This window comes from Schistocerca serialis, chromosome 8 (assembly GCF_023864345.2).
Source record: "Schistocerca serialis cubense isolate TAMUIC-IGC-003099 chromosome 8, iqSchSeri2.2, whole genome shotgun sequence".
In the NCBI taxonomy this organism is placed as follows: Eukaryota; Metazoa; Arthropoda; class Insecta; order Orthoptera; family Acrididae; genus Schistocerca; species Schistocerca serialis.
In genome coordinates, this window is record NC_064645.1 from 404,067,507 (window position 1) to 404,211,685 (window position 144,179).

Sequence of the window (144,179 nt, forward strand, 5' to 3'; positions counted from 1 at the left end):
GATGTCCTTAGGTTAGTTAGGTTTAAGTAGTTCTAAGTTCTAGGGGACTGATGACCTCAGACGTTAAGTCCCATAGTGCTCAGAGCCATTTGAACCGTTTTTTGAACAATAACAATAAACCTATGGTTAGTCTACCAACGAAACCTTCAATACTGACAAAATGAATGATTAATCTATCCACCCACAAAAATGTAAAAATGCATTATTACTTCAGTGATACCTAGAATAGTAGACTTACCTAAAAGGCCAGAAGCGGTTGTCAAAGAAATATTAATCTTAAAACAAATGGCAATAGCAAAAAATTACAGAACAGAAGAATTGATTTCGTATAAAGAACAGTAAAACTTAAATCAGCATGGGGTTAATATAGCGCATGAAGTAAATGAAACCTCCAAGTATGTTAACATTATGTATATGAACAACATATTGGAGAAGCAGCCAGGTCTTACAGCGAGGTAATATAACTGTAAGTTTTTAGACCAACAACTCTTTTCAGTACACATGGCAGGACAAATGTTATAATCTGATTACCTTGTATCAAATGTAGTGACTGTAAGAAACAATATGTGGGACAGATTAGAATTATTTTAAAGACAAAATTTGAGTAAAATACACTCCTGGAAATGGAAAAAAGAACACATTGACACCGGTGTGTCAGACCCACCATACTTGCTCCGGACACTGCGAGAGGGCTGTACAAGCAATGATCACACGCACGGCACAGCGGACACACCAGGAACCGCGGTGTTGGCCGTCGAATGGCGCTAGCTGCGCAGCATTTGTGCACCGCCGCCGTCAGTGTCAGCCAGTTTGCCGTGGCATACGGAGCTCCATCGCAGTCTTTAACACTGGTAGCATGCCGCGACAGCGTGGACGTGAACCGTATGTGCAGTTGACGGACTTTGAGCGAAGGCGTATAGTGGGCATGCGGGAGACCGGGTGGACGTACCGCCGAATTGCTCAACACGTGGGGCGTGAGGTCTCCACAGTACATCTATGTTGTCGCCAGTGGTCGGCGGAAGGTGCACGTGCCCGTCGACCTGGGACCGGACAGCAGCGACGCAGGGATGCACGCCAAGACCGTAGGATCCTACGCAGTGCCGTAGGGGACCGCACCGCCACTTCCCAGCAAATTAGGGACACTGTTGCTCCTGGGGTATCGGCGAGGACCATTCGCAACCGTCTCCATGAAGCTGGGCTACGGTCCCGCACACCGTTAGGCCGTCTTCCGCTCACGCCCCAACATCGTGCAGCCCACCTCCAGTGGTGTCGCGACAGGCGTGAATGGAGGGACGAATGGAGACGTGTCGTCTTCAGCGATGAGAGTCGCTTCTGCCTTGGTGCCAATGATGGTCGTATGCGTGTTTGGCGCCGTGCAGGTGAGCGCCACAATCAGGACTGCATACGACCGAGGCACACAGGGCCATCATGGTGTGGGGAGCGATCTCCTACACTGGCCGTACACCACTGGTGATCGTCGAGGGGACACTGAATAGTGCACGGTACATCCAAAACGTCATCGAACCCATCGTTCTACCATTCCTAGACCGGCAAGGGAACTTGCTGTTCCAACAGGACAATGCACGTCCGCATGTATCCCGTGCCACCCAACGTGCTCTAGAAGGTGTAAGTCAACTGCCCTGGCCAGCAAGATCTCCGGATCTGTCCCCCATTGAGCATGTTTGGGACTGGATGAAGCGTCGTCTCACGCGGTCTGCACGTCCAGCACGAACGCTGGTCCAACTGAGGCGCCAGGTGGAAATGGCATCGCAAGCCGTTCCACAGGACTACATCCAGCATCTCTACGATCGTCTCCATGTGGGAATAGCAGCCTGCATTGCTGCGAAAGGTGGATATACACTATACCAGTGCCGACATTGTGCATGCTCTGTTGCCTGTGTCTATGTGCCTGTGGTTCTGTCAGTGTGATCATGTGATGTATCTGACCCCAGGAGTGTGCCAATAAAGTTTCCCCTTCCTGGGACAATGAATTCACGGTGTTCTTATTTCAATTTCCAGGAGTGTACCTCAGGAGCAACAAGGGGAAATCTATCTCAGGGTACATATTTCACGTAACAAACTTTCTGTGGAGGGATTAGAAATCAAATTAGAAATCCTGCACATAGCTCTGAAAGTTTACTATTGAGCATCTTGGAATAAACAGTAATTGACAGTCATCATATAAATAAGCACAAATACTTGATGACTAAACAAACTGATTTCAGAAGGAAAATAATTCTCTGATGTTCTCTTCGTTTCGTTTCTAGACAAATTTTTTTGTAATTTTCGCTGTTACTCCACGACTGCTTTGCCTGTCTTTTAACTTTTTTAGATTTGTTTACTTGTCCTTCTATATCACATTTTCTGATGTAACTGTGCCTATAACATCCTTTATAAAGTCTTTGTAGCGACACAACAGTGAATGTCAACTCCTTTACTTAAAGACGATTATTACATTGTTAGCAACAAAATAATTGCTTGTATTTCATCACCGTGAAAATCTACAATAAATACTGGTCTGAAATTCCATCTTTGCGGGATTTCCCGAGGCTACCTACATCTGAAGCAGCTCTGAGGTACTCATAGCTCAGTTTACGCAACAGAGAGGTAGCTTAGCATCAAACATTTCTCTTTGCTGTCACGTACAACGATAGTTGTAGCTGTAAGAGCTACCCCAAAACCGTCAGTTGCCCATCTTTACAATAGCTAACGAAGTACAGTGATGATTGAAAGCGTTCATTTTTGCTGCAGCTAATATCGACTTTCGCCTACATGATGACCTTATAAGAATATATGGCTCATCTTTGCTTGTGCATCATTTTAAATGGCGCTTTTGTCCAATTTATTTACCTCCAAATAAGATACACACGTACTTAATTTACAATTGTAAATTGTTTCAGTGAGCTGTATATCTGGTACTTGTACTGGATGCTGAAGATCAGATGAGTAGTTAGGATAACTGATGAAGACGTACTCAGTCGAATTTACAAGGAATAACTAATTTGGTAATGGAGGGGTGTTGTGGAGGGAGAGGGCTGGGCGAAAATTGCAGGCGGAAAACAGGCCTTGGATACAGTGAGCAGGTTCAAATGAAAGCATGGTGCAGTAGTTATACGGATAGTGAAACCACTTAGACAAGGCAGTCTGGCATGGAGAGCTGCATCAAATCAGTATTCAGATTGATGACTACAACAACGTCATTGGCGAGGTGCTGCTCTAATTGGGGAGAAAGGAATTATATGGCACAACTTGCCTAAGAGAGTGGACAGATCTATAGGACACGTTCTGAGGATTCGAGCAGTTAGTTTGGCGATCGAGGGAAGTGAGGGAGGTGGACGTTGCCGCGAGCTGTGCCTGCATGCAGTGTGGCTGGCGTGTCGCGGGTCACCAGTTCAAACCCCAACACTGGCAGTTATTTGTTATCACTTCTGGAAGGTCTAGGAGTTTCTTGTGTTTGTAATGTTTGTATAATGCAGAACATCCGATGTTTAGCAACACTCTACGTCGAGGAGTTCAGCTCTGTTCCGGCTGTACAATGGTGTTCGTGAAAAATATGCTTTCAGTGCAAAGTGATGTATTTCATTGATGACCCTGCTTTCGAATATCGACTTCACTATGCTTACAACGTGACAATGTTATCGAGGTAGTTCAAGAACTGAATACTGCAAAAATGTTCGTGTGGATACAAGCTGTAGCGGTTACGCAGCGATCACCAGGCTAGCTAGCACTGGATAGATTAACATGGAGGCCGAACCAAACCAGTCTTCGGGCTGAATCCACGAAAACGGAGGATCGTAGAATAAGCGCTTTGAGATAAGAAACTAATGATCAGAAATGAACAGTTGTGACTGATAAGTTTCTTATTGACTTTTTGCTGAAAACGACACAGCCATTTAAAAACACAATTTTTTTCCTGTTTAACATTACGTGGTCATTCATAATTAAAGATAAACACATCAAATTATTAGAAGGATCCAACGTTCTTAATAAATACGATTAAATTATGGTGAAATCGACAGAATCAAAAACTTTAAGAATATCGGTGAAAGTATGGAATCAATAGCACTCGAAAAATAGCACAAAAAAACAGAATGCTGAAAATCAAGAAATCGACCAGTCCTGTTAGAAATTTGTATAATAAAAAAGTATGTCAAAATGCACTAAAATCAGACACTACAACAAAGTAATTAAACCGACGGCCACACATGCAAGTGAAACATTCTCACTGAATCTAAAACTAGATTTTACAAGACATTAAGGAAGTAGAGAGAAAGATCATTAGAAAAATTCTGGGACTACGATACATACAAGACGGATGCAAACTGCAAACCATCGAGACAACAGGAAAAGTATGAAACGTCGAAACTGACATCGGAAAGAGACGAATGACGTTCTAAGGGCACCTACACAGATTACCTGGAAACAGACTAACTAAACGTCTATTGGACTATGTGACATATGTGACATTACTTCTGGGTAATTGAAATTAAGAAGGATTTGATAAAAGCAAAAGTTGACGTAACAAACACGTCAGACGGGAATACATTCAGAAGCAAAATTGATAAATGAAAGTTTACTCCAGTGGCTAAACCAAAACGATACCGAGCACAGTGAACCGAAAAAAGAAAGAAAGCCATCGGAGAGAAAACGAAGGAATATTGGGAAAATAAGAAGAACCGTAAGAAAGCTCGAAAATCAACTGCTTATTGTCCTCCAATGGAGACATTCCCTAATAATAGGATTTAAAAATGTTCACATGCATCTCAAAGTTAAGTCCATTTTAAGATAAGTTACTTCTTATATCATCGACTTACGTTCATGAGACCTGTAAGAGGTTGCAAGCGGCAGTCTCAATGCACGCACGCAGTGGCACATAAAAGTTGCCAAACTGCCTCAGATTTCCCTGTTCTCCATTGTACAGCGAGGCAACCAGAATCCTAATGAATGCTTCCCCTTCAATGTATATTGTGAAATCATCTTTCACAAAAACCAGAGAAATTCTGGTAGCATGTAAAGGTTGTTGGTGGCACCAAACTTTAGGTCCAGTCACTCGCTGATGAGACAAGTACTGAAACTGAGACTAGCCAAGCAAAAGCAGAAATGCTTAACTCCGTTTTCAAATGTTCCTTTGCAAAGGAAAACCCAGGAGAACTGGCCCAATTTAATCCTTGTACCACTGAAAAGAAGAGTGAAGTATTATTAGTGTCATTATTTTATTCGTGGCTATAATTTCAAGCAATTGCAGTATTATTTTCCAGGATAAAATTCAGTCATCAGTTGCAAACAAATTTTATTATGCTTTACCGGTTTCGAGAAATTAATTTATCTTCAGAAGCTTAGTGCTGGTTTAGCAGACGTCAATATCTTTCTCATAGAAACATAATGGCATGTTATGTGCAGAAGTGTACATATTGTATGTGGTTATTTTAAACACTGTGCATTGAGATCAGTGTTTAAGAGAGTTACAGAGATGCTGAAGAGACTGGACTGGTAGACTCCTAAAGACGGACGTGAAGAATTCTTGGAAAGCCTACTCCAAAACTTTCAAGAACCGGCTTTAAATGATCACGCTAGGAATACACTACAGCCCCCTACTTACCACTCCTGTAGGGATCGTGAGAACAAGATTAGACTAATATATCAGCACCTCTAATAAGTGGTACAATGGGAAGTACCCTCTGTCATGCACTACTCGGTGCTTTGCTGAGAGCACAAGTAGATGTAGATGTTGTAATATCTACGGGTATTTCATGCGCTATTGTCTCAACGTAACCCTAGACGAACAAAATTCACTGCAAACACATCACAGACGTTTGTTTGCTGCTTTTAAAGGTAGCAGCACCAGCGTCTATGCAAACACACAATCTATGTAGAAAGACGTGATTCATCCCATGATGCGTGAAAAATCTGTTTTCTACAGGTGGTTTCTACTCTCTACAGTCTGAAAATTTCTGAGTGTTCCACTAAATAGCAAAAACCAGATATGATGCTCGAAATTTTCAATAAACCGTTTCCCATAATTATTGAAGCTGACAATGAACTCATTGCAACTTAATGAGCTCTGTAAGAGTCTTATTCAATTGTGAACAAAATATCAGGTTAAAGTTTAGGATATTCTGTCCCTGATAAAGAATGGTCAAACTCCTATGCCACATCGCAGCATAACTGTCTCTGTCACGGCAGCTATGCAGCAAACCTTAAATTCCTTGCTACATGGAAAGCGCCTGTAGCAGCTGATGTTTTCCTGCTAATGGTGACTCAGTGTAGCCGTTACATAAAACGAACTAGAAAAGCAGTCTGCAACTGCATGAATCAACAGTAGTTAGAAATAGGCGAGAAGGAATTAAAAATTTTACCTCTTGTCGAGGCAAAAAAGGTCTTAGTCATCAGTGTGACTAATTCCGTGTGTCTACAATCAACATGTCTATTGCTTGTTTTTAACTTGTTCCTTGATATATTTTTTTTTTCACTTTTGCACGGACTGATTATGTATTGTGCTACAGGCAAGACGTAACCAGATGTTTAGATTTTGTAGTATAAAACACGTTTCGTGAACAAATAATCCCCGTCTCGCACATGTAATACCAATTGACACAGTGTTTTCATACAGTATCTAAATTACAGCTACACTGACTTTAGACCTCCATAATCCGTTACTTACAGACGAATGGAAAAACTGGTAGAAGCCCACCTCGGGGAAGATCAGTTTGGATTCCGTAGAAATGTTGGAACACATGAGGCAATACTGACCCTACGACTTCTCTCAGAACACTGATTAAGGAAAGGCAAACCTACGTTATTAGCATTTGTAGACTTAGAGAAAGCTTTTGGCAATGTCGAGTGGCACACTTTCTTTCAAATTCTCAAGGTGGCACGGGTAAAATACAGGGAGCGAAAGGCTATTTAAAATTTGTACAGAACCCAGATGGCAGTTATAAGAGTCGAGGGGCATGAAAGGGAAGCAGTGGTTGGGAAGGGAGTGAGACAGGGTTGTAGCCTCTCCCCGATGTTATTCAATCTGTATATTGAGCAAGCAGTAAAGGAAACAAAAGAAAAATTCGGAGTAGGAATTAAAATCCATAGAGACGAAATAAAAACTTTGAGGTTTGCCGATGACATTGTAATTCTGTCAGAGACAGCAAACGATCTGGAAGAGCAGTTGAACGGAGTGGACAGTGTCTTGAAAGGAGGATATAAGATAAACATCAACAGAAGCAAAACGAGGATAATGGCATGTAGCCGAATTAAATCGGGTGATGCTGAGGGTATTAGATTGGGAAATGAGACACTTAAAGTAGTAAATGAGTTCTGCTATTTGGGGAGCGAAATAACTGATGATGGTCGAAGTAGAGAGGATATAAAATGTAGACTGGCAATGGCAAGGAAAGAGTTTCTGAAGAAGAGAAATTTGTTAACATCGAGTGTAGATTTAAGTGCCAGGAAGTCTTTTCTGAAAGTATTTGTATGGAGCGTAGCCATGTATGGAAGCGAAACGTGGACGACAAATAGTTTAGACAAAAAGAGAATAAAAGCTTTCGAAATGTGGTGCTACAGAAGAATGCTGAAGACTAGATGGGTAGATCACGTAACTAATGAGGAAATATTTAATAGAATTGGGGAGAAGAGAGATTTGTGGCACAACTTGACTAGAAAAAGGGATCGATCGGTTGGTAGGACATATTCTAAGGCATCAAGGGATCACCAGCTTAGTGTTGGAGGGCAGCGCGGAGGGTAAAAATCGTAGAGGGAGACCAAGAGATGAATACACTAAGCAGATTCAGAAGGATGTAGGTTGCAGTAGGTACGGGGAGATGAAGAAGCTTGCACAGGATAGAGTAGCATGGAGAGCTGCATCAAACCAGTCTCAAGACTGAAGACCACAACAGCAACAAATCCGTATGTTCGTAGGTTCCTGAAGCTAGTGTGGAAAGGAAACTGCTCGCCATGACAGGAAGTTAACATTGGACGGTTGTAAATTCGCAGCGTCCGTAGTGCTATTCCTTTCAACAGGACACGGCGTTGACTCTGGACGGTGACTTGCGGTATCGAACTCACTTTTGCTATCGGCTAGCGATGAGACGAAAATACGCCGCGTGCTGCCGAACATATCAAACAAGCACCAACTATCTCATTATTTTCACTAAAATTTTTCTTATGTAAAAATAAACTAAACAAACCAAAAGACTCGATATCGACTTTGCGGATGACCTAGGGATAGCTAGTACGACTACCAGTGAAACGACACACGTCCTAAAAAACCATCTTCCGACTGCTGGCCTTCAAATCTGCAGTGAGGAGACACAGTATAGGGACTCCATACATGCAGACCTACGATTTCTGACGACGAAATGGTGGAACATCACTGAACATCCCAAACACTTACGTGAAATCATCGAGAACAATGACAGTGATAAAGTGAGTTATAACGCTCGTGCAGGTAAAGTGTATAAAGGCTGCAAAGACACCTGGATATATAACACAATATCCGTTTCCAAACTGCACGACTACGAAACAATCGTTCTCCCAGGAGCGTTACATACATTTGAGGTAAGACATCATCATTTACCATGACTGACAATTTTACCAGGAAAATGGAACGACAGATATTTTGGAATCTATTTGGAATCCAGCTCCAAGACGATCCCTCACTGCACAAAAGTTCGCAAGAATTTTATTTCTTTACGGAGCACTTTAATTTCATTGGACAGTGAAGACATCTGAAATTTTATGAACATATGGTAAAAATGATCTCCTCACGATTTATAAAGAAAATACTATAGACTTCGTTTGAGCTGCACAGGTCAAGTGAAATTTCCAGCACCAGGTCTTGGAGTTATGTGTGGCTTACTCCTATGACGCACTTCGTTTGAGCTATATATATGAGGAGAAACTTCCGATATCCGCTTTTTTAATTTTGCTCTTATTGTGGTGATGATGAGTGCTGAGGTTTTCGTTTGGTTCATTTTTGCATTAATATTTGTTTTGGTATGTTTTCATATTAGGACTGTGATGTATTTACTTTGTCCCTGTCCAGAAACCCCTAATTCCTGCTGTTGTTCCGTTAGTTTCATGTTATTTTTGCAATTAAATAGTTTCGCGTTGTTTGTCTCTGTTTACGTGCGTGATGTGTGACGTCTTGGTCCGCATATTTCTTTAGCTTTTAGGAGGATTATGCGCATCTTGGTACCATCACAGTGCCGCAGTTTTTGGTGATCCCAAACAGATTATCCTAAACAACTGCTGGGTTGGCCATATCAAAAAATCTTAATGAGGTATGGTATATACCGAGGTGACAAACGTCATGGAATACCTCCTAATATCGTGTCGGACCTCACTCCAAGTGCATTGACTCAACAAGTCGTTGGAAGTCCCCGACAGACATATTGAGCCATTCTGCCTCTGTAGTCTTCCATAACTGCGAAGGTGGAACTAGTGCAAGATTTTCTGCATTAAATCACCTCTCGATTATGTCACATGAATGTTCGATGGGATTCACGTCGGGCGATCTCGGTGGCCAATTCATTCGTTCTAACTGTCCAGAATACTCCTCAAACCAATTGGGAACAATTGTGGTCCGGCGACATGGTGCACTGTTATCCATAAAAATTCCTACGTCGTCAGAGAACATGACGTTTATGAATGGTTACAAACGGTCTCCAAGTAGCCGTACGAAACCATTTCCAGTCAATGATCGGTACAGTTGTACCAGAGGATCCAGTCCATTCCACGTAAACACAACACGCACCACATTTTTGATAAGAAAAAAAAAAAATGTGTGTGTAATATTATGGGACTTAACTGAAAAGGTCATCAGTCCCTAAGCTTACACATTACTTAACCTAAATTATCCTAAGGACAAACATACACACCCATGCCCGTGGGAGGACTCGAACCTCTGCCGGGACCAGCCGCACAGTCCATGATTGCAGCGCCTAGACCGCTCGACTAATCACGCGCGGCGCAGAAGATTTTTCCAGTGGCCTAGTGTCCAACCGATGAGGTCAAGAGGCAAGGAGAGGCGCTGCAGGTCATATCGTGGTGTCAGCAAAGGCACTCGCGTCATTCATCTTCTGCCATAGCGCGTTAACACTAAAATTTGTAGCAGTGTCCTAACGGATACGTTCGTCTTACGTCCCACATTGATTTCTGCGGCAATTTCACGCAGTGTTGTTTATCTGTTAGCTCTGACAGCTCCATGCCCTCTGTTGTTCCTTATCTATATTTACGACGAAGGAGTCAATCTGAGTAGCCATCTTAGATTGTTTGCAGATGATGCTGTCATATACCGTCTTGTAAAGTCATCAGATGATCAAAACGACTTGGAAATGATTTAGATAAGATAAGATATCTGCATGGTGCGAGAAGTGGCAATTGATCCTGAATAAAGAAAAGTGTGAAGATATTCACGTGAGTACTAAAAGAAATCAGCTAAATTTCGATTACGCGATAAGTCACACAAATGTGAGGGCTGTAAATTCAACTTAATAATTAGCGATTACAATTACAAATAATCTAAATTGGAACGATCACATAGATAATATTGTGGGTAGAGCAAACCAAAGACTGCGATTCATTGTCAGAACACTTAGAAGGTGCAACAGGTCTACCAAAGACACAGCTTACACCACGCTTGTCCGCCCTATTCTGGAGCACTGCTGTGCGATGTGGGATCCGCATGAGGTGGGACTGACGGATGACATCGAAAAAGTACAAAGAAGGGTAGCTCCTTTTGTATTATCGCGGAATAGATGATATGGTGTCACAGGCATGATACGTGAATTGGAGTGGCAATCATTAAAACAAAGGCGTTTTTCGTTGCGACGGGATCTTCTCATGAAATTTCAATCACCAGTTTTCTCCTCCGATTGCGAAAACATTCTGTTGGCGTCCACCTACATAGGGAGAAATGATCATCACGATAAATTAAGAGAAATCAGGGCTCGCACAGAAAAAATTAAGTGCTCGTTTTTCCCGCGTGCTGTTCAAGAGTGGAACCGTAGAGAGACAGCATGAATGTGGTTCATTGAACCCTCTGCCAAGCATTTTATTGTGAATAGCAGAGTAATCACGTAGATGTAGATGTAGATGCTAGCCTCGCTGCTCTCGGTCGTTAAGTGAAGTCCGTCGGTCACTGCATTGTCCGTGGCGAGAGGTAATGCTCCAGCAACATGATTTTACTGTAACAAATATTGCCAATATTTAAGAGAAGCTTTACATTGATAAACCAAAACAATATGACCACTGATGATGGTCGAAGTAGAGAGGATATGAAATGTAGACTGGCAATAGCAAGGAAAGCGTTTCTGAAGAAGAGAAATTTGTTAACATTGAGCAAGCAGTGAAGGAACCAAAAAAAAAAAAAAAAAATTGGAGTAGGTATTAAAATCCATGGAGAAGAAATAAAAACTTTGAGGTTCGCCGATGACATTGTAATTCTGTCAGAGACAGCAAAGCACTTGGAAGAGCAGTTGAACGGAATGGATAGCGTTTGAAAGGAGGACATAAGATGAACATCAACAAAAGCAAAACGAGGATAATGGAATGTAGTCGAACTAAATCGGGAGATGCTGAGGGGATTAGATTAGGAAATGAGACACTTAAAGTAGTAAAGGAGTTTTGCTATTTGGGGAGCAAATTAACTGATGATGGTCGAAGTAGAGAGGATATAAAATGTAGACTGGCAATAGCAAGGAAAGCGTTTCTGAAGGAGAGAAATTTGTTAACATCGAGTATAGATTTAAGTGTCAGGAAGTCATTTCTGAAAGTATTTGTGTAGAGTGTAGCCATGTATGGAAGTGAAACATGGACGATAAATAGTTTGGACAAGAAGAGAATAGAAGCTTTCGAAATGTGGTGCTACAGAAGAATGCTGAAGATTAGATGGGTAGATCACATAACTAATGAGGAGGTATTGAATAGAATTGGGGAGAAGAGGAGTTTGTGGCACAACTTGACTAGAAGAAGGGATCGATTGGTAGGACATGTTCTGAGGCATCAAGGGATCACCAATTTAAAATTGGAGGCATCGTGGGGGGTGGGGGGGGTAAAAATCGTAGACGGAGACCAAGAGATGAATACGCTAAGCAGATTCAGAAGGATGTAGGTTGCAGTAGGCACGGGGAGATGAAGAAGCTTGCACCGGATAGAGTAGCATGGAGAGCTGCATCAAACCAGTCTCAGGACTGAAGACCACAACAATAACAACAACAACAACAACATGACCACTAACCTCCGCGACGTTGGATACCGCCTGGTGGCATTGCAGTCACGTGACGTGGTAACAAAAGTATGTGAGTGGAGCAGACATGGACGGAGGGTCACTGTAGCGAAGACATGGGCTGCAAAGGGGTAAATCTATTGAGTTAAGTGACTTATTATTACTACGCAGAGCCTATGAACAAGTATCTCGAAAAAGGCGAAGCTGCTCGAATGTTCACGTGCTACTGTCGTGAACGTCTACGAAAAGAGATAGAAGGACAGTGAAACTACCACTAGGTGCTAAATGACTGGATGTCCACGACTGTCCACAGAACGTAGTGTTTGGAGGCTTGTCTGCTCTATAAGTGGGACAGATGGTGATTTGCGGCATCTCTAGCGAAAGAGCTGGTGAACGCACAATTGTTTTGGAGCACACCGTTCATCGTCCATTGTAGAACTTGGATCTCTACAGCAGATCACGCATTCGTGATCACATGTTGACCCAACGACAGCGTCAATTACGATTGCAGTAAGCACGCACAATCGGATTCGATCGATGGAAACGTGCCGGCTCTTCGGCTGAATCACATTTTTGCTACACTTGTAGCGTCGCAAGTTGTTCCGAGCGAACGATTGTTTTAGGATAGCTTGCTGTAGGTAACTTCGTTGTCTGACATCTAGCGGCCTACCCGGGAGACACACGTGCATCTATCACTGCCTGCCGTGGGAAAGCTACTCATGTGTCTTACTGAACGCTTACATTCACCACCTCTAAAAACTAAATAAAGGATAGTAGTTTTTGTGTAATCGCTTTCAAAATTTATGTACTGCACTTTGTTATTAACAGAAAGGTGGTGTGAAAATCTCAGCTTTCTAGCGGGCATGTTTTCGGAGTTTACTTTGAAGTTAGAAAAACTACACTTAAGAAGGAAAATTCACCTGGGAACATTTATGACTTGATTTTGTTTGTCATGTGAAATATTCACCTGAAGTATCAGGGTATAGAATTATTTAACTGAAATTTAATTCAAAAATTTCAGATACCTTACAATTTTCGTAGTATGAAATCTAGAATACCTTCAGAAAGAACTATTAAAATCAATATTTATTTTATTATGTGTTATGTGAGCCTGTGAGTAAAGAAGAGTGTGTATGTGGGACATTCATCAAATTTCAGTATTGCATCATATATAGTCTTAAGTAACGTGCAAGAGTTACACAGGCCTGTCATGGGAAAATGATCCTAGGGGATTTACCCACTTTGTTGATGACGTGTCTAGGTGTGATTCCTATTGTAACAGAGCAGCCAGAAAGTCAGCTGGAGTAAAATGTGTATCTAAACAATATTTCCAGAATTATGGTAGTAATCGAAGTAACGTTTATTAAACGTTACTATAATATTTGTGTGTCAGATCGACGCAAAATGCGTCTCTGTGTAAGGATTGGTGTAGACCAGTTTTGACGTGAGTATGATCACAGGCGACTACTCTGTTTGGCAGTCAGTTTGGTCAGCCAATCAGAATTGAGACGGTTCCCGCTCGTTACGTCATAGATATTCCGGCGAGTGAGGCTGGAAGAAGGAAGTCGCTCGCTAACGTCGAACGCGGGAGGTCATGTTACTAGCGCCAGTAAAAATAATGTGTAAGATTAAGAATTACTTAGTGTTTGAGTTATTGGTGAGCTAAGTCGATAGCAGTTGTTGAGGACCGCTTGGCGAAATTTCAGAGGTTTTGACTAAATATGTTGGACAGATATTCGTGTGTGAAATATTGGCCTTCATAGAATCTGCGTGGCATGTTTGAGTATTCAACTACTGAGCGTTTTTGGCGAGCAGTTTTCTTGTTTTAGAAATCCACAAAAAAGACGAATGTAATAACTCATATTAGTGGTGAAATTAATGACTGTGGATTCGTTGTTTAGTTAGGGTCGGATTTGGACAGATTTCTGTCTGCTGTGCATGTAAAATGTGTGTATGAATCGTAAACTGGAAGGAAATAGACAATAGTTCAAATGTGGACTGAATAGTACCTTTTCTTTGGTTATCAAGGGCAAGATAAAATTTATTGTGTGGAAATTTCGGACATTATTTTCCAGAAGCCAATGCATTTTCTTACTGCCCGATGAAATTGGAGCCAGCCGGAGTGGCCGAGTGGTTCTAGGCGCTACAGTCTCGAACCGCGAGACCGCTACAGTCGCAGAATCGAATCCTGCCTCGGGCATGGATGTGTATGATGTCCGTAGGTTAGTTAGGTTTACGTAGTTCTAAGTTCTAAGGAAGTGATGCCCTCAGAAGTTAAGTTCCATACTGCTCAGAGACATTTGAACCTTTTTTTTTTTTTTTTTTTTTTTTTTTTTACGAAATTGGATGACTCTATTTCTGCAGAACTTCCTTTTATAACTCGAGTGGCGCGGCTTCATAAATTGTAGATATTAGTTTTTTTTATCAATGCTGCTTTTACATCATCTTGTAAGTATCTACGTTGCCGAGTGAAGGGACATTGAGCAGACGCCGTTCTTAGGTAGGTGAATTTTAATTTGCAGCCTGCACAGGGACAACGACGAATAGGCACGAGAAAATAACCCCGACCCGCCGCACACTAGGTCGACGGGTGTCTCCACAAACACCGTCATCGAGGTGTACGGCAACTCGAAACGTGCCGTGCGCCACGGACGCAGGCTGGTGGGAGCAGTATTATGCTGTGTGAGACATTCTCCTAAGCTCGCATGGGACCTGTGGTAGTAATCGAAGACACGCTGACAGCTGCGAACAACCTCCATCCGATCATGGTTGATGTCTTTCCGGACGGCGATGTTATCTTTCAGCAACATATACTACTGGCCACTAAAATTGCTACACCAAGAAGAAATGCAGATGATAAACGGGTATTCATTGGACAAATACATCATACTATAACTCACATGTGATTACATTTTCACGCAATTTGTGTGCATAGCTCCTGAGAAATCAGTACCCAGAACAACCACCTTTGGAGGTAATACGCTTGGGCATTGAATCAAACAGAGCTTGGATGGTGTGTACAGGTGCAGATGCCCATGCAGCATCTACACGATACCACGGTTCATCACGAGTAGTGACCGGCGTATTGTGACGAGCCAGTTGCTCGGCCACCATTGACCAGACGTTTTCAGTTGGTGAGAGATCGGGAGAATGTGCTGGCCAGGGCAGCAGTCAAATATTTTCTGTGTCCAGAAAGGCCCGTACAGGACCTGCAACATGCGGTCGTGCATTATCCTGCCGAAAGGTAGGGTTTTGCAGGGATCGAATGAAGGGTAGAGCCACGGGTCGTAACACGTCTGAAATGTAACGTCCACTGTTCAAAGTGCCGTCAGTGCGAACAAGTGTTGACCGAGACGTGTAACCAATGGTACCCCGTACCATCACTCTGGGTGATACGCTAGAATGGCGGTGACGAATACACGGTTCCAATGTGCGTTCACCGTGATGTCGCCAAACACGGATGCGACCATCATGATGCTGTAAACAGAATCTGGATTCATCCGAAAAAATGACGTTTTGCCATTAGTGCACCCAGGTTCGTCATTGAGGACACCATCGCAGGCCATCCTGTCTGTAATGCAGCGTCAAGGGTAACCACAGCCATGGTCTCCGAGCTTATAGTCCATGCTGCTCCAAACGTCGTCGAACTGTTCGTGCAGATGGTTGTTGTCTTGCAAACGTCCCCATCTGTTGACGAAGGGATCGAGACGTGGCTGCACGATGCCTTACAGCCATCCGGATAAGATACCTGTCATCTCGACTGCTAGTGATACGAGGCCGATGGGATCCTGCACGGCATTCCGTATTACCCTCCTGAACCCACCGATTCCATATTCTGCTAACAGTCATTGGATCTCGACCAACGCGAGCAGCAGTGTCGCCATACGATAAACCGCAATCGCGATAGGCTACAGTCCGACCTTTATCAAAGTCGGAAACTTGATGGTACGCATTTCTCCTCCTTACACGAGGCATCACAACAACGTTTCACCAGGCAACGCCGGGCAACTGCTGTTTGTGTATGAGAAATCGGTTGGAAACTTTCCTCATGTCAGCACCTTGTGGTGTCGCCACCGGCACCAACGTTGTGTGAATGCTCTGAAAAGCTAATCATTTGCATATCACAGCATCTTCTTCCTGTCGGTTAAACTTCGCGTCTGTAGCACGTCATCTTCGTGGTGTAGAAATTCTAATGGCCAGTAGCGTAATTGTTCGTGTCTCGGAGACAGAATCGTGCTACAGTGATTTGAGGGGCATTACAGTGAGCTCACGTTGATATCTCGGCAGCCAAATTCGCCTGATGTAAATCTTAAGGACCCATCTGGGTCGCTAATGGGCGCCATCACCGCGTACGCAAATCAGCGGTCCGTTATTTACCGAATTAAATGACATGTGCGCAGACATTTAATGTCATGTACGTCCACAAACCTATCAACAAACTGTAGGATCCCTGATACGCAGATCAGTGGTGTATTTCGTCCCAAAGAAGGACGAACAAGGTATTAAGAAGGTGGTCATAATGTTTTGGCACATCAGTGTATAAACAGAAGCGTGCAGCAGACGACGTGGTCACCATCCTCAGGTGAGACACTGTTAGCCCAGTACTGGTTGTCAGGTGACTCGCCGTGCATGGATGAAGCAGCTTATCTTCTTGTTTATGCGGTAGCGGACAGTTCAAGGCCAGGCGGGCTTCGGCGGCGCAGAACGCACGGTGAATCACTGGCTGCAAGCTGAAAGTTGTTACGCGCACATGCAGTAGTTGCAGCCGCCAAGCACACTGCCAATAGGCGCTCCGGTTAGCCAGTACAGCTGATCGAACGGGTGGTGGACAGTAACCTTAGCGCAAAGTGTTTGGCAGATGATACTGCTGGCTGGCTTAAATGGCTCTGAGCACTATGGGACTTAACTACTGAGGTCGTCAGTCCCCTAGAACTTAGAAATACTTAAACCTAACTAAGGACATCACACACATCCATGCCCAAGGCAGGATTCGATCTTGCGACCGTAGCGGTCGCGCGGATCCAGACTGTAGTGCCACTTCGGCCGGCTTACTGCTGGCACCAGTAACTTTTCCCCTCTGCCCTTTCCAACCCCCAAATGCTATGTGGTGAGAACGACTGTCAGTAACGTACCATGAACTCTAATTTCTCTGATTTTTTTCGTCAAAGTCATTTTGCGAGACGTACAGCATGTCGGCATCGAAACACTCAACTTTTTGAGACAGTTTCAAAATACACTACTGGCCACTAAAATTGCTACACCAAGAAGAAATGCAGATGGTAAACGGGTATTCATTGGACGAATATATTATACTAGAACTGACAAGTGATTACATTTTCACGGTAGATCCTGAGAAATCAGTACCCAGGACAACCACCTCTGGCCGTAATAACGGCCTTGATACGCCTGGGCATTGAGTCAAACAGACCTTGGATGGCGTGTACAGGTACAGCTGCCTATGCAGCTTCGACACGATATCACAGTTCATAAAGAGTAGTGACTGGCGTATTGTGACGAGCCAGTTACTCGGTCACCATTGAGCAGACGTTTTCAATTGGTGAGAGATCTGGATAATGTGCTGGCCAGGGCAGCAGTCGAACATTTTCTGTATCCAGAAAGGCCCGTACAGGACCTGCAACATTCGGTCGTGCATTACCCCGCTGAAATGTAGTGCTTTGCAGGGATCGAATGAAGGGTAGAGCCACGGCTCGTAACACATCTGAAATGTAACGTCCACTGTTCAAAGTGCCGTCAATGCGAACAAGAGGAGACAGAGACGTGTAACCAATGGCACCTCATACCATCACGCCGGGTGATACGCCAGCATGGCGATGACGAATACACGCTTCCAATGTGCGTTCACCGCGATGTCCTCAAACACGGATGCGATCATCATGATGCTGTAAACAGAATCTGGATTCATCCGAAAAAATGACGTTTTGCCATTCGTGCACCCAGGTTCGTCGTCGAGTACACCATCGCAGGCCCTCCTGTCTCTGATGCAGCGTCAAGGGTAACCGCAGCCATGGTCTCCGAGCTGACAGTCCATGATGCTCCTAACGTCGTCGAACTGTTCGTGCAGATGGTTGTTGTTTTGCAAACTTCCGCATCTGTTGACAAAGGGGTCGAGACGTGGCTGCACGATGCCTTACAACCATCTGGATAAGATGCCTGTCATCTCAACTGCTAGTGATACGAGGTCGTTGGGATCCTGCACGGCGATCCGTATTACCGTCCTGAACCCACCGATTTCATATTCTGACAACAGTCATTGGATCTCGACCAACGCTAGCAGCAATGTCGCGATACGATAAATCGCAATCGCGATCGGCTACGATCCGACCTGTATCAAAGTCGGAAGCGTGATGGTACGCGTTTCTCCTCTTTACACGAGGCATCACAACAACGTTTCACCAGGCAATGCCGTTTAATTGCTGTTTGTGTATGAGAAATCGGTTGGAAACTTTCGTCATGTCAGCACGTTATAGGTGTCGCCACCGACGCCAACGTTGTGTGAATGCTCTGAAAAGCTATTTATTTGCATATCACAGCATCTTCTTCCTGTCGGTTAAATTTTGCGTCTGTAGCACTTTATCTTTTTTTTTCTTTTTTTTTTTCTTCAACGTTTGAGGCGTTTTCATTGTTTCGTTGATGCAAAGGGTGTTCGTTCTTTCTATGAGAAAATAGCACCAGACACCAAGAGGATAAAAGAATGGCAGAGGCAGTTTCTGGGCCTGGCAGCAGTCTGAAGCGGCATGTAAGTGGTCGGTGAGTCTCTGAAGGACAAATTGAGAATGTCTGCCTAGCGGTCCAAAAACGTCCGCGCAAATCAGTTCACGAGGCTTCAAGGGAACTTCCGATGCCACTGGCAACTATTCGTGAGGTCTTCAAAAACGGTTGCGTCGTTGTTCATACAAGGTGCAGATTGCGCAGGCCATAAGGCCCGATGACAAGCAACTGCGATACGGATTTGCATCTCAAATACTTAACCGAATCGACTGGAATCCTGCGTTTTTTGTCAAGTGTAATGTTTGTGATGAGGCCACATTCCCTGTCTCTGGAACTGTGAATAAGTGTAACGTTCGCTTCTTTGTTTTTGGGCCTTTTTTGCATAAAGTTCGTATTTCGCTGTCACAGAAGCCAGAAAGTATCACGGAAAAGGTGCGAGGTAGCCCGAAAGTGAACATTTGGTGTGGACTCATGTGCGACGGGATATCTGGAGTGTTCTTCTTTGCTGAGGACGCTGTCACAGGAACTATGTACCTGGGCATATTGGAGATATCTGCTTGCCCCAGGTTGAAGACCTGCAACTAAATCTTTGATTTCAACAAGATGGTGCTCCACCCAGCTGGTCCTTGGATATTCGGACAAACTCTAAATCGAACATTTCCATGACGCTGGATTGGGTGAAATGGACCAGTGAATTGGCCTACACGTTTTCCTGACAGCACACCATTAGACATTCTCCTCTCAGGCTACTTGAAGGAGAGGGCTTTCGCCACTTTGGTGCGATATCTTAAAGTCATACATACTCGGATTGTGGAAGTCTTCTGTACTATCCCTCTGGACATGTGGCAGCGAACGTGGATAGAAACTGAAGATAGACTAGAAACTATTCGAATCACTGCAGGGGCTCATGTGGAAGTGTTTTAGTCTGTCGTTGTAGCTTATTTTTGAAAACTTAACTTGAGAAATAATTTATTTTGATAAGGAACTCAATTTATTTCATTTAATTTTGTTTTAGAAGCAAACTGAAAATTGGGTACTTCAGTGTAGACACCCCGTATACGGGAGGCAGGCATTCGTTGTCGGTCTCTTCTCGGAACATACGCTTTCTTAACTTCAACTGTAAACCTCTGCGTGATACAGAACGGCTGTCTGTAATCATAACATGTAGGCTTTCACGGCCGGCGTCTTTATTAATTAAAAAAAAAAAAAGGTTCAAATTGCTCTGAGCACTATGGGACTTAACATCGGAGGTCATCAGTCGCCTAGAACTTAGAACTAATTAAACCTAACTAACCTAAGGACATCACACACATCCATGCCCGAGGCAGGATTCGAACCTGCGAGCCTAGCAGTCGCGCGGTTCCAGACGGAAGCGCCTAGAACCGCTCGGCCACCCCGGCCTGTTATTAATTAAAACTTTCGGGCTAAGAAACCGTAGTCGAACAGTAGAAATTCTTCTCCCTGACGTTTTGTTGCCAACTGCGGGCAACATCTTCCGATATGAGTCAGCGACAAGTTTGTTGAGCGCTTCCGTAACGCTATCGCGCAAATTAAATGATCCCGCTCTTTGTTGAATTTTCTCTGTTTCTTTTGTTAATCCTGCTTGACGTCTGTCCCATACTTATGAACAGTGGCTAAGAATCTATCAAACAAGTGTTTTGTAAGTCACTTCTTTCGCATTCCTTAAAGACTACTCAATGAACATCAGCTTGCCATCTGCTATTCCTATAATATGTTGCAATTTTTTTTGAAAACTTACCTTGATATACAACTTTCTGTTGAGAAGGAAATTAATTTATTTCATTTAATTTTGTGTTGGGAGGAAACTGAAAAATGGGGCATTATATTTTCTTAAGATTCTCTATTAAATCTCAGGCTGCCATCTGCTTTGCTACTATTTATTTTAAGCGATCATTACACTTATGAGATGTTTGAGAAAAGTAATGAGACTGAGTTTGTGTCTACAAAGCTTTTATTTATTTAAAACAACAGTATTGTCTCCTTCAAAGTGGTTCTCTTCCGCAGCCATACACTACCGGCGGAGTCGCCGCTCCCGGTCTTGGTAGCTGCGCTGAAAGGCTTCAGCTGCTAGGGCCTTTAAAATGTCGGTCACATTTTTTGAATGTTCTCCAGAGTCACAAAAGGACATCCTTTTAAGGCGTGTTCCAATTTCAGGAACAGAAAGAAAGTCACGTGGACTCAGATCAAGTGAATAAGGGGGCTGTGGAACAACAGAAATGCCTCTTGAGGTCAAAAATTCCATGATGGAAGCGGCCGTGGGGCATGGGGAGGTGTCCTCATGCAGCATCCACTTTTCTGCCAGATCTTGAGACGGAAGTTAGTTGTGGAAATTATTAAAAGCATCTCCCATTGAAGTAAGCGCTATATTTCGAACTTCAGTAAAAATTACGTCTTGGGGATTTTTCGTTCTTTTAAATTTGGCATGCTTTTTTCGCTGCTTCTGCGGCTTCGTTTTGTGTACCATGGGGGATCAGTTGTTGTTGTTGTTGTTGTGGTCTTCAGTCCTGAGACTGGTTTGATGCAGCTCTCCATGCTACTCTATCCTGTGCCAGCTTCTTCGTCTCCCAGTACCTGCTGCTTAGTGTATTCATCTCTTGGTCTCCCTCTTCGATTTTTACCCTCTACGCTGCCCTCCAGTACTAAATTGGCGATCCCTTGATGCCTCAGAACATGTCCTACCAACCGATCCCTTCTTCAAGTCAAGTTGTGCCGCAAACCTCTCTTCTCCCCAATCCTATTCAATACCTCCTCATTAGTTATGTAATCTACCCATCTAATCTTCAGCATTCTTCTGTAGCACCACATTTCGATAGCTTCTATTCTCTTCTTGTCCAAACTATTTATCGTGCATGTTTCACTTCCATACATGGCTACACTCCATACAAATACTTTCAGAAATGACTTCCTGACACTTAAATCTATACTCGATGTTAACAAATTTCTCTTCTTTAGAAACGCTTTCGTTGCCATTGCCAGTCTACATTTTATATCCTCTCTACTTCGACCATCATCAGTTATTTTGCTCCCCAAATAGCAAAACTCCTTTACTGCTTTGAGTGTCTCATTTCCTAATCTAATTCCCTCAGCATCACCAGACTTAATTCGACAACATTCCATTATCCTCGTTTTGCTTTCGTTGATGTTCATCTTATACTCTCCTTTCAAGACACTATCCACTCCGTTTAACTGCTCTTCCAAGTCCTTTGCTGTCTCTGAAGGAATTACAATGTCATCAGCGAACATCAAAGTTTTTATTTCCGCTCCAAGGATTTTAATACCTACTTCGAACCTTTCTTTCGTTTCCTTTACTGCTTGCTCAATATACAGATTGAATAGCATCGGGGGGAGGCTACAACCCTGTCTCATTCCCTTCCCGACCACTGCTTCCCTTTCATGCCCTTCGACTCTAATAACTGCCATCTGGATTCTGTACAAATTGTAAATAGCCTTTCGCTCCCTGTATTTTACCCCTGCCACCTTTAAAATTCGAAAGAGAGTATTCCAGTCAACATTGTCAAAAGCTTTCTCTAAGTCTACAAATGCTAGAAACGTAGGTTTGCCTTTCCTTAACCTTTCTTCTAAGATAAGTCGTAGGGTCAGTATTGCCTCACGTGTTCCAACATTTCTACGGAATCCGAACTGATATTCCCCGAGGTCGGCTTCTACCAGTTTTTCCATTCGTCTGTAAAGAATTCGCGTTAGTATTTTGCAGCTGTGACTTTTTAAACTGATAGTTCGGTATTTTTCACATCTGCCAACACCTGCTTTCTTTGGAACTGGAATTATTATATTCTTCTTGAAGTCTGAGGGAATTTCGCCTGTCTCATACATCTTGCTCACCAGATGGTAGAGTTTAGTCAGGACTGGCTCTCCCAAGGCTGTCAGTAGTTCTAATGGAATGTTGTCTACTCCCAGGGCCTTGCGTCGACTTAGGTCTTTAAATGCTCTGTCAAACTCTTCACGCAGTATCGTATCTCCCATTTCATCTTCATCTACCTCCTCTTCCATTTCCATAATATTGTCCTCAAGAATATCGCCCCTGTGTAGACCCTCTATATACTCTTTCTGCTTTCCCTTCTTTGGTTAGAACTGGGTTTCCATCTGAGCTCTTGATATTCATACAAGTGGTTCTCTTTTCTCCAAAGGTCTCTTTAATTTTCCTGTAGGCAGTATCTATCTTACCCCTAGTGAGATAAGCCTCTACATCCTTACATTTGTCCTCTAGCCATCCCTGCTTAGCCATTTTGCACTTCCTGTCGATCTCATTTCTGAGACGTTTGTATTCCTTTTTGCCTGCTTCACTTACTGCATTTTTGCATTTTCTCCTTTCATCAATTAAATTCAGTATTTCTTCTGTTACCCAAGGATTTCTACTAGCCCTCGTCTTTTTACCTAGTTGATCCTCTGCTGCCTTCACTATTTCATTCCTCAAAGCTATCCATTCTTCTTCTACTACATTTCTTTACCCCATTCTTGTCAATTGTTCCCTTATGCCCTCCCTGAAACTCTGTACAACCTCTGGTTCTTTCAGTTTATCCAGGTCCCACCTCCTTAAATTCCCACGTTTTTGCAGTTTCTTCAGTTTTAATCTACAGTTCATAACCAATAGATGGTGGTCAGAGTCCACATCTGCCCCTGGAAATGTCTTACAATTTAAAACCTGGTTCCTAAATCTCTGTCTTACCATTATATAATCTATCTATCAGTACCATCACTTATTAATTTATGTGGTATATATCTCTCAATTGCTGTCGATACTATCTCTTTGAAATAATTCCACAACTTTTCTACGCTCACATCATCAGATAGGAAGGTGTGAAGACTGTCTCTTAAAAAGGTGTTAAGAGTATTTTTATCAGCTTCTTTAAATAGATATACTTTGCGTCTCTTTTTGATGGTTGTAGTTGTTGCTATTTTCAGCCTGGCAACAACTGCCTTGTGGTTGCTAATCTCTGTATTCGTCACGGTACTCACTATTTGTCCGGGATTATTTGTTGCTAAGAGTTCAAGTACGCTTTCGCAACCATTTACGCTTCGAGTGGGCTCATGAACTTACTGTTCAAAATAATTTTCTGAGAAAGCATTCAGTACAATTTCGAATTACATTTTATGCCTGCCGCCGGCTTTTAACGTATAATTTTTCTAGCATATCGAGGGTAGATTGAAGTCAGCAACAATTATAATTGTGTGAGTGGGCTACCTATTTGAAATGAGAATCAAGTTTTCTATGAACTGTTCAGCAACTGTATCTTCTGAATCACGGGGCCGATAAAGCGATCCAGTTGATAGTATAGTCCGATTGTCAGGTATAACCTCTACCCATACTATTTCGCAGGAACTTCAATTTCGCTACAAGGCAAACAAGTCCTGACAGCAATAAATACTCCACCACCAACTGTATTTAATCTATCCTTTCTGAACATTGTTGGATCGTCTGGAAAAAATTCGGCTTAACTTATTTCCGGCTTTAGCCAGATTTCCGTACCTATAACTATTTGAGCTTCAGTGCTTTCTATTATGGCTTGGAGCTCTGGTTCTTTCCCAACACAGCTACGACAGATAGCTACTACAATATTGATCGTTTCTACAACTACCTTACTAAGTTTTACTTGCCCTCTTTTAGACAGACGTTCTTTCTGTCGTTCCCTGAGACCCTCTAACCAAAAATAAAAACGCCCAGTCCTTTCCACACAGTCTCCGCTACCCGTACAGCCGCCTCCTGTGTATATTGGACTCCTGACCTATTAAGCTGAACCCGGAAACCCGCCACTCGACGGCCCATATCAAGGAATCTGCAGCCTACACGGTCAGAGAACCGCCTGAGTCTCAGATTCAGAATGAAACTGCTTAAGTTTAATAGGTCACCTATCACCGTTATCATTAAACGTCACTCTTATCTCACAAGATCACGCACACATTCGACGTTTTCCTCGTTTTGAGAAACTGAAGGTCTCCCCAGGCGAGGTTCATCTTCAACGTGTTCTCGGATTTCCCAAAATGATATCCGCCAGCCAAAAAATTTGGTGTTCTTGATAAGGAATGTTCCTCATGGGCCTGTTTAAATTTTTGAAAGGTCACACTCACGTATTCCCCAAGTTTAACAGAATCTTGATGGCATAACGTTACTCTGTTCCATTTTCGTAACAAACAACAAAAACATAACTTGACTGATGTTGCTCCCAAAAATCACGTGATGGCTGTACGGAGCTGAAACTCGGACTAAGCGCCTGGAAGGGATCGACCCGCCGGTCTACGCGAGCAGAACAGCACAGCGTTGCCAAATCGTTCACAGTGTTGTCAGTCTTATTGCTTTTCTCACATACAATGGTTACTTTCAGGTATTTTACAATAGTTTCCGTTTCCAGTGATTTTTCGCCAATAACGTGATCCAACAGAACCGTATTTCTTCCACTTTAAGCGCAATATGTAAGATTTATTTACGTTCAAGGTCAACTGCCAGTCGCTGCGTCATTGGTCGATTTTTCTCTTCTAACTTTTGGCATTACAACCTTCCTGCAGACAACAGCATCGTCCCTGAACAGCCTCACGGAGACTCCAACTTTACCCACTGCATCAATAATTCAAGTTGTAAACAGGAACGGCCCAATGACTCGGCCTCCCAGTTCTCCCGGAATTACTTTTACATTTGTCTATTTTGTTTCGATAAAAAGAAGAGCTGTATACAACCGCAAATCTGGTACGAAATTCGGTAAGCTGGTATTTTTGTCTGATGTCTTCTGGGAATCAAGTAATACGGCATCACGCTGTGCGCCGTTTTCTATACCGCTCTGGGTCTCGTGGATGAAGAGAGCCCTGGAGTGTTCAAGATCTCTATTTTGGAATCCATGTCGAGTTTTATGGAAAAGATTAAGGATGGGAGGAAGGAAACGTAAGAGCTCAACATCCCATGACTGCCAGGTCACAAGTTCGGATTTAGGAAGGACGGGGAAGGAAATCGCCCGCTCCCTGTTTAGAGGAAATATCTTGGCATTTGCCTGGGGCGACTTAGGGAAATCAGGGGAAACCTAAATCTGGGTGAACAGACGGGAATTTGAACCGTTATCGCCGCCTGCTGTGGCAGAACGGTTCTAGGCGCTTCAGTAAGGAATCGCGCTACTGCTACAGTCGCAGATTTGAATCCTGCCTCGGGCATGAATGTGTGTGATGTCCTTAGGTTGGTTAGGTTTAAATAGTTCTAAGTCTAGGGAACTGATGACCACAGATGTTAAGTCCCATATTGTTTAGAGCCATTTGGAGCATTTGAACCGTCGTCCCCTGAATGCGACTCCGTTGTGCTAACCACTGAGCCACCTTTCTCGCCGAGAAAAGATTACTGTGCAAGAAAACTGACATAATACGTGAGCTTTAAATACGTTCAGTAATTCTAAAACAGACACACGTCAGCGTTGCGGGCCTGTAGCCGTCAGTATGCGTCAGACCCTTCTTGTAACCTTGAACGGTGTTTGCTTTTTCAAACGCTAGGTACCCTTTGTTGCTCCATCGACCTACGATAATATTTTTAAAAAAATCAACAGCCAAGATCGCATAAAATATTTCTTTATTTAAGATAACCAGTCTCAACAGACTATGCCGGAATCTTTAGGTCTTAAAATCTTTTGTTGGAAAACATGTTCATTTTACCCTGACCTAACGCACAAGATGCCAAGTGGATAAAAATAGCACATTATGAAATGTTTGGCATCGCTAAAATATTTAAAACATAAAGCAACTTGTGTAACAGGGTGTGTCCACGTACACAATGCTCACAGTTGCTTGTTGCATTATACAAACACGGTACACAATAGCACAACTGTTTACGTAAGTTTGACATAGTGTAAACAGCGCGAATCTATTGTAAAGTTTAGAATATGCCCATATCTACTGCTAGAAGGGCCGGCCGGAGTGGTCGAGCGGTTCTAGGCGCTACAGTCTGGAATCGCGCGACCGCTACGGTCGCAGGTTCGAATCCTGCCTCGGTCATGGATGTGTGTGTTGTCCTTAGGTTAGCTAGGTTTAAGTAGTTCTAAGTTCTAGGGGACTCATGACCTCAGAGATTAAGTCCCATAGTGCTCAGAGCCATTTGAACTGCTAGGGGGGGAGCAAATTCTTTCGCATCGTCTCCGTAGAGTCTCACAGATGTCTCATTCGCTCCCTTCCACTGATGAGCGGTGTTCATGATTTTCTATTCTGCGATAGCTTATCTCAATATCTACCATTTAGGCGTTCGTGAGATGACTGAAAGAAGGATCCGTATTATGATCTTCAGCTACGAAACAATTGTCACAAGAGAATTGGATCAGTTGCGACTCTTACAAAGCCAAATCCAGTCTCATATTAAGGAGAAAGCGCGGGGACAGATGCAGAAATCCCACATTTCTGTCCTGGGGGAGGTCCTAATGGAGTTACCTTCCTCCGACCCGTCGGGGGTACGACTATGCGGAGTATTTGTACAGTGTAGGTTTGTGTTGGTGCTATTTATGAGGGGAAAGAAGAGGGCGGAACCATATCAGTGTCATTTGCCCTGGCTCTCCGAAATGGGCGGGATGGTTCCTCTTGAAGGAACACGGCCAAATTCCTTTTCTCATCCCTTTCAGATTCGAGCATGTGTAAAAACCACGTAATCGAAAGTGCATTAGGAGGCTTATTCATAAACTTTCAGTTATCAGCTTGGTTAAATCAAGGTGCCACCAGGTCTTGGAGGTTCTGTAAATAGTAGCCCTTCTATGCGACACATTATTGCCAACGATGGAAGACTTGACGCCAGACTCGATTACAGAAGTTTGCATTTTGGCTGTACAGAAAACGTTACACATGCCCGTCACTCAAGGCAAAGAAGCAGCAAATGTCACTGTGTCCAGTGCAGAGTTAGCTGGAGTCTATTCGTGGAACAAAAACCCCCCCTTGTCCCCTTGGACAGCATCCTGCGACGCTTCGTCTTCACGGTGTCCACGAACTTCGTAAAGAGATATGTGCGGTCTGCCCCTAGCGAGCATGAACTTGCGCTACACCGTGGAGAGGTGGCAACAGCTTCGTGATGCCTTTCCATCAGGATCTCTGCACGCAAGCAGGCCAGAGACGCTGCCACGTTATCCTCATAAACGGACTCATACTGCCAAGTTTCTTTGTATATCGCACTCGATTTTGCAATCAGTGAATCATATACCCTCCCAACCTGTGGAGTTTTATTTAGGTTCCTCCTTCCCTTCTGGTTGTTTCAAAGTTTATTTGCCACGCAGTGCAGCAAGTATGTGTTACTAGTAGAGACAGGCAGCGTGAGTGGTGTTGGTGGCTTCTGATTTCCGGCACCAGCGGCGTTAGTCAGCCGTGCTGGAGAGTCCCCGGGCATCCTAAGGTGAGGTGTGGTGAGGCGCGCTGAGGAGTCCCCAGAACGTCCCTGACATACCTCTCGGCTGCTCCCGACCCGCCGCCGCTGCTTATTCACCGTACCTCTGAATCACCGCCACGCCTTCGCAACACGCCACGCGCCTGCTGCTGGCCGCGCGAATCACTTCTGTATCCTCCAGCCTGACTTGTCTCTACTAAGCGGACGCTATCGTACGTTTCCCCTTTGTACCGCGACGTCTCTGCATGTATTCCGGGTATCCAGTGTGTTTCTTTGGTTTTTTCTTTGTTACACTGATTAAACACCAGGAAGAATGAACTATCACAAGGGAGTGTACTTTGTCCTATTTTTTACAATATGTACACAAACGATCAGACATGCCAGCCGCAAATAAAGAGATTTATATACGAGGGGCGTTTGAAAAGTCCTTGCAGTCTGAGAGATGGCACCACCGGCGGGTATCGATGTCATGTTTAGTTAGTAGCATCATTGAAAAGAACGCACACCAAGTTTCAGCCATATTGGTCTATTTATTTACTAAGGTGGTATCTGTTATTTCGGACGTACCACGGTGACCAAGCAACTCGTTAGAATGAAATTACAATGAAATGAACACCCTTAGCTGCTTACAGGCGTTGACATACGTCAACGGGGACAGATGAAAATGTGTGCCCCGACCGGGACTCGAAACCGGGATCTCCTGCTTACATGGCAGACGCTCTATCCACCTGAGCCACCGAGGACACAGAGGAAAGCGCGACTGCAGGGATTTATCTCTGGCACGCCTCCCGCGAAACCCACATTCTCAACGTATTGTCCTGCACTACATTCGTAGTGCCTCCGCCCATTGTACTCATTACTCGCGGCGCGTTGCCGATTCTCGTAAGAGTTCGGACATGTCCGAAAGAACAGATATCACCTTAGTAAATATATAGTTAAGGCTCACCGGCCACTTGACCATATTCTTCTTCTGTGCGCACCACCAAATATTAGACGCAAACAGCCACAGAGGAAAAAGCGGCTAACCGACTCGCGGCACTTAATGTATGACTACTAAACAGTTACAGCTCATCTTAAGTAAAGGAAGAGCTTTATCCTACGGACAGTACAGCTAGAAGACCGATCTGAGACCCGCGCCTAACTTCATGGTTGGACACTCTGCAAAATACAAATCTGCATCTCAAAAAGGAAATCACACAAGGGCAACAACTACAGTATTGTACATGGAGAGCACTGAATACATTAAGAACAGGAGTCGAAAATTTCAAAGTAAACGTGATTGAGTGGGGCTACTCTGAAGACGGCCATTGTGTACGTGGAGAAACGCAGATGACTGAACATTTGCTGATGTGCCCACAGATGGAGTTCGTTGGCACAGCGGAAGCTCTATTTTTGTGCAAGGACAAGGCCATTAAAGTTACAGAGTCTTGCAGGAAAAGAATTTAGATATTGTTTCCCGCACACGAAAAGTAAAGTAAAGTAAGTACATCAGAATAAAGTTTAAAGTGCGATATAACTGTCGGCTTTCATCAGTGACGTAATGAACGTGGGTCAGATGATGTAAACAACACGGCGAGTGTTAAGTCGGTCCTTAACCATATTCCTTAACCATATTTTGAAATGTGAATAAAACAATCAGTTTAGATTACGAGAAATTACTGCAGCTGAGGAAAGCAATATTTTGTTACATAGCTACAGATTACAGATCATTAAGCGAAACATTTATACCGGAAATATACGAACCGAATAGAGGTTTCGCAAAAAATTACTGCAGCTGTAATGGATATCACAACACACTGGATGAACGTAAAAAAGCGTATTTATCGTTAAGAAATTGAAACTACTAACATAAATTAACGCTAAATAGCTCAAGTGGAGATTGCAAACACCCAGTTGCGAATTTACAGTATGTAATTGCTAGGAGTAAATCGGAACTGTAATCAAAAGAAGAACATAAACTATTTATCGAAAATAAAACAAATCGAGTATTACAAAAGAGCGCTACAGCTGTAGCGGACACCAACATTTTGTGATCATAGACGGAAATGAAGCAATTTGTTAAAAAAATAGTTGTTGCAAGGAAAAAAAATGACTAAACGTTGTAAATCCATTGATGCAGAGGAGAGAATATTTGGTTTTTCATACACATCAGATACTAAAAATATAATACAACCATTAGTGCTGTAACGAAATCCAGTTGAAAATACGAGCAAAAAAGTGACGACATAGAAGCCATTATCGTTTCGTCACTGGCCAAGGCCGACGACTGGTGTCGCAAACTGCTGTGAGCCAGACATAATTAGCCTCAGATGACAAGAATTCAACAACGACACTTGTGATAACGTTTATTATGTGAACATTACACCACGGTAAAATGCGCAAGAGTTGGCACTCTTTGTTTTAGGTGAATACCCTACAATTTGTCTGATTTCAGTCCACCTTATTTTCTGTTCAAGATATTTTTGTGTTTCTGAATTTCTATGGCCTCTCTATACAGCCTAGCATTATAAAGCTAATTTTTGAACATCTACCTTCAAACAGATAATGAGGCAGTAGCTGAAAAATGCATGTGACCCAGTAAAGAGCACGATCAGCTGTGTCTGTACTTTGTATTTATTTAATTGCAACAGCTTTCGGTTGCCCACTCTGTTGCCATCAGGCCCATGGATACAGAAAACATAGCATATCCTAGAAATACAACACCATAATGTCAATAGTGACCACATATTATGAAACGAACACATTTTAGCAGTAGTATAACTAGACCAGTGTCACCCCACTGACGTTATCCAAGATGGCGGCCTTGACGTCAGCTCCTGATGCGAGTACCGTTATCCAAATGGCGGTCGTGACATCAGCTGACGACGCGAGTACCGTTGCCCCAAAATAGCGGCTGTGACGTCAGCTGATGACGTGAGTACCGTTATCCAACATGGTGGCTTTTGGCGGGAAAGTGCCACGCTCCCATGGTGGGAAGTTTGAATTTTGGCAGGAAATTGAAGTATGTGCTTTTACAGGTCTATTGCCCCCTTTCCCGACTTTTTTGCATTATGGTGCATCCTCTTGGAAAATGGGCAGGAATTTCGAATTTTGGACTGAATTTTTCTCTACGAGCTTACTCCTGCAGCTGAGGGGACTTAGTACGATGTTGCCCCCAAAAGAAGCTGCTATTGATGTCATTCAGTACGAATATAATTTGTTTAAATTTGTTTATATATGTATAGATATGTTTAAATTTGAATAAATTTATTATCTACCTAATGCATTATTGGCTTAGTTTGGTGTTGCAACCACAAGAGGGTGAGATATCAGTTGTCAGTGTGGAAGGAGCATGAGGAAATGTTTGTGCCAGACAGAGGCAATTTTAATAGCTGTATTACATGCACTCATTCAGCCGAGGAGTGCATCCACAGCTCACTGCATGAGGAATGTAAGCGAGTATTAATGCTTGAACATATGAAGAGGAAGAATATGGTCCTGCAAATAAATGATTTGCATAACGCAACGAATGAGAACATCCGACTCAGCTCTCACCACACAAGAGACAACAGCCTCTGTAACCCCAGACCAAAGAACTGACCTAGTTCTCGAGTTCACTGCTAGAGGGCACCACGATAGATCATGTCCATAGCAGCACAGCATCATGATGATGTCACATGTTCTTCTCAGCTGCACATGTGCCCCAGCCTTCTCATCGCCCCCTGGTGGTCTGGAGGGAGAAAATGGTGGGAAAAGGAATCAGCCTGTTCTACCCTGCTGGAGAGAGGAATGAGTGTACTTTATTTATTTCCTGAACAATTTATTTAGGGACGGATTTCACATAGTTTATCTATCACGCTGATACAAAACACTCTCCCTGACATGCTTGGGATCACAATATACAGTTTACAGGCCTGGAAACTACTCGTAAGTAGTGCAGTACACTGATGTGCAGAGACGCAAAAAACTTATATATTAACGAAATACTCCAGTACACAGCATACAGACGTGCAAACTACTCGTAGATCACCGAAATAGTGCATGCAAACATGCTCACAACGTTTAAGCACCTGAAAATAATGCAGTGCACAAACACTCAGTGCAGGTAAAAAACGCAACTTATCAGAGCCTCTAACCCTAATTCTACTGGATAGAAAGCCTAAGTGCACCCCCTAACATGTAGAAACTATCCAGAGGTGGGATAGGAAGGTTAGGTTAGTGTACTTTATTTATTCTGCTGGGGCAACTGACGCAAATATCCATCCTAATTACGTAATTAATCACAAAGATCGGTAATAATTACACAATTATAAGCATAGCGCTGCACAAGACCGGCTTAAAATCGCAAAACTATCAATACCAAACAACTGGTCTTATCCTGCTGGGAAAAATATTCCCAATACCATTCAGAACTGACGCAAATATCGATCCTAATTACATAATTAATCACAAAGATCTGTCCTAATTGCACAACTATATGCATAGCGCTGCACAAGAACGGCATAAAACCGCAAAATAGAGCAAAAACTGATGATACCATGCAACTGGTGTTAACCTGCTGGAAAAAAATCTCGCAATACCCGTTGAAACCAGCGACAGAAACACTCAAATTCTACCCTACACCTACAAGCTAGGGGGAAAAAGGCTGGGGTGAAAGGTACAATATTTATTCTTTTTGGTGGGAAATATGTTCAAATGACTAGATGCTGGTGTTGGGCAGAGAGGAGTTTAAAAAATTTGTATTACCTGCAAGCACACAGCATTTATCACTGTCTGGCATCAGAGTTCACTACAGGCACCCACTAAAAATTACCCAACAGCCCAGCTAACTGAAGCCAATGCACGCTATCACAGCTGATCGAAAAAATACGTCACGGTTCTAATTACACCTCGAAATTATCATGAAAAAAAACAGCACTGATATTGAGCTGGTCATAATAGAACACATGGGCTGGGGAAAATCGTCGTTCTAAAAGACTGCAGATGAACTTGCGTTGTCTTCAATGTACAATCACAAACTGCCAGAAATCTACCTACGGGATGGAAGGACCTAAGTCGTTCACATATACACTCCTGGAAATGGAAAAAAGAACACATTGACACCGGTGTGTCAGACCCACCATACTTGCTCCGGACACTGCGAGAGGGCTGTACAAGCAATGATCACACGCACGGCACAGCGGACACACCAGAAACCGCGGTGTTGGCCGTCGAATGGCGCTAGCTGCGCAGCATTTGTGCACCGCCGCCGTCAGTGTCAGCCAGTTTGCCGTGGCATACGGAGCTCCATCGCAGTCTTTAACACTGGTAGCATGCCGCGACAGCGTGGACGTGAACCGTATGTGCAGTTGACGGACTTTGAGCGAGGGCGTATAGTGGGCATGCCGGAGGCCGGGTGGACGTACCGCCGAATTGCTCAACACGTGGGGCGTGAGGTCTCCACAGTACATCGATGTTGTCGCCAGTGGTCGGCGGAAGGTGCACGTGCCCGTCGACCTGGGACCGGACCGCAGCGACGCACGGATCCACGCCAAGACCGTAGGATCCTACGCAGTGCCGTAGGGGACCGCACCGCCACTTCCCAGCAAATTAGGGACACTGTTGCTCCTGGGGTATCGGCGAGGACCATTCGCAACCGTCTCCATGAAGCTGGGCTACGGTCCCGCACACCGTTAGGCCGTCTTCCGCTCACGCCCCAACATCGTGCAGCCTGCCTCCAGTGGTGTCGCGACAGGCGTGAATGGAGGGACGAATGGAGACGTGTCGTCTTCAGCGATGAGAGTCGCTTCTGCCTTGGTGCCAATGATGGTCGTATGCGTGTTTGGCGCCGTGCAGGTGAGCGCCACAATCAGGACTGCATACGACCGAGGCACACAGGGCCAACACCCGGCATCATGGTGTGGGGAGCGATCTCCTACACTGGCCGTACACCACTGGCGATCGTCGAGGGGACACTGAATAGTGCACGGTACATCCAAACCGTCATCGAACCCATCGTTCTACCATTCCTAGACCGGCAAGGGAACTTGCTGTTCCAACAGGACAATGCACGTCCGCATGTATCCCGTGCCACCCAACGTGCTCTAGAAGGTGTAAGTCAACTACCCTGGCCAGCAAGATCTCCGGATCTGTCCCCCATTGAGAATGTTTGGGACTGGATGAAGCGTTGTCTCACGCGGTCTGCACGTCCAGCACGAACGCTGGTCCAACTGAGGCGCCAGGTGGAAATGGCATGGCAAGCCGTTCCACAGGACTACATCCAGCATCTCTACGATCGTCTCCATGGGAGAATAGCAGCCTGCATTGCTGCGAAAGGTGGATATACACTGTACTAGTGCCGACATTGTGCATGCTCTGTTGCCTGTGTCTATGTGCCTGTGGTTCTGTCAGTGTGATCATGTGATGTATCTGACCCCAGGAATGTGTCAATAAAGTTTCCCCTTCCTGGGACAATGAATTCACGGTGTTCTTATTTCAATTTCCAGGAGTGTATATTTGATAGCTATACTTGCAATTAAACGTTAGGATTGTGGTTTCAGTCTAACGACATTCGACAATGATCGAAGTATCGGAAATACACCCTGCTGACGGCTGTGGCTCTGGAAATAGAAATATCTGTACCATTCTTATGACCTGACATACTCTTCCCTTTGTTATCACAGTATTCCACGTCAAATCCATACGTTTTCACCTCCTATCATACTTTCGGAGTTATTCTTGGTTTGCAATAGTTAGTGACTGATCCTGCATAGAGTAAGGTACAAACATACAATAAAAAGTGTATAGTTCATTTGGACAAATTGAATCACATGGTAAAAACATCGAAGTGGGGCAGAACAGAATGACTTCCAGATCAAAGAACCGAATCCCTACATTACACCATTCTACTACTACTGAGATTGCTTGTGATCGCATGTTTGATTATCTGTGCGCCCTCTGACGATACAGTGGGAAGCTTTTCTAGTGTACACTATGTAGGTAGATGTGCACATATTGTGTAGACGGCTGTAGACATATACATAGATATCTGCATTTTGCAGGGGCACTTGAAGTGTCCTACTTTTGCGTGACAACATGCGCTTTCAGATCTCGAACCAACTTAGCTCTTAGTCAATCATAAGTGTCATCAGAAATACCTTACACTGATCAGCCAGTGCATTAAGACCACCTATCCAATAACGGGTATGTCCACTTTTGGAATGGATAACAGTGGCGACGCATCATGGTATGGAAGCAGTTAGGCCTTAGGACGCTGGAGGACGTTGGTACCACGTCTGCACACACGTCACCTACTTCCTGTAAATTCTGGGGAGGAGGGCGATGAGGTCTGACGCCACGTTCAGTCACATCCCAGATGTGTTCAAACGCATTCAAATCTGGGGAGTTGGGGCGGTCACCACATCAGCTAGAATGCGCCACTGTGTTCTTCGAGCCGCTCCATCAAATCCTGACCTACTGACATGGTGTATTATCTTTCTGAAAAATGCCACTGCTGTTGGGAAACAAGATCGTCATAAAGGAATGTACATAGTCTACAACCAGTCTACAGTACTCCTTGGCCATTATGGTGCGTTGCATGAGCTCCTCTGGACCCATGGATGGCCATGTGAATGTTAGTAGCGGAACAGAGGCGACACCAGCGAATTTTGTTAGTGTGGGTTGCCTACATCAGGGGCGGGTATGCACTCAGGGGACAACCTGTTGTTCTCCTTTGACTGACAGGTACTTAACCTGTTGTTCTCGTTTGATTGACGGGTACTTAAACTATTGTTCAGCTAAAAGGATCCTTCCTTTTGATTGACAGGCACTTAACCTACTGCTCCCACACATCCCCCACCCCACCTCTCAGTAAACCTTCCCACTCCCCGCTAAAAGCACATTTTCAGGTGTGAGTTAGTAGAATAGCCCCTCTCAGTCTTATCAATTTGATTGACTACTTAATTAAGTTGGTCAATTAATTAACCTCTCCCTTACATAAACCCCCTCCCCTCCCACACTCCCTCTCGGAAATTGGCGGGAAAAAGACTCAGTTGATCGGTCATTTGGAGGGAATTCTATTGTAGTGTACGAATATTGTTTAAACAATTTATACAATGTATAGAATATTGTTTAGTTACTTATGGCAATGTATGGATTATAGTTTATTTATTTAGTTAAAGAATTCGTCCGGAAATCGATTGCTGTGTATGGAATATTGTTTAAACAATTTAGACAATGTGTGGTATATTGTTTATTTAAACAATTTAGGGGATTCAAGGCAGTGTATGGATTACAGTTGATTTATTTATTTAAACAATTTTTCAGGAAATCGATCACTACCCCCGCCACCCTATCCCCGCCCCCCTCGCCCCCTCCCCTCTCCCCCTCCCCTACTCTACCAGGAAATTGGCGGCTCTGTGGTGGAGAGGAAGGATCTCTCGAAGGGAAATTCAAGGGCATATTGTTCCTTTCGCTTGCTCAAAATTCTCTGCTGTTTGGAAAGATGCAAGTCTTGTGAGAAGTAATTACATCGATAGAATTTCTTTTTTTATTGCGATTCCTCAAGGAATACCGTCTTGAAACACGCATCACACATAATTACACACACTTAGAAATCTTTTGATTGTGAAGCACGCACCACCCACCAGCCCATATCCACTGGACCGCATAGGACGCTTCCGTGCACTTTCCCAGGAGTCGGGATGCACCGGTGGCCCCGCAACGTGACGACGCGGCCGTCAGCTGCAGAGCCACGTGCAGGTGTCAGTTCAGGTCCCGTAAGGATGAGGCGGCGGCATCCTTATGATACGTAACACCTGAAAAATACCTGTCAAAATACGTGTTCACCTAGGCACCGTTGATGACGCGATGACTCAGGGCTGTGGGTCCAGCGCTAAGAGAGATATAACGGGACAGCCCGTCCATCACTTATCAGTCCCCCCCCCCCCCTCCCCTCTCGGATTGGTAAAGTGCTGCAGAAATACATTACTGGCCATTAAAATTGCTACACCATGAAGATGACGTGCTACAGACGCGAAATTTAACCGACAGGAAGAAGATGCCGTGATATGCAAATGATTAGCTTTTCACAGAATTCACACAAGGTTGGCGCCGGTGGCGACACCAACAACGTGCTGACATGAGGAAAGTTTCCAACCGATTTCTCATAAACAAACAGCAGTTGACCGGCGTTGCCTGGTGAAACGTTGTTGTGATGCCTCGTGTAAACAGGATAAATGCGTACCATCAGGAGGGTAATACGAAACGCCGTGCTCGATCCCAACGGCCTCGAATCACTAGCAGTCGAGATGACAGGCATCTTATCCGCATGGCTGTAACGGATCGTGCAGCCATGTCTCGATCCCTGAGTCAAGAGATGGGCACGTTTGCAAGAAAACAAACATCTGCACAAACAGTTCGACGACGTTTGCAGCAGCATGGACTATCAGCTCGGAGACGATGGCTGCGGCTACCCTCGACGCTGCGTCACAGACAGGAGCGCCTGCGATTGTGTACTCAACAACGAACCTGGGTGCACGAATGGCAAAACTTCATTTTTTCGGATGACTCCAGGTACTGTTAACAGCATCATGATGGTCGCATCCGTGTTTGGCGACATCTCGGTGAACGCACATTGGAAGCGTGTATTCGTCATCGCCACAGTGGCGTATCACCCGGCGTGATGGTATGGGGTGCCACTGGTTACAGGTCTCGGTCACCTCTTGTTCGCATTGACGGCACTTTGAACAGTGGACGTTACATTTCGATGTGTTACGACGCGTGGCTCTACCCTTCATTTGATCCCTGCGAAACCCTACATTTCAGCAGGATAATGCACGACCGCACGTTGCAGGTCCTGTACGGGCCTTTCTGGATACAGAAAATGTTCGACTGCTGCCCTGGCCAGCACATTCTCCAGATCTCTCACCAACTGAAAACATCTCGTCAATGGTGGCCGATCAACTGGCTCGTCATAATACGCCAGTCACTGCTCTTGATGAACTGTGGTATCGTGTTGAAGCTGCATGGGCAGCTATACCTGTACAGGCCATCCAAGCTCTGTTTGACTCAATGCTCAGGAGTATCAAGGCCGTTATTTCGGCCAGAGGTGGTTGTTCTGGATACAGATTTCTCAGGATCTATGCAACTAAAGTGCGTGAAAATGTAATCACTTGTCAGTTCTATTATAATATATTTGTCTAATGAATACTCATTTATCATCTGCATTTCTTCTTGGTGTAGCAATTTTAATGGCCAGTAGTGTAGTTAATCTTCGATTTTGTAGGAGCTTTCGTCTCGTCTCAGCTTGCCTACATGGACATTCTTGTCCTAACAGGACCTGTTTACGAAAATAACCCAGAATAACACCGAATGCAATCTTCCTGATGGTCCTAACGTGACACCACGTGTTCCCTTCCTGGAAATCCTGACGTCCTGCTTTCAACATACGTCTCAGAAACGGTAAACTTTCTCATCGCTATAAGCCTTCATCATGTCTGTGCACACTCGCGAAAACACCGTTAATCATAAAAGCATTCTTGTTGTTTGGAAAGAGAGCACTGTCTAAGCACAGACGGGACAATCGGAACAATTAAGCAAACGGAATTCGAAGCACTGTCCTACAGAAGAAAAAATGTCTGGAATTTTCGGTGTCCTGCAGCTACTGGTCTGGAGATGTCCTAACGCCACAGTGGCGGATGAGTGAAGGCATCCCCGCCAGAGATGGATGGTCTGCTTCAACTTGTCTTTGAACACTTGCTTTCTCAGCACTTTCCGTAGACACCTTGCCTCCATCTTGTTCGAATCGGGTTGATGTAACTACAGTTAAATATTAGGATTGCTGCCACAGTCTGACCCCGAGCAATGTACTGGGTATGTCTCCTTCTACGACCATGGTTCTGGAACGAATCTCAGTATCTATAGCGCACATAATTTTGCACATAAAAAAAAGTCTTTCGTTCCCCTTACGACTATCGACGTGCTAAATCTATACCTCCCTCACGATAGGACACACAGTCATGTTCTCTGGACATACCTGAACATAAGCCACAGTAACTTTACACTGCAACGTACACGCATTTCAGACAAACAGTGCAGTTATCGTTTATATGTGTTCAGCACCTGAAAACATTATGGCATACCCACATTCACGCCAGCTACATGTCTCGATTCTCTTCAGTTCCAGGAAATTATTTGATGTTTAAGTTTTCCAGTCAGCGCTTCCAGAAGGTGCTGCATCCTGTCTATACTCTCTCAAAGAAGTGTTATAAAGCACAATCGTCTGACACTATGTGATAATGAACAACGCCCCAGCGGTCGAAAGGGTTGGAAAGATATCACCAATACGAGTTGGGGTACTGTAACTAAGATCATTGTCGATAATGCGACAAGGAAAACGCGAGGATACGCTTAGGGGGTGCCGATGAGGGGACGTTTTTTACAGCCATTTTGCCCGTACTGTTTGTACACTACAGCAGGTCCAGTTGAGCCCTTGCATTGCTATAGTGTTCAACCGTTTACGAAATGAATCCATCACCCTTTACGTTCAGATATATTCCTCAATGCGTTGAAATCACAATTCACGACGTCAAATGTATCCTTCCCTTACGACTAGACAAACGTAATTTTCTTTTTTACATGAATAGTAGTTTGCTTACGTCCCACAAACGTATGCCGGAACATAAACCACGGTACCTTTATGTTCAAGCAGCTGCATAACATTTCTCACTATCGCGCGGGATTAGCCGAGCAGTCTAAGGCTGGTCCCAGTGAAGGTTCGAGTCCTCCCTCGGGCATGGGTGCGCGTGTTTGTCCTTAGGATAATTTAGGTTAAGTAGTGCATAAGCTTAGGGACTGATGACCTTAGCAGTTAAGTCCCATATGACTTCACACACATTTGAACATTTTGATGTTTCTGACTATCAATTATAGGTATATATAAAACTTATGATACGTCCACTCTTGCACCAGCTGGGCGTCGTTCTCTGAACGTACTAAGACATTTCGCTCATTCCCTATTCTGATCAACACTAAACTGACACACAATATTTTTAGCGCAACGCAATCTGACTTTCAATAATCCCTGACTAACATTAACCTATACCTTTCACAAATCACTTACCTCACAAAAATCTTCGTTACTCGAACTACTGCAATACAGCGAGCGCCAATACTGCCAGCTAAATAAAAGATTCAGACTACTGAAGGCACTAACTACTGATAGGCATAGTTAGCAAATGAAAGATTTTGATAGAGAACAAACAATGTATTTACCTTAATAGTGTTCAAAAGTCATAATGTATATATCAGTCCATGATATCCAATATTACAAATTTACTCTTTCTGGTGGACACACGTCCAGATCGTCCGCTCTCAAAATTCCGCCATCTCTCTCCTCACATCCACCATTGCTGGCGGCTCACCTCCAACTGCGCAACGCTACGCGCTGTTAACAGCCAACTGCCCAACACTACAATAGCAAATTCCAACAATGCAAACCAGCCACAGACTGCACACAGCACAGCCAGTGATTTTCATACAGAGCGCTACGTGGCGTTATCAATAAAAAAACCTAAACAGCCTACTTACATAGCCCCCATGCTCCCCACAAAAAATTATACAAATTGTTTTGGGCTGTGGCCAATAATGATTTGATAAAATTTTCCATAATTACAATAACAAAGATATCAAATGCACACACGTATTGATACACTGTTGGTCAAAAGCAAAGATTTTCTCACAGTCCATAAAGACAGTCCTGATCATTGATCACAGTATTAATTACAATTTTATGCACAATGTCTGAGCAGTAAAAGAAAATGCACACGGAAGTAGTTGATTTCCATGCAGTCTTGAAGAAGTAGTGTTGTCCTTCCAATGGAAAGACAGTGCTAACTCTTGACATGCAGACAGGTAATGGGCCACAACAGAGCAAACTGACAGCAGAGTCAGTCCAAGCTTTGAAGAATTCTGGTAGGTAGGTCATCACAGAGCAGACCCACTGTAGTCCTGGTAGAGATTATAGTATTGGTGGGCCACCAGAGGTGCAGACCCACTGCAGTCCTTGTAGAAATAATGGTACTGGTGAGTCAGCAAAGGTGTAGACCCACTGTAGTCTTTGTAGAAATAATGGTTTTGGTGGGTCATCAAAGATGCAGACCCACTGTAGTCCTTGTAGAGATGGCCAGCAGCCATCTGTTGTGACTGTGTGGGTGCACAATCACCATTGAAGAGTCTTGTACTATATAGCAAGTCCATAAACCACCACTTGTGCACTCACAAAGTTTTTGGAATTATCCTTAGAACCAGCAATGCTGTTAACAAGTCCCTTGCTGAATTATTACAAACGTGCAAGCACTAACAGTCCTAACTTTTCATGTACTGTGCATATATTATGACCAACAGAAATGTGTGCAGTGAAATGTTACTTAATTTGAAGAACTGGTGTCTATACAATTATAAATTTACAACATAAGAATACAATTACAAAGGTACAAAATACATCATTAAAGAACATAATAATACAGATAACATTTGTACTAACACAGGCTTTACAAATGAATAGAAATAAACATATACATCAGTGTTACAGGAATTATGATATAAGTAAATACATAAAAGATCAGAATAGCTTTTGAAACATCAACTTCACACATGAGCATTAAAACAGAACAGAATAAATAATGTCTAAACATCTTCACAAAGAAAATAACGTATTATTAGAAAAATTCTACAACATACCTCGTATCAGCTAAACACATAATGACAGGAAAAACACAAATATACAAGAGTACACAAACACATAGCGGAATAACAGAAAAGGAAAGGACAGGTTTTTTTTACTGCAGTATCTTGCAAACAAAACTTTCTTTACTTCTTGGAGATCTCCCTTCATTATTTCAAAAGTGCTCTCTATACCTGCTTTCTGTACTTTTCTCGTAAAACTTCTCAATGCATTTCTTCCAATTCATCGCAACTCATTCTCTTATATAGTCTACCACCTCTTAAGCCAACTTAAATCTACTGAGCTCAGATGCATAAACTAAGGGATGAGGAAATGCAGCAGCACAAAACAATTAATATAAACAGCAATGACAAAAAAATGCAAATTGGCTAAGCAAGCAGCAAATAATATAAATTAGCAAAGCAAATGCAACATTGTAACTAATATGAGCCAATTGCAGCAACAAGAAAAATAAGTCAGTAGTAAAACTGGCTTAACAGAGTAATACAAAGTTAAATTCAGTAGCACTATGCCTGGCAAACAGCAGCATCAAATGCAATAACTTATATCTAAACATGAAAAAGCTCAAGCAGAAAAAATATTACACTAAAGATGGCCATATCTAGTACCTATGTCACATCTTAACACTAGAGTGATGCATCACTATAACTTACTCTAGCAGACAAGTTACCAAGTCATTAACAAAAATTATTTATGCAATTCCTGTGAAGTGGAAATGTCTTTTTGTGCTCCATCGTTTTTTTGGAAGTAGATCATAAAATTATTATTTACTGGATCTGTAGGTATAAAATATCTATATTAGTACATCTATTAAATTTTATTTTTAACCAATGCTGCAGTGCAGCAAGAATTTAGATATTAAACGAAATGAGCAAATATATATATATATATATATATATAAAGCAACATATGAAACATCATTCACTAGGCAAATGGCGTCTCCAAAGGCAGAAAAAATATCTCAACTAGCAAGACAATAGATGTTTCTCATCATTTCATTAGGCATTTTAGTGAATATCATAAACTAAGAGCTCCACAGTGTAATCATATGTTTTCAAGTTTGAGCGTGTCCTATTTGTGATGCTTTCTACAAAGAAATGACAATAGCGAGGATAATTGCCTCTTTTTTTCTCCACCTGTGCCTGAGAGAGGCACACACTAATGGCTTTTTTTCCAGGTGACTGTCGCTCAGATGGGCCTCCATAGCACATTACATCAAGGTCATCTACCTTCTTTACTGAAATATTTACGGAAGCAGTTTCCACTACAGTGACAATCTCATATAAAAAATTTCACAGGTCGAGAATTTGCGTTACAAATGTGTAGAAACAAAATCCTATAAATATAACAGTGTCCAAAAAATTTTCGTCGGCATTGTAATACATTCACGCATTTACACACATTTCATAACTCCTAAAGTACGATTCTTGGTTTCCAACATCCTTTTTCACAATCAGCGTCCCTAACCAGTACTCATTATTCCTTACCTTATTACACATACACATATTCGTCGACATTCTTCAATATTTGATCATTATAAATATGTAGCATAATCAAATTCCTCATATAGCATCAGCTTATTGATCATAAACATACCTCAAAAGCATAATACACATCGTCGTCATAATAATAACACCATAACACCTCAGCCAAATCTCAAAAACGTCGTAGCTTTCTGCAATAATTTCAAAACCTAAAAAAAATTCGCTGCTCATTTCAATAGTGTCATCTACCTCAAACGTACTTTAAAAATCATGATCCCATACCAAATGCGACATTCAAAGCTCTCATAGTATCACAATGGTTCAAAAAAAAAAAAAAAAATGAACAATTCACAAAGTACAGACAAAATACAATTTCATAAGTGTGAAGTTATCCAGCTGTGTAATTACGTAAACATCTGTCACTGATGTAGTAAAAAAAGTTTGTCTCTCTCAGTTAAATGATCAGATAGCTGTGTAATTCTGTGTTACAGAAATACGGTACCGATGTGTAAAGTTGTATAAGCAAATACCATATTAGCTAGGGCTCCTTGTGCTTGCCAAACACATGGTACACAAAAGTAAGCGTGTACCCCTCTGAGGATTAATGTAATTATACCCTCAGGTGATACAGATTACAGCAACGGAATGAAATGTATCACGGAAAACCTTTGTATCTTTAAACAATAGCAAATTCCAACAATGCCAACCAGCGACAGACTGCACACAGCACAGCCAGTGATTTTCATACAGCGCGCTACGTGGCGTTACCCCATAAAAAAACCTGAACAGCCTACTTACACATCCACTAAACCTTTTGGTATTTTCGTTACTTGCAAATCGGACACATTTTCGGAAATGCTCGCGCCGAGCCTCCGGGCCATCAAAGTCTGCCCTCCGTCAAACTCAGACAGATCGCGCGCCTTTCCATTCTACACGTGGCCAGCACGCTCGCTAATACCACATGCGCCTTGCGTGTGGCTGACCTGACTAGCAGACATTCTTCGCCAGGTGACGCTGCTATCGCCTGATAGTAGGCCAGGATCATAGTATTCTGGCTAATCAGTGTGTATGGATAACTCTTTTCGTATCATCTGTCTCTTTTTTATGTTGACTGCGTGTTCCCTCGTAACACGTTATTCACTAACATGTGTGGTTGCCATACAGTGTTTGTTCCTATTATTTGGCCTTATACACCACCACAGTACGCGATGAGATTACGTGCATTTTCGCCTTGAGCTGACGGTTTGATTTAAGTTATTTCGATACCCATATATTTTTGTGGCCACATTATTGCACCCCTATACTTCTTTCTTTCTTAAAGACAGCTGCCGATCATCCGCAGGCATCCGACACACTCGTGTCAGAGCAAAACGGAGCGCAAATTGAATGTTCGTGTTAGCATGAAGTTTTGATTCAAATTAGGGGAAACGGCGACGGAGACTCATAAAATGTTAGTGCTAGTATACGATGCTGAAGCAGTGAGTAAAAATTGTGTGTCTGAATGCTTGAAACGTTCTAGAGGCGAAAAGGGCTATGTCGAGGATGAACCACGAGAAGGTCAACATGCGCAGACAACATCGATCGAGTGCGACGGATGCTTGAGGATCATTGGCCGATATCTTTGAGAATGAAAGCAGAAGAGTTGAAGATAAGCAAAGACAGTGTAACCACTACTGTTCACGAACATTCGCAGACGTTGCGGGCGTCCAACAACGTGTGACCACGGTGCTTCTAGTGATTCCACCAGAAGCGTTTTCTGGCAGTTTTCTACGGCGTTACAACCATGTCAGGACTATATTGCAGCTAATGGTAACTACTTTGGGGGTCAATAAAGGTATTTTGTTTGTAAATCTTGTTTCCTTTATTTTCTCAGACTATTCACCGAACTTTTCAGACTCATTTGTATATCGGTATGCATGCAACAGCGTGAGTACCTAATATGTTCCAAAACGCCAGCCACAAAAACAGAATTTTCCAGTGCTCAAACCTCGGGTTCCGTTGTCGATAAAAAGGTAGGGTCAAGTGTTTAAAACAGCCCTTGGGCTAGGGGCGATTTGTACACCCAACAGAAGGCTCGTGTTACTGTCCTAGAGTACAGGGTCAAAGTATGACTATTACATACTTCCTCCTGCTTAGGCAAATGGAGCAAATCGGTTTCTTCGCTTTGCATTTGATGTGATCCACTGTGGGTTTGATGGGACTTATGGGGGCACCATCACTTCATGGGTGGTTGCTCGGAAAATTCCACAAAAAAATTTCTTTACTATATTTTCGCATCACCAGTGGACTAAAATCCAGCCGAGGATTCCAAGACGGCTATGGACAGAAACTGGCTGAACTTGTTCAATACATTCCTAAAGTCCCGATCTCAAAGGGTCTTGAAAATTTTCTTGATATCTTTATTCATTTCCAAGGTAAAGAAGTTCGAAGTTACCCTACTTCTACAGGTAAAATCCGGGTTGAGGCGAAATTTAAATAATTGATAACGACAGAAAATTGCCCAAATCTTAACGGTACATTCTCTAGGTATTTCTCTATAAGAGACATCTCCTTGTTTCCGAAATTGATTGCCTATTATTGAGAAACATCCCCAAAACTTGTTTTTTGAGTGTCACAACCTTGCCGCGGATTCCGAGACAGCTACGCATAGCAAATGACTGTAACTTTTACGACGTATTCCTCAGATCACGCTCACGAACGGTCTTGGAAATTTTCTTCATATCTTTATCCATTTCAGAGATGCAGAGGTTTAAAGGTACCATACATGTACACCCAAATACATACCTAAAATCCGGTATGAGGCGAAAATGTACTTTAAAAGTGACCTAACACGGAGTAACCTGCTACAAAGAGCCTGTTATCATCTGAAAACCCCATGTTATAGTACTGAAACACAAGAAAAAATTTTTTGCACGTAAAATCCTGCCTGAGATACAAAATTAGTTTTCGTTATTTCAATTCCACATAAGTAAACAGTCTAACTTTTACTGACCAATACATTTCTTTTAATATGACACATGACCTCCTGCAGCAGGGAGAAGAAGAGAACAAGCGGATAAATGGTTCTATCGGGGCCTCACCTCAAACTCGGACAAGCTTCCCTAACTGTAACTCACTCACACCACTAGCCCTCCGCTGTAAGTCGCCCATACCAATCCACTCCCAGTTGTCCTCACTCACTCACTCACTCATTCAGCAGAACTCATTGTCATTATCTCGTTGTGTCTCTCTTTCATCGTCTCCTCTGTCACAGCCATAGTCTCCTAGTTTGTCCCACTGCCACTGTCTCCTCTCACTGTCAGTGGCTCCCTCTTCCACTTCTCACCGCTACTATCTCATTCCTTCCTTGCTACTGCTGCTGTCTCTTCTATCGCTATCTCTCTCTTCTTCTTTGTCAGTGCCACATACTCTGTCTCTCATTATCACTGGCTCTCGCCCAGTTTCTGTTTCTCTTTATTCCTCCTCCCAATCCCCCCCCCCTCCCCACCCCCTGCCTTGCACTGTCTCCTTCACTCTTTTCCTAGCACTGTTCTGTCACTGTCAACTATGTTTCACTGTCACTGTATCCCTCTCTTTCTCTCACAATGTAATTGTCTTCTTCACTTTTTCTATGACGCAACCAGTGTCTTCCAGTAGGGTAAGGTGGGGTACATCCGACCGGGTGGGTAGACCCGACCGCCCTCTATTTGGGAGAAACGACAAAGCGGAGTGATTTCGCATTAGTATTACCATGTAGAGCATTCGAAATAACGAAAATGTCACCTTGTCAGCTTTGCCACGTTTGACATTTAGACACTCAAAGGACAACAAGTGTGCTTTCGATTGTTTCAATTTAATTTTTGTGCAAATGGCATCACTAGATTTATCTTATTAAATAAAACGATCGCAAAACAAACGGTAAGTGATTTTGTAGTGCGTTTAGTGACCTACTCAGTGTATGTATCGTTTTCGTTGGAAATTTCGTGTAAATTGTTCCTATGTGTGTTAAATGGAAAATGGCATTGTGGGGTAAATCCGACCGCTAAATGGTGGGGTAAATTCGACCGCATATTTTTTATCTATGCATATTATTCATATTAAAAGAAATGTATTGGTCAGTAAAATTTAGACTGTTTACTTATGTGGAATTGAAATAACGAAAACTAATTTTGTATTTGACAACATATTTTTTATTTTTTATGTGTCAGGGTTGTAGCCTCTCCCCAATGTTATTCAATCTGTATATTGAGCAAGCAGTAAAGGAAACAAAAGAAAAATTCGGAGTAGGTATTAAAATTCATGGAGAAGAAGTAAAAACTTTGAGGTTTGCCGATGACATTGTAATTCTATCAGAGACAGCAAAGGACTTGGAAGAGCAGTTGAACGGAATGGACAGTGTCTTGAAAGGAGGATATAAGATGAACATCAACAAAAGCAAAACGAGGATAATGGAATGTAGTCAAATTAAATCTGGTGATGCTGAGGTAATTATATTAGGAAATGAGACACTTAAAGTAGTAAAGGAGTTTTGCTATTTAGGGAGTAAAATAACTGATGATGATCGAAGTAGAGAGGATATAAAATGTAGACTGGCAATGGCAAGGAAAACGTTTCTGAAGAAGAGAAATTTGTTAACATCGAGTATAGATTTAAGTGTCAGGAAGTCGTTTCTGAAAGTATTTGTATGGAGTGTAGCCATGTATGGAAGTGAAACATGGACGATAACTAGTTTGGACAAGAAGAGAATAGAAGCTTTCGAAATGTGGTGCTACAGAAGAATGCTGAAGATAAGGTGGGTAGATCACGTAACTAATGAGGAGGTACTGAATAGGATTGGGGAGAAGAGAAGTTTGTGGCACAACTTGACTAGAAGAAGGGATCGGTTGGTAGGACATGTTTTGAGGCATCAAGGGATCACAAATTTAGCATTGGAGGGCAGCGTGGAGGGTAAAAATCGTAGAGGGAGACCAAGAGATGAATACACTAAGCAGATTCAGAAGGATGTAGGTTGCAGCAGGTACTGGGAGATGAAGAAGCTTGCACATGATAGAGTAGCATGGAGAGCTGCATCAAACCAGTCTCAGGACTGAAGACCACAACAACAACAACATGTGTATGTAATTATTTATTTATGGAAACAAAGTGAATTTTTGTTTATTTTTACGAAATTACGAACGAAAAACGACAAAACGCAATCAAAACGATATTCGCCGAGCAGTTGCTGCAATGCATATGGGAATGTCTTTACGAGCTGTCGCTCCTGATCTATACATTCCGAGGTTGACATTGCTGTTGCACGGTCGTGCAATGAAATCACCGATTTTTAGTTAAAATTTACATTCATTTAACTTTCAGTACATTTAGTACCCTAAATATTGTTATTTTTTGAATACATTTTGTTCATTTAGGTAAAAAACATAATTGCTTATAATTATTTCCCAAAAAAAACCGTTCATTTAGAACTATTTCTGTGTAAAATCAGCCAAACAAATAGGGGGTCGGATTTGCCCCACCATTTTTGCAAATGGCGAAAATGGACGTTTCTTAAAATATGGATATATCAAAAACTATTGATGATATAACAAAAATATTTTTGCAAACAGTTTCTCTTTTATATTACCTTTAATTTAACGTATGTAACGTTAAGGTCCGACCACGGGTATGCATTTATAGCCAGAAGAAATTACTAGGTCCGATTTACCCCACCTTACCCTACACATTAAGTTTCCGTCTCCTTGCCACTGCCACTGCGTTCTTCTCTCTCTGCACCGAGCGAGGTGGCGCAGTGGTTAGGACAGTGAACTCGCATTCGAGAGGACGACGGATCTAATCCCCGTCTGGTCATCCGGATTTAGGTTTTCCGCGATTTTCCTAAATGGTTCCGGGCAAATTCCGGGATGGTTCCTTTGAAAGGGCATGGCCGAGTTCCTTCCCAATCCTTGACACAAGCCGAGCTTGAGCTCCGTCTCTAATGACCTCGATCTCGACGGGACGTTAATCCCAGTCTTCTTTCCTTTCCTTTTTCTCTCTCTGCATGAAAAAGCGCGAATATGTTCGTATTGTGTCTGACTGTTCAGAGGCACAAAACGCGTGGGTGTTTTCAGCTCGTTACTATATGCAAATAGGTAGGAGGCCGAGTTGATAGGAGCTGAAGGAGTCCAGGTTGCAATAATATGCGGCACCGCACACTGTTGGAGAGAAGGATTATTATTCAGGAAACACATAGTACAATGAAAATTACTTATCTTCAGTAGTTTGTAGGACTGCAGCTACGGCTGTAACTAATACAGCATATTCTCAGGGACTAAGCCTGATGGGCCCTCCTCAGAGAATCAATGCAAACAGAACTGGCTGAGGCCTGATTATGAAAGTGCGTCTGCCTAGGTTGAAATCTAGCTAAGAAGTGAACGAGGCACACTTCAGTTCCGTTGAGCTGCACAGCCCGCTAGAGTGTGTTGTGCTCGGCAGACGACGGGCTGCCAACCTTGCGTTGGCGCGGCGTTGTAGTAGTAGCTGTGGCAATGATACTACAGTTCGCATGCCGGATTTTTTGGAAAGTTCCTGAAAGTGTTGAGGCAGCTGTTACCCCGGTTTTGAGTCAGAGTCTTTTAAATAAACAGGAAGATATTCGATTTTCTTTGTGCTCCGATAGGAGCACTTTACCACTGGTCTTTGTTCTGAGGGAATAAACATGTGGTGTCGATAGTGTTGTGTACATAGTTCTGCGTAGTCAGCGCGTACACAACTTTCCCACTAGAGTGTGCCCCGCTAAGCACAACAGCGCAGGCGTAGTGCTTGTCCGTCTCCGCTCTACGAGGTGGCGCTGCCATAGAGACGGACCAAATTCTGCTTCCACCGATCCACGTATTAATATGTAACGCAGCCAATGAGATTGCTGCTAATGTAGAACCTTTTCTCCTCGCGGATCACACTTGCGCAGAGATACATGAACATGCAAGGTATTATAACGAGTGTACAGACCTCCGATCACCAGTCTGCATTAGTCTGCATTAATCTGTATGAGTTCTACATTTGTCTGTACCAGTCTATAGTCAAGTTTCAGTCTGCGCCTAATATGATTACCATATTCCTGTACACACTTTTGTCAAGTATGAGCGATATATGTGAGAATAAGATTAACATGCCAATACCAAAGGAACTTCAGATTGTCAATTGTAAATAGCATCCAAAACCATGTTAAGTAATTTTTATGCTTGTTATTATTTTAATAAATGTGTGTGAAAATTAATCAAGTTCTGTTTAAAATTGGTCACCGTCAATCTGCTACTCTAAGTGTGCAAGTGGCATTTCTATCGTCTCACCTAACAGCAGAAGATAAACACGCCACGATAAGACCACAAGACATATTGCTGACACTTGCCTACTTTGTTAGAGCGACAAGTCAAATAATCTGATGGTGTGTGTACTGAAGGTCTTACAGTACGCACACCACAGATAGCAACGATGCCACGGCGTAGGTGCAAGTTCATAAGTTGGCACTACGAGACACTGACGACAGCGCCCTCTGGCCGGTGTTGTGGAGCTCTACGAGCGTCGGTCCGGATTCTGCGCATTTGATCAAGAGCAGACGGCCTAGAAACATCGCTTCAGCTTCAGAGGGTGTTGGCTTGCTATTGAAACTTTGTACTACTTACAACGGGTTAAGGCTTGCTCATCATTGCAAAGTTATGTAACCATTCATCAACTTGTGTATGCCTGTATTAACCATCTATAATTTGATACGCAGTACCGACATGAAACTTCCTGGCAGATTAAAACTGTGTGCCGGACCGAGACTCGAACTCGGGACCTTTGCCTTTTGCGGGCAAGTGCTGTACCATCTGAGCCTCCCAAGCGCGACTGACGCCCCGTCCTCACAGCTTCACTTCTACCAGTATCTCGTCTCCTACCTTCCAAAGCTAAGCCATGTCTCCGCAACATCCTTTCTTTCAGGAGTGGTAGTTCTGCAAGGTTAGCAGGACGGCTTCTGTAAAGTTTGGAAGGTAGGAGACGAGATACTGGCAGAAGTGAAGCTGTGAGGACGGGGCGTGAGTCGTGCTTGGGTAGCTCAGATGGTAGAGCACTTGCCCGCGAAAGGCAAAGGTCCCGAGTTCGAGTCTCGGTCCGGCACACAGTTTTAATCTGCCAGGAAGTTTCATATCAGCGCACGCTCCGCTGCAGAGTGAAAACCTCATTCCAGTACCGACGTGTTTCACCTTTTCCTGCACCTACTCACTTCCTACATTCGGCCTACCATTCAGTTTACAGGAGCAGACCCACGCGCCGCCTTCCAGGCGGGATACAGAAAAACAGAAGTCAGCTCCGTGTTCCGCTCTGTTACGTTTAAATGGCAAAGCACAGAAGCAGGCGCCCTCTGACGCACCGGAGTGACGCGTCGTTCCCTCGTCGCTTAGCCCCAGATGCGGCGTGTCGGGAGCAGCTGTGGTCCGGCGTCGTTATCTGGCGTCCCCTGCCCGGCTTATCGGGCGGGTCGCGATATGCTGGTACCCACTCGCTACCCACGAGCCAGGCAGGCACAGCCGCGATACGCCCGCCCCGGCCGTTGCCTCCTGCTCTGCCGCCGGTTCCAGCTGCCACACATCCGGCCGACGCTAACTGGGCGCTGCCTACCACGTGCGAACGCGTAAACTGCCAGTTAAAGGCAACTCTGACCAGTCCACGACTGCACCGATTGTTTCAGTCTATACTCTTCCCACTGGTTGGAGGCTGACCTACAACTTTTGCCATCTTGTACTAATGTTTCCTGCTCTCTGAACTAACATGTCACCTTGGATGGAGAGCGTGATGTAACTAAGCCTGGTACCGAAACATCAATCGTTTCATTTGTAAAAATATTAACTTTATGTGAATCGATTTCTATGTAAATATTCTTTGTGAACTACTGCTTTAATTTGAAAGGGGTAGAATAATTTTTAAGCTAGTTAACAAGAAATGCATGGTTTGCGAAAACTCCTTTTACATACACTACTGGCCATTAAAATTGCTACACCAAGAAGAAAACCAGATGATAAACGGGTATTCATTGGACAAATATATTATACTAGAACTGACATGTGATTACATTTTCACGCAATTTGGGTGCACAGATCCTGAGAAATCGGTACCCAGAACAACGACCTCTGGCCGTAGTAACGGCCTTCATACGCCTGGGCATTGAGTCAAACAGAGCTTGGATGGCATGTACAGGTACAGCTGCCCATGCAGCTTCAACACGATACCACAGTTCATCAACAGTAGAGACTACCGTATTGTGATGAGCCAATTGCTCGGCCACCATTGACCAGACGTTTTCAGTTGGTGAGAAGTCTGGAGAATGTGCTGGCCAGGGCAGCAGTCGAACGTTTTCTGTATCCGGAAAGCCCCATACAGGACCTGCAACATGCGGTCGTGCATTATCCCGCTGAAATGTAGGGTTTCGCAGCGATCGAATGAAGGGTAGAGCCACGGGTCGTAACACATCTGAAATGTAACGTCCACCGTTCAAAGTGCCGTCAATGCGAACAACAAGTGACCGAGACGTGTAACCAATGGCACACCATACCATCACGCTGGGTGATACACCAGTATGGCGATGACGAATACACGCTTCCAATGTGCGTTCACCACGATGTCGCCAAACACGGATGCGACCATCACGATGCTGCAAACAGAACCTGGATTCATCCGAAAATATGACGTTTTGCCATTCGTGTACCCAGGTTCGTTGTTGAGTACACCATCGCAGGCGCTCCTGTCTGTGATGCAGCGTCAAGGGTAACCGCAGCCACGGACTCCGAGCTGATAGTCCATGCTGCTGCCAGCGTCGTCGAACTGTTCGTGCAGATGGTTGTTGTCTTGCAAACGTCCCCATCTGTTGACTCAGGGATCGAGACGTGACTGCACGATCCGTTATAGCCACGCGGATAAGATGCCTGTCATCTCGACTGCTAGTGATACGAAACCGTTGGGATCCAACACGGCGTTCTGCATTTCCCTTCGGAACCCACCGATTGCATATTCTGCTAACAGTCATTGGATCTCGATCAACGCGTGCAGCAATGTCGCGATACGATAAACCGCAATCGCGATATTCTACAACCCGACCTTTATCAAAGTCGGAAACGTGATGGTACACATTTCTGCTCCTTACACGAGGCATCACAACGACGTTTCACCAGGTAACGCCGGTCAACTGCTGTTTGTGTATGAGAAATCGGTTGGAAACTTTCCTCATGCCCTGGCCAGCACATTCTCCAGAACTCTCACCAACTGGAAACGTCTGGTCAATGGTGACTTGTCACAATACGCCAGTCACTACTCTTGATGACCTGTGGCATCGTGGTTCGAGCTGCATGGGCAGCTGTACCTGTACAATCCACCCAAGCTCTGTTTGACTCAATGCCCAGACGTATCAAAGCCGTAATTACGGCCAGAGGTGGTTGTCATGGGTACTGATTTGTCAGGACCTATGCACCGAAATTGCGTGAAAATGTAATCACATGTAAGTTCTAGTATAATATATTTGTCCAATGAATACCCGTTTATCATCTGCATTTCTTCTTGGTGTAGCAATTTTAATGGCCAGTATTGTAAACTGATGTCGTTCCGTTTCATGAGGGTCCGCTGGACACTACAAAAGGAGGGACATGGCTTGTCTAATCACCACGGACGGCAATATACGCTGCGCGATGTTTCCAGTGCTGGCCACAAGGCCGGTAAGGAGTTGATGAGTTCTTGCGGCAGGGTGTTCCGTTCCACACCAGCGCCGTTGGCATTGCTGGTGCCTGTGGGCGTGGCGTAGTACGTCTCTCAACGCATCCCACACATAATCGATGGGATTTAAGTCGGACCAACTGTTGGGCTAGACCATTCGTCGAAAATCGCCTCGTTCCACCTGTGCGTTTCGCTTCGTAGTGAATTTCGGTGGTTGAAAGTCTTACATTTCTATTCTGCTTTATTCATCTAAACATGAAACCGTGAAGATAAGTGTAAGTGTGCAGCAACGTTTGTATATTGTGGTGGTCAAGATGGTTTCAGTGTTACAGTGACCACAATAAGTTTTATCCTATTAAGAGTGTTCTGTCAAAATTATTGAGCAGAGTGTGATTCAGCCATGTTAAATTTAAGAAACGCTGGGAATATTTGCACCAGCAGGGTACAGAATTACGTAGCTGAGTTATATGCACAATTACACATTACGTGCGCCATTGCTCTGATTAACCGATTTTGCAACGAAATTTGTCCACCTGGAATGCCGACCGTGTTATTTCAAGTTAATTTCTACCAACTAAATCATTTATCCAATATAAATATTTGTTTACGTGAAAGATCAGTCCCAACTTTAATCATTTTATTCGTTAATAATTCCACATAAAAAGTATTGTCGTAGTTGAATGAATTATCATTGTCATTCTCAGCAGTGAGTTGTCATTTTTCCCCATTTTGATTCGGCAGTATTCCGAAACGATAGCCTTGCTTCCTAGATCCTTAGGTACGCAATCATACGATCTTGTGGTTTAACCAGTACGAGTATTGGGAATATATCAGTAATAGTATTGAAATGTAAGGTCGCGTTCCGGGGTCAGCAGAATCGTCGAATGCTGCTTTATTCACAGGGGGCTACATAAAGTTGTTGGCGTATGAATCCCCTGCAGAAACTGAAGGCAACCCGGTTGTTAGGGTACAACACACAACATGACTTTTCAGACAGTGTGGGAAATTCTTATGCGCCGTTGTATAGTTGCTGTGACCTTACTTAGCTTCCGTAGGGTGTGATTCGTAATCTGCTAACAACTGTTAACTTTGTGGTGGAGGTACTTCCCACTGTAGCACATATTAAGATTTTTTCCAATTCTACTCGCGTTTAGAGGGCGGGAAGAACGATCACTTGAATGTCTGTGCGTAATCTTGTCTTAGTGCTCACTATGGGAGCGATACTTTGTAGTCTAAAGCACTGCTTTCTCATTTAATATTGGTTCTTTGAGCTTCTCCATAGTTTTTCACAGGGTTTCAGATTTTTCAGAATTTTCGTGACGTTCTCCTGTAAATCAAACAAACCTGTGACTATTCGAGCTGCCATGCTGCCTTTGTGTATGTCCAGCATCTGCTATTAGTCCTTGAGCGATATTTTACAATGAGTTTGACAATTAATCCTTCATCTCAAAGTACTGGCGTTAGAATCCTCTACTAGCTGTATAATTTTGACTCGAAAGGCTTGCATCGCCAACCATACAGGGTGAATTTTTTATCTTGGGACAACGAGATGTCTCAAAAACTACGCATGTGATTAAAAAACAGAAAAGTACGTTTTCAGTATTTTAAAAAATGGTCTCCGGTGATACCAGTGTGGACCCACCTGTCTAATTTCAGAGGGTGAGGTAGGGGACACATGTGAAATATTAAATAGGAACATCCCATTTCTGTTGTAGGTTCTAATTCTACGGAGAAAAATAAGTGAATTCTTATGCAACACTTTTATCGTTGCGCAATAGATGGCACTGTAAGCCTAAAATAACACAATTGAGTTCCAAACTGGTATTATCTCTAGAAATATATTTGAATGTTTCCAAACAGGTAGACCGAGAAAACGGCAAAACACTGAGTCATTTGCCACATACACGCCTTTTTTGTGCTTTTGATCCAATGCATTTTCCTCTAGATAATATCGTTTTGGAACTCAGCTTTGTTATTTGTCGATTTCAGCTCCATCTATAGCACCACGATAAAAGTGTTATATACAAAAGTTACGTATTGTTGCCCATAGGATCCGAATCTATAATAAATATGGGAGTTCCTATTTAAGATTTCAAAGTTACCTCCCGCCCTGTACCTGGAGTGGGACAAGTGGATCAGATTGGTAACATCGGATAGCATTTTTAAAAATACTGAACAAGTATTTCTCGGTTGTTTAACCCAATGCGTAGTTTTTCAGATATTTCGTTGTCTCAAAGGTAGAAAGAATAACTCATCCTGTACACTGTCCTGGATACTCTGGTGCGATAGCACAGAGGTAAATATGTGTACAACCTTGAGGGAATTGGGAAGAACGACGAATAATCTGAACCTTTTAGGAAAGATTAAATATTCTGCTCTCATTACTAGAATAAACACACGCTCAAAAATGTTCTAATCGCAGTTATTACAGGTCTAGATACGCAAGTAGAATATGCTTTGTAAGAGTAAATTAACTGAAGATTTTCAGAAATAATATTAGCGACAAACTTGCATCAAATTAGGAGTCCACGTAGAAGACAAAGTAAAGAGATTCTGTTACCTTGGAAGCAAAATAACGCATAGCACACGAAGCAAGGAGGATGTAGAAAGAAGACTAGCACAGTCAAATAGATTATTCCTTGCCAAAAGCAAATATTCTAGTATCAACGTAGGCTTTAAATCGAAAAATTATTTTTTGGGAATGCACGTATAGAGCACTGTATGGAAGTGAATCATGGACTGTGGAGAAACCGAACAAAAGAAGAATAGACGCGTAAGGTAAAGAAAGATGGTTGGGCTTAACGTCCCGTCAGCAACGAGGTCATTAGAGACTGGGGAGTGGCCGTGCGTTTGAGGCGCCTTTCACGGATTCCGCGGCCCCTCCCGCCGGAGATTAGAGTCCTCCCTCGAGAGTGTGTGTGTGTGTGTGTGTGTGTTGCTATTCTTAGCATAAGTTAGTTTAAGTAGTGTGTAAGTCTAGTGACCGATGACCTCAGCAGTTTGGTCCCTTAGAAATTCACACACATTTGAACATTTACAGGTTGGGGAGAGATGTGGAAAGAAATCACCCGCCTTTCATCAAGGGAACCATTGCATTACTTCCTTAAGCGATCTCTAGAAGCCAAAAAAACAAAATCTAAATCTGGATGACCAGAATGGGAGTTGAAGAACCGCCAGTGCCTAACGGGAGACCAGTATCTTCACTACTGACCTACCTCCGCCTGTTATTGGTGAGGGAAGGGATGAGTAGAAAACAGTAAGCAGAAGAAAGAACAGCATGGACAGATATCAGGGAAATATCTTCAGTGGTTCTACAGGGAGCTGTATAAGACGGTAATTACAGCGGGGTCGTGCATTAGAATATGTATATCGAGTAATTGAGGGCGCAGAATGTAAGAGCTACTCTTAGATCAAGTTGTCATGTTAATACGTGGCACAACCTTCTTGTAAATATAAACGGCATATTTATCAGCTTAGTTACACGTATAATTTGAGTTTTAGAGGGCTAGCGCAAGCACCCTCTGATGTAGTCGGAGGGGAACTGGAAGTACTCGGAAAATGAGGGTGCTCTTCTGTTTCTAGCGGCTAAAAGAGTAACATGTGTGTTTCCAGAGTATCGTTCTTTCGTAAATAAGTTTAGAATTAGTGTGACTTCACTCACCATGTCACTTTATCATCATGTGTTTATAAAAACAGAGCGTTTATCAAAAAGTTCAAATGCTTCAAATGGCTCTGAGCGCTATGGGACTTAACATCTGAGGTCTTCAGTCCCCTACAACTTAGAACTACTGAAACGTAACTAACCTAAGGACACCATGCACATCCATGCCCGAAGCAGGATTCGAACCTGGACCATAGCAGTCGCGCGGTTCCGGACTGAAGCGCCTGGAACCGCTCGGCCACAACGGTCGGCTTATCAAAAAGATTCACACTATTTCAAAAGACTGCATGTTTATGTGCTCTGCACGGCGAAGACAGAAACTTGGTGTAAATTTTCAAGTACGTATCGAAAGTTAAAGTTTACTTTGGAGGCAGTTGCAGCTTGCGAGTCACGTGGTTACGGATGGTGCCTCCCTGCTGCAGCTAGCTCGCTCACAGACTCGTTCGTTACCCAGTTCCCTTCTTCATTTCAGCAGGTGGAGTTCACTTACAAAACCTAAGGACACCATGCACATCCATGCCCGAAGCAGGATTCGAACCTGGACCATAGCAGTCGCGCGGTTCCGGACTGAAGCGCCTGGAACCGCTCGGCCACAACGGTCGGCTTATCAAAAAGATTCACCCTATTTCAAAAGACTGCATGTTTATGTGCTCTGCACGGCGAAGACAGAAACTTGGTGTAAATTTTCAAGTACGTATCGAAAGTTAAAGTTTACTTTGGAGGCAGTTGTAGCTTGCGAGTCACGTGGTTACGGATGGTGCCTCCCTGCTGCAGCTAGCTCGCTCACAGACTCGTTCGTTACCCAGTTCCCTTCTTCATTTCAGCAGGTGGAGTTCACTTACAACTGTACCATAAGACTTTCATTGAGAGCACAGCAGTGCATTTCCTACAGAGTAAGGGGCTTACGGACGCTGCAATGCACCAGTGGCCTCCAACAGCACCTGATCTTTCGATGTATAAATTTTAGTTTCTGGGAAGGTTATGTTGTCAAAAAAATGTATCTAAATGCGTCACTTCCCAACAACTTTGTGTGAACTGTGGCACTGCAGAGCAACAACAGCGAATGCAGTAAGTACAGACGTGGTCGCGCTGCTTGCAGTTGGATCTTCTCTATCTCTTCTACCAACCCTATCTGGTACGGATCCCACATTGGTGAGCAGTATTCAAGCAGTGGGCGAACAAGCGTACTGTAACCTACTCCCTTTGTTTTCGGATTTCATTTCCTTAGGATTCTTTCAATGAATCTCAGTCTGGCATCTGCTTCACCGACGATTAATATGGGAATATTGTCATGATGTTTACCGTCCACCTGATGGAGCACGTATCAAAAATCCGTGAAAGGTAAAATAAAACTTTGTTCCTAAAAGTAGGTGTTTAAAGTACCCCAAGGTTGCAAGCGAATGCATGTAAAATCTAGACCCATGTGAAGTCGTTTGATTGTTTTGAAAATAAAAATTTTGTAGTTTTAGTAAGTTAAAATTCTTCACTCATGTATAAGATAAAGTATTGTGAAATCGGGCAAATCATTTGGAAATATGCGATTGCAGTTTTTCTCGGCGTATTCCACTGATGAATTCTTCTCGGGTTATCAGCCAGAAGATGATGAGTACGAAACCCATTGAAACGTTGCGACAAGATGACGCGGCCACTCGGCTGATAACCCGAGAAGAATCCATCTTTTAGAAATACCTCGTATTTATTACCTGTTATTTTAAAACCCTGGTTATTCTTCTTAAAGTTGGCGCAGGAAGGGAAATGGTGACGCGTAGCGTCAAACAAGTCAGATGACAGCTGATGAAAGCAAGGGAGTACTTATGGATCTCCACTGCTCTTGCGTCCCCTTCTCATGATATTGGCCTGTTAACCTGGTAACACAGCGGTCGTCTTGAGACAGTGGGTGCTAACCATCGCCGGAGAGGAGGGAAGCTTGCGTCAGACGGACGGAAGCTCCTCCTACAGTGGGCCGCGCTCTGTGCACATGAATAACCCGCGGCGGCGCGGAATTCTCAGTCGCTCACCCGCAGAGCTGGCTGGTCCCCCCTGGCGTCACAGCCGCTGAAGCGGGAAGCAGACTGGGGCGCCTCTCGCCAAACCACAGCGCTCTCTCGTGACGGCTTCCCACCAAACATGCTGGACGGTGCCAGATTCTGAAGCTGCCCGTGTGTGCATTCACTTAGTTACTCCATTACCGAATTATAGAAATGGGCAGTGACTTGACTTGTTCGTACACCTTAACGCGTACATTAATTTACACTGAATCACCAAAGAAACTAATACAGGTAGATGCCATTTTCCTTGACTTCTGGAAGGCGTTCGATACACTTCCGCACTGTCGCCTGATAAACAAAGTAAGAGCCTACGGAATATCAGACCAGCTGTGTGGCTGGATTGAAGAGTTTTTAGCAAACAGAACACAGCATGTTGTTCTCAATGGAGAGACGTCTACAGACGTTAAAGTGACCTCTGGCGTGCCACAGGGGAGTGTTATGGGACCATTGGTTTTCACAATATATATAAATGACCTAGTAGATAGTGTCGGAAGTTCCATGCGGATTTTCGCGGATGATGGTGTAGTATACAGAGAAGTTGCAGCATTAGAAAATTGCAGCGAAATGCAGGAAGATCTGCAGCGGATAGGCACTTGGTGCAGGGAGTGGCAACTGACCCCTAACATAGACAAATGTAATGTATTGCGAATATATAGAAAGAAGTATCTTTTATTGTATGATTATATGATAGCGTAACAAACACTGGTAGCAGTTACATCTGTAAAATATCTGGGAGTATGCGTACGGAATGATTTGAAGGGGAATGATCATATAAAATTAATTGTTGGTAAGGCGGTTGCCAGGTTGAGAGTCATTCGGAGAGTCCTTAAAAAATGTGGTCCATCAACAAAAGAGGTGACTTACAAAACACTCGTTCGACCTATACTTGAGTATTGCTCATCAGTGTCGGATCCGTACCAGGTCGGGTTGACAGGGGAGATAGAGAAGATCCAAAGAAGAGCGGCGCGTTTCGTCACAGGGTTATTTGGTAAGTATGATAGCGTTATGGAGATGTTTAGCAAACTCAAGTGTAAGACTCTGCAAGAGAGGCGCTCTGCATCACGGTGTAGCTTGCTGTCCAGGTTTCGAGAGGGTGCGTCTCTGGATGATGTATCGAAAATATTGCTTCCCCCTACTTATATCTCCCGAGGAGATCACGAATGTAAAATTAGAGAGATTAGAGCGAGCACGGAGGCTTTCCAGCAGTGAACCATACGCGACTGGAAAAGGAAAGGGAGGTAATGACAGTGGCACGTAAAGTGCCCTCCACCACACACCATTGGGTGGCTTGCGGAGTATAAATGTAGATGTAGATGTATGAGTATTCAAATACAGAGATATGTAATCGGGCAGAATACGGCAACGAGTGTCTGACGCAGTTGTTAGCTCGGTTACTGCTGCTACAACGGCAGGCTACCAAGATTTAAGTGAGTTTGAACGTGGTTTTATTGTCGGTGCACAAGCAATGGCACACAGCGTCTCCGAGGCAGCGATGAAGTGGGTATTTTCCCGCACGACCATTTTACGAGTCTACCGCGAATATCAGGAATCTGGTAGAACATCAAATCTCTGACATCGCTGAGGCCGGAAAAAGATCCTGCAAGAACGGGAACAACGACAACTGAAGCAAATCGTTCAACGTAACGCAAGTGCCACCCTTCCGCAAACTGCTGCAGAGTTCAATGCTGGGCCATCAACAAGTGTCAGCCTGCGAACCATTCAACGAAACACATCCATATGGGCTTTCGGAGCCCAAAGCCCACTCGTGTACCCTTGATGACTGCATGACACAAAGCTTTAAGCTTCGCCTGGGCTCGTCAACACCGACACTGGACTGTTGATGACTTGAAACATGTTGCCCGGACGGAAGAGTCTCGTTTCAAATTGCAACGAGCGGATGGACGTGTACGGGTTTGGAGACAACCTCATGAATCCATGGATCCTGTATGTCAGCAGGAGACTGTCAAATGCTTTTTTATTCCAGTCTTTGATCACAGTATGAATTCTTTAGACGATGACCGGATTCAGTCCGTAATGACCATCCTCAGATCATTTTTACACCATGCCCTAAAGTGATAAGGCCACTTTAGGACATGGTGTAAAAAAGATCTGAGGGTGGTCATTACGGACTGAAATCGGTCATTGTCTAAAGAATTCATATTGTAAACAACGACTGGAATAAAAGAACATTTGACAGTATTGGATCACTGATGGCGTACGCGACCATGTCGCAGTTAGTGAAAGCAGGAGACTGTTCCTGTTCAGGCTGGTGGAAGCTCTGTAATGGTGTGGAGTGTGTGCAGTTGGAGTGATCTGGGACACCTGATACGTCTAGATACGACTGTGAAAGGTGACACGTATGTAAGCATCCTGTCTGATTACCTGCATCCATTCATGTCCATTGTGCATTCCAACGGACTTGGGCAATTCCAGCAGGACAAAGCGACACCCCACACGTCCAGGATTGCTACAGAGTGGCTCCAGGAACACTCTTCTGAGTTTCAACACTTGCACTGGCCACCAAACTCCCCAGACATGAAGATTATTGAGCATATCTGGGATGCCTTGCAACGTGCTGTCCAGAAAAAAATCTTCACTTCGTCGTGCTGCTACGGATTCACAGACGGCTCTGCAGGATTCATGGAGTCAGATCCCTCCGGCACTACTTTGTCGAGTCCATGCCACGTCGCATTGTGGCAATTCCGCGAGCTCGCGGGGGAGTACGCGATATTAGGCAGATGTACCAGTTTCTTTGGCTCTTCAGTGTAGGAATTCATCTCGGTAGCATTTTAATACAAGTATCATTCCTGATAAACATCAACGACTTTCCCATGAGTATCGGGAAAAATTTCCTTTGATGAAGACAGGAATACAGGGTGCTCCATTGATCGTGACCGGTCCAAATATCTCACGAAATAAGCGTCAAACGAAAGCACTGCAAAGAACGAAACTTATCTAGCTTGAAGGGGTAAACCACATCGCGCTATGGTTGGCCCGCTAGATGGCGCTGTCATACGTCAAACGGATATCAACTGCGTTCTTTTTTTTAAATAGGAACCCCATTTTTTTAATACATATTCGTATAGTACGAAAAGAAATATGAATGTTTTAGTTGGACCACTTTTTTCGCTTTGTGATAGATGGCGCTGTAATCGTCACGACCATATAGCTCACAGCTTTAGACGAACAGTTGGTAACAGGTAGATTTTTTAAATTAAAATACAGAACGTAGGTACGTTTGAACATTTTATTCCGATTGTTCCGGTGTGATACATGTACCTTTGTGAACTTATCATTTCTGAGAACGACTGCTGTTACAGCGTGATTACCTCTAAATACCACATTAATGCAATAAACGCTCAAAATGATGTCCGTCAACCTTAATGCATTTGGCAATACGTGTAACGACATTCCTCTCAACAGCGAGTAGTTCGTCTTCCGCAATGTTCGCACATGCATTGACAATGCGCTGACACATGTTGTCAGGCGTTGTCGGTGGATCACGATAGCAAATATCCTTCAACTTTCCACAGAGAAAGAAATCCGGGGACGTCAGATCCGGTGAACGTGCGGGCCATGGCATGGTGCTTCGATGACCAATCCACCTGTCAGGAAATATGCTATTCAATACCGCTTCAACCGCACGCGAGCTATGTGCCGGACATCCATCATGTTGGAAGCACATAGCCATTCTGTCATGCAGTGAGACATCTTGTAGTAACATCGGTAGAACATTACGTAGAAAATTAGCATACATTGCACCACTTAGATTGCCATCGATAAAATTGGGGCCAATTATCCTTCCTCCCATAATGACGCACCATACATTAATCCGCCAAGGTCGCTGATGTTCCACTTGTCGCAGCCATCGTGGATTTTCCGTTGCCCAATAGTGCATATTATGCCGGTTTACGTTACCGCTGTTGGTGAATGACGCTTCGTCGCTAAATAGAACGCGTGCAAAACATCTGTCATCGTCCCGTAATTTCTCTTGTGCCCAGTGGCAGAACTGTACACGACGCTCAAAGTCGTCGCCACGCAATTCCTGGTGCATAGAAATATGGTATGGGTGCAGTCGATATTGATGTACCATTCTCAACACCGACGTTTTTGAGGTTCCCGATTCTCGCGCAATTTGTCTGCTACTGATGTGCGGATTAGCCGCGACAGCAGCTAAAACACCTACACGGCCATCATCATTTCTTTCAGGTCGTGGTTGACGTTTCACATGTGGCTGAACACTTCCTGTTTCCTTAAATAACGTATGTATCCGGCGAACGGTCCGGACACTTGGATGATGTCGTCCAGGATACCGAGCAGGATACCGCAATTGGTAAACGGTCCATTTTAACACGGGTAATGTATCACGAAGCAAATACCGTCCGCACTGGCGGAATGTTACGTGATCCACGTACATATACGTCTGTGACTATTACAGCGCCATCTATCACAAAGCGAAAAAAGTGATCCAACCAAAACATTCATATTTCTTTACGTACTACATGAATACGTAATAAAAAAAATGGGGGTTCCTATTTAAAAAAACGCAGTTGATATCCGTTTGACCTATGTCAGCGCCATCTGGTTTCCCCCTTCAAGCTAGACGAGTTTCGTTCTTTGTAGTTTTTTCGTTTGATGCTTATTTCGTGATATTTGGCCCAGTCACTATCAATGGACCACCTGTATAAAAGTCACTGAGAAAACAAGAGAAGTATTTGCAGAGAAACCAAATGAAAAGTCAAGGAAATTTACAATTGGTCAATAAGCAATAAAATGAAATTGAACATAAAGAAACAAATACCAAGAATTTCAGTTCGAAGAGGGAAAATGACAATATTAAATTAAATCTAGATGGCAACTCAATAGATAGTTACCAAATGGAAAATTTCAAGGAATGAATATTGATTTTCAGTTGAAGTGATGTTGACACACGAAGATACTTGCAAACAAAATGTCATCAGCATGTTATGCCCGTAGAGTCTTGTCATCAATTGTATAGTACATAGTCTGTGTAAGTTAGAATGTTAAGATTAATCGTTACTTTGCTCACTACAGAACATACTACAAGAGTCGGTTTGGGAGTGAAAAGGGGCGATAAAGGAATTTCTAAAAAATTGAGATATTTGTTTGTACCAGACTCCCTCTACAGACGTCTCTGCGTTTTCTCCTGTTACTCTTTGTGTTCGAGGAATTATATGCAGTCATAGAGTACGTTATTGGACGGCTATAAGTCGGGTGATGTGCGGGCGTGTAAAATTACCACTACAATATGGCGAAATGTATCGTAATGTACAGCAATAAATCTTCGCATGTTTTAAGAGGAAATAAAACTTCGGGTTCTAAAATGAGCAAAATAATGATTCGTGTAATTATACGCGGATGACGCGTCGTCAACCCATTACCGAACTTACGTTCACAGCGATAATAAGCCGCTGAAACATAAAATCCATTTATATAAGTAATAAAGGATACAAGACAGGTATGCCTAAATAAGATAAACTCACAATATGTTAATATTACGATAATTATTTCATTCAGTTTAAGATTACTACAATAGACATTTTACATGCTACACATACGAAGAGAGGAAGACGAGTTTGAAGGACTCGAATGTATGTTCATTTGTCTTACAAGAAAAATGACTGATGAAAATCTACTATAGGTCCGTAAATTATTGTCTGTGAAGTAAACGGTGCAATATTAATCTTTTACACGGCGAGTAATAGCCAGTGTCTTTTAGTTACATAGTATTCATATATACACTCAGTTGGTTGTTATGGAATTCTTTCCTGGGGTTTTGAACACAGTTTCCAAACTGCAGAAAAGGGCCATCAGAATAATAATCGAAAATAGTAGTCGAGCTCATTGAAACGATATGTTCAAAACGCTGGGGATTTTAACTGCACTGTGTGAATACATTTACCAATTGGTTGTACACATCAAAAATAACATTGGTAATTACTAAACAAACAGCTCTGTCCACGACAGTGAAACAAGATCTAGACTGAACTTACATTTACCAACAAAGAAAAAATATAAGTCTCAAAACAGCATTTAGTACCAAAGAATAAAACTGTATAATACATTACTAAAGGAGAGTAAAGAAAATGATAAAACAAACTTCTTTAAAAAGGCAGTTAAAAAGTATCTGTTAACCCAAATATTCTATACGTTGAAGGATTACTTAGATAACACAGAGCGGGTGTGTGATAAAAAAAAAACACAAATAGTAATAACGATCATAAAATCTCTGTCATTCGACATAAAACTTTCAGACTATGTTTCTTCCTTCTTTTTTTTCTTTTTCTGGAAAAACTTACTCTCAAAACTATGCAGTGCATACTACTATAGCCCTATCTTCTTTCTGAGCTTCAATCGTTATGCTGACTCAGTTTTACAGGCTATCAAACGGGAAGTTGTGGTGCATAAAAGGGTCCTGACATCAGCTGATAGTGTTTGTAGTGGTATGAAACAACACGTCTATGGTGTGGGTAGTGTGTGCAGTAACTGGCATGAGCAGTGACTGGTAGTGAGAAATGAAAAAAGAGTGTAGCATTAGCCTTTTATTATTATTGAATAACTTATTTAAAAAACAGTATTGTACTTAGATGTAAACAATGAGACAGCCTTGTTATAAAGAGAGTGGCCTTGTATTCTGGAGGGTGGAGACCCAGTTTTCATCCAACCACCCTCATCTGGATTTTCCGTGGGTTTCCTAAATTACTTCGAGCAAATGTCGTGATGGTTCCTACCAAAAGGCCACGGTCAACTACCCGTCGCATTCTTGTCATTCTAGACTAGCAATTCTGTAAATGTCTGTATATGTTGTTGTTCCTAAATAACAGTACACAGAAATGTCCATTACCCTTGTACAATGTATCTACGGATAAATGGAACTGCTAGTACTTCTACCCTGAGAGCTAGCATGAGAGCCAGACCCAGATCGGATACGCGGGCCTGGTTAACAACCGTTGATCTGGCACACCGTCTATCCAGAATGTGGTTTTTAGGCTTCCAACGCTCTTACTTATTTAGTTCCTTTGAAACGGTACAGTCGTTTCCGCCTCAAAACAGCAGGTTTCGCTGCTACTCGCACCGGGAAATACAAACAGAGGCAGCTCCGCCGCCAATTTTATTGCACGACGCGGCCGCCCGCGGATGCAACAGAACCCATGTGGACGGGTGGAAAGAAATGTGTCAGGCTTCATAATACGTATTTATATGTGTCGTGTATTATGCATTTCCTGTACGTGAATGTGAAACTGCACATGAACCTTGCTAATCCTCCTCACACCTTTCCATAAAGCGTGGCCACATCTTAGTTGGGAAGTAGTTTTGTAGTACAGTGGTGCCAACCTTACTCCTGGGTAGGGGATCAGAGAGACAGCACAGGCAGGGCAAAGTCAAAGACGTTCCAGTGTCACAAGATTTGGAGTGGAGAGGTTGGTCACGGCCAAGTGGTTCGACCATCTACTCACCGGGGCCCAGGAAGACCTCCGGGTGCCCGCCATATTCTGGGAGTGTTACAGTGAGCAGACGTGCCCTCAGTGCGTCTGTCTCGATGTTCACACGTGGAAGAGAGGTATTTGAATATTTGCACTGATTCTTTTATTTCCAGTTTCGGATTGTGTAAGGAAATGAATGTTATCGTTTAATTTCAGAAATCTGACCCCCCCCCCCTCCTTTGTTAATGTACCTGGTCCCCAGTTTGCCCGTTATCCTCCTCGCATAGCGGATGTCTCATGTAAAATATTGGGAGACTTTGGTGGTATACATTTGGCCAACGCAATTCCGTCTTGCCCGTAGAAATGTGCGTGCAGATTAGTATATAATATACCCGAGCTAAAAGTTGTAAAACTGTAATATCTGTAAACTGGAACAATTGCTGCAATCGCTGTAAAGTCGAGTGATAGTGTTTAAAATAAGTAGGTAATCAATTGTTATCAATCTTTAACATACCCCAAAAATCACATAGGAGTCAAGTTAAAGGAATTCATTTAAAATAATCCTGCCTCGGGCATGGATGTTTGTGATGATGTCCTTAGGTTAGTTCGGTTTAACTAGTTCTAAGTTCTAGGGGACTAATGACCTCAGCAGTTGAGTCCCATAGTGCTCAGAGCCATTTGAACCATTTAAAATAAAAGATATAGAATGCAGGGACCCACACATCAGAGTGTGAGCCCTCCAGCCCCTTGCCTAGTATCGTACAGAAAGGGCGCGCTCTCTAGGTAGCGCTCTCACGCTCCCCTCCCCAGTTATCAAAAAATGGTTCAAATGGCTCTGAGGACTATGCGACTTAACTTGTGAGGTCATCAGTCGCCTAGAACTTAGAACTAATTAAACCTAACCAACCTAAGGACATCACACACATCCATGCCCGAGGCAGGATTTGAACCTGCCACCGTAGCGGTCGCTCGGTTCCAGACTGTAGCGCCTAGAACCGCACGGCCACTGCAGCCGGCCCAGTTATCCGTTGCGCAATTTTCATTCAGGCCTTGACGACATCAACTTTCATCTGGCGTCTCTAGGCAAGGAGGTTTGACGGTAATCTTTCAACTTCATCTTCCAGGATTAGGCTGTTATACTGTTCCGACCTCAGTTTTTCTGCCGTCACTTCATGGATCGACCAAGATTTTCCTTTCTGATAGGTTGATAAATAAGAGCACGCTTTGGAATTCCATTGTTCTCCATTCCAAAAATGTAGTTTTTGCAGTTCTCTTGTTTTGGGAAATTCTGACTAGAATATTCGGGCTACGGTGTGAAAAAAAAAAAAAAAAATGTTGACGCACCGCTAGGGAATTATCAGAATGGGACGGAAATCGGTAGATGTGATGTACATGTACAGACAAACAAATGATTACAGTATCAGGAAAACTGTATGATTTATTCAAGAGAAAGAGCTTCACAAACTGAGGAAGTCAATAACACGTTGGGCCACGTCTGGCCTTTATCCGAGCGGTTATTCGGCTTGACATTGATTGAAAGAGTTGCTTGGTGTCCTCAAACCTCCTGAGGAATGTCACCCCAAATTCTGTCCAGTTGGCGCGTTAGAGCTTCAGAATCCCGAGATGACTGGAGGGCTCTGCTCATAATCCTCCAAACGTTCTGAATTGGGTAGAGATCCGGCAACACTGCTAGCAAAGGTAGAGTTTGGAAAGCTCGAAGACAAGCACCAGAAACTCTTGCTGAAATGTAAGCCAAAGATGGCTTGTCATGGAGGACAACAAAACGGGGTCGACGTGCGGCTGTGCTGTAGGGGTTCCACGGATAACAACCAAGTAGATTCTGGTATGAAAAGAAATGGCACCGCAGATCACCATTCCTGACTGCCGGGCTGTATGGCAGACGACGGTCAGCTTGGTATCTCACCACTGTCCAGGGCGTCTCCAGATACGTCATCGGCCTGGAATCTCATTGACTGGAGTAGATTTGTCTTCGGTGATGAATCCCGTTTCCAACTGAGCGCTGATGACCACTGAAGTACCGGCCGGTGTGGCCGTGCGGTTCTAGGTGCTTCAGTCTGGAACCGCGCGACCGCTACAGTCGCAGGTTAGAATCCTGCCTCGGGCATGGATATGTGTGATGTCCTTAGGTTGGTTAGTTTTAAGTAATTCTAAGTTCTAGGGGACTGATGACCTCAGATGTTAAGTCCCATAGTGCTCAGAGCCATTTGAACCATTTTGAACCAGTGAAGTCGTATTTGGAAACGCTCCATACAGTGGTTGGATACCAACCTGATATTTACCTGCCATGTGACCCGACAACCAGGGGTGATGGTCTGTGGCGCCATTTCATTTCATAGCAGGACGCCTTTGGTTGTCAACCGCAGTACCTTGACAACACATCGGTCTGTCGGAGATATTCTACGCCCCGTTTTGTTACCCATTGTGGGAAGCCGTCCTGGGCTTACATTTAAGCAAGATAATGCCCGCCTACTAAATGCCAAAATTTACCTTGGCCAGCCAGATAGCCGTACCTGTCCCCAGTTGAGAACATTTGGAGTATAACGGATAGGGCCCCCCAACCAACTCGGGATTCTGACGATCAAACACTCCAATTGGACAGAATTGGTCACGATATTCCTCAGGAGGACGCCCAACAACTCTATCAATCAATGCCAAGACCTAAATATCTTCAACATTTCGCGGCCCTGTCAGCAACTGTATAAATATTAATTTTAATTTTAATATTTAACAGCCTCAGTTGCACCGTTTCCCTAGAATTTACCTAGGTTTCAGTCGGGGTAACCCAATCTTCTTCAGAATAATAGTAACTACCGTTTGTCCATAGTGGACATCGTCAAGCTAAAACTGCAGATCTATAAATCATCGTCAGACTGTTAAAACTTACCTCAAACTGTCTCGGCCCCACTTCGCGACCGCGATGCGGCAGCCACAAGTTCCAGTACAGCACTCGTGGCTGCCGCATCGCGGTCGCGAAGTGGGGCCGAGACAGTTTGAGGTAAGTTTTTACAGTCTGACGATAATTTATAGATCTGTAGTTTTAGCTTGACGATGTCCACTATGGACAAACGGTAGTTACTGTTATTCTGAAGAAGGTTGGGTTATCCCGACTGAAAGCTAGGTAAATTCTAGGGAAACGGTGCAACTTATGCTGTTGATTATTAAAATTAAAATAAAAAAATGCCAACACTAATAACTGCTTGCCCGAGGGTAAAGGTGGACCAACGCGTTGTTGAGTTACTTGGTTTATGAAGTTCGTTCTCATGCATAAACCACTCAATTTTTATGAAATTGTAACTTTTTGTTTGTCTGTTCATGAACAGTACATGTACCGATTACCGTCCCTACCAGATAATTCATTCATGGTGCCTTTTTTCTTGTTTTTTTAGTATATTTAATTTATTCAATTGTTGCCTTTCACATCTCTAGATTTTTTTGTCTTTCTTTACTGCTCTGAGGAATTCCAGACGATTGTATTTTGTTTCGCTAATTTGTCTCATTCACGCACGTCTCGCTTCCATACAGTGATGTTGACATAGCCATAGTCTTGTAAGGTTTGAGTCTCTCCTCTGACCTTTCTCTTCTCACGCTCGTTCAGGTAAATGCTGGGCTAATCCCCAATCTGTTCCTCAGAAAATACAATGTGTAATAGCTACAATACGCTGACACACAGAACGAAGTTTACACGATTCACAGCCAGACGGCACACATGACTTCCCTCTCCATGGTTAACTCACGACTGTGGTGACAGAAAGGCATAACATTAAAAATAATAAATTTCCCAAATTATGAAACCAGCTGCCTCCTACCACTGGATAAAGTCTCAGAAAGAGACAGATATGTATCCTTCGAAAATTGTTATCGTATGCGACAGAAAATGTACTCACCAACGAAAAAGTTTCCTGATAAAAACCTCGTTCGACCAAATCTTGTATACTGTTCGTCGTTCTGGCCCTTATACCAACAGAGAGATAAATGAAACACTCAATGATTAGCTACGTAGTTTCACTCGTCTCGAACTTCCGAGAACGCACATTTCGATACCAGTCAGGTAACATGCTCTCTAATTTCATCTCGCGCAGTGACCACATGTGTAAAATTAGAGGAAGTTCACACCATTCTCCTGCATACCTTGCCGGACTAGAACTCCTGAGAGAAGGAATATCAGTGAATAAAAGTGCCCCGTTCTTAAACTTCCTCGCAGATTAAAACTGTGTGCATTTCTTCCTGGAGTGTTTGAAGTCTCATTCCTCTGAGAATCGAGGAGGCTCTTATGAATCAACAACAATAGTCGTAAGGAGTGACTGACGAGTGAAAGGAGTACAGGTTACCCATATCAAAATTTTGATTACTTGTTTAGTTAAGAACTTGTATAAAGAGAAAGAAAAACACCGTACTAAATTGGATTGGTAAAGAAATTACAATTATTCTAGCCAAATCATTGTAGTCCTGAAAACAGGCGAACTACTTACCATTTTGTGCATAGTTATCATTCCATATTCAATTACACTGACAGCAAAAAGATGCCAACACAAATAAATAATTAATGTAGGGTAACGTAACCTTGGGAATACATTTGCCTAGGTAACATATTTGAGTGAGTGCAGTTGCAAGTTCACAAGTTAATGTAAGCGCGAGAAAAGCCGTTGCAAATATGAATTGCTGGTACATTAATAACCGCTGTAACCGCCAGGATGTTGAATGCAAGCATGCAAACGTGCATGCATTGCGTGTTTAAGGGGCCGAATGTGTTTGTGGGATGGAGTTACATGACTGTAGCAACTATTCGGGCACCACAAAGACGGTTAATGCTGATTGTGGATGACCCTAGAGTTGTTGTACGATGATGTCCCTTATGCGCTCTATTGGAGACAGATCTGGTGCTCCAGCAGGTGGAGGCAACATGTGGGCACACTGTAGAGCATGTTGGGTTTCAACAGTAGTACGTGGAAGAGCGTTATCCTGTTGGAGAACACCCCCAGGAATGCTGTTCATGAACGGCAGCGCAACATGTGTAATCACCAGACTGCCCTGCAAATTTGCTGTCAGGGTGCGCTGGATAGCCACGAGAGCGTTCCTGCTGTCATACGAAATCGCACCGCAGGCCACAACTCCAGCTGTAGGTTCAGTGTGTTTAGGTCGCAGATAGCTTGGTTGCCGGCGCTCACCTGGCTTCGTAATCAACGCACAGTCATCACTGTGTAGGGAAGCAGCCTACTCACGCTGTAGTAAATTCACATCAGTTTCCATTGTGTGCCAGCCAGTCTGCTGTAACTAGCTCTGACGTCATAAATGTTGCGCAATACCTTAAAAATCAAGCAAATGACCTAAAACTTTTCTAGCATGTCAGGAATAATACTAAATTAATGTGTGTTAAATATCAGTTCGATAACTTCAGTCATTTTCGAAATTTGGACGTTTTTCTGAAAAAATCATTGGTGCAACAGAAAAGAGCTAGAGACTTCAAAATTTATATTTAGATTCATCTTTCATAATGATTTAATAAAAACAGTACTTTGGATTTCACAAATTAAGACTTTAGTGGAAATTCATGATTTTCTGGTTTTCGTCTCAAAACTGAAGGAAGCAAGATAGATTAAGTAGGTTAATAAATAAGGCTAGGATGTTTAGATTTAAATAGGTTGGAGGTCCGCTATGACTATGAAGATGTGTAAAGTTTCCTTTTAGTACCTATAAAATTATAGCGATAGCGGATCTCAAAAGGGCCAGTTCAGAGCTCATCTACTGCGTACAGTGTAATTTAATTAATTCTCTCGCCCAAAATATTTAACTTAGCCACGTCAAAATTTTATTATCAATACTTACCTGCGTTCTGAATGCACGTTTAAATTAAGAGCTTCTTCGGCCATCAGCAAAAGAAGCTATAAATTATTATGTAACTTGAAGTGGTGCGTTACTAGCCCAGCGGCTAGTCGGGAGAGCCGAAAAGATCAGGCGTTCCCTTAGCCGTCCGCACCGCGGTTTTATATATAAGAACGCTGCGCGAGGAAGCAAGGCCCCAGTTCTCTACAGACGCTGAATGACACGCCATCTGTGTCGGGACCCGCGTCGCATCAGTGTCACTGCTACAAACAGCCTCGGGTGCTGTATTAAGTTACTAGAGATACGCGGAACCATGAAAACATTTCATGTGAAGTGTTAATTGTGGGATGATTTTCATTATCTAGCTTCAGTTTGCGTATTGTCGTATTTTCACGTGCCGTCGCGGGACAGACATTCTACCAAATATTTAGCGTGGCGTTTGATGAAGTATTTTCATCAAATTATGGCGAGCATTCTTTTTAACATTTAATTCGGACATTTATAGTTGCATCAGCGCGTTAGACTCTGAACTGCTCTGTTAGTTAGGTTGTAGGGATACTTGTGTTTTTTATCAGTGAATTTCAGAATACACTCAACTATTCTGGAAAACCGTTTTTGATTAGAAATCCCGGACAATCTCCTAATTCCTCAGAGCTATAAGCTGCAGCTATAATAACATTCTCAGATAAAGTGGGCACTAGGATCTCTAATTACTGGTTCCATGTTTTATTAAATCACTTTCTGGGTGCCAAAAAATAAATAGAGAGCCAGTGTTGAGAACGGCGAAAGACAGCATTAACAACATTCTAAAAGCCAGAAACTGATTCAACATGCAAGTGTTTATACAGCATTTATATAGCAATTAGATTAGATTTATTTCAAACTTATCCGCCGCCCCACAACTGGCTGACCAGCTTTCATCAGAAAAAACAGCAGATCCACTCTGCCCTCCAATTGGCTCTCACTTGACACCACTGAAGTGGAAAACAGCAATAGTTTGCGGTCAATGTGATGATGGTGAGGTCCCATACTCTGAGCAGCATAGACGACGATGCGGGAGACCCGCACCGCCGACTAGGCAACGTCCTAGCGGAGATGGTGTACTGAACGCTAAAAGCGTCTGACTCGGAGCTGTAACAGTTCGTCGTATCACTGTGGTGCTAAATGCTGCTCGAATTCCTGCTGCAGACGCAGTAATAGAACCCAGTACGTTGTCCTCGATGGTGAGTGTTCATCGGAGGTGAGGGTATCATCTGGAGTGGCCCAGAGAAGCGTGGTAGGTCCACTGTTGTTTTCTATCTAAAGAAATGATCTTTTGGATAGGGTGGATAGCAATGTGCGGCTGTTTGCTGATGATGCTGTGGTATACGGGAATGTGTCGTCGTTGAGTGACTGTAGGAGGATACAAGATAACTTGGACAGGATTTGTGATTGGTGTAAAGAATGGCAGCTAACTCTAAATATAGATAAATGTAAATTAATTCAGATGAATATAAAAAAGAATCCCGTTTTGTTTGAATACTCCATTAGTAGTGTAGCGCTTGGCACAGTCACGTCGATTAAATATTTGGACGTAACATTGCAGAGCGATATGAAGTAGGACAAGCATGTACTGGCAGTTGTGGGGAAGGCGGATAGTCGCCTTCGGTTCATTGGTAGAATTTTGGGAAGATGTGGTTCATCTGTAAAGGAGACCGCTTATAAAACACTAATACGACCTATTCTTGAGTACTGCTCGAGCGTTTGGGATCCCTATCAGGTCGGATTGAGGGAGGACATAGAAGCAATTCAGAGGCGGGCTGCTAGATTTGTTACTGGTAGGTTTGATCATCACGCGAGTGTTACGGAAATGCTTCAGGAACTCGGGTGGGAGTATCTGGAGGAAAGGAGACGTTCTTTTCGTGATTATCTACTGAGGAAATTTAGAGAACCAGCATTTGATGCTGACTGCAGTACAATTTTAGTGCCGCCAACTTACATTTCGTGGAAAGACCACAAAGATAAGATAAGAGAGATTAGGGCTCGTACAGAGGCATATAGGCAGTCATTTTTCCCTCGTTCTGTTTGGGAGTGGAACAGGGAGAGAAGATCCTAGTTGTGGTACGAGGTACCCTCCGCCACGCACCGTATGATGGATTGCGGAGTATGTATGTAGATGTAGATGTAGACGATGCTCCACAACCATGCGCCCAGATGACGGTTTTCCGTCTCTTGCTGTTACTTGTCAGTCTGGGATCCATACCTCACTTCTAAAGTCCTGCACACTGCACATGCGCGACCGTTACTGTGACGTGATGAAGTTGAAATTTTCATGTCAGTTGTGAGCGGGACTTTAGACGTGATGGTCGTATATGTGTTTGCTAGTTCGCGTGCCTGTGTCACGAGTAATTCAGTTTTAGAATGGAAGCTGAAACTGAGTCATATCGGATTACACGTACTGACCAGATTTCCCATATCAAAATCAAATCCCTATGTGGAAAGAACCCTACGGACACTTGCAACGCTTTAGGAGGGGTGAATGGGAATAGTGTGGTGGATCGTAACCCAGTATGACGCTGGTCTGCTCATTTCCGTGGAGGTGGTGTAAGCACGGAGGGCAGCCCAAGAAGTGGAAGGCCATCAAATGCAACACACTACGCCTCTCAAGTGTTTGTTAATGACATTTTGAGAGAGGATCGACGGCAAAAGTGAGGAAATTGCATACGAGGCCAGTATGTCTGTCACTTCAGTTTACAGAATCATATCTGCAAAGTCAAAGATGAGAAAAAGTTGATGCCATATGGGTTTCACATGATCTGAGTGAAAAACAGAAGCCAGGTAGCAGAAGAATTACTTCAACGTTAACGAAAAGAAGGAAAATAGTTTCTAAAAAGGACTGTTGCGCTTGATGAAGCCTTCATACGACATTTTGAGCCACAACTGAAGTGTCACGGTGGAAAAGTTTTTACACAATTGGTGAAGGTTCTAGTGAGAGGACACTAGTAATCAGACAGCTCAACAATGAAGTTGCGCTATCCGGAATATAGAAGTTGCCAAACTTTGTGAAGCTGTCATAAGAAAGAATGGAGGTTACATTGGACACTTGTAAAGGTATTTTGTAAAATAAATAATTTTTTGAACTATATCCTACATGCGCAGAGCTTTTGAAATGACCCCCGTAGTACAGGCGTAAGTGTCATGGAGGTGCCCATTCAACTCCACTGGGAGACACTAAAAGAGAACCATTGCGCATCAAAATATGGTTTACCAATACATTGCTTCTTCCTGGCCCGCCTCTCGTGGTCGTGCGGTAGCGTTCTCGCTTCCCACGCCCGGGTTCCCGGGTTCGATTCCCGGCGGGGTCAGGGGGTTTTCTCTGCCTCGTGATGGCTGGGTGTTGTGTGCTGTCCTTAGGTTAGTTAGGTTTAAGTGGTTCTAAGTTCTAGGGGACTGATGACCATATATGTTAAGTCCCATAGTGCTCAGAGCCACGAGCTTCTTCCTGCGTTTATGTCGCCAAAAAGACGATGAAGGTAAAGTTAGTGGATTCGACGCCACACGAAGGACTACCAACACTTGTTCGTCCCACAGTCCATTCGCGACTGGAACAGGAAAGGAATGAATTAACAGCGGTACACAAAGTACCCTCCGCCACACTCCACAATGCGACACTAACGAAGTATAGATGCGAGGAAGTTGTAGATCGTGATTTCATTCCTGAAGATGAAGCTAGACAGAGAAGGTTCTGTTAAATGATAAAGTTAGTTAAATATTAGTCACTAGCCAATGGTGTGCCAAATAAGCAGATGTAGCTAGAAAAGGTCGTCTGAATTACGACGGAATTGTTTTCCGATTTAACACAGACGTGCTCTGACAGGCGCTGCTCCGAAGCCCTACCGACGCAATCTTCATGAAGTAATATCGCCTTCGGTTACCAGCCCCCCCCCCCCCCCCCCCTGTAATTCTGAATGCGCAGTATGTTGCGTGTGCCGATTTCCTCCTCCTTGTTGCTAGCCGTTCCAGTTGGCGAAAGTAAGCACATATTGCACTAAATCATAGCGCGAATTAGTAATGTATGTATAATTACTGAATATTCCTGTTAATTCCTAAATACCAAGCGTGGCAAATGTCCGGCATTCGAGCCGCTTCGCTCATACTTCTCACTCTGCAGAGGTATCTGCGAGCTCACTGCACATTCCGTGGCAGAGGGAAAACTGTTCGTTGCAGGTATACATCTAGATGGCGTCCCAGGATATGACAGGTTCGATGATTCTACGCGAAAAATTATGATAAACATGGGCTCTAAAATGCGTACCATAACACTGATGAGCTCTTGTTCAGTCGAATAGGTGTGTTTCACAGTACCGAACATGAACAAGTGCTCACAGCTCTTAACGCAGTAGTCGTCAAGCTGCTGCCCGCGGGTTGCAGGCGCCTCGAATTAAGTATTCCTGCAGCCTCCGGTTCTCAGTTGTGTTTTATTATAATAAGCACTGTTCAAAATGCCGTCAATGCGAACAAGAGGTGACCGAGACGTGTTACCAATGGAACCCCATGCCATCACGAGGGTAAAACGCCAGTATGGCGATGACGAATACACGCTTCCAACGTGCGTTCACCGCGATGTCGCCAAACACGGATGTGACCATCATGATGCTGTAAACAGAAACTGGATTCATCCGAAAAAATGACGTTTTGCCATTCGTGTACCCAGGTTCGTCTTTGAGTACACTATCGCAGGCGCTCCTGTGATGCAGCGTCGAGGGTAGCCGCAGCCTTGGTCTCCGAGCTGATAGTCAGTCCATGGTGCTATCTATGCTGCTACAAACGTCGTCGAACTGTTCGTGCAGATGGTTGTTGTCTTGCAAACGTCCCCATCTGTTGACTTAGGGACCGAGACGTGGCTGCACGATCCGCTACAGCCATGCGGATAAGATGCCTGTCATCTCGACTGCTAGTGATACGAGGCCGTTGGGATCCAGCACGGTGTTCCGTATTACCCACCCGAACCCACCGATTCCATATTCTGCTAACAGTAATTGGATCTCGACCAACGCGAGCAGCAATGTCGCGATACGATAAACCGCAATCGCGATAGGCTACAATCCGACCTTTATCAAAATCTGAAACGTGGTGGTACGCATTTCTCCTCCTTACTCGATGGCATTACAACAACGTTTCCACGGTCAACTGCTGTTTGTGTATGAGTAATCGGTTGGAAACTTTCCTCATGTCTGCACGTTGTAGGTGTCGCCACCGGCGCCAACCTTGTGTGACTGCTCTGAAAAGCTAATCATTTGCATATCACAGCATCTTCTTCTTGTCGGTTAAATTTCGCGTCTGTAGCACGTCATCTTCGTGGTTTAGCAATTTTAATGGCCAGTAGAGTGCATGTAAGATTCTGTAGAGAATCTAATAGGACCAGCGGATCATGGTGGGCCTTAGCCGTTCCCGCTGCGTGTTTTGGCGTCAGTTTGCGCCGTACGCAGCTGGAGGTGGCCAAAGGTGAACAGGCTGGAGCCGCCGACCCAGCGGCAGGCTGTGCTCCGTGCGGCGGATGCTGCAGCTGCAGGTAGACAGCTGTGGGGCGGAGGACCTCCGGAACCTGTTCCAAGCCGCGCGTCTGGCACGCGCCTCGCTTCACCGCCCCACAAAAATAAAAAGGGAAGCACTGCTAGTGGCCCCGAAAAAACGACCCACAAGACGCACCAACATGCCTTCCTCGGGAACTGGTGCAGAGGTGCCGAGAAAGTGTCTGTCGCCTCTCCGACGGGGATACGATACTGTGTATGATACTCGCAGGTCAGGGGAACTGGTTAAGAGCGACATCAACACCTGCAATTCGCAACAACAGAAATGAGCGGCTGACGGTGTGTGTATCCCAGACATGGTTCAAATGGCTCTGAGCACTATGGGACTTAACATCTGAGGTCATCAGTCCCCTAGAACTTAGAACTACTTAAACCTAACTAACCTAAGGACATCACACACATCCATGCCCAAGGCAGGATTAGAACCTGCGACCGTAGCGGTCGCGCGGTTCCAAACTGTAGCGCCTAGAACCGCTCGGCCACTCCGGCCGGCTTTCCTGGTCTGTGTCTTACCATCTGAGCATCCACCCGTGACCTTGTCTTTGCAGCTTCACTTCTACCAGTAGTTCTGTTCTATTTTCCAACCCTCACAGTACCTCTCTGGCGTACTTTACAGGGCTCGCGCTTGTCTTGGTACGGTTTCGGAATACTGCTTCTATCTGTTTTCTAAGCGGGAAAAGATACCTGGATCCACTTCGGATAAATGATCTTAATGTTGTGACGAAGAGGAGGTTGGTCAGGGGTTGGGGGGATGAGGGGAAGGCGTGTGTAGTTTATTCTTGTGAATCAACACAGAGACTGATACATGGGTACCCTAGACTGCGTATTTATTTTGTAGGAGACGATGCTGTTGCCGCCGAGTAAATTATTTGCTTCGGCAAAACTGACAATATATGTGGAAACAATAAAGGCAAACAACACCAGTCTAATGACTTCTAGGCAACTGTCTCCAGTTTGGGCTTGAGTAGCGATCCCTCAGGTGAGGGACGCCCTTCCTCGTACTTCTTCTGTCCGCTTTCAAACCGCAGTCTCTACATCTTACTCGATACAACCAGTGCGTAAGGGACCTTCTTCTTCGATATCTTGCGAAATACAGAGATTCTTTTCCGAAATCGAAATATTTATAACCTTTGGGAAACGAAAGCAATACCGACGATTATGTCAGTATGTAATTAGTTCTGCCAGGTATAAATATAGATCCCTCTGCCTGTACGGTGGCCTCCTCTCACCCTTACTGATTGCGATAGAAACAGTCCATCGGCAGGGGAGCAACAAGAAAGGAACTTTGTAAAGAGAATGCAAATCATTTCTTTTTGATCACTGCATTTGTGCCTACTTTAATTACTAAAACTGCATGCCCGAACGACAATAAGGAAAGAAGAAGTGGAATGGGAATGTTTGAAAAGAAGAACGACATACTCCATATTAATTTACTCCCTAAAATCCGGTATCCATTGCGGCGAAACACTAGTTAATGAAGTGTTGCGGGACAATGTTCAAACCATGACTCAAAATACGTTCACTAAATAGAGGTAAGAACATTTATGATTGACGTGTCATCTAGAGCCGACGTACAATTTTAAAATGTTAGAAACAGGGAATGAAGTAATACAGAATGCTGTGCTTGTAACGTACGTTGTTGTTCTACATTGTTTAGCTCTGGTATTTAGAGAGTCACAGAGAAAGCATCCTAGGTTTTGGAGGGAAAAGCCGCAATTGTAATGATCTGCACTACAACAGAAACAAGAAGCACAATCCTATTGTAGATAGAAAACAACTTCCGTAATTGTTCTAAAAGCTTTTTTAAAATTATTTTGAACTATTAGTTCACGAGGCCATTCAAATTGTAAATGGTTACGAAAACACACTTTACCTCTTAGACACAAATAATTCTGAGCATCGCCGGCCGCGGTGGTCTAGCGGTTCTGGCGCTGCAGTCCGGAACCGCGGGGACTGCTACGGTCGCAGGTTCGAATCCTGCCTCGGGCATGGGTGTGTGTGATGTCCTTAGGTTAGTTAGGTTTAAGTAGTTCTAAGTTCTAGGGGACTTATGACCTAAGATGTTGAGTCCCATAGTGCTCAGAGCCATTTTGAACCAATTCTGAGCATCACGACGGATACAGGGATAAGTGAACACACAGTCGAGCGAGGCTCAATTCCGCAACAAAGAAATTCACCAAAACTAAACGCGAAATATATCTATTTATAAAAGCAGCTAAAAAGTCGCTTGACGTCTTTCTAAGAGATAGTCTTTAATCCTTCCAACTATGTACGTGAAGACCTTATGTGGATTCAGTTCAAAGAAATAGTATCAACAGCACTCGAGAGATTGATACCAAATAAATTAATAAGAGACGGAGCTGATCCTCCATGGTACACAAAACACGACAGAAATCTGCTGCAGGAGCACCGGAAAAGGAAGGATAATTTATACGAACGCAAAATCTCCAAGATTGACGAAGTTTACTGAGGATCGAAATTTGGTGCAGATTTCAATGCGAGATGCATTTAATAGTCTCTCAAGAAATGTGACGGAAAATCCAAAGAGATTCTGGTCCTATGTTAAGTAAAGCAGCGGAAAGGCTCAGTAAGCAGACGATTGGCCATTAAAATTGCTACACCACGAAGATGACGTGCTACAGACGCGAAATTTAACCGACAGGAAGAAGATGCTGTGATATGCAAATGATTAGCTTTTCAGAGCACTCAAACAAGGTTGGCGTCGGTGGCGACACCTACAACGTGCAGACATGAGGAAGGTTTCCAACCGATTACTCATACACAAACAGCAGTTGACCGGCGTTGCCTGGTTCAAAAATGGTTCAAATGGCTCTGAGCACTGTGGGACTTAACATCGGAGGTCATCAGTCTTCTAGAACTTAGAACTACTTAAACCTAACTAACCTAAGGACATCACACACATCCATGCCCGAGGCAGGATTAGAACCTGCGACCGTAGCGGCCGCGCGGTTCCAGACTGAAGCGCCTAGAACCGCTCGGCCACACCGGCCGGCCGTTGCCGGGTGGAACGTTGTTGTGATGCCTCGTGTAAGGAGGAGAAAAGCGTAACATCACGTTTCCGACTTTGACAAAGGTCAGATTGTAGCCTATCGCGATTGCGGTTTATCGTATCGCTACATTGCTGCTCGCGTTGGTCGAGATCCAATGATTGTTAGCTGAATATGGAATCGGTGGGTTCAGGAGGGTAATACGGAACGCCGTTCTGGATCCCAACGGCCTCGTATCACTAGCAGTCGAGATGACAGGCATCTTATCCGCATGGCTGTAACGGATCGTGCAGCCACGCCTCGATCCCTGAGTCAACAGATGGGGACGTTTGCAAGACAACAACCATCTGCACGAACAGTTCGACGACGTTTGCAGCAACATGGACTATCAGCTCAGAGACCATGGCTGCGGTTACCCTTCACGCTGCATCACAGACAGCAGCGCCTGCGATGATGGTGTACTCAACGACGAACCTGGGTGCACGAATGGCAAAACGTCATTTTTTCGGATGAATCCAGGTTCTGTTTACAGCATCATGACGGTCGCATCCGTGTTTGGCGACATCGCGGTGAACGCACATTGGAAGCGTGTATTCGTTACCGCCGTACTGGTGTATCACCCGGCGTGATGGTATGGCATGCCATTGGTTACATGTCTCCGTCACCTCTTGTTCACACTGACGGCACTTTGAACAGTGGACGTTACATCTCAGGTGTGTTACGACCCGTGGCTCTACCCTTCATTCGATCCCTGCGAAACTCTAAATTTCAGCAGGATAATGCACGACCGCATGTTGAAGGTTCTGTACGGGCCTTTCTGGATACAGAAAATGTTCGACTGCTGCCCTGGCCAGCACATTCTCCTGATCTCTCAACAATTGAAAACGTCTGGTCAATGGTGGCCGAGCAACTGGCTCGTCACAATACGCCAGTCACTACTCTTGATGAACTGTGGTATCGTGTTGAAGCTCCATGGGCAGCTGTACCTGTACACGCCATCCAAGCTCTGTTTGACTCAGTGCCCAGGCGTATCAAGGCCGTTATTACGGCCAGAGGTGCTTGTTCTGGGTACAGATTTCTCAGGATCTATCCACCCAAATTGCGTGAAAATGTAATCACATGTCAGTTCTAGTATAATATATTTGTCCAATGAATACCCGTTTATCGTCTGCATTTCTTGATGTAGCAATTTTAATGGCACGTAGTGTATTATGCAGGATATTACGAAAAGGATAGATTGATAATTACCGTATAGAGGAGCCGCTAAACGAGTGAGCTTTCGGTCGAAAGCCCTCTGTCTAAACTAGACAAAACACACACACAGATATTCAGGCAATCACAGCTCACAAGCACCATTGTCTCTGGCTACAGAGGCCGAACTGCTGAAAGCTCACTTGTTTAGTCACTATTTTGTCGAGCCTGTCTGGGACTCAGGATCTGTACTATATGGTGAGCGGTGGTCTACCCTTTTCACAATATTGTCATTATTCAATCCTGGATTTTCCATGTATTAATCACAGATATTTTGTGCAAAAACCAGTTTCTACAGGAAAAGGGTGCAGGTCTCTAGCACGAACTAAAATCGTAGCAGACCTCAGACCATATTTTCCTATATTTACATCTACATCTAAATCTACACTCCTGGAAATGGAAAAAAGAACACATTGACACCGGTGTGTCAGACCCACCATACTTGCTCCGGACACTGCGAGAGGGCTGTACAAGCAATGATCACACGCACGGCACAGCGGACACACCAGGAACCGCGGTGTTGGCCGTCGAATAGCGCTAGCTGCGCAGCATTTGTGCACCGCCGCCGTCAGTGTCAGCCAGTTTGCCGTGGCATACGGAGCTCCATCGCAGTCTTTAACACTGGTAGCGTGCCGCGACAGCGTGGACGTGAACCGTATGTTCCTGTTCCACTCCCAAACAGAACGAGGGAAAAACGACTGCCTATATGCCTCTGTACGAGCCCTAATCTCTCTTATCTTATCTTTGTGGTCTTTCCGTGAAATGTAAGTTGGCGGCAGTAAAATTGTACTGCAGTCAGCCTCAAATGCTGGTTCTCGAAATTTCCACAGTAGATAATCACGAAAAGAACGCCTCCTTTCCTCCAGAGTCTCCCACCCGAGTTCCTGAAGCATTTCCGTAACACTCGCGTGATGATCAAACCTACCAGTAACAAATCTAGCAGCCCGCCTCTGAATTGCTTATATGTCGTCCCTCAATCCGACCTGATAGGGATCCCAAACGCTCGAGCAGTACTCAAGAATAGGTCGTATTAGTGTTTTATAAGCGGTCTCCTTTACAGATGAACCACATCTTCCCAAAATTCTACCAATGAACCGAAGGCGACTATCCGCCTTCCCCACAACTGCCAGTACATGCTTGTCCCACTTCATATCGCTCTGCAATGTTACGCCCAAATATTTAATCGACGTGACTGTGTCTTTGGTTAGTGGTGTTTAACGTCCCGTCGACAACGAAGTCATTAGAGACGGAGCGCAAGCTCGGGTTAGGGAAGGATGGGGAAGGAAATCGGCCGTGCCCTTTCAAAGGAACCATCCCGGCATTTGCCTGAAACGATTTAGGGAAATCACGGAAAACCTAAAGCAGGATGGCTGGAGACGGGATTGAACCGTCGTCCTCCCGAATGCAAGTCCAGTGTGCTAACCACTGCGCCACCTCGCTCGGTGTGACTGTGTCAAGCGCTACACTACTAATGGAGTATTCAAACAAAACGGGATTCTTTTTTATATTCATCTGCATTAATTTACATTTATCTATATTTAGAGTTAGCTTTCATTCTTTACACCAATCATAAATCCTGTCCAAGTCATCCTGCATCCTCCTACAGTCACTCAACGACGACACCTTTCCGTACACCACAGCATCATCAGCAAACAGCAGCACATTGCTATCCACCCTATCCAGAAGATCATTTATGTAGATAGAAAACAACAGCGGAACTACCACACTTCCCTGGGGCACTCCAGATGATACCCTCATCTCCGATGAACACTCACCATCGAGGACAACGTACTGGGTTCTATTACTTAAGAAGCCTTCGAGCCACTCACATACTTGGGAACCAATCTCATATGCTCGTACCTTAGTTAGGAGTCTGCAGTGCAGACTCATTCCAATATGAAATTCGAAACGATGATTGGTACCGGTACCAATAAAGAAATGTACCAAAACCTCGATAACATCGGAACAAAAGTATTATAAATTACTGATCGTTTTTTGTGTTTAAAGTTTCTAATTCATCACAAAAGATTTATTTCGAATATGAGGCAATATATACTAGTAGAAAACGTGCCAGGGCACTATTCAGGGATATGACAAGTATCGTCATTCGAAGCAGAAAAAGTTTAGTGAACATGGGAACTGAAATGCTTACCGTGACAGCCATGGTCACTTCTTCATATTCGATACTGTGAAACAAATATCTTCTAACGCACGCTATTTTCTTTCCATATTTCGGGAGGAGGCAGTACGGCCCAAAACAAAACAAAAAACAGTCTATATACATGGGTCTAAAATGCATGCCTTAGGAGCTATGTGGACTTGTTCAGTAGAAGTGATTGTTCACGATAGAGAATTTGAAGAAGTGCTCATAGCTCTTAGGGTATGCACTTTAGAGCCCATGATTATTGGACACATTTTTCTTGTTCAGGTCTTTGGTACCACCTCTCAAAATATGGGAAGTAAAGAGCTTACAGTAGAGGAGATTTATTTCATAGTATCAAAGATTAAGAAATCCTCATAAAGTATGCGATTTAGAGACCTTATTTACTACACTTCGAATGATCGTCCTTAAAATCTGTCCTTGGGCACCACGTCCACCGCTAAATGCAGTTTTTTTTTCTCGACACAATCGGGCGTCTACCAGAAGGACACTGCGTCGTGTAACAGCCTGCACTGGACGTGCGTGACACGAAGAGCACCAGAACGAGTTTACCGCACTGCCCTGGCCACCAGACTCCCCGTATCTAAACCCAATCGAGCAAGTGGGATCACCTCGATGGGGCTGTTTGTGCCATCGCTGTCAGCCGAGTCACGCTGCGCAGCTGGCCACAGCACTGGAGTCTTCGTGGCTCCAGATCCCTGTCGGTGCCTTCCAGAAACTCACTGACTCACTTCCAGCACGTCTAGCAGCGGTCCGCGCTGCAAGAGGTGGTGATTTAGGCTTCTGGCAGGTGGCCACCTTAATGTGTATGGACTGTGTATAGTATGTTTCAAAGGCAACGTGTCGTTCTCATCCTTCTTCATAGACAATGCGGTACTAGTTGATAAGTTTTTCACCACACTGAGCCTAATGAATTGCTGCTGAAAACTCGAATCTGTTCTGTCGGCACGGTGAGAGCTAGTCTTAGGGCCTTCCCCTGAATGAAACAGAAGTGGAAGCGGGAGAGCTCCATTACCAATATGGCACTGCTTCCATTTTGTGATGGGCAACAAACATGTGTCGATTCTCAACTTCGGACAATCCTGTAGATACGTAACATTCCCAGAAAATGTAAGGATCGAACTAGAGTACCACGGTGGTGTAATTTACGCCTGTTCGTAACAGGTGATGAGCTGATGCAAGGTTTTCATCGATCAACTGCGAGAGCGCTAGGCAGTCAGTACGTGTTTCTACACTAATGGTAGAACCAGACTTTTTACTTCCTAATTGACTTGGAATTTGGTGAAGCTGTCATACGTAGTAGAAGCTGTACAAACATACGAAGATCAATCGAGTTTTCTGTTGCGACATGCAGGGCGTTTCATTGGTGATCCCTCAGAAACAGATAGGGAGACCACTATGCTTTCTGAAAAAAAAAAAGAAAGAAGTAGGTATCAGGGGATATATTTACCGGAGTGGAGGACCACATAAACATTTTTTAACAAACCCATAGGTGTTGCTGTTTGTATCCAACGAAATTAATTTAGATTATTTCCTTTTGAGAGAGCGATTGAACTTGAGTAGTCATGATTTCTTCTTCTTTCTTCGTTCTACCCAAATTCTCTTCATACGTTCACTGTGTTCTCTCTTGCGTTCTTCAGACCATCTTTTTCCCTTTCTGTTCTCTGTATGATCTTGTCTGAGTGTGTGTTTCTGTATGATGTTTCTAAACTGTTCTCTATTGCTTATGTTGTCTTGTGTGATCTCCAGTTCTTTAATGTCTTCTTCTCCTTCAGTGATCCACTTTGTCTTGTTTTTGCTCTTGTTTACTATCTCTAAGATTTGTCTTGTGAGCCTACTTTTATTCATCCTGCTGATATGTCCATAAAATTTCGGCCTTCTCTTCCTAATGGCGTCTGTTATTGTTTCTATGTCTTTCTAAATCTCTCTAGTTGGCCTCTACATCCAAATTCCCTCCCGAAACACTGGTGCATATATTTTCCTCAGAATTTTTCTTTCCTGCTTTTCAGTCTCTCTGATCTTCGTATGGCCATGAATCACTGTAGTTTCTGCAGCATAAAGTGCTTCTGGTAGGGCTACTGTGTTGTAATGCCTTAGTTTTGCATTGACACAAATATATTTCTTGTGATAATGATTCCAAGCCAGCTTATATGCTTTTTGTAATCTGGAGATTCTATCTTTATTGGCTATTGAGTTCAGTCCTGATGGTCGGATTACCTCTCCCAGATATCTGAAGTGTGCAATTTGTGCCACTTTCCCGTATTGAGTAGTAATGGGGAGATAATCTACAGGTTTGTTTTCCATATATTGTGTTTTCTTGTAGGAGATTTGTAGCCCGGTTTTCTGTGAGATTTCGTGTAGTTTTTCCAGTGCAAGTTTGGCTTCCTCTCTATTGTTCGTTAGAATGGCAAGATCGTCCGCGAAAGCCAGACACTTCACCCTAATTCTCTGCTCTTTTTTAATCCCAAGCTGAATTCCTTTTACTTCCTTTTCCCATGTCCTCACAATTTTTTCAGAGCCATGTTAAACAGAAGGGGGGACATTCCATCTCCTTAGTGAACATATGAAATTTGGAGATTGTATCTGTTAATGCCTGTTGAATAATTGACCTTAGTTTCCTGTCAATCCTATATGCGAAGTTCCCATAAATTTTACTTAGGGAGATATAAATGTTCAGTGTTTTAGTGGTGGATGCAACAAGCTGTTAACCGTGCTTACGCGGATTTTCTGGTGGCGGAATCTTCACTTACGGAAGTGTTCAAACGAGTGCCCATTTTCCTGAATGCTCAACTCAAGGAGCCTTCTAAACGACCTGTGGGAGGAGTTGCAAGGTTGCTTGTTTCACGGAGAGTCAGGCTTCCTCGATGCGCTGTCTGAAGTCATCTTCGGTCAGACTGCAGAATGTATTCTCACATAGCCGTGTACAAGGTGTGCACAAGGAAATGAGGTTCGATCTGCTGTGGAATAAACAAGGCATTCATGTCCGACGGGTGCTTTGACATGTGGTTGATGCTTAGCGAATGCGGATAAGATGCCAGTAAGCAACTACGCCTTATTTTGTGAGATATCTTGCAAGAAGAGCTCCATCAGCCATTACTTCGTACTTGGTGACCAACGACTTCGAGGAACAAGTTAAGTCAGATGACGTGGTGGTAACAGACGAAGATCAACAAAAAGTGAGGATTTGAAAGTGTTTGTTTTAACTGCAATACATCACAATTTTCATGTTAGCTTATGAGAAGATGCAGCCATTGGTACTACACTTCCATCTCAGTGCCAAATAGTACACGTCAGAAGTTTTGATCTCACCACCTACCACTGACACAGTAGCTGCAGTGGAACGGTTTCAGGTGGAGAGTTACTGGGCCGTGAGTGGTTTCACTCTGGATGCCTTACAAAGTGTTATCTTCTCTGATAAATAAACGCTCACAAACCACAGTGTAGTGAACCGCCATGCTATGTATTACCGGGCCATAGAAAAACGTTTGGAAAGTACTTCATGTGGATTGTCAAAGGATGTAGTCCCTTAGAGCGTGATATGGACTCCTTGGAAATGAAGTAATTGCTCCACACTACTCGACAAACACTCTGACAGAGGAGACATGTAAAGGTTTTATCGTCGGCAGTTTATGGCTCTCCTTGGAAACGTCAGCACAGATTCTACAAATTACTGGCGGTATGTGAATCCAGCATGATGGTTACCCAGCCCATCTTGCATGTAAATGTGCAAGAACTGAATAACAGAGGTGCTGGAAGATGAGTAAAACGTCGAAATCCTCATGAATGGCCGCACTATCGCCCGATTTAAACCTAGTACATTTCTTCTTGTGGGGGGTATCCAAACAATTATGTTTATGCCACGGAGCCTACAACCGCAGATAATTTCGAACAGCACATCAGGCAAAGCTTGTTACTCTGTGACGCCAGCAGCTTTGTATCTTCTCCGCAGATCGTTCAGACTGAGTTGTGCATGCAGGAAAATGGACACTTTTAACACTTCACTTACATGAACTTTCCACCACCAAAGTATCAATCTGAAAACAGCCAATTGTGTACAGCATGTTGCATTCACACTAAAACTGATAGAAATTTGATTTTAACTGATTTGTACGCTGTTAGTTTAAATACATCGGCTGGACGACATAAAAAAATATATTTAACTAATTGTAACTCGTTGCTGTATGTCTCTCGAAAACTACTAAATAAATTTTGTTCAAAACTCTACAGAGAGAGTAATGTTTCTTACATTTACCTATCTAAATAACAATCCCTTTCACTAATTGTTTTGTAAGATACAGAGGAAAATACCTTCACTGAAACGTCCTATAGGCACAGTCGGAAAAAAAATGCAGCTTTCTCCATGTCTGTGTTCATCGACACCAGGATATAATACTCTAAGTGATCAAAAGTATCCGGCCACCTGGCTGAAAATGACTTACAAGTTCGTGGCGCCCTCCATCGGTAATGCTGCAGTACAGTATGGTGTTGGCCCACCCTTAGCCTTGATGGCAGCTTCCACTCTCGAAGCCACATGTTCAATCAGGTGCTGGGAGGTTTCTTGGGGAATGGCAGCCCATTCTTCACGGAGTGCTGTACTGAGGAGAGATATCGATGTCGTTCGGTGAGGCCTGACACGAAGTCGGGGCTCCATAACATCCCAAAGGCGTTCTATAGGATTCAGGTCAAGACTCTGTGCAGGCCAGTCCATTACAGGGATGTTAATGCGGTGTAACCACTCCGCCACAGGACGTGCATTATGAACACGTGCTCGATCGTGTTGAAAGATTCAATCCTCATCCCCGAATCGCTCTTCAACAGTGATAAGCAAGAAGGTGCTTAAAATATCAATGTAGGCCTGTGCTGTGATAGTGCCCCGCTAAACAACGAGGGGTGCAAGCCCTCTCCATGAAAAACACTATCACACCGTAACACCATCGACTCCGAATTTTGCTGTTGGCCCTACACACGCTGGCAGATGACGTTCACAGGGCATTCGCTATACCCACACCCTACCATCGGATCGCCACATTGTGTATCGTGATTTGTCACTCCACACAACGTTATGCCACTGTTTAATCTTCCAATGATTACCGTATGGCGATTTGTCACTCAACACAACGTTTTGCCACTGTTTAATCTTCCAATGATTACCCTCCTTACACCAAGCGAGGCGTCGTTTGGAATTTACCGGCGTGATGTGTGGTCTATGAGCAGCCGCTCGACCGTGAAATCCAAGTTTTCTCACCTCCCGCCTAACAGTCATGGTACTTGTAGTGGATCGTGACACAGTTTGGAATTCCTGTGTGATGGTCTGGATAGATGTCTGGCTATTACACATTACGACCCTCTTCAACTGCTGGTGGTCTCTGTCAGTCACAAGACGAGTTCGGCCTGTACGCTTGTGTGCTGAACGTGTCCCTTGACGTTTCCACTTCACTACCACATCGGAAACAGTGGACCTAGGAATGTTTACGTGGAAATCTCGCGTACAGACGTATGACATAAGTGACACACAATCACCTGACCACGTTCGAAGTGCGTGAGTTCCGCAGAGCGCCCCATTCTGCTCTTCCACAACGTCTAATGACAACTGATGTCGCTTATATTGAGTACCTGTCAGTAGGTAACAGCAAAATCCACCTAATATGAAAAACGTATGTTTTTGGGGTGTCCGGATACTTTTGATCACGTAGTTTATGTGCGTCCTGCGGTGTTGCAGTGTCACTGAATCGTTTCTCATGGTCACCGGCGATCACATGGCGCTCTGGTGAACTGTCAGTGCATCCTCTGTTTTTACTCTACAGACAGTAACTGTGCTCAGTTTAGAGGTGAACAGCGCGTGCACCATTTATTCTTAGGCACAATCCTACCTCAGTATGTACTCCTGCTGAATAACTTCAACCCATTTAAATAGGGTCGCAATGTTTACCTGTGGGAAGGTAGATGGGCGTCGTGAAGAGCTGCTGCACATGCCGCACACAAGGTATCAGTGGTGTGTTGCCGCCTTCAGTAGTGGTCTGTGGAACGTTTCCACACTTATAAATCAGGTTCTGGACCTCAGTGGCCAACCGAAGAAAGGGAGCTGGGCGCACGTTGCTGCTGATATGTCACCAGTGTTCAATGGCAGCCGTGTGCTTGCAGCAGGACTGAGATCACAAGTGCCTCTGCCCAGGTCACAACAGACTCCGCGACCTCCAAGCACGGCTCCTCTGGTGTTAAAGTGTCGACTGCAGAGTGGAATTACACTTACATCTACATCTACATCTACATCTACATCCATACTCCGCAAGACACCTGACAGTATGTGGCGGAGGGTACCTTGAGTACCTCTATCGGTTCTCCCTTCTATTCCAGTCTCGTATTGCTCGTGGAAAGAAAGATTGTCGGTATGCTTCTGTGTGGGGTCTAATCTCTCTAATTTTATCCTCGTGGTCTCTTCGCGAGATATACGTAGGAGAGAGCAATATACTGCTTGACTCCTCGGTGAAGGTATGTTCTCGAAACTTCAACAAAAGCCCGTACCGAGCTACTGAGCGTCTCTCTTGCAGAGTCTTCCACTGGAGTTTATCTATCATCTCCGTAACGCTTTCGCTATTACTAAATGATCCTGTAACGAAGCGCGCTGCTCTCCGTTGGATCTTCTCTATCTCTTTTATCAACCGTATCGGCCACGGATCCCACACACTTAGTTGTCTTCAATGATAAGAGTGGATTAAGCGTCCATGTGAGTGATGGATGTAGAAGAGTGCGGCGTAGACCAGATGAACAGCGCATTGCGGAGTACATTCGCACACAACACACATTTCAAGTCCTAGGCTTCATCGTGTGCAGGCCAAAAGTAACATGCGGGACTTCGGCAGAGTAAAGTAACCGGTGCCCGCTACATTGCGCCGATTGCTATCCCTGTCTTACTGTCGCTTCTTCGACAGGAAGGTGACATTTGTCTTCAACAGGACAATGCACGTCCACGTACAGCTGCTGCCACCCAATGTGCTCTTCATGGCGAACAGCTACTGACCTGTCCAGCGGGGTCATCAGATATCTCGCCATTTGCTCATGTATGGGGCTTGCTGGAGCGGGAACGTACTCGTTCTCCAGAGTCTGCAGCAACCATTCCCGAACTGCAACAAAAGGTGTAAAGTGCTTGGGGCAGCCTATTGCGGCATGCCATTTGGTACCTTTACGATCGTTTGCACGTGAGAATTCACGTCTGCGTTGCCGCCAGAGGGAGATACAATGTGTACTGATGCTAACTGATTGCACAACTTTCACAGTGACGTGTGTGTTACATATGGTCTGAATTTGTTACCATATACAACTACAGCGATTAACGACCTGTCACATAAAATGGCGTTGTCCTTGAGGCTATTGCATTTTTCTAGCAATATATATATATATATATATATATATATATATATATATATATATATATATATATATATGTGTGTGTGTGTGTGTGTGTGTGTGTGTGTGTGTGTGTGTGTGTATACATTCCTTGATAATTGCTGAGGAACAACTGACACTTGCTACGGAACAATTGGCAATTGCTACGAAACAACCGAAAACTGCTACGGAACACACGAGCAGTAATAGTAGAAGGAAATGTAGAGGACGGGACGTGTTGACTGAGCGAAGCCTATGCACGAACGCTATGTATGTATTCAAGAGTTCATGCAGTACGGTGTTAGACGAAGGTTGTTGTGGAACAGATTATTGTGACATTCCTTGTAGTTTGACAACTTTGCTGCAGGACATCATTTGAGTGCTGCCAACCATGGATGAGGAGCTGGGCGGCTTGGATCTGGTTGAAGTGTCACTACTGTGGCCACGCTAATGTGTGTGTGTGTGTGTGTGTGTGCGTGTGTGTGTGTGTCCAAAAGTGTAATTTCGCGATTAAAAAGGGCCACTGAAGTTGGAAATGCTGTGCGAAAGCACGCCGTTGGCTGGAGAGGCACCACCACGCTGCAAGAGGATCGATACGTAGCAGAAGTGCCGAAAATGAACAGACATCTCACTCGTAAGCAGATCGCTGCAGACTTTGCAACCTCTACCGGTACATTTGTCTCTGCTAGAACCGTTCCGCGGCTGGTTTGTATGCTCGGACACCCGTTAAATGCATCGCACTTCTACCACTCAATAGTCGAGAAAAAGTTCGTTGATGTAGGGAGCATGCCCGTTGGGGTCAGTGACATTCGACCAGAGTGATATTGTCCGACGAATCCAGCTTCAGTGTGGCGAGTGATTTTGGCCACAAGTTAGTGTGAGGAGAGGGGAACATGTTGCACACCACACAATATTCACGAACGTCATCGATATGGCCTAGGCTTTATCCTGTGGGCATGCATTACGTACAATGGCCGAACACCGCAGAATATCTTCGCGGCGCGAGGTACCCTTATAGCAAAGAGATATTGCTGGGAGACTAATCTGGTTCGTGTCAGTCTGTTTAGGGGTACGGTGGATCCAACATGCTGTTCAAGGATGACAATGCACGCCCACACATGACCGCTGACATGTCGGATACATTGTAAAGTGAAGGTATTGAACGTATGGAATGGTCTGCATACTCCTCGGACTTAAATCCTATAGCGCCTGCCTGGTATGCTCTTGGCAGACGTGTTTCTCAACGAACAGCCCCTCCCGAACCGTGCAAGAACGAAAACCGCCTTAAGCGGGGAGTGGGACAATATTCCCCAAGGACTTCTCAATGGCCGGATAGCAATCATGAATAACGGTTGCAAAATGCGCATTAGTGTCCGAGGAGGGTTACTCCTCACTGAGAGTCCGATAGCGACCCTTATGTTGGTAGTCTGACCTGTGTCAAACATGATCGTTATTTATGACTGTTATCCTTCTTTCTCATGTGGTGAAATCGGTACCAGTCTTCGTTATAAATATACCGCTCCACCTCTATTACACTACTGGCTATTAAAATTGCTACACCACGAAGATGACGTGCTACAGACGCGAAATTTAACTGACAGGAAGAAGATGCTGTGATATGCAAATGATTAGCTTTTGCAGATAATTCACACAAGGTTGGCGCCGATGGCGACACCTACAACGTGCTGACATGACGAAAGTTTCCAACCGATTTCTCATACACAAACAGCAGTTGACCGACGTTGCCTGGTGAAACGTTGTTGCGATACTTCGTGTATGGAGGAGGAATGTGTACCATCATGTTTCCGACTTTGCTAAAGGTCAGATTGTAGCCTATCGCGATTGCGGTTTATCGTATCGCTACATTGCTGCTCGCGTTGGTCGAGATCCAATGACTGTTAGCAGAATATGGAATCGGTGGGTTCAGGAGGGTAATACGGAACGCCGTGCTGGATCCCAACGGCCTCGTATCACTAGCTGTCGAGATGACAGGCATCTTACCCGCATGGCTGTAACGGATCGTGCATCCACGTCTCGATCCCTGAGTCAACAGATGCGGACGTTTGCAAGACAACAACCATCTGCAGAAAACAGTTCGACGACGTTTGCTGCAGCATGGACTATCAGCTCGGAGACCATGGCTGCGGTTACCCTTGACGCTGCATCACAGACAGGAGCGCCTGGGATGGTGTACTCAACGACGAACCTGAGTGCACGAATGGTAAAACGTCATTTTTTCGGATGAATCCAGGTTCTGTTTACAGTATCACGATGGTCGCATCCGTGTTTGGCGACATCGTGGTGAACGCACATTGGAAGCGTGTATTCGTCATCGTCATACTGGCGTATCACCCGGGGTGATGGTATGGGGTTGCCATTGGTTACACGTCTCGGTCACCTCTTGTTCGCATTGACGGCACTTTGAACAGTGGACGTTACATTTCAGATGTGTTACGAGCCGTGGCTCTACCCTTCATTCGATCCCTGCGAAACCCCTCATTTCAGCAGGATAACGCACGACCGCATGTTGCAGGTCCTGTACGGGCCTTTCTGGTTACAGAAAATGTCAGACTGCTGCCCTGGCCAGCACACTCTCCAGATCTCTCACCAATTGAAAACGTCTAGTCAATGGTGGCCGAGCAACTGGCTCGTCACAATACGCCAGTCACTACTCTTGATGAACTGTGGTATCGTGTTGAAAGTGCATGGGCAGCTGTACCTGTACACGCCATCCAAGCTCTGTTTGACTCAATGCCCAGGCATATCAAGGCCGTTATTACGGCCAGAGGCGGTTGTTATGGGTACTGATTTCTCAGTATCTACGCACCCAAATTGCGTGTAAATGTAATCACATATCAGTTTTAGTGTAATATATTTTTCCAATGAATACCCGTTTATCATCTGTATTTCTTCTTGGTGTAGCAATTTTAATGGCCAGTAGTGTACGTATGTACCGTGTTTCATGTCGTCCTTCATAGTATGTGGTTATTCCTGTCGAATAATCTGTCAGTAATTCTCAAGGAGTGTGCGTGTGCTCGTGTGTGTGTGTTGTGTGTGCGTGTGTGTGTGTGTGTGTGTATGTGTGTGTGTGTGTGTGTGTCTGTGTGTGCCAAGAGTACAAGAACTTGCAAAAATGCCTGTCATGTGTAACGATTCGTGGCAAATATAGCAACTTCTCGATGAGCATGTCTTCCTTTTTCAAAGTGGTTTTGTACGTCCTCGCTGCACCCTGCGGAAGTGAGGTTGCTGAACGCTCGGGCGTTTCGTTCGAGCCCCGGTTATACCTATCGGGCGCCGGCTCACCGGGTTTCTCGGCATTCCAGAGCGTGTCGGTTCTCACAGCGGGGCAGGTCCTGTTGCGGACCACCCGCGAGGCAGCAGGCAGGTCGTGCCCTCTGCTTGCGCCGGCGCTCGCCTCGCGCTGCCCTTTGCGGTGTCGCCTTACGGCGCGCTCCGGAGGCAGGGAGGCCAGAAAAGAGTCGGCCCTCCCAATTACACAGCCACCTGTGCGGACGCCGCAAGTCGATACAATCACATCCTGCCCGCCGCGCCGCGCCGTCAGCACGGCTTCCCTTCTCAGTGCGCTCCGCTGTCTGGAGAGTCCGAGTCGAGCTGCTACGCTCATACTTCTCTCTCTGCAGAGGTATCTGCGAGTTCACTGCACTTTCCGTGGCAGAGGGAAAACTATTCGTCCTTGGACATCTTCGGAAGTTGGAAGATTAAAGGGGAAACTGAAACGTGATGATGGGAACATAGGTTTGATGCGGGGCCGCAACTTTTGGAGTGAACGTCATTCATGGCCGCCATCTTGAAATCCGCCATTTTGGATTCAAGTCGTTTTTTTTTTTAATGGGAAAGGGGTGTATGACACATCAAATAACACTCGCTTGAGCTCTGGAATTGAGTGGTGTAATTTGTTTTTGTCTATCTTGTACAGTTTAGCGGTTATTGATGTTCAAAGTTGGGAAATTACCTTCATACCGACTGCTAAAACACATGTTCTACGTGTTGTCCATCCCGTGCAATGCACTACTGTGGCCACCGCAACCACTCTGACTGCACACGGAGGAGAGTGTCTCCTGCAATTTGGTCACAGGCGTGTTGCGTGTGTTCCTCCAGGTGTCTCAAATCACTGATGCTCTCTGCATACACTATCTGCTTAAGATGTTCCCATAGGTAAAAGTCAAGGGGCGTTAAGTCAGGGGATCTGGGCCGCCACTCCACGGGACCACGGCGAGCAATCCACATCCCTGGCAGTTGTTCCTCCAACCATTCACGGTCACCAATGCCATAGCGTGGAGGGGCTCCATTGTGCTGAAAATTAGATGGGAAAAAGCCGTCAGCGTTCAGAGTGGAAGGGAACACAAGGTTCTGCAGCAGCATCAGGTACTGTGGTGCAGTTAAGGTGTTGTAAATGAAAATTGGCCCAATGATGCGGGTGTCCCATATGCCACACCACACCATCACCTTCGCTGGACTATGTTCTCGAATTGCGGCAACCCAGTTTGGATTTGCGTCACTCCAGTATCGACAATTACGTCGATTAACCTTCCCGTTCAAAGTGAAATACGCCTCGTCGTTGAACAGTATGCCCTTGGCAAACGAAGGATCCAGTTCGTGTTGTTCAGTAGCCAACAGGCAGAACTCCAACCGGCGATCAAGGTCATCCTCGTTAAGTCGATGTTGCATCTGCAGCTTGTAAGGATGCTCTTACGTCGTGAACCACAGTAGAGCAGCGATTAGCAATCTAACAACACTTTATTACATAGTCACAGAACATACAATACAACAAGTCAAAGATACACTGTCCTAAGAGTAAACAGTCTCTCACTTGCCCGAAGTACATCACTCTGTGACATCCTCCCCAACCTGGTCGACCTCCAAAGGTACGGCCAGCTGCACAGGACGACTAATGATGTGACCTTCTGGTGTCCGGAGTGTTATCGTCCTTACCCTGCCGTCTCTTCCTGGTAGTACCTTTTCTATCCTGGCCTTCTTCCACATACGTCGCGGACGAAGGTCCTCTTGGATCAGCACGATGTCGCCAGGGCGAAAGGGGATGACTCGTCCCGATGGGCGTTTAACTTCATGGTAGTTCCGGAGCTCCAATAGGTATTCTTTAACCCAACGGTTCCAAAAACTGTCACAGAGTTGCTGTCTCAGTCGGAATTCCTTTGTTAAATTGGTGTTCCGTGAAGGCCCTGGTCCCGTCGGAATAGTCTAAGTTTTTCTCCCGTCAGAAAATGGGAAGGTGTGAGTGCATCACAATCATCTCCTGGCGTGATGGGCCTGGAGTTCATTGCGGCTTCAATACTGATCAAGGTGGTGTTCAGTTGTTCCTCAGTGAGCTTTGCGAGTCCCAATACCTTCCGTAGGCAACGCTTTATAGTGCCCACCATTCTTTCCCACCATCCTCCCCACAAAGCCGCCCGGGAGACAATGAATTTCCAAGTAATACCATGGTGGGCGAGGAACTGATAAGTTTTTGTGGTAGTTAAGGCCTTCCAAAGTTGGGCTAGTTCCATATTCGTGGCGTGGAATGTTTTCGCGTTATCTGTATATATCGTGTGGGGTATTCCGCGTCTTCCGGCTAATCGCTGAAGTGCCATAAGAAACTTGTCCGTTGACAAGTCTGTGCAGAGTTCGAGGTGTACGGCTCGTGTGGTAGCACATGTGAAAAGAGTGATATATTACTTGTGCGTTTCCTTCCCCACTTTGATGAATAGTGGGACAGCAAAGTCTATTCCGGTTACAGCAAATGGTTTGGCAGGTGAAACTCGTTCAGGTGGCAGCGGTGCTTCGATCTGTTGCCCTCGTGGATTCTTCAAGATCTTGCATGCGAGGCATGAGTGTAGGATTCATTTGATGGCCTGACGAGCTCTAAGGATCCAAAATTCGGTTCACAGTTCGGATAGTACAGAACGAACACCAAAGTGATGAGGCGGATGTGTGTCTCTCGAATAACCAATTGTGTGAAGTGGTGGGAACCGTCAAGGAGTACAGAATGTTTTTGTCCCCCATTTAGGCTAGTGCACTGCAGTCGACCTCCTACACGTATCAGTTCATCTTCTAGGAAAGGATTGTATCGTGCGATTTTTGACTCTTTTGGCAGTGGTAAGTTATTCTGAAGTGCATGTAATTCGCTGAGGAAGGAATCTCTCTGGCCCACTCGAATCCAATACATTTTGGCAGCTGATAATTCGGTGGCTGTAAGTTCTCCTGAAGATTTATTCTTCTGACGAATGTTGTGTAGGAAGCGGAGAGTCCATGCTGTGATACGAATGAGCTTCCAGTATGAGCTGAATTTAACTAAGTTCAAAAGGCTGGTTGGCGTAGATATCGACAATACTTGGCTCTGGGCTTTCTTCCTCTTTTCTTCGGGAGGAAGTCGTACCATCGTTGGAGTATCGTTTGGCCAGCATTCAGGAGGGCGTGTAAGCCAAGGCGGCCCATGCCACCAAATATCCAGAGAATTCATTTGGTAGCCGAGGAGTCCACGTGAGAGGTGGTCAGCAGGATTGTCTGGTCCTGGGCTGTGTTTCCATTGCGTGGGAGTCGTGTGTGTTTGTATCTCAGTTACCCGATTACAAACGAAGGTGTTCCATCTGTTAGGATCACAGCGAATCCAACTTAGTGTTATTGTAGAATCTGTCCACAATATCGCATGGGCAATTTTGAAGTCTGTTGAGCGGCAAAAATGACACAATAGTCTGGTCCCAACTACTGCCGCTAAAAGTTCGAGTCGAGGCAATGTCACCTTCTTAATAGGAGCAAGTCTGTTCTTGCTACAGACTAAATGGGTTACGACGTTATCATCTAAGACAGTGAGAATGTACAAAGCTGATCCGTATGCCTTTTCCGAGGCGTCACAGAATAGGTGCAGCTGAGAGTCTCTTCCATGAGCTGCAGCTATCCATCTAGGGACACGTATATGTGACAATGAAGGTAAGCTAGACATCCAAGTGCGCCATCGTGCCCCTAAGTCCCAGGGCATAAGTTCATCCAAACCAATTCCTCGGCACCATGTGTCCTGGAATAGCAATTTCCCAACAAGAGAAACAGGGGAAAACAGTCCAAGTGGGTCATAGAATTTAGCCGTACACTGTAAAGGGAGTCGTTTGGTGGCTGGCTCTTCTGACGACCTTCTGATGATTTCGCTAGGGTCGATACAGAAGTAGTCACCTGCGGTGTTCCAGTCTACGCCTAAAACTTGAGTCTGGGTGTGGAGTTCTCGCTCTTCTGCCCTCCAGATAGTGTGGAGTTGTTCACAGTTGGTAGCCCATTTTGATAAGGGGAGACTGATCAATTTCATAAGGGTTACAAGTTCATAGTATACAGTTATCACCAAATTATCACTTTCTACTGAGATCACAAAGTCGTCCATGTATGCAGTCTTGTTTATAAGTGGCACTACGGTGGCAAATGCTGTCATACACTTGTCGGCAAGTTCTCTTAGTGTTGCAGAAAGTAAAAATGGGCCGCAGATCAGGCCGAATGAGAGTCTGTTAAAATGGTATTCTGTTAGTTCGTCCGTCGTTTGAAGATTTCCTGTTTGATCCTGGCTAATTTTGAACCAGAAAAATCTGGTCAAGTCTTTGTCCTTTTCTTTCAAGGTTAATTGAAGGAAAGCTTGTGTGATGTCCGCGACGATAGCCGTAGAATATAGTCTGAAACGTAGTAAAATTTCCAGAATCTCTGGTAATAGGTTCGGTCCTACTTCTAATACCTCATTCAGAGAAGGTGCATTGTTTTCTTGAGATGAGGTGTCAAAGACTATTCTCCACTTAAGGGTTCCGTATTTCTCCTTCCTCACTGCATGATGAGGGAGATAAAATAGCTCCTTTCCTGAGAGTCGGGTGGGAGCGACCTCTACTTTGTCCTTCGTAATGTAGTCTAGCATAAGATCGAAATACATTTGCTTAAAGGTCTCTTGACGTTGAAAGCTTTCCCTAAGGTGCTTGAATCGTTTTTCTGCGATCGGTCTGTTGCTCGAAAGCACTGTATGTTGTCTTTTGGGAAGTGTAACCACTGCTCGATGATCCTTTATAGAAAAAGATGCTCTAAACTCTTCAAGAAGTCTCGTACCCTTGTTGTTCACAGGTAGATCCCAATCGGCAGTAATCCCTATAGTTTCCAAGTCCCAAAAGCGTCTGAAATCATTGTCCGAGTGTAGATGAGATCGGTCAGTCTGAGCAAAATTTACCACGGTTGTATGCACACAGGCTTGTGACTTGTTACCACTAAGTATCCAGCCAAACAGAGAAGGAACTAACACTAAGGTTTCAGAGATGCGCATTGGCGAATTGTGCTTCACTATCTTCCAATAAAAATCGCCTCCCACAAGAATCTCCACGGGAAGATCTTCTGTTGAATTGGTTTTCGGATCTGCTAGCGTAATCTTACGGGCATCTGGTAAACTCTTTATATGTTGTGGAACCGAAGGCTGGTGAGAAATAACGTGAGTACTTTCGAAGGCAGTAAGTTGCACTGAAGAATTCTGCCAAAGCCCCTTCATCTTAAACTGAACAAGCCTGCGGTGGTGTGGGCGTGTAGGATTTGATTCAAAGGAACAAACGGTTAGTTCTTGTCGGTCTACCGTTTGCAGTTTCAGATCATCAATCAGCGATTTTGCTATGAAGCTGGACTGACTACCTGCGTCCAGTAGACATCGCGTTGTCCTGCTCAATCCTGTAGGTCCTGAGACGCGTACTTGAGCTGTCTGAAGGTACGTGTAACCGTGGGGAGCGACAGAAACCTTTCCCACGGAAGTAACGTTTGTCTGACCCGCAAGACCCCTAATATCCTTTCGTTCCTCACAAATGACATATGATGCAGTCTTTTACAGTTAACACACCGAGCCTTTTCTTTCTTTTTGCAATTTGACACTTTATGCCCACGTTGAAGACAAAGAAAGCATCTGTTTGCTAGTTTCAATTTATCTACTCGATCATTAACGCGTACGATCTTCTTACAGTCTTGCGCCCAATGACCGCAAGATTCGCAAAAGACGCAGAATGGTTCCTTTACGGTGGTATCCTTCGGAGTCTATCTTTTAGATTTCGCGTGTACGTGTAGTGTGGACGCTGTGGGAAGGTTACTAGAGGTGCTGAAAAATTCACCGCGTATCTTCTGCACGGTAAGCGCCCCGTCGACTTCCTCGTTCAGAAACTCCATCAGTTGCAAAATGTCCCCTTCGGATATTCCTGTACGCTTGGCGTGAATTATCCAGCGGCGGCATATGTCATCCGGAAAAGCGCGTAAAATTTTCGGCGCGAGGACTCGGCCGTATCCGTTCACGTCTTCCCCAAGTGCCCGGAGAGCTTGAATACGTCGCTGGCATTCAATGAATGTTGAATTAAGTTCCCCCGGGGTGGACAGCTGAATTGGTTTTATGGCTTCGAGATAATCTAAGTGGGCTAGAATTATTCGATCCTTGTTGCCATAACGCGCTCGGAGAATCCTCTTCGTTTCTGCGTACGTCTCAGCCGTCACCGCAATACCGTCCACTAAATGCTTTGGTTCTCCCGAGAGATAGCCGCGAAGAAAAATGTGTTTATTGATTGTAGTTACCGTCGGATCGTTGTCAACCGACTGCTCAAAAATGGTTCAAATGGCTCTGAGCACTATGGGACTCAACTGCTGTGGTCATAAGTCCCCTAGAGCTTAGAACTACTTAAACCTAACTACCCCAAGGACATCACACACATCCATGCCCGAGGCAGGATTCGAACCTGCGACCGTAGCGGTCGTGCGGTTCCAGACTGTAGCGCCTTTAACCGCTCGGTCACTCCGGCCGGCACCGACTGCTCAAACTGCTCCCAGAATCGTGCCCGTGTCTCGATATCGCCTGAAAAAGGCTCAAGCTTGAACGGCGGAAGTTTTACTGAAGCTGTGGGAACACTCATTGTTACAGATTGTACCGGCGGACTGTCGGGAATCTTTATGTCTGCTACCGATTTCGCAAGCTGTTTCTCTATTTCGTGAGACAATCGAAAAATTGTGTTTCGCGGTGTCTATATACTCTTCGCATTTAAGAACATCTTCTTCGTATTCGTCATCGTCTAACAACTCGTGAATATGATCATCTAATTTAACGAGGCGGTCCAGAACGCTTCCCAATCTGTCATTGTAATATTTATAATCCGCGATTTCCGATGTGTCGGACAACCTTGCAACTTCCGCTACGAGTCGCGTAATGTTTGCTTTTTCTCTCATACGTTTTCTCCTTAGAGAGTGTAACTGTGCTTCTTGCTTGTGGTCTGGGATGTTCACTTCGTCCGACTACTCCAAAGTTTAAAGCAGTGCCGGCTAGCGATCAGCTGGTCCTAGTAGGGCGTTATCTTTGGATCGCTAGTCGAAGTAGTTCAATTGATGGTCGCTAGATGGCAGCACTAGTCATAAACAATCTACAGGCGTAGCGTAGGATCCGATAATTCGTTAAAGCGCTAATCGAACAGCTACAATAGCAATACAGAGCGGCAATAATGCTATCAGTAGCCCTTACAAATGGCACTACAAAACATGTTGCGTGATAATTCAACTGAACTGAACTGTATCTGCAGGCGGTTGTCGTCGAAGAGCTTGTTGCGTGGTGTGACAAATCGCTGCAGTAAGCCCCCGCGTAGTAATGCCGCGTGACGTGCGTCCAGAATTCGTGGTTCATAACGGCAATCGTGGAAATTGTCTCCCGGGTTTCGGCAACAAATTCTTACGTCGTGAACCACAGTAGAGCAGCGATTAGCAGTCTAACAACACTTTATTTCATAGTCACAGAACATACAATAGAACAAGTCAAAGATACACTGTCCTAAGAGTAAACAAACAGTCTCTCACTTGCCCGTAGTACATCACTCTGTGACAGATGCCACTTACTGGTGTGCAATATCCGTACAACGGAGGTTTTGCTTATTCCACATGCTAGGGCCACACGACGGGTACTTCGTTTAAGACTTTTCACAAAGAGACGCAACAACTGCAGTTGCAGTTTCCTCATTGGTGGCAGTCCTTGGTCGCCCACTACGTGCCCTATGGTGAACAGAGCCCGTCTCCCGAATTTGGTGATCACGTGAGCCACCGTGCTGTGCGATACCGGTTCTCTGTCTGGGTGCCGCCCGCTGTAGTCAGCTGCTATTGTTCGGTAGCTGCGTTCCCCTGATATAAGGATGATTTCGGTCTTCTGTTCAAGTGTCAGACCCTGGAACAAAGAGAGACATGAGTTGGTATCAAGGTAACTTTGAACATTAATAATTTCTAAACTGTTCAAGATAGACAAAAACAATTCACACCACTCATTTCCAGAGCTCAAGCGAATGTTATTTGATGTGTCATACACCACCCTTCCCATTTAAAAAAAACGATGTGTAACCAAAATGGCGGATTTCAAGATGGCGGCCATGAATGACATTCACTCCAAAAGTTGCGGCCTCACGTCAGACCTATGTTCCCATCATCACATTTAATCTTCCAACTTCTGAAGGTGTCCAAGGACTTTAGACTCGCCCTGTACATCTAGAGGGCGTCTCAGGATATGAAAGGTTCAATGATTCTAAGCGAAAAATTCTAATAAACGTGGGCTCTAAAATGCGTACCGTAACACCGATAAGCTCTTGTTCAGTCGAATAGGTGTGTTTCACAGTACCGAACATGAACAAGTGCTCACAGCTCTTAACGCAGTAGTCGCCAAGCTGCTGCCCGCAGTTTCCACGCGCCCCTAATTAAGCATTCCTGCAGCCTCCGGTCCTCAGTTGTGTTTTATTATAATAATCAGCCGAATCCAAAAACGTCAACTATCGTTACGAGCTTCAGAAAGCTATAGTTCTTTTTCCTTAGCAGCAAACAGAAATACTTACAGAGACACTGCTTGGTTCTTACCGACCAGCTGCTACGGTCTAAGTTTCGACATGGAAGTAACATGGATTCATGAACGCGCATTACACAGTTGCTCATCATAAAATGCTGTACATATTTGTAGCTAGGAAAATGAATTGAAGACACTAAGGAATATCAAAAACGTCGTCGTTATAAGTCCTTTTCCAGTTTAGATTATAGGCTACCGGCTTCGGCGATATAACTCGCCATCATCAGGCTGAATTTTCCAAAGACAAAATATATGTATATGAAAAATAACCAGTCTCAGGACCAGCTTCTGTACGTACAACTTAATCACACGTCAATAGCTAGAACAATGAGTTGTGCTCAAGCTGTAGAAGTGTGCTTAAATGCCGGCCGGGGTGGCCGAGCGGTTCTAGGCGCTACTGTCTGGAACCGCGCGACCGCTACGGTCGCAGGTTCGAATCCTGACTCGGGCATGGATGTGTATGATGTCCTTGGGTTAGTTAGGTTTAAGTAGTTCTAAGTTCTAGGGGACTGATGACCTCAGCAGTTAAGTCCCATAGTGCTCAGAGCCATTTGAACCATTTTGTGCGTACATAGGCTGGTTCGAAGACCGGTTCAAATGGTTCAAATGGCTCTGAGCACTATGGGACTTAACATCTGAGGTCATCAGTCCCCTAGAACTTAGAACTACTTAAACCTAACTAGCCTAAGGACATCACACACATCCATGCCCGAGGCAGGATTCGAACCTGCGACCGTAGCGGTCGTGCGGTGTCAGACTGAAGCGCCTAGAACCTCTCGGCCACAACGGCCGGCCTCGAAGACCGGTTTTCATATATGACGTACATACATTTTTTTCATGGAAAAATCCAGCCACTATCTAGAATAGAGGGCCTGACAGTGGCGTATTATATCGCCGAAACCGGTAGGCTATAAAATAAATTTGAGATGAACTTACAGCTGATGGCTTTTTTTTAATATTTATTACGTACATGTCGATTGCTCTCCCACCATCTAACATAGCAAGAATGGAAACACCTAAGTGAAATTAAGGCTGTTCTAATATAACGCGATGATTAGAAGAAACATGACGTACAAAATGGTTCAAATGGCTCTGAGCACTATGGGAATTAACATCTGAGGTCATCAGTCCCTTAGAACTTAGAACTACTTAAATCTTACAAACCTAAGGACATCACACACATCCATGCCTGAGGCAGGATTCGAACCTGCGACCGTAGCGGTCGCGCGGTTCCAGACTGAAGCGCCTAGAATCGCTCGGCCACATCGGCCGGCTAATGACGTACAAAACATCTAGTATACATTTATGATCGTGTCTCGTATTGCATAATGCATTTAAGTACTATTATTGTTATTAATCGGTTAATCATCCGCTCACAAAGACAACACAACAATACTTTATCAGGCAGTCGACTCGAAGTGTTCCGAATTGTGCCGATTTTTAACAATCTGAACTGGGGGGACCGGTGGGCAATTTATCGCGCCCTTACTGTAGATGGATTACCGGGGGCTCACATACTAATATATGTGGGCTACCAATCAATAAGGTCGGTACGCATGAGGCCCGATGTCACTATTAGCGCTTCAGCAAAAAAATTTGAGGACCACCGTCGTAAGGTACGTACTTTAGAGCCCATATTTACTGGATATATTTCTTGTTTTGGTCCGTACTACCATTTTCCAAAACATGGAAAGCAACGAGCTTGCAGTAGAAGAGATTTGTTTCACAGTGTCGAAGATGAAGAATTGCTAACAGCTCATAAGCTATGGAGTTTAGAACCCTTTCTTTACTAGACGTTTTTGCTTCAAATGATCGTTTCTGTCATATCCCTGACTATTGACCATTCCTCCTGCGACACCCTGTCTATCAGAACTATGCGAATCATTCAGAACTTGAGATGATGTATTTTCACTCCGCCACATCTCGTCACATAAAAGACTGATTTGAGTAAGAAAAGAGGCCAAGAACCATTTATTTGCTAATGTATAATATTTAACTACACATTGTAATTATGTATTTTGACGATTTACAAGGAGAAATGAATCCAGCGCCACTGACGCTCCTAAGAAACTATGTACTAATTCAACGCGCACGTAAAAACATCAATATTAAAGAAAGACTCTGAAGACACTTAAATATTACAAAAAACAAGCGCGCAACCCATCGCCCACTGCCGGACGATATCACTCTCTTTTTATCTGCTGTATAATACGGACGCACCATAACATAGGCTTGTAATTTGTTAAACTCTACAGATAAATACTGTCATTTTGTTGAATGTGAGACTAGTATGTGTGAAAAACACAGAGCGGGTAATGAATGGACATTTCTACGTGATTTATTAACATTCATGGACATAACAAACCACTCAGGCTCTGTCGTTGTTATTGGCGTAAGTGTTAACATGTTATATGTGTTTCAAATCCATGCTCGTAATTATAGTGTCAATTACTATAAATTTGTGTTTGCTTTAGTTGTTGGAGAACCTTAATCATTTACTTTCTATGTGCCAAGGTTTCTTTACAGAGCCAATCGTGTCCGATGTGTCATTGTGTGGACAGAACAGTCGAGGCCGACGTTAACATACTACTTTTATTTCCCCCCTTGTAATAATCTTCAAACTCTGTTGTAAACTGGCCCTTAGGTACATTTTCAGTGCGAGTGACGTCTGGGAATTACTTAACAAACTTCACTTCTCAAATCGTGCATCGCTCGCACATAGCCTCGCTGTTCCACAATGGTACGCGGCACTTCCTAAACGGGAAAGGAAGCCCTCTCAATCTGATGCTTAATAATAATAATAATAATAATAATAATACTATTTCTTTACATCAGAAAGTGCTTGGCAGAGGGCACTTCGTATTGTACCATTCCATTAGTCTGCGAAACGCTGTGAGGGCGTTGTAGAGGGTACTTCATACCGCACCATTCTAAGGAATTCGCTAACACCGAATATAAATTTAAGTGTTAGAAAGTCTTTTCTGAAGGTATTTATTGGCAATGTAGCATGGTACGGGGGTGAAATGTTGACAGAAACCGATTCAGACGAGAAGGTACTAAAAGCTGTTGAAATGTGGAGCTACGGAAGAATATTGAAGATAATGTGGGCAGACCTAACAAAGAATAAGGATGTACTCAACCTAACTGGGGATAAAAGAAACTTATGGTACTACCCGACTAAAAGAAGGAATCGATTGATAGAACACATCTCGAAACATCGAGAAATCAACAATTTTGTAGTGGAGGGAAGTGTCTGTGGGGACGAATAAAAGTTTTAGAGGGAGACCAAGGCTTGAATATAGTCAGCAGGTTGAGATGGATGTATGTTGCAGTAGCTATATATGAAGAGGTTGCATCAAAAAAGTCTTTGGAATGAAGACCACAACAACAGTTACAACCAGAACTATTCAGGGAAGAAGCGGGGCAATTATGACTGATCATTATAAACCACTACGCGAGCTGCTATCTCCCTAATTTTAGCGTGATACTAAACCCTGAATCAACCACATACAGTTAGCAATGAAGCAGCCGTAAGGTGACAACTTACTTCTCGAAACACGTGAATCCATTTGCAATTACACAACAGCGAACCTCGCAGCACCAGAAGAAGACGTCTGGGTCGGTCGGGGAAATATTGTGCATAACATGGAAACAACAACTCGACAGAATATCCGGAAGCACACTGTTGTGACTTGGCAAGACAGCCAAGTCACTATGAGAGGAAGCCGAAAGGCACGCGCTTAAGCTCACGCAGGCTGGCGCGAGGTCTGGAACAGTTAAGGGAATTAATAGTAGCAAATAAAGTACATAGTTGATATAATACTTAACTTTAATCCATAATTGGAGAACATCGCTCTTGACGGTACATGTTTTATAATTTCAATATTAACTGGTAATGGCGCCTTGCTAGGTCGTAGCAAATGACGTAGCTGAAGGCTATGCTAACTATCGTCTCGGCAACTGAGAGCGTATTTGTCAGTGAACCATTGCTATTAACGTCGGCTGTACAACTGGGGCGAGTGCTAGTAAGTCTCTCTAGACCTGCCGTGTGGTGGCGCTCGGTCTGCAATCACTGACAGTGGCGACACGCGGGTCCGACGTATACTAACGGACCGCGGCCGATTTAAAGGCTACCACCTAGCAAGTGTGGTGTCTGGCGGTGACACCACACACACCACTATCTGTACGTGATTGTGGCAAAGTTTACGACGAGTAGATGCAAAGTTTCAATTATTACGGCGCCACAGTATCGTAGCATTCTGCTAGAGGATTCAAAAGAAAATGGGTAGCCACTTGATTTAATGGAGATGCGATTCTCCGTTTTGTGATTGGCTACAGTAATGTGTACACCTCCTTTTATAATGGAAAAAAATCTAAATTGCCTAATTTTATTTACTGATACGTAGTACGATGTTGAAAATGTAGCTTCTCTCAAAGACGCTCCCTGAAACATTCTAAAAACGTTGTCCCTACATGGGCAGCGTCTTCCTTCTACTGTTGAGATTTTCCGAAATGGATATTAGACTATCCTGTGTGGCGAGTCAGACGGCCATGCGACCATTCTTCTCCGTGTGCGCTCGAAGTTCCCTCTTAATTTGGCCTTGTTATGTGTACCGTACACCTCTGCACTATACAAGAATGCTCCGTACAAATGTCCTGTATACAGAGTCTCCGCTAGACTAACTGCAGCTTCCCGGTATTCTACTGCTGAATAGTCCATGTGCTCGTTCCGACTCTTCACGTTGTTACTCCCACATATTTATGTGACGTGGCCGACTCATGAATCGTATAGTCAAAGGATGCTACGCTTTTAATTGTCTTAAAATGTACACGGTTCTCTACAGTAAAGGCTATTTGACAGTCTTGGCACGAAAGTGACATTTTATGGGTTTGGGTTGTCTGGTAGAAGAGACCAAACAGCGAGGTCATCGGTCTCATCGGATTAGGGAAGGACGGGAAAGGAAGTTGGCCATGCCCTTTCAAAGGAACGATCCCGGAATTTGCCTGGAGCATTTAGGGAAATCACGGAAAACCTAAATCCGGATGGCCGGACGCGAGATTGAACTGTCGTCCTCCCCAATGCAAGTCCAGTGTGCTAACCACTGCACCACCTCGCTCGGTGACATTTTATGGAGTTCTAACTGAGTTTGGACCAACAATGCACTTGAACAAGCGTCATGGGACGACCGCCCCGAACAAATACAACGAACATTAACGAACAAAATGGGATCAACAAAAAAAAAAAAAAAAGAATGCGATGCAAAGGAGGGACCCGTGTTCGATTCCCGGCTGGGTCGGGGATTTTCTCCGCTGAGGGACTGGGTGTTGTGTTGTCCTTATCATCATAATTTTATCCCCATCGACAAGGAAGTCGCCGAAGTGGAGTCACCTAAAAAGACTTGCACCAGGCGACCGGTCTACCGGACGGGAGGCTCTAGCCACACGACATTTATTTTTTTCATTTTTAACATAGAACTTTCTCTCCTCAGGTATCGTCAGATAGGTAACGGGGGGGAAGTGTGGGGCATTAAATTTTAGGGGAATAGCTAGAGTTGACTACAGTAATCGGATTCGAATGGTTGTAGGTTGTAGTAGTTATGCGTAGATGAAGACTAGCACAGGGTAGACTGGTGTAAAGACCGGCATCGAACTGGTCTTGCGACTGAGGACTACAACATAACATAAAAGATGCTCATAGACAGCAACGTCATCTGCGAGAAACTGGAATTGTAACTATTACTACCAGCTAAATCATTACTATATACAGTGAACAGCAGTGGTCGTACTACACTCCCTCTGGGGCACGCCAGACATTACTTCATTGTCTGTAGACAACTCACCACTCAGGATAACACGCATATTTCTTGCCTGAAGAATTTTCGACTTTAATAAAGCTATTAATATATTCTCTCACATTTTATTCCTATTTGATAAGTCCTTTGGGCAGATAAAGTAGGCAATTAATATGTTGTACTCAGGGTAATTAGATAACAATTGTGTATTCTTCTAATTATATCACAAATTGAACAACATAGTAAAATAATAACAAACAAAATGCAAAACGGAGAAAGAAGAGAAAATAGCTAAAGGAAGTTTTATAGCCATATCGGATAACAACTGCCAACATTTGGCCAATATTGCGTTGTGTGATCTTAGAATGTACGCTGCATCAATTCCCACCAGCTTAATACATATCTATCAACAATCTTCTGTAATATTAACTTAACAAGTACTACTTACCTGAAGAACCATGCCACACGACATAAGCAGGCCATGTGTGCAGCTTTCAGCACATGTATTGCGTAAGTATCACTGATTCAATGGGATTTATGTCAGTATTCATTGTAAAAACGGACATCCAGGTGTGCTCCATTAACTGTATGGTGGAAGTTCTCAAGCTGTGGAGGAGCAATGATCATCATTCAAGAAATATGTTAACTTGTAAATAATAGATTTCAGCTATCAGTCGTCCTTTTTAAATTTTATTGGCAGATCTAGATTTCAATAGAAATCAAACAAATGATGAATTCACTAGCCTTTGATTTTTTTATAGTGGAAGGCTATTAAAAGGAAAGTTAAGCAATGACATCAATCATCGAAATTTGAGTGTGTATTATCGCATGATTAAAATTTAATATTTCGAGTAATCATAGTATTTTCAGCAGTTTTGAAATTTTGTATTAAATGAGAAACTGGATTTAAGAGTATTTTAAGGCAATAAATTTTTTTAATATTGCGTTTATTAAATTTTAAACGTAAAATCCCTCCAGAAATCCTTGATATGAAGTTGTCTTATCTTTCGTTAATCATCTCAAATAATGGGTTGCCGGCCATATTTAAGGAGTGTGATTGGACCATGGTTCTTATACCGACCCCATTCACAGGTAGGTGTCTGTGGCCATTACTGTGGTTCGGTGGTCCCACACATCGTCTTCCAAACTAGTGGTCTCGTAGCAGCCATGACAGAATCTCCACTTTAGTCTTCAAGATTACTGAGCCTACGGCAAATCAAAGTTTCAATGAATGATATTCAGCTCAACCTCGTCAGATAATAAAACCCAGCTCTCCACTCCCAACCACGAAAAACTTGGTTCACGTTTAGTAAATCGTCCACCATATTCTCTACAAGCAGCAGCAGCATGTTTATTTCAAAGCCTGTACACAGACACCAAGTCGACATACTCAGTATTTGCAAATACATACGGCATGATTAAATGATACAACAGAACTGGCCAACATATCACAATCTTGGTCGAAAAATTCAGTTATGTAAACTCAAGCACAATCGGCATTTCTCATGTTTTCCGTCGTTCCTCAATTGCTTCTATATTCTTGGCATGAGGTTCGTCTAATTGACCTAAATTAAAAGCTGTTTTCCTTGCCCCATACAAATTTCACTACTTTTTATTTGTGAACCATCTTCATTGGCCTGTGATATAGTCTGTTTTGGTATAAAATATTTATGTTTTGTAATAATTAAATATTTATTACTACATTACAGGTTTTGGTCATTCTTCTGATATTCAGTGAAGAACAACTTTTTGTAACACAAGTTTCATAAAGTAAAATTAATATTTGTTTCTACTTACGATTCGTGATGTTATTGGTTAGTGCATATGTGCTGTCCTAGAGCTGTGCTTACATAGTTTGTGTGTCCAGGATGTCAGATTCGCGGATTTTTACGTACACATTTCGTCTTAACACCTCACCTATATTAATCACTGTGTTTTGGTTTGGTTCCTTTACTGAATGTAATGTTGCCAGTTGTCACTGTGAGTTGTTTTTCGTCCGTCTTTTGTTTGTGTTGTGGTGCCTGTGCGTGGCTTAATACTCTTTTGTGTGTGTGTGTGTGTGTGTGTGTGTGTGTGTGTGTGTGTGGATGGATTAGTTTTTTTGCCTGGGTATCATATATTATGCATCTCAGTTTGTTATTGTTTAGAAGCCTACGTGATCAGTGAGTTGTTGCTTATATTGATTTGGTTGTTTATTGCTTTATTATTCTTTGCGAGGGCTTATTGCAAGTGGAATTTCTCCTCCAACGTTAGGAGATTTCTGTTGTGATTGTTCATACTAACTATTTTCAAGTGCTACTCCACAGAGGCTTTATAATGTGCTCAGCAAAGATAGAATGGCTATTTTCATATTTCCAGCCTCTTATGTCTTCTTTGTATCTAGTTTTGAAATTTCTGTGCCTCATTCCCATACATACCGATCTGTAGTCTTTACATTTCACGTGGTATTCTCCAGCTCCTTGATATTTGTCTTGTTTTCTGTTGGTATTCGTAAATGTGACAGGAGTGTGTTTCTTGTTGTATATGCTAGGTGCAATCCCTGTTTATTTGGTATATTTGCTACTGTGTGTGTTTATTTGTGTTTTTATGTTGAAGTGAATCCTTTTGTTTTGTTAGTTGTGTCATGGGTGGTCTTGTTCTCAGTGTTTGTATGTTCCGTCAGAGTTATTCTTGGAGTTCTGTGGTGCTTCTGTCCTATGTTTATTTTCATTTTCGTTTCGTATTCTTTTAATTTTGCAGTTTACTTTTTGTATTACGTGAGTGTTATATCCATTGTTTTTAGCTATAACTTGTATTTTTTCTAACCTTTTTCATTGTTTTCTCTACTGAGAGATATTTTATTCAATCTGCGTATTATGTGGTAAAAGCTGCTAATTTTTAGTTTTACAGGTGGTTTGATGTGGCATATGTCAACATATCTGTTGCTGTTGGCGCTTTTTAAATGTCAAATTTTTGCTTATTGCCATCTCTTTTTATTGTTATATTCAAGAAGTCTATTTGTTTTTGTGTTTCTTCTACTACAGTGAACTGGATCCTTTTACATTTACTATTTATGTGTGCACGAAGTTGTTTTATTTTCTCTGTTGATTTATCTAACATATAGATTATGTCATTCCCAAATTCGTACCACTAAACAGATTTCAGAACAATAATAATAAACGAAGGATAGAAAATTGTCTGACAGGTTTCGGATAGATTATATAATGGTAAGACAGAGATTTAGGAACCAGGTTTTAAATTGTAAGACGTTTCCAGGGGCAGACCTTCCAAACTGCCAGGAAGTTCCATATCAGCGCACACTCAGCTGCAGAGTGAAAATCTCATTCTGGAAACATCCCCCAGGCTGTGACTAAGCCACGTCTCCGCAATATCTTTTCTTTCAGGAGTGCTAGTTCTGCAAGGTTCGCAGGAGAGCTTCTGTAAAGTCTGGAAGGTAGGAGACGAGGTACTGGTAGAAGTAAAGCTGTGAGGACGGGGCGTGAGTCGTACTTGGTAGAGCACTTGCCCGCGAAAGGCAAAGGTCCCGAGTTCGAGTCTCGGCCCGGCACACAGTTTTAATCTGCCAGCAAATTTCATATCAGGGCACACTCCGTTGCAGTGTAAATCTCATTCTGGTTGTATCTGTATCTTTCTGCCTCGCGTATTTCGTCAATTTATACCTGACATGAAAAGAGGGCAATGATTTTTAGCAGACGATGCCGTGAAAGGTTTAGTGGTTGCATGCTGGATTTCGGAATTAGTGTCTGTCATAAAATTTAGCTCAAATAGGACGATGAGATATAGAGAAGGATCCTACTTATACAACAGCGAAAGTGCGTAGGACTGGCTGGAAGACCTGTAATATTATTGAGAAAATATTATCATTTGTGCCATTACCTGTCTAACAAAGGGATGCTGTGACCGTGTTATTTAAAACTGAAATAATGATAGAATAATTGGAAGACATCGGACTTTGGAATCACTGAACTAAACGTTGGAGCAGACGAGGTTCTTAGATATTTTAACCGTGCAATTTGCACCAACAGCATTGACAACTTCTGCTGGCCAAATTCATCTCTTTGTTACCGGCATATGGCGACACTCCCGCATACAACCTAAAGCTGTGATGAGAAATATGGGTAATTATTTAATAGTGGTGATTAAGTCAAATTACTGGAACAACGAATTAAAATAACTTAAATATATTTTACGATATTTACGCAAATATCACATTACAAAACGATTACCGCACCTGTAACGGAAAAGGCGTCTAGTCGTAACTAGAGGTAAAACCGAAGCGTTTCTCCTTCGCGGCAGCGAGGGAGACGTGAAACAAGCATTCATTAATTTAAAGGCATCGCAGAGAGTTGTTAAAGGTTCTTAAACGCAGTTCATCGCTGCTTTATCGATATGGGGGTGTCAGAAGTTTTTTGTTTCTGCAACAGTGTTCTGACCTGTTCTGTGTACCATGGCGGATCAGCCCCATCGTTTGTTGATTTATTTGGCATAAATCTCTAGATTCCTGTTGATACTACTTTTTTGAATTTAAACATCTGGTCTGTTCTTACACTGTTAATTTGGAATGAGTGGAGATTGTCTCTCAGCAAGGCGTCAAGCGAATTTTTACCTGTATTTTTGAATAGATGTATTTTTCCTTTATTTTTGGTGGATTTGGGAGTTACGGTATTCAGCCTCGCTACAACAAGCCTGTGTTCGCAAGTCCCTGTATCCGTTTTGATGCTCGTTATCAGTTTAGGATTATTTGTTGCTAAGAAGCAAGTGCCTTTTCAAAACTGTTTATTGTCTGGGCATGATCTAACTGCTCGAAATGATTTTCAGAGAATGCGTTTACTTTGTACCCCAGATTGACAGTGACCCTCAATCATTTGCTATAGAAAATACCTCAATGTAGAATATCTGACAAAAAATTTGAATTCTCACATATTGAATGTATTTTATTTCACCTCTGTCATGTACCCTTTCAGTCAGTATTAGCAGTAATGCATCCCAAATTCCAGACAAAGAAAAAACTGTGATATATGCTTTTCAATTATGACCGTTGAAAAGTGATCCAGATCTGAAGATTTTATTTACGCTTTAATTAGATGAAGATGCCATTCATTTAATGAAACAGACATATTACCCAAACATTTTGAGGTGTTCTCAGTTACCCACAAATCCATTTATTCATTATTTCCACACCCTTAGCACAACTTAGCATTGTGTTGAGGGCAGTACGACTTGCTGCATTCACTGCATACCAATGATGTTTCTCTGTCCTTTGAGTACGACCATATGAAATACCTCTTGCGCTTTCGAGTCACAACATGTAAGGATCTGAGAGTGTCCTCAACCAGAGTCCTTCATCGTTGTCTGAAGATTCGGCAGATAGATCAGTTTCGGCATTACTTATACATGCTGCAAGAGCATCAGCTTAAGGATAACTTCCATCAGGAAAGCCACTTACATTACTTCCGTAATTGAGTTCTTTTAACAATGCTTCTCATATAGCATCTTTCATATGGGAAATGCCATTTCTAGCTGCTATTTTCAAGTAAATCTACTTCACACCCAGTGACAGAACGGTTACCCATTTATAGTACAAAGTCACAGTGACACTATATATATATATATATATATATATATATATATATATATATATATATATATAAAACTTCGAACATCCTCCCTCTAACAGGCTTTACGCAATGCTGAATTTACATTGCTGGCAGCGGGCTGTGTATATGCGGTGGCGAATGCGCAGTAGCAAACAAGAAACTTAACAAAGGCAAGTCTTCCGGTCCAGATGGTATACCAGTCAGGTTCCTCTCATAGTATGCAGACACAATAGCGCCTTTCTTAGCAATCATATACAACCGCTCACTTGACGGAAGGTCTGTTCCTAACGACTGGAAAGTAGCACAGGTCACACCAATGTTCAAGAAAGGAAATAGGATTAATCCATTGAATTACAGACCCATATCACCGACCTCAATTTGCAGTAGGATTTTGGTGCGTATACTGTACTCGAACATTATGAATCACCTTGAAGGAAATGACATATTGATACATAACCAACACGGATTCAGAAAATATCGTTCTTGTGCAACACAGCTAGCTGTTTATTCCCATGAAGTAATGAGTGCTGTCGACAAGGGATAGATCGATTCCATATTCCTAGATTTCCAGAAGGCTTTTGATACCGTTCCCCACAAGCGACTATTAATCAAATTGCATGCATATGGAGTATCGTCTCAGTTGTGTGACTGGACTCGTGATTTCCTCTCAGGGAGGTCACAGTTCGTAGTGATGGACGGTAAATCATCGAGTAGAACGGATGTGATATCTGGCGTTCCGCAAGGTAGTGTCATAGACCCTCTGCTGTTCCTGATTTATATAAATGATGTAGTTGATAATCTGAGCAGCTCCCTTAGATTGTTTGCAGATGACGCTGTAATGTACCGTCTAGTAAAATCATCAGACGATCAATTCCAGTTACAAAATTATCGAGAGAGAATTTCTGTATGGTGCGAAAAGTGGCAATTAGCAGGAAACAAAGAAAAGTGTGAGGTCAGCCACATGGGTACTAAACAAAAATCCTATAAATTTTGGGTCTACGATAAATCGCACAAATCTAAGGACTGTCAGTTCGACAAAATACCTAGGAATTACAATTACGAGCAACTTAAATTGGAAAGATCACGTAGATAATTCTGTGGGGAAGACGAAACAAAGACTGCGCTTTGTTGGCGGAACACTTAGAAGATGCGACAAACCCACTAAAGAGACAGCCTACATTTCACTTGTCCGTCCTCTGATGGAATATTGCTGCGCGGTATGGGACCCTTACTAGGTAGGATTGATGGAGGACATCGAAAAAGTGCAAAGAAGGGCAGCTCGTTTCGTGTTATCGAGCGATAGGGGTGAGAGTGTCACTGACATGATACACGAGTTGGGGTGGCAGTCAGTGAAACAAAGGCTGTGGTGTCACCGCCAGACACCACACTTGCTAGGTGGTAGCCTTTAAATCGGCCGCGGTCCATTAGTATACGTCGGACCCGCGTGTCGCCACTGTCAGTGATCGCAGACGGAGCGCCACCACACGGCAGGTCTAGAGAGACGTACTAGCACTCGCCCAGTTGTACAGCCGACGTTCATAGCAATGGTTCACTGACAAATACGCTCTCATTTGCCGAGACGATAGTTAGCATAGCCTTCAGCTACATTTGCTACGACCTAGCAAGGCGCCGTATTCAATTGATAATTAATATTGTGAAGCATGTATCATCAAGAGCGATGTTCTACAAATGTGGATTAAAGTTAAGTATTACAGCAACTGCGTCCATTTTCAAAGTTCTCATTTCCTTTTAACTGTTCCAGACCTCACGCCAATCTGCGTGAGCTTAACGCGTGCCTTTCGGCTTCCTCTCGTTGTGACTTGGCTGTCGTGCTAAGTCACAACAAAGGCGATTTTCTTTGCGGCGAGATCTATTCCGAAATTTCAATGGCCAACTTTCTCTTCCGAAGGCGTAAATATTTTGTTGACATCCACCTCCCTACGTAGGGAGAAGTGATCATCGTAATAAAATAAGAGAAATCAGAGCTCGAACGGAAAGATTTAGCTGTTTGTTTTTCCCACGTGCCATTCGAGAGTGGAATGGTAGAGAAGTGGTATGAAAATGGTTCGATGAACCCTCTGCCAGGCACTTAAGTGTGAATTGCAGAGTAACCATGTAGATGTAGATGCAGATGTAGGCTCAGAGTGACCCTAGCGTGCACATGTAGGGTTAAGCGGGTGCTCATAATGTCTTGGCTCTTTAGTGTGTATTGTGTGTCCGCATATCCGTTCCTGCGAAGCAGTTTTACTGATTCAGCAACCTGGTCTAATACGAGATACAGGTACCCAGAAGGTGAGAGCTACAGTAAGTTTGTAATGTTGTAAGGGCCTTCAGGTTACAGAGGGTGATGCGTAATCTCCCTGGAGAGGCAAGAGTAATGGCGTGATGTCGGTGTCCTTCGTGCATCCAAACGTTGAGCGTTGGGCGTGCCGAATTTTCTGACGTCATAACGTGGAATTGCACGCTCGGGAGTCTTTCCCAACGCTCAGAGCAATATCTGGCATGTCAGTTATTCTGAGCGTGCGTCTGAGCGTTGACCAATCAGATGGCACAACGTCTCAAGCACGCCGTCTCCCTTCAGTACAGAATTGTGAGGCGCCATATTGGCATCCATTTCAAGCCTATAGGTATATATGCCGTTTCTGAGCACCAGCAAATTGGGAATCACTGGAAATCCCGTTGTTAACTGTGTGATTCGTTCCACTAAAATAATCAGAAACATCATATTCGTGGCAAAAGAATTATTGTAACTTGCGTATTATCGGAGCAGGCTATTTGAAGGCAGCGACACACTGAAGATCCACCCAAATCGCATTGTTCTTGGTACAATTTGTTATAATTAAATTTCAATTAGTAACATATCTACGATTAGGGTTTCAGCAAGGGGTAACATAATTTGATTTACTGTAAACGGTGTGATATTGGTTTAGCGTAATGAGTAGCGCTTTCACGACCGGATGACATATCTTCTGGTAAACCTTCCGGGATGTAAGGTCGTGGTCCATGAAACTCTTCAGCTCCTAACGTTTCGTCCAGAGCTGCGCTGGACATCTTCAGAGCGGTGTTTCTCCTCTGGTGAGTCTTGCCGACAAGACTCACCGGAGGAGAAACACCCCTCTGAAGATGTCCAGCGCAGCTCTGGACGAAACGTTAGGAGCTGAAGAGTTTCATGGTCCACGACCTTCCATCCCGGAAGGTTTACCAGAAGATAGTAGCGTAACTGTTTCGAATGTTGCAGTTTATTGGGGCGGTGGTTCGCGTCGTGACACTACCAAATTTTATTTTTCTAACATTCGCGATTCTATTAGGTTCTGATACTTTACTATCAGTTTAATATAAATATATACTATAATATTTGATGTTATGTAAATATAAGTTCACCTTTTTTTGAGGGGTGAGTTTCTTCGATCGGCTTAATATACAGTACAGCTCGCGCTACTTGTATAAAGATATTTTGCTCCTTTTTCTTTTACGCTTCGTAATTTACAAGTTGCAAAGATTCTGCTACTGGGTAAGAACAGTGATCAAGTAAGACTGACCTTGGGGTTTTACTAAAATGTGAAAATGATGATATAATGTTTATCTGTTGCGAAGTATTCCAAATTTGTAATGCACTGTTTGTAATGGAACTTTTATAAGCCTGTGCCCTTATTGATTGAACATGGTAGTTTCCTTTTCGTGGACGATGGAGGAGATGTGCGTTCTAATAGAGCTAGCGTGGGAATTTTACGCGCTCCCGTTGAGTAATCAGTGTGATTTACGAACTAGAAGCATCCCTCAACTGCCGCTGGAGTGCGTTGCGATCGCATATGCCACGTTAGGGCCCACGTACCGTATGCACAAGTCGCATCTCTCCTGACAAGGGAACCTCTCCATCGCACCCGCCTCAGATTTAGTTATAAGTTGGCACAGTGGATAGGCCTTGAAAACCTGAACACAGATCAATCGAGAAAACAGGAAGAAGTTGTGTGGAACTATGAAAAAAATAAGCAAAATATATAAACTGAGTAGTCCATGCACAACATAGGCAACATCAAGGACAGTGTAAACTCAGGAGCGCCGTGGTCCCGTGGTTAGCATGAGCAGCTGCGGAACGAGAGGTCCTTGGTTTAAGTCTTCCCTAGTGTGAAAAGTTTAATTTCTTATTTTCAGACAATTACTATCTGTCCGTCCATCCGATGCGAGGTAACTGCGCCGTAGTATGGGGACGTTGTACGAAAACGTTAAAAACATATGTTTTGACAGAGCACGGGGAAAACTGCGACTGTGAAACTGTTGCATTTATTTGTTGCAGTTTATGTGACAAACTCTTGTGTTTTCATCACTTTTTTGGGAGTGATTATCACATCCACAAGAAAACCTAAATCGGGCAAGATAGAAGAATCTTTTTACCCATTCGCCAAGTGCACAAGTTACGTGGGTCGACAACATATTCCTGTCATGTGACGCACATGCCGTCACCTATGTCGTGTAGAATACATCAGGCGTGTTTTCCTGTGGAGGAATCTGTTGACCTATGACCTTGCGATGAAATTTTTTCGGTTCCCATTGGAGGTGCACGTCCTTTCGTCTACTAATCACCCGGTTTTGCGGTGCGGTCGCAAAACGCAGACACTAAGCTTATTACAGTGAACAGAGACGTCAATGAACGAACGGACAGATCATAACTTTGCGAAAATTAAGAAAATTTAACTTTTCACTCGAGGAAGACTTGAACCAAGGACCTCTCGTTCCCAGTTGCTCACGCTAACCACGGGACCACGGCGCTCCTGAGCTCACACTGTCCTTGATGTTGCCTCTCGTGCACATGGACTACTCAGTTTGTATATTTTGCTTATTTTTTTCGTAGTTCCACACAACTTCTTCCTGTTTTCTCGATTGATCTGTGTTCAGTTTTTCAAGGCCTATCCACTGTGCCAACTTGTAACTAAATCTGAGGGGGGTGCGATGGGGAGGTTCCCTTGTGAGCATTCAGCAGCACGTTGAACTTGGCACGCTCAACGTTAACGTTCGACAGCACGGTCCGTGTGCCGACGGCTGTGGCGTGATGTCGGTGTCCTTCGAGTAGCTAGCAGACGTGAGCTGACGATCAGCGATCCGGGCAGCCGCCGAGCGCTCCCGGACTCTGTGTAGCCCCTAAAAGCAAAAGTGTGTCGCGGCCGACTGCTAATGCGTGTGGGCGCAGCGTTACGCAAGCCACGCACGGCGAGACGCATCTCAGGTGAGTGGGCTCTCCCCTTCCCGGTCGGGCGCCGTCGTCCGTGAAGCCTCCGCCGTTGTTCTCGCTGATAGCCGCCCTCACTCACCTCTTTGCTGGACTGCACTGCCTGACGGATTGCACCCGAACCTAACGCAAGTGTCGTTGAGGTACATAAAGATACGGCGCTTAAGTCTTTGATCGCTATTCTTTATTTTCAATTATACGGTTTCGGGCTAGCTGCCCATCTTCAGATCTGTTAGACAAAGTTAAAAATATAATCAACAAGAGAGATACAGTTAGTGATAGAAATATGTTAGTTTACAAAAAGAAATTTTGGAACGTAAAAATGCCAACATACCATATATTGCAGTTACAGAGTAACTTGTCAGTACAGAACAATCGGTTCGCTCTCATAACTAAAGTAAATTTTAGTCTGTTAAAACCTTATTTCGCAGTTTTAGAGAAGTCTGATTGGCAACAGTAAAAAGTGCCCTCTACCTATAACAATTGTGCATCTGTTATTATTTCACCGTACATATTAATGGCGAATATTCTTTTTAATAAAATACTTTTTTAAAGTTATTATTATTATTATTTATTTTATGGCCTTCATTGGACCACTGTAGTCAAAAATACAAAGTTCTAAACAAGTTGTTACACATGGATACAATTTGGTTCGACAATAACTTAATATATTTAGATAATATAATTATTAGAGGCTATTCTTATATGAAAGGTGTTTTGCTCTTCTGTCTGCCCAATATTACTTCATTCTTTCAGATATTTTCTTTCTTTCTTCATCTGAGACAACTCTTCCTGTACTCCTTTTATTGATTTTCATTTGTAGTCTGGTTTGTGGGTCTTGCAGTATTCTGGTTTTCTCTGTCTTGTTTTTTAGGTCATCTACTGTAATTTGAAGTTCTTTTATATCTTCCTTAATTTCTGTCATCCATTTAATGTCGCTCTTGCTGTTCCACAATTTTTGTATTATTTTTTTTTACTAATTGTTTTTTCTGGAGTTCTCATCAGATTTCCAAAGAATGAGATGCGTTTCTTACTGAGCGTGCTCATGACTGTTTCTATTTTCTTATATACTGTTTCATTTGATGCTATTCTCCAATGTCCATTTATTTTATACTGTTTATTTATACTTTTAAAGTAATAACATAAGAATAATCTTTTTTTTTTTTTTTGAGTGGACCATGAAACGAAAAATTTACACTAATTTAAAATCTCTTTATAAAGAAACATAAAATATAATTAAAATGTAGATATTCCTTCTAAAATGTGCGTTTCCTTGAAAGGTGGCTACACTGAGCCACTGCGCCAGAGATTGCGCCAAAGAGTATTATTCTGCCGCCTCCACAGTGCTTGGAGAGAACTCGTAGAAGTCAGTGCTTGTCGAGAGCTCGTGGTAGGCAGTGCCTGTCGAGGACTCGGGGTAGTCGGTGCTGAGATGTCGTAGTGAGGAGTGTTTGTTGCGATGTGCTAGCAGGTAGTGCTTGCTGAGATGTGATACTAGAGAGTCTTGTTGAGATGTGGTAGTAGAGAGTCGGTGTGGAGATATATTGTAAGGATTAGAGTGATTTTCATCAATATAAATGAGGTAACAAACTCTGTTTCTTTTTTTCTCATTATTTCAATGTCCTGTATAATGAGTCATTACAGGTTCAGTCAACAAAGCATCTGGCTTGTGTTCTTGTATTAGAGTGTAATTCTGGTTTTCTTACGCAATTATAGTATTTCTATTTTTTAATTACTTCAGTATAAATGATATTTAAAATTTCTTGTCTTGTTGAAGAAGAACCGTGCCAGATGTGTACGTTGAGTCACACTCCCACACACGGAACAATTACACTTGTGCTTTGGGTTCGTAGGTTTTATAGTTGCTGGGGACTTAATTAATTAATTAATTGTGTTAACAGGAAATTTTCATTTCATTCTTTGTTGTTGTTCTATGCAGTCAGATAGCGTAATAATACTAGTCAGGGCCAACCGTTTACGAGACACAGCGTAATCGGACATACAGCTACCAAAATATTTTCATTTTATTTAATTAAGCCCCCATGCATCCTCTTCTTTGTTTTGATTGGTGGTGAAGATTTCCCTTCGTCAGAACTTATACAACGCCACGCCGAGTCCTCTTCCGCCGCGCCCAATTCACCTCGCCGCCAGTACGCTGAGGGCCGTTCCGCTGCAGCTCGTTCTTACTGGGGTGTGCTGTTGCATTCAAGAGTAAGCCTAAAACAGGTCTTTAAAAATCTCCTAATAACTCATGTGCATAAAATCGCTTTGCTCATTAAGTAGTAGGCCTGGGGTTTTTCTTTGATGAGCGTATATTTCAATCGCTTCGAGCACGTTGAGATAGACTTTTTGGAGCTTTATGTAGCACCTCCATTTGTTCATTTATATTACTCACTTCATGTTTACTATCTTTTACATGTGCTCCAAATGCTGTCCGATTGCTATGACTGCAATGTTCCCTGTATCGAATTTCAAAATTCCGTCCTGTTTGTCCTATATAATAACTGTCACATTCAGCACATTTGATCTTATATACTCCGGAATTGTTGTATTTAATCTGTTTTCTCGTTGCTGGTTTATGTCTTAGGCTATGTGACATTTGCCCTTCATTCTGGAATGCCACTGCGATGTTTTTTGGAAAGCATTTAGCAATTCTTTCCGACACACGTTCTTTGTATGTCAGGGTGACAAACTTCTTCTTAACTTTAATTTTCCTAGAATCGTTACTGATACCCATGGATTTGTTTTTGATCTTGTTAAACATACGTGTAACATCTTGTGTCCTGTATCCATTAGCTGCTGCTACTTGATTAATAATACCTAGTTCTTTCTGCAACTCATCTTCCTTTAGTGGCAATCTCAGGGCTCTGTTGCACATTGCATGAAAGTACGCTCTTTTACGCTGTGCCGGGTGGTGCGACGTCGCTACTATGATGTTGTCGGAGCAAGTGTCTTTCCTATAGACGCCGAAAACGTGCCTACCTCCCTCCTTTCTGACGGTCAAATCTAAATAGTTAATCGCCCCATTGTTTTCCATTTCTAGCGTGAATTTAATTTTTGGATGCTGCTCGTTTAAAACTTTAGTCATTTCCTCTACTTCTTCTTTTTTCCCTTTGAATAATAAAACTGCAATATATGGTATGTTGGCATTTAATACGTTCCAAAATTTCTTTTTTTGAACTAAGATATTTCTATCACTAACTGTATCTCTCTTGCTAATTATATTTTTAACTCTGTCTAACAGATCTGAAGATGGGCAGCTAGCCCGTAAACGGTAACTGAAAATAAAGAATAGCGATCAAAGACTGAAACGCCATATCTTTATTTAATGAACGATAGCGGAATTCCTATTAAGACAGTTTTGATTCGTTGAGGTACGTTCCCCGACTCCGGACGGAACCATCCCCACCAGGAGACACCGCGCTAATTCCATGTAACACCGCCTCAGGCCTCGGTAACGGCCTAAATATTAACATCTTGAGTGACTGGTGATCCACAGCTCGTAAATATTCGTTACAAATATGTTCTGAACACCTTGAGCTGCACTTAAAACGTTTATTTTCTGGAGGTGGTGTCCCAAGGCTCGTAAATATCTGAAAAATGCCATGTTACTGCCCTGAGATGCTAATAAAATTCGTCACTTACGCGATTAGCTCTGGTCCACTGGCTACCAATGGGTTCATAAAAATATTCACAGCATCGTGTTAGGGGAAATATAAAATCATTAATTTCAGATGATAGAATCATGAATTAGACACTGTCATTATGCTATTTTCTCTAAAACTGACATGGTGAGACCGTGGTTGTGTACAATTAATGTAGGTTAATTCTTACAAAGAAGAAAACAGCAACCAGCCACTATTAATACTGCTATTTATTTAGGTCAGGGGTCTCCAAACTACGGCCCGCGGGCCGAAACCGGCCGGCGAGGGCCGGCAAACCAGCCTGCGTTAGCTGGCTGTACATCCCTGGTATCCGGCCCACCAAGTATTTGAGGTGGTGCCTATACTGCCAACAATTTAGTTTCGAGGCCTATCGTGACCAATACACCGCAACATTGTCGGAGCTCTATCTTTACAAAGCAGAAGGTCATGGTTAAACTTGTGGCTATCCACAATAAACAGACAGACCATTCTCCGTGCGATAGTGAAAAAAACGGTTAACAGACTAGTTTGGCGAAAATATTTTAAGTAAAAAAATTCTTTGCATTTTATTCTACTCACGAGTCTGGTGCAAGTCTTTCAAATGGATGCCAGTTCGGCGACTAGCCTTAGTAATCAATCATTATGGAAGATGCTTCTTAAGCAAGGTTTCATTTTCTTTACATATTTCGATTTTCAGATTTTTCTTATCTCTTCGAATTCAAACTTTGAATTGTTCCACACCTACTAGTACAGCGCATAAAACACTAAAAAGCTCGTGAGACACTCGCAACATAGACACAATCACGCAACAGAACTATCAAATATGTGCTCTGGCTCTGCTACTCGCTACAAGACTACATAACTAAACTTATTGTTGCGCTGCTTGAAATAACAATGCGGTGACATACTCTACCTCTGTTGCGTCTTGTAGTAATAGTGTTGCTACCAATGATTTTGAGATTTCGTTAACTTTGCAGGACGCTTTCGTGGAGAATGTGCAGTGACATACTTTTTTGTCGGTGAAATTCGCCAGAATAAAATATGCCAGGAATTCGGTCAGGTACGTCCACCAATCAAAATTATGTAATTAAATAAAAATCGTAGGTCGTTTCAGTGCTAGCTACTCCCACAACCTTAGATTTCTGCGATTTCATCTTTCCTCTAGCCTTACATTACGGTGATCATGGAGTGCTAGTGTTCTTTAATCCCACTAGGTAAATCTTGGCCCTTATGACTTCGTGGAGGAATAAGTGTGGCCCGCAGACTAAAACGTTTGGTGACCCCTGATTTAGGTAAATAGCGCCGTTACCGGTTTCGAACTGGCAAGTTCATCGTCAGACGGCTATTCACATGATTTTCAGGATACACTTTACATTATCATCCGTTTTCGATTTTTATTCTTCCACTATGGCGAAGTATTTTTGGTGTGTTGTTGTCCTACGGTAGAAAACATTGTTAGAAGCGCCCTATGTGAAAATAACTAACCTCCAAACGATGATGTCTCTGAGAGAGAACGACCGGCAGTTGTAGCCGAGCGGTTCTAGGCGCTCCAGTCTGGAACCGCGAGACCGCTACAGTCACAGGTTCGAATCCTGCCTCGGGAATGGATGTGTGTGATGTCCTTAGGTTAGTTAGGTTTAAGTAGTTGTAAGTTCTAGGGGACTGATGACCTCAGATGTTAAGTCCCATAGTGCTCAGAGCCATTTGAACCATTTTTAGGGAGAACGTCTCTGACACTGTTGTATTTGTAAATCTGCAATCTTTGTGATAACTTCACATATGGCAAATTCTTTTTTGTGTGTGTGTGTGCGTAGTGCTTTGCACAATATGGTGATGTACAAATTACATAAGTGCTGGATATATTTTGGAATAATCGATAAAACACAATCCTGCAACTTCGCAACAAAATCGCGCGGAATTTTCGACGTAAGTATCATAACCACTTAACTTCACATATTTATTTACGCTGTATTTCATCGTTTGGAGGTTAGTTATTTTCGCATAGGGTGTTTCTAACACTGTTTTCTAACGTAGGGCAACAACACACCAAAAATACTTCGCCACAGCGGAAGAATAAAATTCGAAGACGGATGATGATGTAAAGTGTACCTTGAAAATCATGTCAACAGCCGTCTGATGATGAACTTGCCAGTTCGAAACCGGTGTGGCGAAATAAATAAAAAAATTAAGGTTATCGTTTTTTGAAAAGTGAAAAAATTATGGATATGGAACTGTAACTTTAGAATTTTTGAAGGGCTTTTTTACGGACTGTATTGACCGGCTTGAATGCGGACAAATTCAGTGCTGCGTGAAATTTGCCTGTAATATAACTTACCATTCCGATTAATTACATTTTTGAATTCTACGTCATTGTTGATTTATTCAGAGTTCTCACCTTAGATGTAGAATTCGTCCTTCTGCCCCAACATTAATTCATTAGTCGCCATCGATGTTCTTCTCTTTGTTAACCGTGTGTATCTTCCTGAGTCGGCATCGGTTCACTTGCCGAATATGGTGGAAACCAAGGAATAAAATGCTACGTCGCTTTAAATAATTTTCGTAACACTTCCATACTTCTCGCTCTTTTTAATTCACAAGACATTAAGACTTGCTCTGCTCGTCGCACAAACCATAATTACTAACAAGATGGCTGCCTTTCCGCACACACCAAAAATTACTTCCATCCTCTACAAGGTAACAATCGAAAGTGTCTCTTAACTCCTTCTTGGAGTATGAAACAAAAGAGAATCGAATATGCACATTACAGAGATTATATTCTACATCCCTTTCAATTTAATCTTTGGCGCAGCCTTTAAGGTATTGTATGTCTCTGCATCGGAATGTGTCATTACACCGGTAACGGCACTATTTACCTAAATAAATAGCAGTATTAATAGTGGCTGGTTGCTGTATTCTTCTTTATAAGAATTAACCTACACTGTCATTGTACTGTAATATAAATTACGTTGCCAGTTTATAAAAACTGTACTAGGTAGTTCATACGTTCATGTTATAACTGCAGCTGACGTTAACAATATAGTTTATTTAACATACGATAACAGCACGTAATTCATGGTTCTATCATCTGACATTAATTATTTTATATTTCTCCTAGTATGGTGCTTTGAATAGCTTTGTGAACCCAGTGATAGTCAGTCGACCGAAACAGGTTATGTAAATAAAGCATTTCATCAGCAGCCTAAGGCGGTAACACGACAGTTTTCAAAAATTGTATTTACATCGATATCTACGACATGACAACTGTATACGTAATAGCAGAAATGTTGTCTACTTAATTTAGGTATCCCTATCACATGCACATCAAATACAAATTATTTCTAGTGTCGAAACTTAAAGTTCATCTAGGAGACAAACAAGCATGGTGATACTTAGTATACAATTACATTCATCTCTACATTAATATGTTAGATTACGATATCTATCCTACCTCACAGTACACAGATTGTCTGTACGTTATTGCTGTCAATTCTTAGGCCAACTAGCTCAATGTATTGTTTGTGATAACAGCAATTTGTGTCTCTTATGCATATATTTTACAATTATATACTTTTGTATATTATGTTCTTACATACTAATTGTACAAACATGATATTCTACATTTATGAATGCATATCAAAGATGCACGTAAATATGATCTAAGAAATAACAAAACAAATGTAATGTAGATAGTTTGGCGTATCTGTCAGTTCTATGTATACGTTATATCAATATCAAAGAAATATCTCAAATATCAAAGAAAAGTCACTGCTTAAGAACAGACAGCAATAACAAACATAACAACCCGTGTACAGTAAGGTAGGACAGATTCCATAGTTTAACATAATAACAAAGACATGGAATTTTCTCATGTTGAGAACTCTGTTGGCAAGAAACTTTTAATAGCCAAGTTCGCATAAATTCGTCTTTATTGACAACGGGTTTCGACAGATTTAACGTCTTCCGGCCTTCAAAAAAGTGTTGTTACTAAAGGTACGTCGTCCAAGGTGCGACGGCGGTTGCAGCAGCGACAGACGCGCCGTTACGAAACGGGCTGCCAGCTCACTCAGATATACGACGACGCGACAGAGTTTCGTCCGCTATCGCCGCAGTTTCCCAAAGTCGTGGCGTAGGCGCAGTTGCGACACCAGAGATAACGGGATGGAGAGAAGTGCTGTCGAACTGAATCTGACTTTGAACTACTTAGATATTTTGCTACAAGAAGAAAATTAAACGGTAATGTTATTATGTCTCCTCAACTCGATGAACAAGAAGAAGAAGACAGTGAAGGTTGTTGTTGTTGTAGTTGTTGTTGTGGGCTTCAGTCTAGAGACTGGTTTGATGCAGCTCTCCATGCTACTCTATCCTATGCAAGCTTCTTCATCTCCCACTACTTTCTGCAACCTACATCCTTCTGAATCTGTTTGATGTATTCATCTCTCGGTCTCCCTCTACGATTTTTACCCTCCACGCTGCCCTCCAGTACTAAATTGGTGATCCCTTGATGCCTCAGAACATGTCCTACCAACTGATACCTTCTTATAGTCAAGTTGTACCACAAATTTCTCTTCTCCGCAGTTCTATTCAATACTTCCTCATTAGTTGTGTGGCCTACCCATCTAATCTTCAGCATTGTTCTGTAGCACAACATTTCGAAAGTTTCTATTCTCTTCTTCTCTAAACTATTTATCGTCAATGTTTCACTTTCATATGGCTACACTCCACACGAATATTTTAAGAAACGACTTCCCGACATTTAAATCTATACTCGATGCTAACAAATTTCTCTTCTTCAGAAACGCTTTCCTTGCCATTGCCAGTCTCCATTTTATATGCTCTCTACTTCGACCATCATCAGTTATTTTGCTCCCCAAATAGCAAAACGCTTTTACTACTTTAAGCATCTCATTTCCTAATCTAATACCCTCAGCATAACAGGATTTAATTCGATACATTCCAATATCTTCGTTTTGCTTTTGTTGATGTTCATCGTATATCCTCCTTTCAAGACACTGTCCATTCCGTTCAACTGCTCTTCCAAGTCCTTTAGTCCTTTGCTGTCTCTGACAGAATTACAATGTCATCGGCGAACCTCAAAGTTTTTATTTCTTCTCCATGGATTTTAATTCCTACTCTGTTTCTTTTATTTTCTTTGCTGCTTGCTCAATGTACAGATTGAAAAACATCGGGGATAGGCTACAACCCTATCTCACTCCCTTCTCAATCACTTCTTTCCGATTCGTGCCTTCCCTTCTCAATCACTTCTTTCCGATTCGTGCCTTCCCCCCCCCCCCCCCCCCCCTCGACTCTTATAATTGCCATCTAGTTTCTGTACAAATTGTAAATAGCCTTTTGACCTGTAGTGGGACGCGAAATTGAAGCGTCACCCATTCACCAGTGTCAGCCCAGCTTGCAGGTGAATGTAAGTTTAATTTAGTGTTTTGTTTATGTATTTTGTAATATTTGTAATGGTTGTGAATTATCTAAAGTTTTGTATTAATTTTATATTTCATGCACGGAGAGGGCGGCGCAACGAACGGAGACAGCATCTTCACTGCCGGGACTAGAGAGAAAATTGCTGGCCACTATACGACGCAGGTCGACAGCCAAAGAGCAACAGAATATCCTGAAACAGAGTTGTTGCGTCGTGCTTCTAAAAACTGAAAAAAAATAAGAATTTGTAATGTTTCTACAACATTGACGTGAAAGTTTAATCATGTTGTAAATGTTCTGTCCTATCTTGTCAAGGCTCAGGTTCACGTCTATATGTAGTATATAGGAAGAAAATAAACTAGTGTATACTACAAAAGTTTAAATACGTGTTCCGAGAATTTATTTATGAAGAATTACACTCCTGGAAATGGAAAAAAGAACACATTGACACCGGTGTGTCAGACCCACCATACTTGCTCCGGACACTGCGAGAGGGCTGTACAAGCAATGATCACACGCACGGCACAGCGGACACACCAGGAACCGCGGTGTTGGCCGTCGAATGGCGCTAGCTGCCGCCGCCGTCAGTGTCAGCCAGTTTGCCGTGGCATACGGAGCTCCATCGCAGTCTTTAACACTGGTAGCATGCCGCGACAGCGTGGACGTGAACCGTATGTACAGTTGACGGACTTTGAGCGAGGGCGTATAGTGGGCACGCGGGGGGCCGGGTGGACGTACCGCCGAATTGCTCAACACGTGGGGCGTGAGGTCTCCACAGTACATCGATGTTGTCGCCAGTGGTCGGCGGAAGGTGCACGTGCCCGTCGACCTGGGACCGGACCGCAGCGACGCACGGATGCACGCCAAGACCGTAGGATCCTACGCAGTGCCGTAGGGGACCGCACCGCCACTTCCCAGCAAATTAGGGACACTGTTGCTCCTGGGGTATCGGCGAGGACCATTCGCAACCGTCTCCATGAAGCTGGGCTACGGTCCCGCACACCGTTAGGCCGTCTTCCGCTCACGCCCCAACATCGTGCAGCCCGCCTCCAGTGGTGTCGCGACAGGCGTGAATGGAGGGACGAATGGAGACGTGTCGTCTTCAGCGATGAGAGTCGCTTCTGCCTTGGTGCCAATGATGGTCGTATGCGTGTTTGGCGCCGTGCAGGTGAGCGCCACAATCAGGACTGCATACGACCGAGGCACACAGGGCCAACACCCGGCATCATGGTGTGGGGAGCGATCTCCTACACTGGCCGTACACCACTGGTGATCGTCGAGGGGACACTGAATAGTGCACGGTACATCCAAACCGTCATCGAACCCATCGTTCTACCATTCCTAGACCGGCAAGGGAACTTGCTGTTCCAACAGGACAATGCACGTCCGCATGTATCCCGTGCCACCCAACGTGCTCTAGAAGGTGTAAGTCAACTACCCTGGCCAGCAAGATCTCCAGATCTGTCCCCCATTGAGCATGTTTGGGACTGGATGAAGCGTCGTCTCACGCGGTCTGCACGTCCAGCACGAACGCTGGTCCAACTGAGGCGCCAGGTGGAAATGGCATGGCAAGCCGTTCCACAGGACTACATCCAGCATCTCTACGATCGTCTCCACGGGAGAATATCAGCCTGCATTGCTGCGAAAGGTGGATATACACTGTACTAGTGCCGACATTGTGCATGCTCTGTTGCCTGTGTCTATGTGCCTGTGGTTCTGTCAGTGTGATCATGTGATGTATCTGACCCCAGGAATGTGTCAATAAAGTTTCCCCTTCCTGGGACAATGAATTCACGGTGTTCTTATTTCAATTTCCAGGAGTGTATATTAAGGAAGAAGCATTACAGATTTATTTGACAAGATTATTAATTTTGACAACGTTCATCGCGAGTTTGAGTCTTAAAAGTTTATTCAATGTGGTTTTAATATTTATTAAAGCGGATAACTTGCATTAATATAAAGTCTGAGAAGAAACAAACGACATCTAAATTGAAAAAAGTTTGCGCAAACCAATTGGACTGAGTGAGGTAATTCTGCGCATACGACTCAAATGATGATGCTTTAATTACAGTTTAGTTCAAGAACCATTCAGAGACAACTTTAAAAAGAATTTAAATAATTTGGTAGCCAACAGTTAAATCCATTGTACTCATATAACGAGAACCAGCAGTCTTAAGAAGTACCTCCTCCATAGGAATAGGTCTGTCTCTTTCCATCTCTATAATTTTGTTTAATTCACGAGCATCCAGAACCAGTCGTACCCCACCAGTAGCTTTCTTAACTAGCCACAAAGAACTGTTAAAAGCACTACATGATCGTTCAATAATATTTTGTTCTAGCGTCTTACTTATTTCTCTACTAGCTGGTTCTTTGAATTGTACTGGAATAGGATAAGGTTTCTTAAAGAATGGTTTTTGATCTTTAATCTTAAGTTTACAAATGTAATCTTTGATTGCCCCGGTTCATCTGAGAAGACGACTCTAAATTCTAACAATAAAGATTCCAACTCTTCCTTTTCTTGTTCGGATGGACAATTCATAGAATAACACTTTTCTTTCACTTCGGTTTCGATACTATTACTAGCCTCATATTGGTATACTTCATATTCAAGATCACTAGAATCTATTAATGGGTTCATGGTCTGTGTGTACTTAATCTGTAAGGATTCATAGCAATTTTCAGGTACTTGATTATTAGAAAACCTCTCTTTAAAAGCACATGCCTCCTTATGGATGGTTAAGGAAGAGTTTTTAAAATCTAATATAGCTTTATATTTACACAACCAATCTATACCTAAAATTATGACCACATTTAAGTTGGCTACGACAAGTACAGAGTGAGAAATTAATTGTTTAGAAATTTCAAAAGTTAAATAAACTTCCTCAGTAATATTTTGACTTCTTTTATCAGTAACACCTATAATTTTCACCCCAGTTACAGGTAAGGTTGGAAAATTCCAATATTTCCTTTTAAGTTGAAATAATTCTTTAGATAAAATACTTACTTCGGTACCCAAATCGATTATAATATTTACTTCAGTATCATTAATATAACCTTTAATAATGGGTTTATAAGTTATATTGTGCCTTATCTGATTGTCTTCATGAAGTAAATCATGTTGCCGTCACCTTCCTTTTGGCAGCTTAATGATAAATTGCAATTGGGTCTTGTATAATTTTGACTAACAGGTCCCTTTAGTCGACCGTACTAAAGGACTTTACTAATTTTCCGAACTTTCTATGATCACGTCGCCTACAACTTGACCTTCATTAATTACTTGAGGATGATTTATCTCATTATCGTTATTGTGTAATTTCCACATTTTAGAGTTATTACCCCGATTATTTTGGCTCTCTTTGTCTTTAGGTCGACGTTTTATATAACAAAACGGGCTATGATTGTTGTTGTTAAATTTTCGTGGTTCTGAATTATTATTATTTCGAGAATTGTCATTTCTACCAAATCTAAATTTCTCGTCTTTATAAACCAAAAGATTATTTTATATGTAGATGATATTTTGGTAGCCACTAAAACGTGAGAAGAACACGTAACGATATTACGGGAATTGTTTGACCGTTTAATTGACAGAGGAATTACATTAAAATTATCTAAGTCTTACTTCAGAAAGGAGGAAGTGAGATTTTGGGGGCATATAGTGGACAGTAAAGGTATTAGGCCAGACCCAGCACGTATTGAAGTTATCGCTCGATGCCTGAGTCCTAGAAATCAGAAACAACTGAAATCATTCTTAGGAATGGTAGTATTTCTGAGAAGATTTCTTCCAGGGCAGGATATTGTTAATCCTAAATTACTGTATTTATTAAAAGAGAAATCAGTATGGCTCTGGGGAAAAGAGGAAGTGGAAGTTTTTAATAAGATAAGAGGAGCATTAACAGAAGCTAAAATGTTATACCATCCAGATTTCAATCAGGACTTTTGTATGTGTACGGATGCCTCTGATTATGTTGTGTCTTGCGTAATATTCCAAGGTGATCTGACCAATGAAAAGGGATTATATCAGCCTATTGGATTCGCTAATAGAACTTTAAATAACAATGAAAGAAATTATTTTGTAACCAAGAAGGAAGCTCTCGCAGTGGTATGGGGTTTTCAAAGATTTAGAGGATTATTAATTGGAAGAAAAACAATTGTATATACTGATCATCAGGCTTTAACCTTTTTGAACAATTGTCAGTTACTTCACCGTAGATTATTACGTTGGGTATTATGCTTGCAAGAATTTCGATACGAAATTAGGTATATAAAAGGATCTCAAAATGTAGTTCCGGATGCTTTGTCGAGACTTCCAGTAGGAATGGAGAATATTAACATTGCGGAAGAACCAGGAACAAATTACCATGTTTATTTCCTTTTAACTCAGGAGAACGAACGTAAGGTTAAACGGATAGTAACTGCTATTAGATGCAATCAAAGAAATGACGGTCAATATAGGGAACTTATACAAAACCTTAATAATGGAGACGAAACAGTTAACACCCGGGGTGTGTGGTTATATTTCAACGACTTGTATTGGAAAGCACAGAGGGAACACCAGAGATGGAAAATCTGCATTCCGAAAACTGTTGTGTACGAATTAATTACTTATATTCATGAAGGTTACGGGCATTTTGGAATTCATAAATGTATTAAACATCGAATGAAGTATCATTATTTCAAAAATATGTCCGGTATTGTGAGAAGTATTATTAGGACCTGTGAAACCTGTCAAAAGGTTAAAGTTAATAACAAATCTATGCGTTACAAATTATATGCTGTAATTCCTCGAGGTCTGTGGGATCTACTATCATTAGATTTTTCAGCCCTCTGGCACATAGTGCAGGAGGATTTACTTATGTGTTTGTTGTAATGGCATGTTGGTCCAAACATGTGAAACTATATACTTTGAAACGAGCGAACACAGCAAGCGTTATACGCTGTCTTACTCGAAATTACTTTGTTAACTGGGGCGTTCCTAAACGACTTATGTCTGACAATGGTAGTGCTTTTATTAGTCAAAAGTTTCAAGATATATTAAAACAATATGGAATCAAACATATCTCAATTTCGAAATATCACCCTCAAAGTAATTTAGTATAAAGAGTCATGAAAGAATTAGGACGATTATGTAGAACTTATTGTGCATATAAACATACTGGGTGGGCCAAACTAATGCCTGAATTCGAAAAGATATTAAATGAATTGCCTCATCTAACGACGGGATTATCACCTGTAGAAATTTTAGGCAAACGAATTATAGGTGAGCCTTTACTGGCTGCTCTACCTTGGCCACCAATAAATTAGATCCCACAATGCATTCCAAGCGACAAAATTCGCGAACAGATTGTTAAAAATGCTGAACGGAGAATTAAATATTATAATCAACATGCTATAGAACCCTCATTTCAGGTAGGAGACCTTGTATTAGTACCACCTCATCCTAAAAGTTCGAAGATCAGTAAGGAATGTAGCAAATTCTTCTTTATCTTTGAAGGTCCATATGTTGTTCATAAGATTGTACATCCCAAAGCGTTACTTCTTATGGAACCTTCATCAGGTGTAATTAAAGGATTATATAGTGTCGATCAAATTAAACTCTTCGTTCCTAAATAAGTTAACATTTAGTATATGTTACATACGGACGAGCGTTCATAGTTTATTCATGTGAAGTTTTTCGTGGTAGTTACGTGTTATTTTAAAGAAATGACAGGAAGTTTAAACAAGTGTTCTACAATAATCTACCGGTAATTCAAAAAGGGAAAGATAACTAAAAGGGGATTTATATGGAAGAAATTTTTGTTATTAGGTCAGAAGGAATTTTGTATATTTTATATTTACTCGGATAGTAGGAACCAAAGGAGATGGTTAGTAATTTTAGGGACCATGGGAGTCCAGAACTATATGGCTCTCGAGAACATAGCAGAGTGCCTTTAATAGAGATTTGTAATAGTGTTAACATAGATCACACCAAACGGGGCTCTCTCGCCTGTTTCTTCAATATATATTGCCATTACCCAACAAAGTGTTCGCAGGTAAAGAAAGCCGTGCCGTGATTCTAAAGAGAGTTTTGCTTGATTTCTTCTTGACCTCAGGCATAAATAAAGCATTAGGAAAAAGAACGACGTAAAGTAAATAGTACTATTAGTTATTCTGAGAAACTTATTAGTAATATATATTTTGGAAAGAATAACTCTAGTAAATCAATAAAACTGAAACTAACCTATTACAATTTGAACGCTCTGTCCTAATGTAACAACGCTAAAGAACGTACTAAATTATTATTTACTAGCAACTATTAAATGAAAAGGAGTAATCTCCATATATTCGGTTATGAATTACCATAATAGCACAATTAAAAGTAAATGACAAATAGTCACAACAATATCGTCATAAAAGGATTGAATCTATCTAAGAGCAAGGACTTTAGAATACGCAAAATGTGAGAAAAATGTATAATATTAACAGTTAAATATTGTATATAGAAGAAGTTTTATTTTCGGTTAAAACCTGACAAACTAAGCTAGTGGGTGGGGTATGTAGTGGTACGCGAAATTGAATCGTCACCCATCCACCAGTGTCAGCCCAGTTAGCAGGTGAATATAAGTTTAATTTAGTGTTTTGTTTATGTATGTCTTAATATTTGTAATGGTTGTGAATTATCTAAAGTTTTGTATTTATTTGTATATTTCATGCACGGAGAGGGTGGCGCAACGAACGGAGACAGCATCTTCACTGCCGTGACCAGAGAGAAAATTGCTGGCCACTATACGTCGCGGGTCGACAGCCAAAGAGCAACAGAAGATCCTGAAATCGAGTTGTTGCGTCGTGCTTCTAAAAACTGAAAAAAATAAGAATTTGTAATGTTTCTACAACAATGTTGTCATAGAAAGTTTGATCATGTTGTAAATGTTCAGTCCTATCTTGTCAAGGCTCAGGTTCACGTCTACATGTAGTATACAGGAAGATAATAAACTAGTGTATACTAAAAAAGTTTAAATACGTGTTCCGAGAATTTATTTATGAAGAATTATATTAAGGAAGAAGCATTACAGATTTATTTGACAAGATTATTAATTTTTACAACGTTCATCGCGAGTTTGAGTGTTAAAAGTTTATTCAATGTGGTTTTAATATTTATTAAAGCAGATAACTTGCATTAATAAAATGTTGTTGTTGTTGTGGTCTTCAGTCTTGAGACTGGTTTGATGCACCTCTCCATGCTACTCTATCCTGTGCAAGCTTCTTCATCTCCCAGTACCTACTGCAACCTACATCCTTCTGAATCTGCTTAGTGTATTGATCTCTTGGTCTCCCTCTACGATTTTTACCCTCCACGCTGCCCTCCAATGCTAAATTGGTGATCCCTTGATGCCTCAAAACATGTCCTACCAACCGAACCCTTCTTCTAGTCAAGTTGTGCCACAAACTTCTCTTCTCCCCAATCCTATTCAATACCTCCTCATTAGTTACGTGATCTACCCACCTTATCTTCAGCATTCTTCTGTAGCACCACATTTCGAAAGCTTCTATTCTCTTCTTCTCCAAACTGGTTATCGTCCATGTTTCACTTCCATACATGGCTACACTCCATACAAATACTTTCAGAAACGAATTCCTGGCACTTAAATCTATACTCGATGTTAACAAATTTCTCTTCTTCAGAAACGATTTCCTTGCCATTGCCAGTCTACATTTTATATCCTCTCTACTTCGACCATCATCAGTTATTCTACTCCCTAAATAGAAAAACTCCTTTACTACCTTAAGTGTGTCATTTCCTAATCTAATCCCCTCAGCATCACCGGATTTAATATGACTACATTCCATTATCCTCGTTTGGCTTTTGTTGATGTTCATCTTATATCCTCCTTTCAAGACACTGTCCATTCCGTTCAACTGCTCTTCTAAGTCCTTTGCTGTCTCTGACAGAATTACAATGTCATCGGCGAACCTCAAAGTTTTTATTTCTTCTCCATGGATTTTAATACCTACTCCGAATTTTTCTTTTGTTTCCTTTACTTCTTGCTCAATATACAGATTGAATAACATCGGGGAGAGGCTACAACCCTGTCTCACTCCTTTCCCAACCACTCCATCCCTTTCATGCCCCTCGACTCTTATAACTCCCTTCTGGTTTCTGTACAAATTGTAAATAGCCTTCCGCTCCCTGTATTTTACCCCTGCCATCTTCCGAATTTGAAAGAGAGTATTCCAGTTAACGTTGTCAAAAGCTTTCTCTAAGTCTACAAACGCTAGAAACGTAGGTCTGCCTTTTCTTAATCTTTCTTCTAACATAAGTCGTAAGGTTAGTATTGCCTCACGTGTTCCAGCATTTCTACGGAATCCAAACTGATCTTCCCCGAGGTCCGCTTCTACCAGTTTTTCCATTCGTCTGTAAAGAATTCGCGTTAGTATTTTGCAGCTGTGACTTATTAAACTGATAGTTCGGTAATTTTCACATCTGTCAACACCTGCTTTCTTTGGGATTGGAATTATTATATTCTTCTTGAAGTCTGTGGGTATTTCGCCTGTCTCATACATCTTGCTCACCAGATGGTAGAGTTTTGTCATGACAGGCTCTCCCAAGGCCATCAGTAGTTCTAATGGAGTGTTGTCTACTCCCGGGGCCTTGTTTCGACTCAGGTCTTTCAGTGCTCTGTCAAACTCTTCACGCAGTATCTTATCTCCCATTTCATCTTCATCTACATCCTCTTCCATTTCCAAAATATTGTCCTCAAGTACATCGCCCTTGTATAGACCCTCTATATACTCCTTCCACCTTTCTGCCTTCCCTTCTTTGCTTAGAACTGGGTTGCCATCTGAGCTCTTGATATTCATACAAGTGGTTCTCTTCTCTTCAAAGGTCTCTTTAATTTTCTTGTAGGCAGTATCTATCTTACCCCTAGTGAGACAAGCCTCTACATCCTTGCATTTGTCCTCTAGCCATCCCTGCTTAGCCATTTTGCATTTCCTATCGATCTCATTTTTGAGACGTTTGTATTCCTTTTTGCCTGCTTCATTTACTGCATTTTTGTATTTTCTCCTTTCATCAATTAAATTCAATATTTCTTCTGTTACCCAAGGATTTCTATGAGCCCTCGTCCTTTTACTTACTTGATCCTCTGCTGCCTTCACTACTTCATCCCTCAGAGCTACCCATTCTTCTTCTACTGTATTTCTTTCCCCCATTCCTGTCAGTTGTTCCCTTATTCTCTCCCTGAAACTCTGTACAACCTCTGGTTTAGTCAGTTTATCCAGGTCCCATCTCCTTAAATTCCCGCCTTTTTGCAGTTTCTTCAGTTTCTATCTGCAGTTCATAACCAACAGATTGTGGTCAGAATCCACACCTGCCCCTGGAAATGTCTTACAATTTAAAACCTGGTTCCTAAATCTCTGTCTTACCATTATGTAATCTATCTGATACCTTTTAGTATCTCCAGGATTCTTCCAGGTATACAACCTTCTTTCATGATTCTTGAACCAAGTGTTAGCTATGGTTAAGTTATGCTCTGTGAAAATTCTACAAGGCTGCTTCCTCTTTCATATCTTCCCTCCAATCGATATTCACCTACTATGTTTCCTTCTCTCCCTTTTCCTACTGACGAATTCCAGTCACCCATGACTATTAAATTTTCGTCTCCCTTCACTACCTGAATAATTTCTTTTATCTCGTCATACATTTCATCAATTTCTTCATCATCTGCAGAGCTAGTTGGCATATAAACTTGTACTACTGTAGTAGGCATGGGCTTTGTGTCTATCTTGGCCACAATAATGCGTTCACTATGCTGTTTGTAGTAGCTAACCCGCACTCCTATTTTTTTTATTCATTATTAAACCTACTCCTGCATTACCCCTATTTGGTTTTGTATTTATAACCCTGTAATCACCTGACCAAAAGTCTTGTTCCTCCTGCCACCGAACTTCACTAATTCACACTATATCTAGCTTTAACCGATCCATTTCCCTTTTTAAATTTTCTAACCTACCTGCCCGATTAAGGGATCTGACATTCCACGCTCCGATCCGTAGAATGCCAGTTTTCTTTCTCCTGATAACGACGTCCTCTTGAGTAGTCCCCACCCGGAGATCCGAATGGGGGACTATTTTACCTCCGGAATATTTTACCCAAGAGGACGCCATCATCATTTAATCATACAGTAAAGCTGCACGTCCTCGGGAAAAATTACGGCTGTAGTTTCCCCTTGCTTTCAGCCGTTCGCAGTACCAGCACAGCAAGGCCGTTTTGGTTAATGTTACAAGGCCAGATCAGTCAATCATCCAGACTGTTGCCCCTGCAACTACTGAAAAGGCTGCTGCCCCTCTTCAGGAACCACATGTTTGTCTGGTCTCTCAACAGATACCCCTCCGTTGTGGTTGCACCTACGGTACGGCCATGTGTGTCGCTGAGGCACGCAAGCCTCCCCACCAACGGCAAGGTCCATGGTTCATGGGGGGGGATTAATATAAGACATTAATATAGTGTCATAATGACGTTAATATAATGTCTGAGAAGAAACAAACGACATCCAAATTGAAAAAAGTTCGCGCAAACGAACTGGACTGAGTGACGTAATTCTGCGCATACGACTTAAATGATGATGTTTTAATTACAGTTTAGTTCAAGAACCATTCAGAGACAACTTTAAAAAGAATTTAAATAATTTTGAAGTGTTTTGTAACTGACGTAGGTGACGAAGTCTGCACATGGTCATATGTCAAAAGAAAATCATGTATACAAAACTTACGTCGTTACTCTACAGACCCCTGTATTGAGCCCCTGTTACCTTCAGTATTTGTGAAGAGAGTATTCCAGTCAACATTGTCAAAAGCTTTCTCTAAGTCTACAAATGCTAGAAATGTAGACTTGCCTTTCCTTAATCTATCTTCTAATATGAGTTGTAGGGTCGGTATTGCCCCATGTGTCCCAACATTTCTACGGAATCCAAACTGATCTTCCCCAAGGTCCGCTTCTACCAGTTTTTCTATTCGCCTGTAGAGAATTCGCGTTAGTATTTTGCAGCCGTGACTTACTAAACTGACAGTTCAGTAATTTTCACATCTGTCAACACCTGCTTTCTTTGAGATTGGAATTATTATATTCTTGTTGAAGTCTGAGGTAATTTCGCCTGTCTCATACATCTTGCTCACCAGATGATAGAGTTTTGTCATGGCTGGCTCTCCCAAGGCTATCAGTAATTCTAATGGAATGTTCTCTGTTACCAGGGCCTTGTTTCGACTTAGATCTTACAGTGCTCTGTCAAACTTTTTACGCAGTATCATATGTCCCGTTTCATCTTCATCTACATGCTCTTCCATTTCCATTATATCGTCTTCAAGAACATCGCCCTCGTATAGACCCTCTATATACTCCTTTCACCTTTCTGCTTTCCCTTCTTTGCTTAGAACTGGGTTTCCATCTGAGATCTTCGTATTCATACAAGCGGTTCTCTTTTCTCCAAAGGTCTCTTTAATTTTCCTGTAGGCAGTATCTATCTTACCCCTAGTGATATATGCCTCTACATCGTTACATTTGTCCTCTAGCCTTCCCTGCTTAGCCATTTTGTACTTCCTGTCCTTCTCATTTTTAGACGTTTGTATTACTCTTTGCCTGCTTCATATACTGCATTTTTATATTTTCTCCTTTCAGCAATTAAATTCAATACGTTTTGTGTTACCTAAGGATTTCTACTAGCCCTCGTCTTTTTAGCTACTTGATCCTCTGCAGCCTTCAGTATTTCATCTCGCAAAGCTACCCATTCCTCACTACTATATTTCTTTCCCACATTCTTGCCAGGCATTCCCTAACGCTCTTCCTGAAACTCTCTGCAACCTCAATCAACAAGAAGAAAAAGAAGACACTGATGGTTGTTACATCATTTTAATTAACAGGCACCTTGTAAACGAAAACATCAAATTCAGACTTTGTTTGAGGTTTGTTTGCGCATACTCTGCACCTTACGTAAAAAAAAATGTAACTTGTTCAAGAAACCCATCGGTTCAGCTGAAAAACTCGCAGTCAGTGAAACTTCTGTAAAAGGGCTATTTATTCTCTTGCACATCACCACTAGGACAAAAGCCCATAGATATTCTGCCACCATCGACAGGTTTACAGCAACGCAGAGACAGAGAGAACGTAAGGGGAGTTAGAACGGATTTTTTTTTAGATTTTCGGATTTTTGTCTCATTATAAAAGTTGCAATTTTCCAAATAAAATGGTATATATATCGCTTACAAACTCACAAGAGAAGTATTTTTTTTTTATAAATATAAGCTACACCGGTTGAAAATGTTAAAACTTTTAGTGCATTACTTCAAGATATAATAAAATAAGCAATTTTTTTATATAGAAAGCTGTGGATTGTTGTGTTGTAAAGGTCATTTCCAGAAGAGGATGGACACTAGGTTGAGGAAATTGAAGCAAAATTTGAGAGACAAGAAATTTTCTGATGGTAAAACCATAAGAGGCAGGCTGACAGACAAAATAATTAATGAACTACAGCAGGATTATAAGATGGCCATTAGAAATAACACTGAGGATTTGTTGAAAATGAAGCAGGCAGTATGCGCTACCTTCTTCGACAGACTGTCAACACGAAAAACCAGTACGCCACCTTTACCCTCCTGGACCGGATTCAGGGTGTAATTACCGCAATGCCCAGTACTCAAACAGTTCATACAGCCATAATCATTCCATCCCAGCAGCAGTTATGGATATCATAAAACCTGTTTACAGACACCTGGCAAATCCTGAAATACTGAAGAAGTGTCTGCATGGTCAGACTCAAAATCCCAATGAGTCCTTCAATAATCTTATATGGACTCGCTTACCAAAAAATGTTTGTTTTGGAATGAAGACACTACAGTGGGGGGTCACTGATGCTGTTATTGCTTTTAATGATGGCAACATTGCTACAGCACATGAGAATTAGTCCTGGAGCAAACTGCATCAGAGAACTTGAACGGATGGACAAGGTTCGCATTGATAAAGAAGAGTATGCAGCACAATTGGATATGAGTCCAGAAAGAAGAAAAAAAGAAAAAAAACGTGGAAAAAGATCAAGAGGATGATATGTAGTATGGTGCAGGGTGCTTGTGAGTGACTAAAAATAAAAAAAATTAAGCATATATTGAGTTACAGTCTTTTCAGTCTTTAGAAGCCGTTCCCGAAAATTTACATTTTCTGTTGCTTCTCCCTAAATCTCAGAAATCATTTCGAGTAGATTATTCAGATTTTCGGGGAGTAATAACTTATATATCCTGAGTCTACTGAACTAAAAGAAGAACAATGTTATATATAATTAAAATTATTGAGGATAACATACAAAAAAGTACACAAAATTTTAACTGTGTAATTAAAAAATTACATTTCCAAAAGCTGTGACTGAAATGCAATTATTGTAGTTCAGTAGGCTTAGGACATACAGTTTAATGTCCTACAAAAGTTTCATGTCAATGGCTACAGTGGTTGCTGAAATACAGGGAAGCCAAGTCACTAAATTTAACATTGTCAGGATAGGGCGTTCCAACTCCCCTTAATATGGACTGTAGTGTATAAAGTGGCAAGCTGTTTTTCAAAAATTTACAAAATGCAGTAAAAATTAAAACAATACTTTAATACATCATGCACCTAAGATCACCATTATCAAATAATATCAGTCTACTCTGATACCTTTAAACTTCTCATTTTTGAGTTTTATATCCATCCCTTAATTCCATATGCTTTTTTGACACAACTAAAATAAACGGGTCGGGTGTTCTCATTACTATACCTATGCTCAGTAGAAATAATGTTATATATTCCCTCGTAGACACCTCTAGGTATTTTATTTTCAGTTCTGTAGATACTTTCTCCCTTTCAGTCCGACTGTTTCTTCCAGCAGGAGATACATCATGTCTTCAACACTCATTTTTTTCCTCTTAGGTAAAGTTCTACCACTGCACGCAAGTTGTGTGTCCATCTGGAAAAGTTAATGGAGCTTGTGTCTCTGTCTCATCAGGCTCTCCCAGATTAAGTGATATTGATACTGCTTTTATATTGTCTCTAGAATCAGTCACAATGGTGGAAAAAATACTGTCGAT